Source organism: Phasianus colchicus, chromosome 15 (genome assembly GCF_987193195.1).
Source record: "Phasianus colchicus chromosome 15, bPhaCol1.hap1.1, whole genome shotgun sequence".
Classification (NCBI taxonomy): Eukaryota; Metazoa; Chordata; class Aves; order Galliformes; family Phasianidae; genus Phasianus; species Phasianus colchicus.
Genome location: NC_143450.1, coordinates 17,524,306 through 17,635,415, shown reverse-complemented (window position 1 = coordinate 17,635,415; position 111,110 = coordinate 17,524,306). Strand labels below are relative to the sequence as shown.

Genomic DNA, 111,110 nt, shown 5'->3' with positions numbered 1-111,110 from the left:
TGGAGAGGACTGGCTGTGATATGAAAATTAAGAAATGTTGACACTTTAGCTCGCTCCCAGGATTTTTTCACCTCTCAGGGTCCCCCACATCCCTTGGCGAGCACAGGAACTGCGAGTGCGCTCTGTGCTCCTCCACAGGAAATGGCTTTTCTTTTGTAATTTCATAAAGTGCAGTAAAGTCAAAACTTGGAAGCACCGCAGAGTCCCCAGGGTTAATTCCTTTGGTTTTGAGGATTTATGTGGCTCTGTGTGAGCACAGAGGACATTTTATTTAAACTTTCTTCCCATGAAGTTAAACTTGTGATTTATTATGATGACCTGACTATAATGGATTTTGAGAGGAACAGAGTGCCAAGAGAAGGAAAATCTACAGAAATCAAGGCTTCATGAGACAGAAGGAGCTGAACACCCAAACAGCCTCCAACTAGTTCATAGAATCACGGAATGGCCTGGGTTGCAAAGGCCCACAGTGCTCATCATTCCAACCCCCTGCTACGTGCAGGGTCACCAACCAGCAGACCAGGCTGCCCAGAGCCACATCCAGCCTGGCCTTGAATGCCTGCAGGGATGGGGCATCCACAACCTAGTTCTCTTCTGCTGTAAAGACACTGCAATCTTAATGTTGCTTTGGTTAAACAGAACCACACCGGTGATTCGATCTGAAGCCTTTCACAGCTACGCATACATCTCTTTCATCTTGTTCTATTTTCACAACCTGTATGTCACAGGAATGCTTCCAGGGATCTGCCAGTTTTTACAGTAACAGTTGTAGCAGTTCAGCTGCTGTTAGCTGATTTTTCCTAGGCCCCCTCTGCAACACAAAGCAAAAGGTGCATGGGGAAAAAACACCACATCTAAAGCATACATGGGCACGTACAGCATTTACTAAAGTACTTCCTTCTGTGGGAACTCTCCAATAAAACAAAAGACGTCCACAGTTAAAACACAGCTGGGCAGTGATGCAGCTGAGTTTTGTATTTCTCAATTACAGAAACAAGAAGGTTAGATTCATAGTTTCGCTGTTTGAAAATGTGGTTAAAATACAGTTTGTTCCCACCTATCCTACAAATAAAATTGGCATATGATTATTTGATGTTCAGTGGGAATAACAGAACAGCAGATCTCTAATTAACAGGTAGAATTTTAGTATAAGCAAAACCATCTTCAGAGCTCATGCCGCTGTTGCTGTATGACAGATTTGTTTAGCTGCATCGTGTTTTCCAGGGAAGTGTTTGGCCAGCAAGAGCTTTGTGAGTATGCAGGAGAAAAATCCTTTTTAGGGCTGGGGAATCACAGAACTCCAGCATGTTCCACAGCGTCAGTGCTGGGGGAGCTGTCAGGTGGGCATCACTGCAAGGCCATGCTGATGCAGCGAGGGCTGCCCGGTATAACAGAACTGGGGAGAAAGGTGCAGGGGAGCAGTTGACCAGGAAGGTGGGTGGGTTTCTCACTTCAGAAAGAAAAGCCAAGGTTGCTGTGTAGCGTGGTGTCAGGTCTGTCACCCCGTGAGACTGCTTGGAGGAGGAAGACAGTGGTGGACCAAGATGGGACAACAGTAGAGATGATGGAGAGGGAAGAGGGTAGGGGAGAATGTGGCACAGAGTGGCTGATTCACCCTGACACAGATGCAATTCAGATGCTTCGTGAATGTTGTGGAACTTAATGTTTGGGAATATATTAAATTCTGAGATAAAATGTGCTTAAAATACAGAAATGCAATGTGTCAAAAACAGGATGTTTCCAAATTCCCAATCTTTTATTTACACCTCTGCTCTTTGTTTTAATGATACAGAAAACACATGGTAGAGAAACTCAATATTTAAACCAGGAAGAACTCTTGCCCCAAAGACAGTTCTGAGTGCCTGCAATTCCTTGCAGCACGCTCAGTGACACCACTTTGGCAGCTGTACGTGGGCTGGGAATTGCATCATGGTGCTAATGACGGAACAATAATGAAGTGTTTAACCTCCGACGTCCTTGAGCTTATGGGGAAGGGCAATGAATAAAACAAGCCTGCCGTTTTGTGCGGAGAATAAAACGCAACACATATTCGAGGCACAATCAAGAACCGGAATGTCATTGAGTTTCCTCTTTTTTTTTCACTTTCATTTTCAAAACGAGCAAAGCTGCCAGCACAGGGGCTGGGGCAGTGACAGACTGGCGTCACCGGGCAGTCGGCATTGAAGGACTCACGCCTCGAGGCGCTGAGCAGCTCCGGCTGCTCCTCCGTGCAGCTGACCCTGCTGGGCTGTGGTCCTGGTGAGCTGCCAGCAGCGAGCAGCCGGAGCAGCAGAGCTGCCTGAGGGGTGCAAGGGGTGAGGGAGCTCCACAGCCCCATACAGGGTGTTCTTGGGGGAAACGCATGTGTCAGTTCAAAATCTGAGCTGCCATTATGTTTGGGGTTTGAAATTAAAAAGATTATGTGGTCCTCCCTACTCTCCTTTACTTTCTCAGTATTTTTCTTTTAAAAAAATTATACTTCCAATGTAAAAAATGTGAAAACATTGTAACAAGTACTGCTAAGAATTAAGCAGTGTTTGATCATGGCTGAAAGATACAACTTGCAGTATGTATTCTTCAGTAAGGCTTTATCATTTCTTACCTGATGAAGACTATTTTGCAGTAGGGAAAGTGACTTCAAGATGGAAGAGCAAAGTAGTGGTAGGGATAACACCTCACTGGATTTTTCCTACCATTTTTCAGCACTTGACTTTTGAATGATAAGCATGATTTAAATTATGGAGAGCTGAAAAGAGAATAAGCCAAAAAGTGCTGTTAAAGATGCTGTCTGATTCTTCTAAAATAGATGTCAATTATTCTAAAAACAGAATGTCTCAGAAATTCTTAGACTTTTGAAGATAATGTTAACAAAATGGGAAAAACATTAAAGTTTCATAGCCAGGCGATAAACTTTCTCTTGGGAACTTCACAGATAAACCCTTGCCTGGCAGACTAAACACCCTCCTTTCTTCTATTATCTCTGTGCTAAGCAGAAGTGCTTACAAACCACAGATTTGCCACTATAGAGTATCCAAGTGTAAATCCAGTGTTTTCAGACTTTGTTTACAGTGGCATATCTCGCAATTCATTAACAAAAGCTAATCAGGAAAATGCATACGGGCTTAAAATAAGCTCTAGCTGATATCTGTCACAGGCTATTCTTTGGTCTGCTGTAAATAGTCATTGCATGTCATCTAACGTATGGTTCATAGTGCTATTCTGGGATATCCAGACACAAATGGGCTTTGCAATCTCCTGAGCTGAGGGTAGCTACAGTATCGTGTTGCTGTGAACTCTGATATGAATCATACTGCATGTAATGCAGTTCTCAGAAAATCCTAGCTCTATGCTCTATGTCCTATGAAAACTTACTCTGGGACCATTTTCCCCAGTGCTGAAGAATTTGCAGTGAAATAGATGTTGAAAAATTTTTCCCTTTTATAAGGATTTCCACAGTTTTCCTTCACGCTTAACAGATAATTAGATTTCACGTGTTTATTAATTCAGCTATTGTGGGTATTGAAGTATCAGAGCTAGATAACTGCCCACCAAACCTCAAGCAATCAACTGAAATTGACCCAAGGAAGCATAACAGAAGCAAAGAGGAAAAAAGACAAAAAATGAACACAAATAATGATGGAGAGTGGTGGGCATTATAGCAACAAACACCATGTAAGTCTGAAGAATACACAAGTCTTTCCCAGACTACACATTTGTTCCCAGATGTTGCCTGCTATGGAGATATCACAGTTGTATAATTAAGGCTAGCTCAGAGCTTTGCATATATTTCTTAATGCTAGAAATGAGTACATCAGGGCAGCCTGTATTATGGTGTTACAGATGGAGATTGACCTTATGCTGTAAAACGAACACAAGAGGTGATGCGATCACTGCCCATCAATATACTGGAGATGGAAAATTACTAATTTAAAGAACAGCTGACAATAACTAATGGACAAACAGATTGCTAGCAAATTTAACTCAGAAATTATGGGGATCTTGGATTAACTGAAGCAATAGAACTTTGGGAAGCCTTCTACAAAGAGGTGGGAGGAGGAAAATGGCTTTAAAGATGACACATATAAAAGTGTAGATGGGATTCTGTGCAATGGTTCCCCAATAACTGGAACCTGCAGCACTCCCCAGCAGGGCACCTCCAGGAGCTTCCCAATCCCTGAGCATACAAAAACCTGACAGTCTGCAGGTGGGCTCCACCGTTCTGTCTTCCTCCATAGCTCCTGTGCTTGGGCTGCCCACAAAGCCAGGGCTTGGCTCCATGGGCTCCTCACTGACAGATGAAGGACAGTGGCTGGGCACAAGCTCAGGCCCTATTTCTCCATGAAGACCTTCAACAGGCTGAACTGAAAGTTCCCTAATTCATGTCGTGCCCAGGCACCAGCCCTTCCCTCCTTGCCATCCTGGCTCCCTCACACACTATGGCTTGCTGGCAGAGTTCCCAGGAAAGAAAAACATCTGAATTAGCTGTATATCAAACACATTCCAGTGATAGATTTAATGATGTAAGCTTCCACGAACTGCCCAGATTACGTCCCTGCTACGTCGACATGCTTCACGCTCCATTGGGAGACATTTTGGATCTGTTGACACACAAAGATACTTCATGTTCACTGAAATGTGAGCTGAGGATCTAAAAATATGGCACTGTGCTATAGGCTGGAGCAGCCCCACTGCTCACGCTTACAGAGGTGCTGTGAGGACAAAACTTCCCCATAGCAATACTGCACCGGCCCTGCTGCCTCAGGGAAAGGGGTGAGCCCCAAGTCCCACACAGAATGGATTGGGAACATTAAAAATATAGAAAAGTGTATTGAAAATGGCAAGTGCCCAATATCCACTGTTAAAGAATTTTCTAATTGGGAATACTGACTTTTTCTCCTTTAAGTATTTCATCTGTAGCTAGCCAGTACTTCCTCTTGTTGATATCTACAGTGAAGATCAGAAATTAATCTCATTTGAGAGCCTTGTAACAATAAAGCCAATTTTTAATTTTTCTTTCAATGGGAACCATGGCTGGACTTCCATTTAGATGACAGATTTTTGGGGCACGTTACTCCTTCCAACACATTTTTACAATAGTAGACCCAATGAAAACTAACTTGAATTGAGGCTTGGTAGGAGTGATCTCCAATGCCATGAAAAGGCAGCTCAGTGTCTGCGCCACAGAAGATCCATCACCATCCCCAGCTTTTTTTCTGCGCTGTTGTAGGTCTCCTCCATTTTCTGTATAGAGAGGGGCACATTTTGGAAAGTAATTTCCCTGATGAGTGATACTGTGACTTTAAATAGCAACCAAGTGTGCAAAGGCAGAATTTACGGTTACACTCAGTTCATTGAGCAGCAGGGAACTGTCCCACTTGCCAAGGAGCTGAGTACCATGCAATGACTCTGCACATTTAGTCTGGAGGGAGCTGGGTGTGTTAGTGGGTGCTGTGGTGGGTTCCCTCTGAGTTACAGGAATGACCCTGAAGCATTGCTCCAAGGAGACTTCAGGCTCTGAAAGGCACAAATACACTTCCAAACTCCTAGAATAGAAGGATTTTTAGTGGATTGCTTTAGTAAGTAAAAGCAATCCACTTTTCCTGTGTAAGGAAAAGCCCATACGCTCACTGAGTATTCTGGCATATGACATCAGAAACCTTGCTGTACTCGCAAGCTTAGGGAACTGTAGTTCTGCTGCACTAACACTAGGAGAGATCCACAGCACAGTGCCAGGAGCACCCAGTGTTGTTAAGCAGAGAGCAGAGTGTTATCGGTGTGTAATATACTCCAAGATTTTAAGTGATAGTGAAATAAAAAAGGATCAGGAATTCATTATAAAGCATGGATTATTAAAAATAGATCAGTCTTAAAATAGGAAATGCTTCTGTCTGACTTTCTCCATTAAAAATGAGATACATCAAGGTTTCAGTACTGAGGCCAAACTCTGCCATGTTTATAATATACCAGACATTATACACACATTTCAGCTACTACTAACCTACTAAGAATCCATAAGAATACATACATTCGAATAAACATAAAGTATAATGGAATATCTGCTTATTGCCCATTAGCTGCCCCTGTAACAGGGTGCTTCAGGGTGAATACTGAGAACAGCTGGATGGACAGCGCTCCCAGCAGGAGCAATCCCTAGCCAGCATTAAAAAGTGTGTTTTCTTGAAGATTTTTGTAATGACATTTAAGATATTTTAAAACCGATCCCATGAGATAACAGTAGCTTCTGATAAGGCAAACAGATGAAGCCACAGTGCTTCCCTGCGCTCATTGTAAGGGCTGCTGTGCCAGTGCCAGCAGGCAGAGCTGCCCGCAGAGCCCCAGGTGTGCACTGTCAGAATGCTGCTCCTCTTCTGTCCTTTGAGCTCTGCTGTGCCACAGCCTGCGAGGAGGTGATGGAAGCACGAGGAGCTGCTGGCACTGGGCTTAGTGATGTGGAGGAAAGAACGTGCCTTTGGATTCCTACATCTGTGTGAGCTGTGTGTCCTCGCAATCAAGCACAGAACAGGTCGGGTCCATAGGAGCTGTGCCTGCAGTGCCTGCAAGGCCGGTGGTGGTTCAGGGATTACTGAGCCGTGGTTGCACGCTGTGCCTGCAGCAGAAACGAGCCCTTCAGGTACTGAGAAGTTATATTTTGATAGTGTGGGGCAAAGAAAAAAAAAGACCAGCTTAACATTAGCGAGGCAGTAGATCCCTGCAACACCTGAGGAGTGACATGGGTTCACCCTCCCTCTTCTGAAATCCAGCCCTTCCTAGCACTTCTTTGGAGCGTTCATGCTATGACCAAAGAGACATTATGCCCTCCTCCCAACTCGCGACGTACCTCCATGCTGATGTGAAGCTGCAGCAGGCGGCTGCGTTGGCTTATTCGCCTGAACGAGTGAAGGCGAAGCTCCGCGCACGATCAGCGCCCACCGCCTCCAGCGGCGCCACAACTTCCCGCGCATCCCGCCCATCGCTGCCATGGCAACGGCGGGCAGGAGAGACGAGACGGGCCGAGCGGCGCGTCTCCCTGCCGCAGGGCGCCCCCTCTGCCCGCGGGAGGACTTCCTTTCTGTGGCGGCCGCTCCTCCTCCCACGATGGGAAGCGGAGGCCCGGCATGCAGCGCGGCGCGCCTCACTTCCCGGCCGCGAAAATGGCGACTCCCATGCACCGCCTCATCGCTCGGAGACAGGCGTGAGTGCGGCGGCCGGGCCGGGCCGGGCCGGGCCGGGGGAGGCGAGCGAGAGGGAGGAGAGCGGCCGAGGCCTGGTGAACCCCGGCTGTTGGGCGCAGCTCCGCCGTGCGAGGCGCGGGGTGGTGGGCCGGGCTGAGGCCGCGGGGCTCCGTGTGCGGGCGGTGTCGCAGGTCGGAGGTTTGGTCGCGTTCCGGGGCTGTGCGGGACCGTGGAGAGCAGGAACGAGCTGGCGCTGCTCTCGGTAAAAACTTGTTCGGTCTGTCCAGCAGAACTGATTCTTGTTGAATTTCAGAGAGTTGCGGTGATGGAGGGATTTGTGACATCGTTGCTGTCCGTTCCTTTGTCATTGTGTGCCGTAACTTATTTCCTATTTTCGACAGGAAAGTAACTTGGGATTCAAAGCACTTTTGCAATACCTGCTCTTTTAAGTTGTAAGAAGTCACTGCTTGATTCCAATGCTTCTGAAGTCTTCATATGCCTGATAGGTTTATACTGATTTGTGTATCTGCCAGTCTTTGCTTTCAGGCAGAGGCCATCGATCTGTGCTAAATAATTACCTTAATCTTGTGCTTTTCATTAACACGTGTTGGTGTTGGGATGGTATTTATAGCCCTGTTTTTGCTGAGCTCTTTTGATCTGTTTCCTGGCAGTTGCGTTGCCTTTAGGGCTTGATCTTATTTTAGCTTGCATGGGATTCTCTGCCTTAGTCACGTGAGCCTTGTTAAAGCCCTAGAAATATGGAGCTGTGTTACTGCTGCTTTGTACTTCTCTTCCTGTGGAGTCAGGTCTGGCCTGGTTTGTGACATCATCTCTGTTGATGAAGCAGAGAGGCTTTCCTCGTTCTGCTTATGTGCATCTGTGGTGGTAGAGCCAGAAGTCCCAGACAAGACAAAGTAACCATTCTGCAGCCTTGTTTTAGGTGTCCTGACCTTGAAGAATGAGTAATTTCATGTTGAAAACATGATACAAGGGCAGAAATAAGTTACAGCAGTTCTCGTAGAGTTCACTGGCTCTAGAAGTAGTTCATGATATGGCCTTGAGTCAGTCACATGCGTGCTCTGAGTGTCCTTATTTGTAAAGCAGGAGTGTATCTGTGAGAAGATATAAAAGCAGCTGTTCTTTAAAAAAAAATAAAACAGCTTTAGAATCGTGGAGCAAGTGCTAAAATCTGAATACACAATTTTTTCTCAGTTTTCTGCTAAAAGTGATCAAATTTATCTCTAAAAACTGAAATGCAGGTGTAAAATGCCCACTTGTGGTTCTGGTGTTTGGTTGATTTACATTGCAGAAAGTGAATAAGAATCTGATCATTCTTACAATAAACTTTTTGTCAGGCTTTAATAAATAGTAGGGAAATCAGATAAGGTGCAGCTGGGAGCAGCTCTGCTTTACTTGCTCAGATCCTGGCTGCTTTGAGTGAATTTGGAAGTGTTTGGCAGTTGGGTGACAAACACCAGGGTGCAAAACTGAAAAGTGCAAGCCAGACTTCCAGAAGTGTTACAAGTGAGAAAAGAAATTGAGGTGCAAGTGATCACTATACGGACAGCCGGTGTCATAGTTCAGCATTTGCTACTTTAACCAGAAGAAGTCTTAAGCTGAAGCTCTGGAATAGAGGAAAAGCATCTTTCTTCTCCATAAATAGTTGGTATGAGAATAGCTTGGTAAATGCAGTAGCATGTTTGCCAAAGTTCTGTGTGTATTTGATGTTACTGTTCTTGTTCTGATTCAAGCTGTATAAGCTAAAGCACCCATGGACATCAGTCTGCTTTAACAGTAGTGATGTATATTGTGAAGACTATGCTAAGGAAAAATTATATTTTTTCAATAGATAGAACAGATAGACATGGAATCAGTCACTTAAACAATTCTGCATTTTTATAGGGAGGCAAACAAGCAGCACGTAAGATGTCAAAAATGTTTAGAGTTTGGACATTGGACGTATGAATGCACAGGGAAGAGAAAATACCTGCACAGACCTTCAAGGACAGCTCAATTAGCAAAAATTCTGAAAGAAAAAGAAAAGCAACTGCTGCTGCAACAAAGGTAAGACTGTCAGAATGAGAATGTTCAGCTTATTAATGAAGAGGTAATTTGGTGTGAGATGGGAAAGGTGGTGCCCTAGACTGTTTTCTTTTGTCATTGCTTCTGGACTCTGTGATACTACTTCAGTTTTAAAACCACAGTGTGTGCTGTGTGGTGTGTGTACACTCAGATTGCATCTGAGGCAAAAAATAAACTGTGCTAAGTTGAAATTAAAATAGTTGGAGACATTTTTAATGAAATGCTGATTCCTGAGTAGCTCAGTTTCGTATGTTCGTGTACTTGTCCAAGCAGGTTTGTGCGGAGCAAAATATGTTTAGAAGCAGTTCTTTAACTTCTGCTTAGTTTTGTTGTTAGACTGTACTTACAGGTAGCAAAGGTCCACTGTTAAGTACATAATGGCTCAAACAGATGAGTTTGGTTATGGGTGTTCTCAGTGTTCTCAGTTCTGTGTTCCTTGCAGTGTGAAGACCTCCCACTAAGTTGTCTATTGATCCTGAGAACCTGAAAACACGCCTCCTGTCACCACCTCTTGCAGCTCAGTGTTTTGACCATAGGTCATCAGTGCTACCAGGATGTGAGTTATGAAAGAGCTCTGTTATCTTGCTAAGAAGAGAATAGGTGGTGACCTCTGTCAGAGCGATCTGATTTGAGCTCATTGGCTGTTTCAGCTGAGACAGGAACGTAAATTGGAGTGCTGAAATACTGACTGAACTGCAAGTTGTCTTGTGTTAAGAGTGCTATAAAATGTTTGATTTTGAAATAAATTCTGATCCAGTGAGTAACCATGAAACAATTTTAATCCTCTAGTAGCATAGATAAGCACTCCTAGAGCCTAAGTGCTTAGTTTCTAGAACTTGCTTCCTTTCGAGGCGTTTTGGAGGACTACTGCCACTTTGAACTGAAACCAGAATGCTGCAGTTTTATTTATGGCTCTGCAAACACAGTGTGGTGCCTCGAGGAAAATAACCAAGTGTAGTGAAGCAGCTTTGTTTGATCTGCAGGGGATCAACCGCTCTCAGTTGTGTATTTCATAGAGAAACAAACTCCCGGATTTATGTGAGTGTTAAAGCTCAGAGGGTGGCATAGAGCTGTGGCACTGCAGCCTGGCTCAGTCACAGGCCTTCCTAAAGGTGCTTCAGAGTGTAACTGTGTGCTCACAGTGGCTCTGGTACCTGGCTGCCTGTCGTAGGGTTCTACAGCCTTCATAATGGGAATGTTAATAACATGCAGAGATATAGGAGAGATTCAAACTTGGTTCAGAGTTTGGAGTTTAATGAATTATTCTCTTGTGTACAGGATTTTGTGAGGGTGTGGAAAACTCCTCTGTGTAATAATTGTGATATTTTCATAATGGTTGTATGAAAATACAAATGTGCAAAATTTCATTTTGCCAGCATGCAAATGGCACTGAGTACTTCTATTAAAATAACGTAGCTTATGCTTAATGTTTTCTTGTTCCAACCTTTTCTGGAGTTTTTCTCAACAAATACTGCTCTCTGATTTCTAAATGTAAAGTATTAGCAGCTCTTCCAATTTATGTGCTTTCTGTTCTGTGTACTTAAGATGGCTTTCCATAATAATTTCAGCTGAGGAAAAGGTATCCTTCTTTGTGAAAGAACATCCAACCTCTTTATGTATCAGAGGTGCATTAAGTGCCTTGTAAATACGTGATGAGGAATGACTTTAATCAGTTTAATTCAATTCCAGGCTAAGTTATATGCTGTATTCTGATAATCAATTGTGAAAAGGGTGCATCTGGTAAATTTAACTGAAATATTTGGGGAGGGGAGGGGGGAGCAAGAAATCTGAAATTGATGACAGGTGTAAACCTCTTAAGATAGTTTGTTAAAAGAGACTTCGTTCTGTGGTATTTACTACTAAAACCTTCTGTGAGTGTATGAATATATGGGAATATGAAGGACAAGTTGCTGGTAGGGTCAATATAAATAAATTGTTCTGTGCCTTTTGTGCCTGTGAGAAATGTGATGAAAGCTGCAGACTAATTTCATCTTCTAATCCTTTGTTTCAATCAATTCAGTTATTGTGAAATGTGGGTGCACAGGACTTCTCTGTATCCTTATCCCCTCTGCTTTTCCTATCCCAAGATGTTGTCTGTATAGAACAAAGAAAAAAGGAAAGAATAAAGCATACTTACCACGGAAAATTAGAGATTAATTGCTTTTTATTTTTTTTCCTGTCCTGGATTTGTAGATATTCCTTCTAGTTTGAAAAATGATTGACAATGCATATTGAATGAGTTTTGGGCAGCACAACTCTCTGCCAGTGGGATACCAGTTTATTGATATTGAACTCAGCTCCACTGTGCTGCTAAATATTTCCTTTTCCTATGCATTAATTAAAGGCATTGTTTTTCCCCTCTAATTAGCACTGGAGAAAGTACTGCAGAAAGGAAGACCAAGAAAAAAAGGTATGTGGGTAATGATGGCAAGATGTGCAGCTATTTCAGTGTGTGATCTTGTACTTGGATGTTGCAGCAGGCAATTTGAAGGGGTGTATATAGAAACTGAAAGGCAAAATTGTGAATGCTGACTTTGACGCTGCTGCTTTTAGCCTCTTTACAGATGTTTGTATAGCAGATATTTGGGCGAATTTCTACACTTCCCTGTCCAAAAACTCTCCAACTCTTTGTCTTCTGTTGTTTTTTTGTTTCTTTCTTTTTTATACTGATTCTTTTATCTCTTTGTGATTTTGCTTTAGTAGAAATCTTCCTTTTTTGCCTCAAAGTTCATCAGGTAGTTAAATGTGCAAGAGGTAGCATACTGTTTGTAGTCTGTACTTGTTCCACCTATCTGTCTTGCTCTTCTTCTTGTTTTTGCATCCCCTTTTCTTAACAGCTGTCTCTCTGAAGCTTTGTTTAGAGAATAAGTATCTTGAAAATAATAATAATAAAAAATCTGGGAGCTAAATATTCTGTTCCCACCCCACCTCCCATTCCTTTTCACTCCTGGAAAAGAAATAGTAATTTAAGCCAAAAATTCTTAGGACATTCTTCCTCCTTTAAATCTGTAATAATGCTAGCTTGGGAATCCACTTCAATCTCTGTTAGCAGAACCCTTTCAGGAGCAGCTTGAGCCCTGGCTGTAGTGCTCCTGCTGAGCATTAGTTTTGACACATGGGGTGTGTCTCTACGATAATCACCTTGTTGTCTCTTTGCATTTAGTAGACTGTCCTCTGCCTCTAAATCTGATCTTAAAAACAATTTCAGGAGGTTTTTGAGAAAAAGCCTTTTGTTTTGTGTGCCAGTTGTTCACAGCAGTTTTTAAAAATGTGCCTTTATATGAAGCTGTTGTTATATCTGGCTTTATAAGAATACTTGATAGCAGAACTGAGATGATGATCAGGATTACTGAGGTACTCTTTATCAGTAATGTCCATTTACTGTTGGAATTACCTGGAAATGGTGAGGTCATAAGTCCAACTGATTTCTAAACAATGGAGTTTGTAATTCTTCCTTCCTCGGCTTTCTCGTGTGCTGCAGTCCTGTATTTGGCATTCTGTATTTCAGAGGATTTGAGCCCTGAACTGCTGCCAGATTTAAAAAAGAGCAGAAGGATTTGTGGTAGGAAGTTGTTCAGCCATTTCTTTCCCCTAAAACTTCTGTACTCTTCAAATTGGTATCCTGTTTTTATGCAAGTATGGAATCCAGCAATATAAATTCCTTTTGAGATAATGTGGGATTTATGTCTCTTTGCTGTGATCCAGGAAAAATTAAATGCAGAAAACTCAGCAAAGCATTATCATGCAGGTTCCAGATTAAAAAACAAACAAACAAACAAAAAAGCCAAAGTTTTGGGTTCTGGCAGAGAACACAAACCTTTTACATAGTGTGTGTTTGTTTTGATAGCAGCAGTAACCTACAGGCTTAACCAGAAAAGCAGGAATGGGCAAAACTGCTGTTGTACAATGCTGTAACCTTAGGTGGCACAGAGTTGGCTTCTGTGTTGGCTTCATCATTGCTGTGTGGCATCCTTCATTTGTTAATTGAAAGCCCCCTTCATGGAGGGCTTTTTTTATGAATCACATACAATTCTAACTATCTAAAGGGTAAAATTGTGTCCTAATTCACTCGTTCCTTCAGGCCACGCAGCACATAAACATCCAGGTAATTGTGCTCAACGTTGTAGATCTGATTTAAGTAGCATGTTAAAATCACTGGAGGTTGTTGGGTGATTTAGATGGAGTTAGAAAGGATAAAGTCTGAGAAGAACGATAGCATACATTACAAAATGCAACAGTTGTTCCATGATTTGTGAATGGAAACTCACAAGTTTATTAACACTTGTGAGCTTGTTGTGAGGTGAATTAATGCTTATCTGCTGGAGAGATGTTGTGCTTTTCCAGTGGTGTACCCATAAATCTGGAATCTACCAATCGTTAGCATCGAGGATGTCACATTACCTCATTAGGACAAGGTGAAATAGGTGAATTTTACTTGATCCCATGACCATCTTCCTTCTGTAACTATCGGCGGGCCACATATTGCATCATCTGCAAACAAGTATCTGCTTGCTGCTTTTCTCGTAGATGTGGCTATTGTTTCCTCTAGGTGGAATATGAAGTGTTTCATCTGATGTTTCTACTGAAGGTCCAAGAACTGCTTCTATGTATTCTTTGGTGTGAAAGATGACTGGGGCAGGGCAAAGATCAAAGTCACTGTTTGGGGCATCCTTTGTCAGATTCTTACCCATATAAATGGGTCTCAAATTCAGTGAAGCTGTTTAGATAGGAACAGTTTGCACAGAAAATGCCAGATGTCAGTTTAAAATAGTCCCTTTTTCTCTCATTTTGAGACTAGTTTTACATCAGCAAAAGTCTATATTTAACCAGACCTTACGGATTTTTTTAATAAACAGCCATTATATCTGCACAGAGGGAGAGAGATAAGAGATGGCAGATGCATTACAAAAACTTCAGTGGTTCATTTATGTTACGTTAAAGACCTTGATCTTGAGAACAGCTGTCTTGCTGAAAGGGCTAGAAATGGAGGGAGAACAAATGAAGTTGCAGAGCATACACAAACTCACTTTCCAATGTTCCTAATGTCTTTATCCTGGACTGTTTCCACACCTTCTCTCCTACCCTGAAAACATAAGCACTATGTAATTGCAGAACGTTTGGCTCCTTTTGCCAGGAGTAATCTAGGAACAGTTTCCATTGAGCACAATTCTAACATTTGTGAAATCACTGATGAAATTTCCACCAACACTTACATAGCCAAAATTTCACTTGTTATTACAGTTCTAGGCATCCAGTCTTTGTTAATTTCTGCCTGAAACTTTAGCAGTACAGCACATTCATGCTTTTTCTGCAACTTTGTTCTTGTGTTGAGGTAGGCCAATGAAGTCACAAGATGTTCCTAAGAGCCTTGCCAACTTTCAAACTTACCTTTTTTCCCTATAGTCCTGCACTCACTTTGATGCTTTATGGGCCAACTTACTTCACATGCATGGTGTCATTCTGCTGTTGCTCAAATAGCCAAAGTTTGTTCTTTCAGAATAAAGTCAGGAGCTGGGAGGAGGATAAGGAGGGAGGGAAGATTCTTAAATTGTCAGGCCTGGAAATGTTCAGACCAATTAATTGATCTTTGGATTACAACAGAGTATAAAGGGCACTCTCTCTGTAGCAGAATGGTTCTCATCTGTGTGTTTGTTTTCTTTCAGATCTAAAAGTGTAACAAGTTCCAGCAGCAGCAGCAGTGACAGTTCAGCTAGTGATTCCTCATCTGACAGTGATGATTCTTCTACCTCTTCTTCTTCTGATAGTGACAGTGATGAGAGCTCCTCCACATCCTCATCTTCTCGATCCTCGAGTAGTACTTCCTCATCTTCGGAGTTTGAATCAGATTCCAGTTCCTCCAGCAGTAGCAGTAGCAGCACAGACAGTAGTTCTGATGATGAGCCACCAAAGAAAAAGAAGAAGAAATAATGTGTTACAGGGAAGAACTGTTTCTGAGTGAATTATAACATTCTTCAAAGAGGTTTTGAGCACATGGTTGCCAAACAATTTAACTGGTCAACATTTCTACTGCTAAAACTTTCTGAATGTTCTGTGTCGTTCATAGGACATGAAAGGTATTAAATGGCACGTGAAACTTACTGAAAGAGTATTTTTGAGGTTTATCATTTTATGGGAAATCCTACTTTTTTAGTTTAAAAGTCTATCATCAGATTTGTTTATATGAGCTAAGGCCCAGTAACCTGGATGTTTACATGCTGGAAAGCAAAATCTTTTTATTGCAGATCACGCTCTACATCATATACTACTAGTCTGTTTATGGCAACTTCTCTTACATTTAGAAAATCCTCTAACCTATTAGAAGCAAAAGCTTCACACTGCTGCCTGCAGTGCACTGTCATTGTTGAAATGGAATGCACAGTTGCACACAGGACCTTCCATCTCACTGTTAACAAATATATGCTGCTGAGCTTTTTTCTGGTGGCTTTTCCCGATGCTTCCAGGTTGAGTCTTACTTGCAACATAAAACTTTCAATAGTGTTTATTTGTTAATGATGAATATACTACTTGTACTGTACAGAGGCTTTGCCTGTTTCCACAGTTCATGTATTTGTAGTGCTTTTCAGAGACAGTCTCTTGCAGCAATGTCTGTGTAAGAAAGAGGAGCAGTGCAGGATGGAAGGATTGACTGATGCTGCTTAGGAGTTTCATCTTTGTGCCTTTTTTTGTAAATCACTTGTATCCTTTTGAAAGAAGGGCTTGAATAGGTGTGTTTCAGAACTATTAGCTTTCAATATAGAATAGTCAGTAAAAATGGTAGTAACAAACAAAAATGGCACTATTTTTAGGAGAAAGGAAAGCTATTTTCACTGAATGTTCAGTGAGAAGAAGAGTTGTCTTTAAATGGAATTCCCAAAGGAGAGAGTTTCCCTTTTGATATTTTTGCAAAAAAAAAAAAAGTTGTGTAATGTGAGACTGTCAGTCTGTGTTGTTGGGCACGTGGTGACTGGCATTATGGTCTGCAGTATGATCAGTCCATCATTTCTGTGAGTGCATATGTCTCTGTGAGAATCTGGAATGGGAGATGCAAATTGATGCAAAGAAAAATCCCAAGTATACTGCAGAACAATTACTGCTGGTTACATATTGAAACTTCTGTGTTCTTTTGGTGGATTTGGGCAGTTGGCATTTGTATTCTAATTTGGGATGTTGTCTCCTGGATTTCTTATTGTTGGAGTTCCCTTTTTTTTGGGAGGGGACATCACACGTGGAAGAATTCTTAAATATCTTGATTTAGGTAAAAGATAGTTACTATTTTTTATATTTTTATGGGAAATGCAGTGTGTAGTATTACTTTTGAATAAACTGTGCTTATATTTAAATGTTTGAAAATATATATGTTGTGTGTTTTAGTTTGTAATCATTACTGTGTTTTGCAGAATGCTGCAGACTTGTAAATAAAATTAACAGAAAATTGTTTGAAGTCCTCCTTAGTGAATGTACTATTTAATGGGAAAAAGTTAATAAATTATTAAACAGTGCTTTCTAAGTTTATGCTTAATGGCAATCAAAATGTAAGTGATACAGTAGTAAAGTGTGGAAGAGATGGTGGTGGTAGGGAGAAGGCATTTGGAGAGTTGTATTCTTAGAGATGACCCTAATCCCAGCCCTGTGACAGCTTTGGCAAACTGTGACGACTGAAGCAGGTTGTTGGGAAGCTTGCAGCCCTGACTTCCATTATAGGGGCACAGCAGGGGACTGCTGGAAGAGGACATGATGCCCATTTCGTGCTCTTGCTTTGGGTGGCGTGGAGGAGCTGAGTGGCAGTAGCAGCAGCGTGGATGTGAAGGAAGACTGTGATGAGGAACGGCAGTTAATTAGGAGGGAGGGACAAGGGATCAAGTCTCAATTATCTTTGCTGCCCTATTAAGATCGTGTTGTATGTTTGTTTCTGTAATGCTGCTAGTATTTGTGTAGGTGGTTCATCAGAAGTGTATTGATATTCCTCATCAACTCATTTCTGCCAAACAGCTTGCTAAATGCTAAAGCAAGTCACTAAGTTCAGGGGGTTGGTCTCTTCGTACTTTTATTTACAGTGTCTGCAGCCAGCTGAATTGGGTCCATTCACCAAAGCAAAAGGAAATCCTTGTGTATGTTATGTTCTGTTAGCAGGAGGTATGAAAAGGTAATGTAATTACAGATAACATCAAGGAAACCTTAATTTCTAGTCCATCGTTGGGTGGGGAGAATGAGGTGTCTTACTGCTTTGACTGCATATCAAATACTGCCTAGAGCTGATAAAGTCCCAGACCAGCCATAAAGCTATCTACTCTCACATTGGGTATTTACTTTTAAGTACAATGTCTTATTTTTGTGAGTTTATGTTTATGTATCTTGTTTTACAGATTAAAACCCACCAGCATATGAAGAGCCTTCCTTACCAGTTCACCTTTCAACACACTGCATCCTGATACCTTGTCACAAGATGCTTCAATTCCAGTTCTTTTTGACAGGTATTTCATTAATTACCATCTTTCAGAGCTCTAGGTTAAGTACAGAAAGGCATTAATTGAAAGAAAACAAAGCAACTCTCCATTCTCTGAAATTATTTACTGAGCACGTATATTTTTACACGGGAGTTGTGTATCTTGGAACAGGTTCAATTTAATCCTTCCTATTTCAAGCAAAGCTGCCATCGCTAATTGAAGTGAAGCAATTGATGCAGTCTGGTAGAAAAACAGTCTCAGGAAAAGGCATTGCATTTCAAGGAAAAACACTGCTGAGTGATAGGAGAGCAAGAGAAGGGGGAAACCTGATATTCTAGTGTAAAGCTGCTGAGTGGATTTGCTTTATACAGAAATCATTCCACATACCTGAGCCTCATGGATGTTTTATGAAGTCACATTTATCCAAGATGTGTCTCTAACCAGATACTGAGATAGGAGTGGTATCAGGCAGATTTTCACAGCTTAATTTTGTTCAAGATGTGTTTAAAAAAAAAAAGTGCGTGGGGGGAGAGGCGTTAGGAATAATACAAAACGTAACACAGAATATCAGCTTGAGAAGTGATACCCCAAAAATGTCACTGTCAAAATATAACTTTAAAGACATTATTGAGACGTAACAGGAATAAAGCACTTTGATTACTTGCTGCTCCTCTATTTAAAGTGCAGTGTTACTTTCTCAGAGAAGCTGCCTGTGCCCTCCCCACCTCCATAAAATAGGGAAGCTGTTTGCATTTAACTTTGCGACAGGGCAGAGTTCATCCTCATATCATCATATTTTGTAGTAATGTTGGTAATATCTTGGTTTCATAACTGAGCTCACATTTAACTGCCAGTAACAACAGTTGATGTATTTCAGACGGCGCCAGGCTTAGCTCTATTGGATGTTTTCACAGCGTCTTTACAAGAAGGTTCCCTGCAGTCAGAGCCTCCATTTGGATGCGGCGCTCAGGGCTGTGATTCAGCAGAGGTTGTTAGAGTTGGGGCAGTATGGTCAGCTTGTGGTTGGACCTGATGATCTGAGGGTCTCTTCCAACCTGAGCAATTCTATGATTCTGTTTAAATGCAAATGCTGGAGTTTAAATTACACTTGTGCAAGAATTTTTTTTTTTCTTTTACAATTCTGCTCCATTTTATTCGCACACTTTAACGTCTATTTTTTAGTATGAGCACGAAGTAGAACTGCGTTCCACTGCACTGCAGAGCTGGTTTGTGGAAGAAGACAGTTCTATGTATTTATTTTTGTTTTACATGGGAACTTTTACATAGTTGAAACTTGCAGGCTTTTCCCCAATCACCGACTTCGGAAATTCTATTATTGCAAAAGCTCTCCCATGTGGAGGAGCCGTTCCTCGGGCGAATCCGCCTCCCGCGGTGGTGGCTGCGCTCCGCCCGTTATTTCGGCTCAGAGCCGCGCTCCGTACCGCCGTGCTGTGGCGGCCAGAGCCCGACCCGGCAGCCGCGCGGCGCTGGCCGAGGCTGGGGAGAATTGGGCTGCGCCCCGCCTTGCGGGAATCCGGTCTGGGGCTGAGATCTGCCCGGCGGTAACGGTGCGACGCGGCCGGGACGAAGGCGCGCTCCCAGCTGTGACGTGGAGGCGACGTCAGGACGTGCGGCGCCGCGCAGCTCGCGGCACGGCCCGGGGGGCGGCGCTGAGGGCGGGGCGGAGCCTCGCGATGACGTGCAGTGCAAACGAATCCCGTAAGCGGGGCTTCATTCCCGCTCCCGGGGTGCGGCGCGGCCCGTGACGTCACGTGACGCGGCGTGACACGACGTGACGTAACGTCGCCCGGCGTGGTCACGTGGCCGCGGAGTCTCTTCTCCCCCTCCAAACCGTCGGCGGGTCACGTGAGCGGCGCGGGGCTGCGGCGGCGCGGGGGCTGCCGGGAAGCGCGAGTGCCCGGCTGCGGGAGGAGCCGCGGCCCGGCAGGACGGGCGCAGGGCGGGCGGCAGCCGGAGCCGGGCCCAGGGCCGCCCGAGCCGACGTCGTCAGCCCACCCCGACCTCGTCTCGCCGCCAGCCCGGCCCCGGACCCCGCGATGGAGCGGCGGGAGCCCTGGGGAGCCGCCGTCGCCTCCCGCCTGTGAGCCTCTCCTCCCGCCCCGGGCCTCGTCCCGCGCCGGCGGCCGGGCCTGCCCTCCGCTCCCTCGGGGCTCCTCGCACCCCTCCTCCTCTTCTTCCTCCTCCTCTCCGCCCGGCGGGCCGGTGGCGGCAGCCAGGAAATGGTCCGGGCCTAGCGGAGCGGCGAACGGAGGTGAGATGCGGCCGGGGGTGGGGACGCGCCGGGCCGGCAGCGCCTCCCGCGGGGATCGGAGCCGCGGCGGGGCGGGCCGGGATCCCGGCAGCGGCCCTGCGCCCCGGGCGGCCCCTGCCCGGCGCTGCCCTCCTCCCGGCCCCGCCGCCCCCGTTTGTGCCCGTCGCGGGCAGCGCCGGCCCCTCCGGCACCGGGCGGGCGGGCACCGTGGGGCTGCGGCGGCGATCCCCGGTCCTTCGGGGAGCGGAACCCCGCGGGCCGCCGCTAAAATGTCTGCTCGGGACGCCGCTGGGTGCTCCCGGTGCCGCCGGGGCCGGCGCAGCCTCCTCTCTGGGCCGCGGGGTTTAATCCTTCTTCTGATTCGTCCTCGCGGCTTTGTTCCTTCCCCCTCGCTCTGTGTTTTCGGCACCGAGCGGGTGGGGAAGGGGCAGGGCCGGGGGGCTCTGAGTGCCGCTGCGGGCACGGCGGATCGCCGGGCACAGGGACTGCACAGCTCGGAAGGGGCTGCGGGCCGTTGGTGTGGTATCGCTGTTACGTAAAGCATCGCCCGCGAAGAGGATGGCATTATGCTCTGTAATCGGGAGAGCTGTCACCTAACATTCCTGAACCCGGGTTGACGAGGTGTTTTTTTTTTTTTTTTTTTCAGTCAGTGCTGTTGGGTGCCGTGCTGCAGAGCTCAGTGCTTTCAGTTGCTGACTGTTCTGTTTGCATCTTTAAATGGGAAAGTGGCAAACTTCATGACTTCCTTTCACCTGAGTGCTTACACTCATGCCTCAAGCTTGGTCTGGAACGCTGATACCCCAATGAGAGCAGTGCCTCCTGTGGGCCCCTCTCACAGCCCATCTCCAGTGCTCTCCTGTGTGATCATTTCCTTACGAAGGCGCTGACGGAGCTGTGTTCCCACTGATGTCAGTCAGCCCTCCCACTTGCCTCCTGCGAGCAGAGCAGGCACTTACTCAGCACTGACACTCTTGGAAATTAACTTGTTCTCCTCGAGCGTCTGCCTTTATTTTCACCGCACTGCCAGCTCTCTTCTCCTTACTGAACTTCTTAGAAGTGCCTCTCCAGCTCCTTACTGTGAGAGGGAGTGCTGTGCAGCCTGGGGCGTTATTGTGAAATAGGGTCCAGTCAAGTGATGGAAGGAGTGGCATTCAGTATCTCCTGTAATGAGGGAACCGCCATTAAAATCACAGTGCTGCTGTTGTGTCCTGTGCCATAGCGAGGTGTGCGATGTACAGCCTTAGTCATGGTGGTACTGTGTGGGTATGGTACGTGAGTTATACAACAGCTCGTGATGGTGATGGTAGAGTTCTTGCTGTCAGTAACAGGAAGGGAAACTTTTCCACTGGGCATCATGAATGTTTTGGCTTTCTTGATGTATCAATATTATCTTTAATGATTTCCCAACTGCTCTGTATTTGTTTTATAGCATTGTACAAGAGCAAGTTCTCTTCTGCTGAACGCTGTTCTTAGTCATGAAAGAACATGGTAAAGTTCAGCTCTAGCTTCAAAAGCAGATTAAAGTCCCTGATATTTTCTTCCCAGTACTTAGTTGCTGCTTTTCTCAAACATGGGAAATGGAGCACCTGGGGTTGGTTTTCTTCATCAGTTTTGTTCAGGAAGCCACACAGCAACCAAAACAAAATAGATCATATTTGTGTGTTTTGCATTCTTCCCAGTTATAATGATGTGAAGTTGATAAAAATTCAGTGAAATATTTCTTGGTTGTCTTTTTAGTGATATGGAATGTGTTTTTCCCTGGTTATAACCCAACTATTTAATGAAAGGATGCCACTTTTTTTTTTTTTTTTTTTTTTAATCTGCAAACACCATAGAGTTTGCATTGTTCAGGTTTTGTAAATAAATACTTTCAGCAGAAGTCTGTCCCGACCTCACAGTTGGTAGATAATAAGTTGGCAAGCACACTTGAGTTCCTCCTTCCTTTTCTAGCTCCCAGCTGCTGCCAAAGGTGCTCTGCTGCACTTTGTTTTCCACAGTGGTTGTTCCTGGATGTCAGATGTGACTGAAGGCACACAGCTTGTGTGTTACTCGCTGAGAGAACCGTGCCCTGTGTCTGTTGAAGCAGGCAGGACTCTGACCAGGTGGTGGATGGGGAAGCCCAATGCTGTCTGTGTTGGTGAGAGCAGCCATAACTGCTCATCGCTGCTTCAGCACCTCTGTTCTTTTCCCTCCTGCTCATTCTCTTGTTTGGAGAGTTCCTTGTAGTTGTTACTAGTCTTTTCCTTTGCTCTAGATCACCAGAAGGCTGTATTGAGGGCAGAAACAGCAGCAAGTGATATCCATGTTTGAGGCTGAACGTTAAGTGCTGAGAGGTGAAATGGGCAGCTGTCCTCTAGGCAGATTTGTCCTTGTGAGGAAATGGGGGGAGAGTGCTAGGATCCTCCAGGAGGCCATGTTAATGGGCAGCAGTGTGTTTGCAGGGCTGGGAGAAAGTGACATAGCATTGTGAGTGGGGTCTGAGGGTGTCAGAATAGATTTGAGATTTTAGTGGCTGTGAGGTTTATTCTCTGCTGCAGTAATTTCAGATTGTTACATGCGTGTGCTTTGTTCTATGGGCAGAACTCTGCTGTTACTATAAGCTCACAGTTACCTTCAGACAGGGGTTGAGAAGTAACAAAACCCAAATCTGCTGCCTCCCAGGTCGTTTGTTTTCAATGTCTGTCTTGGAGTTTGTGTCATGGAACAGCTGATGTTGGTGCCGTCGTCTCTAAGGCAGAAAACCTCCAAGTTGTGAGGAGATGGAGGGGCCATAGCATGAAGAGTCTGAAAACGAGTCAGAAAACTTTAAGAGTTCGTGCTTTGGTAGAGCAGTGTTAGATGTACGTAAAATATATTGCTAGCTGTATTAAAACAAGAAAATAAGAAAGTGAATTGATGGAACTGCAAAAGCAAAGATGAAATGACTTAATCTAGCAATTACTCTTCTCTTGCAGGGTTGTTCCTTTTCTGCAGTTACTCAGGGCTGACAAGATGACTTTTACCTTGTGAAATGTTAGGGGTTCTGTCGCAGCTCAGGAAATATAACTGCAGAGGCTCCAGCTCCTTCCTGTCATAAAGCTTTTCTCCTGAGTTTAGTCAGCCAATATTTTTATAGCAGTACTGTTCTTAGGCTTTTTTTTTTTTTTTTTCCCCTCTGGAAATCCAGACAGATTTTCTCTTGTAGTTACTGTGTAACTGGAGGAGGTACGTGTCCCTGTTGTGGCGGTGCAGGGAAGGGGAGGGCGGTGGCTGTGACCCCACGGAGGTGCCTCGCAGTGCAGTGCTGTGGGAGCAGGGCTCGCTTCCTCGCCTGGTGTCGTGCCAGCTTCGTACGTGCAGTCCTGAATCCCACTTTCCCATTTAGCTGCAGGATTGTTTGCGTCATGCGCTCGTGTCTCCTTTGGTGCCTGCCGTCTCCCCAGGCTCTCCAGTTCTTACTGCTTTCCAGGTTTCTTTCTCCAGCTTTGTTTCAAACCTCCTTTTTTCCCTAATGTGGTGAACTGTATTTGCTTCCCAAGTGCATTTGCTTGTAGTTCTTCAAGTTGTCGTGTCTCTTGTTCTTACTTGATTTGTTAATTATTCCTGCTGACGAATGTGAAACCCAGTTTATTAATAGCACCAGGTACCAACAGGAGAAAAAAACCCTCATATACTTGTACTGTACAAACACAGAATAAGAGAAGTTCTTGCCCTGAAGTCTTGAACTAATTTTCTTCTGTTAACAGCTCATTACTAACGTTTGCCTGCACTTGGTTCTGCTGAGGTGTGGTACCAGCCCTGCCTCCTGAACGGCTCACAAACCCCGTGTATTGATCTCTCTTTATCAAGTTGGTCTTCCTTGTTATTCGTGATTACTGATATTAAACAATTATTGATAACTCAAACATGTTAGTTGTCCACTAATTTAATTGTTTTAAAATTTGTTTTAAAACTAAACAAACTGACAGTGTATTTTTACTAATGCTGTTATCTTGCAGTGATCATGTTTTTCAGTACAGACTTATCCCAGATCTCTCACTGCTGATAATTCTACTCCTCTCTAACCCAGAGCAGTCTCTTGCTATGCATTTCCTTACAATTACAGGGCAGAATAAAGACTACGTGTAGCAGCCAGCCAGCTGGCACAGTGCTGCAGCTCTCTTAAAGCTGGTATTGTGGTCATTTTCATGTAAAAGACTGATGTTTCCTTCCTTATCTGCAATTTCTGAAAGTGGCTTTAAGATATGTGTCCTTTAGGCCGGCCCTGAAACTGTCCTCAGCTGCTGAGTTTGGTGGCTCTTAGGGGAGGAGCAGAAGGGAATTGTGTGCGTGCCTCTTCTTGTGGCTGGGAGCTGTCAGAGCACCTGCATTAAACCACAGTGAATTCCAAACTCGGTTCTCTTAAAGCTTTTTCTACGTGTGGTGTTAAAATGAGGAGCATCCAGGTTCTGGTACCCCATAACTTTGTAGCTTTTAGGAAACAAAGTAGATGCTTGGTGTACTTGGATTGGATTTTGTGTTGCTTGATGTTGTTTGCCACGCAGATGGCGGTGGGCATTGCTGACCTTCCCTGCAGGTGATGCTGTGTTTAACTCCATTAGAGAACCGCCTGTTCTAATCACTGTCTCTTCAGGCAGTCATTGTTGGGGCAGAGCTGGGCTTTTTTGAAGCTGATACAAGACAACAGTGGAGACTTGAGTGCGTTTCTTGGTGTCTTCTGGCTTTTTTTTTTTTTTTTTTGCTCTGCTGTATCTGCATTTTTTAAGTATTAGCTATAGTTAATATATAATAGTGCTGTTTTATACCTCTCACAATTAGGACCTGCCCAACAGTGATATTAGAGGCGTCTATCTCCCAACCTCACTGCTTCCCACCCTGACCTGCCTGGGCTTCTTCATCCCCTGCCCCGTCCAACCCCCCATGGCAGCTCCACGCCTGGCTGTGTCTCCACATTTCCCCTCTTTGGATCTTTAGGAAGGTGTTTACACGGGGATTGTGTGCAGTGCAGCATTGTGCTGCTCTTCTGATTCCTGCCTGAATTAGCTTTTCAAAATGAACCTTTACAATTTTTAAGAAAAAATGAAAATATATTTAATTATTAGAACTAAATGCTGAGAACTCAGTGTGTCTAACCAGTGACCGGTTACAAAGTGCTCTTCAGACAGGAAGAATTGTTTAAGCTTGTCCTTAGCTCAGGTTATGAGATTTCAGCAGGGTGAAATGACATGTGCTCCCTATGAGGTACTTTCCTTAGCAGCTTTGGTTCTCACGCACTCTGAATTCTCACACCACTGAACACCGACTCTCTCCTGCCATCTCACTGTGGTACTGCAGGTACGTAGGAATCTTTTCAAGAGCTGAACTGCGACAAAACTGCAATAATAGAAGTGTGTTTCAAGTACAGAGACCATAGATATGAGAACAGAGGGCCGTTCTGCTGCTCTTCCAGCATGCATCCCCGGGGTGGCAGGCAGCTACCCGCAGGCAGGCAGCAGATAAGCGCACAGCCACCCTGCAGCCATGTAAGGCAATGTGAGCATAACTGGTCCTCCAGCAGCAGAAATCTGGAGACGAGCTCTGACAGCGTTATTTACTGCAGCTGACATTTATAGTGGGTGCTGCTCTGGTGCTGTAGGGCTGCATGGAGCCGTCAGATGCACAGTGCCCTTTTCCTTGCCTTACTGAGGTCCCGCTGCAGGCGGCCTGTTTGAAATGACTGCTGCAGGCCAATGTAAATATTAAATATTTTTATATAAATTGTGCTTCGGAATACTAAATGTGTACTTCCTAGTATGTCACTAGCTATTCTGATGTTACTGAAAGCTCAGTAGCTGATTAAAAAATTGTGCGCTTTTATATATTCACATATACAGCCTTGTTTCTGCATTTAGTTTAATTTCCCAAAGACGTTAAAGAGATTTTGTTGATGGAAGTGCTTAACTGGTTTTAATCAGACTTTGATGTGCACGAATCATTAAGGCAAGTTGGATGAGGAGATAAGAGTCCACAATTCTCTTTGTATAGTTTGGCTGCAGAGCAACTAATAGAAAATTTTTCCTGTATGGGAGGGTAGAATGAAATCCAGAAAAGCCACATCAAATGATTTTGTGCAGTGTTATGTCTTTGTGGGCAGGAATATAAACCATAGTTTTCTGACAAAATATGAAGATCTCATTACCAGTTTTCCATTGCTATTAGCATAAACATTTCCTTATTCAAAGATAATTTAAAAATTGCTTGGTCGAAGTCCAAATGTGAAAAATTGACCCTTTAAGTTGACAGTATTGGAAATGATGAGTAAAAATGCATTAAAGGAGTCTGAAAGGAGGAATGCTTGGTGAAGTTAGTGTAGCAGGTGGGACTGTTTTGGCGTAAGTGAAAACAGTAGCTTTAGTGGAAGCTGCTGTGATTGGAAAATGTTTGATTTTATACAGATACCGTTATTTTATTTGCCTGACTTTGGGGGCCTGTGGGCATAAAGATTGGACAAGATGAGATACGATGGGCATAATATTTTTACTATCTTGCATCTCTTTTTGATGTGCTGGGTGGTCCTGCATGGCAGGGAGCTTACTGACAGATTTGTTTGTTTGGAGCAGGCTTTGTTTGTGTATTTGGGTGTGTGGGTGCCTGCTGATGTTAGCTGTTCTGTTTTCTGTTTGCAGCTTTTTTGAGACTGACATTGAGCCTTCCAGCGCAGCGCTGGGCGATGTGCTGGTGGTGGGATGCTGCATAGCTGCTCTGGGCTGTGTTGGCTGTAGGTGTGAGGTAGTGGGGCTGCTGCTCCTGTTCAGCATTGCTTCCAAGTACCCAGTGAAGTTTTGGGATCACTGCGTTTCGATTTGTTCTTACGATGCAGATAGAATGGGTTGGCATTGTGAACGTGATGATAACCATTTCACACCTGTGGAAGTGATAATGTAGGTAGCCTGGAGAAGGTGAAGTGAAAGGTTTCTTCTTGGATTACTTCTGCTGAAATATCCGTACCAATTATATTTAATGAGGAGTTTGTGCTGTGATGCATTCTTAGCCAATAATTAGCACAAATGCTTTTTGCAGGGAGTTCAAGCAGTCTTCAGCTTAAGTTTGTTAATTGCTAATAAGCTCCTAGAGAAAGACTTTTCTCGCTTCTTTTCTCTCTCATTTCTGGCTCCTCCAATTGTAAGAAAAAAGTCTCATATTCTCTTACAGCCACATAAAGCAGGAGCCACACCGAGGTGACACATGCTGATGTTCCCTGGTGTCATTTCCTGCAGCTGATCAGCCCGGTGCTGCCCTGGGCACACCATGTTGTGCTGGGTCAGAGCCCAGGGCTGCGGGCACCCAGCAGCACACGTTCCTTCAGAAGAGTGGTAAAGTGCTTCTGGGGGTGGATTACTGACAAACAGAAAAACTAAAGGTGGGCAAAAATGAGTATGTTTTCATCTTGGTTTCTGTTTAAGAGAACTACACCATTTGAATCTCATTGGTTGGTGTCATGGGGTGATTTCTTGCTAAGTACAAACACAGAGCACGTGATCTGTTTTAACCCAGTGTGCACCTCAATATTTTTAAAATTATTATGTGTAAGAAAAGAGTGAGTCATACATTCCAAAATTGCTCTTCGCTTGTACCGTGCTGATTTTGAATGGGAGATAGATGCAGTTAATTGACAAAACCAGTAAGAACGTGCCTCCTGTGCCAGACAGGGGAGGAAGGCCGAGCTGCTGGGCTGAGCTGCTTTGCCCCCCATGGCTGTGTGGCTGCGGGGGGAGCAGGTGCTGTGACTCCTGTCTCACCTGGGAGCAGTTGTACCGTTAGCTGAGACTGTGGATGGGGTTTGTGCCTTATAACACGCTGACACAGCTGCAGGGCTCTGGCTTAACCCGGCCTGTTGCTTTAAGGGTTTCGAAATTCCGCCCAGTTCTGGCAGGAGTTTTGCAAGGCCGCTCGTCTATTTCCTTAATTTCATACTAGAAGTTTTAACGTTCTCTCTAGTGGCAAGATTCATTGGGTCTCGCTGATTTTAATTTATATATGTCGTTAGGATTGTACTTTCTGCAGTTTTGTTTGTTGGGCTGTTCAACTCCAATTAGAAATATGTTAAGAGTGGCAGCCCAGAAGCAGTGTGCGCAGCGCCTGTGCTGGTTTATCACACAAAGGAGTTAAGTTTGCATCCGAGCAGACCAAAAACTGCACGTATCCTCTGTGGAAGACACCTCATGGCTGCTGTTACCCTCTGAAGAAGCCCCCAGGGACGGGGGCTGCTGATTGCGGAGGAGCAGGACCTGCGCAGGCCCTCAGCAGCACCGCCTCTCACTGCCTGAATGTGGTAACACTGCACAGCATGGCTGCTGCATCACGGCCCTGCCCAGGTGGGTGGTAAAAAGAACTTTGAAAGGAGTGTGAAATAAAACCAGGAAATGCATTGAAGGGAGTGCAGTGCCAGCAGTGGGCAGGGTGGTGAAGCAGGCCTGGGGGTAACGGGAGGGGGGCAGTTACCCCATGGCACGACCAGCTCTGCAGTTTTCTGACAAAATATGAAGAGACGTGCTGTCATGAACCGGCCTTGCACGGCTTGTGAGCTGCTTCCTGCCTGAACCACTTGTGGATCCTGAAGATTGCATCAGATGAGAAATCCACTTTTTGTGCCAAGTCCTCAGGAAGGCTGGGCACAGGGCGGGTTGATAGCTCCAGTGTTTTATTACTGATGCTTGTGCTGTGAAGATGTATCAAATAAAAGTGGTGTTTAGAAAGTGAGCTGTGCTTGAAGGAGCCCTGAGCAGGGGCAGAGATGCTCTCAGTATTTGTGCAGTGTGTGGAGCAGGGCATGCAGCTGGGAACAGTTACACAGGACCTCGATGCTTAATGTGGTGGCTGAATTTATCATCTCAGAACTGTGTTTCTTTTAGTGCGTTCTGAGGCAGAATTCTTGAGTCTTGGTTATGATAGGAAGATAAATGTCTTGTGAAAAAGCACACACAGATGATCTTTCAGTAGGACTGGAGGAAATAGCAGTTAAACCTGCGTAATGTATGTGATAATGTTTTCACTCCTGCTGCTTCTGTAGTTCTGTTAAACAGGAGGAGGAGGTGAACCTTGTAATGGATTGACGTTCCCCTTCTGCCCTAGCACTCTCTTTGTTTGGGTGGCACTTTGTTAAAATGTTCTGTATTGCTTCAAATCTTATACAGAACATATTTATCAGAGAATTTCTGCAAAGATCCTTTCTTAATCCTAATGCTGTGGAGTTCATAATACTCAAATGTAATGAGACCTTATAAGACAGTAAATTAATATGAGGAAGTCAGAACTCTAATAGCCAGATTAATGCTGGATTTCTGAATAGCTATTGCTTAATAAAATTTGAACACCAATTGTCTTCGTTTCAAAGTTTAAACAGAAGAACATGTAGGCACAGGAGTTCTGTTATTAAGTTTCTGTCCAATTAAACTGTAGAATATTGTTGGGAAACTATTATAATATGCTTGGTTAGCCTGTGTGGGCATGAAGAAATTGCACGTAGAAGTTTTGTGTTCGTGGTGCTCCATCTTTGCATCGTGGGAATTGTAGAATCTGCTCGTGATTGAGCACTGCAAGGATGAGAAGAACATTGTTTGAATGAAAGATCAGATTGGGCTGAAGTATGCTGAATTGGGATTTGTGCAAGAAACGAAATTGGGTTCTTAGCAGAAGGCAAAATTCTGCTGCAGTGAATCCTCACTGTAATGCTTGCTTTCTTGTTGTCTTCTGAACTTGAGCCATCAGAACTGGATTTCATTGGCTTGATTAAGAAAGCGTTTTATCCCTGAATATTGCTTTGTTATAGCAAGACAAAGCAAACAAATGAAAATACCAAAGAAAGTGAAGTTGAGATTCTGCTTCACTTTACAGCAGAAATGAACTTTGCTTGGCTTGCAGGAGTTTGTTGTTGAAGCCTCTTTATCCTGTCTGCCTCAGAACCCTGGCTTGGAGTTGTGGTAGATGCAGAAATGGCAGTTTTAGTAGATGATGGCTTTGTTGCATCGCAGTTTTTAGTCTTTGCTTTCCAAGTACCATCCCTATTGCTGAGCCACTGCTGCGCCCTCTGTGCGTGTGGTCCATTGGGGGCTGAATGACCCCTTCCTCTGCTGTTTGCATTCTCCGGAAGAGAAGGGGGGAGCAGGGCATTGTGCTGTCAGTTGTTGGATTTCCCTCTTTCTGTACCCTTTTCTGTAGTAACAGGACAAAAAGGAGGGACTGACGCTGGTGGCCTGTGAGCATCTCTACTGCCTGGGAAGAAAAGAAAGCTGGGAGATCTGGGCAGCTGCTGCCTCATCCTGTCCATAAAAGGAATAGAAAAAAGAAAGCCAAGCAAAACCGATTGCTTCAGATCTGCTTTTTTTTTTTTTTTTTTTCCCTCTCTCAATAGGAGATAGGCACGTTTCTTTCTAACAGTGCTTTGGACGCTGGCTGCCAGCCTTGTGCAGGAGTCTGGCTGGCGCTGTGCAGTCCCTTCGTGGGTGCCTCACTGAGCTGAGAATGAGCTGCAATCACTGCTTTGTTCTTAGAGCTGTCCTCGACAGTGACACAAAATAACACTGATGCCAGTGTGAGGTTAATCCGGGGGAAGCAGTGGTGGTGGACCCAGATGTTTTCACTGCCCAGAGTACTGCTGCACAGAATATGGAGTTGTAAAGAAGGAGTGGTTTGGGTTCTCTCAACCCTTCAGTAAATTCTTGGATGTAAACATTTTCAGGCATTTTAATAGTGTGTTTTAGAGAAAGACTTAAAACTTCTTTTTAAGTGAGCTTTGCTGCTGAAATGAGAAGTTTCCTGTTATATTTGGGTTCTAAAATTTGGTTGCTTGGTGCTTATCTTAATCTAAATATTATCTTAGCATCTATGAGCTGGATCTTGGGTGCAATGAGTAACGCATTCGTCTCACACCTGAACTTGTCTAATAAAATATGCTTACAGAGCCTTTTTAGTTCTAAAGGATCTTCAAGTCCTTTTTTTGTAGTCAGTGCTGAGTTACAAATCATCATCATAGTTCTTGTATCCATCATTGATTCAGTAATAGAACATGCTAGCTTTTTGATACTTGGGTAATCCAGTACAATGTCATGGACTGGAGGAAGGAATCTGGCAGCCAGAACTAAAGGAGCAGGATGTAATTACCTGCATCTTCACTTGGCTGGGACATTGGAATTAATGAGCTGCTCTTATAAAAGTACAGAGGTTTTCCTCAGCTACGAGTGGTGAAGGATTTGTGTTCTCTGTCTGAGGAGCAGTGGCAAGCCCAGGCACATAGTGCTTTCTGGGGGATTTTTGCAGTTTCAGAGCTGATCAGGAAGGAGCAGTGCCCTGTAGCAAGCTGCTCTTTCCTCCCTGGTAGTTCTCATCAAACATTAACCTAACCCAAGGCAACTTTTTCCCTTTTTTTTTTTTTTTTTTTTTTTAAAGCTCTGCCACCCTGGCTGTATGTACAAAGGTGTTCAGTACTTTGTCATCTCACTGCTGTGAAGTATGGGATAGTTAAACATTCGAAACATTTGGATTTATCAAAATGGTGAAAATCTGGTTCGTATTTGTGTTATATTACCAGTACAGTTGTATTTATTTTTTTTACCAGTAACACAGACCTTCTGATGAAGCTTTGGAAGAGGGGATATCTCTATTAAAAATGGGATTATGTTTTAAAAACAAACAAGGAAATCTTCATTCTCATTAAAATACCCAAATGAGGTTATGGTTCAGGCACGTTAGTGCCCTCACTGTGTGTGCCTACCACGGATGGATAGATGTTGAGCTCTAACTGCAGAGCTCCTCTGGCTTAGCCAACCTTTCCTCCTGTTGAGCAGATAACATTTGCAGTTGGAGCCATCCCAAACTAAATACCCCTCCCTTGTGCAGAATACCAGTGCTGTATTAACTAGAGCTGATGGAAAACTTCAGCCATTGTGTTGAAAGGTGCGAGGGAGAGAAATAAAATGGAACCCTTCGTTCCTTTGAAAGCTTTCTTTTTTTTTTTTCTTTTTTTTTTTTTTTACTGCTCCTTAACACACAAATATCATTTAAATTCTCTGTCACATCTTATGGTAGTGTTCCAAAACTCTGTGAGGGCTGCTTGGTTGGTTGTCATGCTTCTGTATCTGTGAGATTGTGGTTATCCTTAAACTTCACCTGGCATTTGTGCTGCTCTGTGCAGGGCTGGAGCACTTCTGTAGGAAATGGTTTGTGGGTTTTCTCAGCAGTTCTCTTTTTTGTTACCGTAGTGTAGAAAGCTGGAAGTTAAGACTGCTTGTTCACTTTTATTTGGTAAGTGTTAGTGATGAGTTCTGAGTGTTTTACTGTTCTGTGCATCGGTGTTTCTGCGTTTGCTTTGTTGTTCTTGTGGAGCAGGGTTATTCTTTTTGTTTACTGTTTGTTTTATTAAACTTCTTCCTTTCTTACTGTTCCTGTTCGGGTACATTCATACTGAGCTGACAGTAATTTGGGGATTGTTTGTGTGATGTTAGTGACTGGCTCAGTAACAACGCCATATTGGGCATGTGAGCTGGGAGAATGGGCAACTCCTGAATTACATACAAGCACAGGAATACTCAAGATAAGCAACAGGTATCTGTGGAAGGGAGCTGGATGTGGCATTGAAGCGATTTCTGCCGTTTTTAAAGCACTTTGGGAAACACATCATTCCTGTTATAAACAGGATTTCCAGCTTGGTTGCTTTGAAGAGCCACGGTGGGAGCTGTGTGCACGTCGTGCTGCTGGCTGCGTCCTGCAGAAGTGCTGCACGTCGTGTGTTTGTTCTCTGCTCTCTCTGAACACTCTTTATCATTCACGGGCAGATGTTGTCAAACAAAATTGGTGTTCAGCACAGCCCATTAGCTGGTACAGGATATGTGAGCTGTTTGATTTCTACTGCTTACGCAGCCAATTCAGACAGTGGGAAAGAAAGCCCTTGATATAAATGAGGATGTCTCGGAGGAAGTCTTGGTGCTGTAAACACGCTTTGAAGATCCACCAGAGCCACACCGAACAGCCGTGGGTTTGGGACTGTTGTTGTGTGGTGTGCAGGGAGGGCTCCCGGTGGGCACTGCCCTGCCATGCGCAGTGCAGGAGGATGGGGTGAGGCTGCTGTTGGGGCGGTGCAGGTGAACTCGTGTGAGGACAGCTGTTTGATGCCTGAGGTGGTTCGGGGGGATGAGACGGCAGGCTGCGAGTCCTGCACCTTACCCAGGATTGGCCGAGGCACTCTGTTCTGTAACAGCACTGCTGGTAAAACTCCAGGGATGCGTGGGTGGCTTTTTCTTTCTTTTTTTTTTTTTTTCTTCCTAAACTGGGATCGTGATCCAAAATTCCCATACATGGGCTTGGTCCCGACACCCCGGAGCTGGAGCGGTGGGAAGGGAGGTGGGAAGGGCTGAGCAGCAGTTCCATAATGCTGCTTGGAACGTCTAAGGTTGTAATTGCTTGAGGAAGCCATTGCGAAGGCCACAGCCTTCGTGGGCTGGGGTGAGCAGCAGCACCAAACTGCCTTTATAAGAAATGAAAACGACATTTCTGGTATGGGTGGTTTGGATCACACTCTGCTCAGTCCATTTAAATCAGCAGTTAACTGTTAACCTAAGTGACATAAATGACCGATACTTTGGTATCAGACATTTCTGATAACTTCCTGCTTGAAGTGCTTGCTTTCTTTCAGCTCTTCAAATTGAGCTGGAGAATAGGCACAGAATTTGGATGCTCAGTTCCATGCTGAGATCACATTCTGAGTGCGCTGTGCTGAGTGCAGTGTGGCTACCTGCATGCAAAAATAATGACTAAAGCATGTAGAGTTAGACTTTGAGAATGGAAATACTGTGCTGTACTTTAGGCCTGTTCTCTAATTTCTTTTAATTTTTGCGCTTTTCTTTCTCCAGATGTGGAAATTAAGGTGACTTTGGTCCTTGCAGCGGGGCATTACTTTTGCCTCCCTTAGCCTGCCTCTGATCCTGCTAGGAATTCTCACATTTGCTCAGGCCTCCCAGGAAGAGGGAAAGGGAAATTATAGCAGGATCCTGTTTATAGCAGCAGGTACAAACCAATAAGTTCTTGTCTTCTGCTTCCAGGCCTGGCGTGCAGGGAGGGAGGAGCAGAGAGCTGCAGTCCCATTGCAGGGGTGGGTTGGGGAGGTGGGGGTTTGGCAGCTGTTATCCCCTCCAGGAGCAGCCTGAGCCCCAGGGGTGGCTGAGAGCTGGCTGCCTCCCAGCACAGGCTGCCCTGGGCCCAGCCAGCCAGCCCTGGGCACCCACAGCTCTGGGCAGCACTGCCAGGGCATCACCGTTCCTCAATGGCAGCAATGTATTTTTGGATAGCAGACTGTAAAAATGAATGTAATTGCATGTGTTCTGAAGAGTCACTTCTGCAATCCCTTCAGGCTGAAGTTAATTGCTAGCAGTATTGATTTACTAGGCAGGCCATAGTCGTTTGCTTTTCAGGGTGCCATTACTACTTATTTTTCATGAACAAAGGCAAAGTTATCTGCCATTTCATGGCTGTGCAAGAGAATCATAGAATCACAGGGTTGGAAAGGACCTACAAGATCATCCAGTCCAACCAAGAGATAAATGTGACTGAAGAATTGTCCCAAGTACAGAATTAGAGCCCACCAAATCAACACACACTGAATTCATTTATTTTCATGTTTTCTACAGGTGTGATTTTAATAGCTTGAAGGTGGTTGAAATATCTCTGTGTAGGGATCTGAAAGAGTAGATCTAGAAGCCTTATTTGGATCCCATTCAAATCAGTGATTCCCCTCCCTTCCTTCCTCCATAACAAAATACGAAGTAAACCCACCCCTGGTGCCCATACAGCCCAGCTGACTGCTCGTGGAGATGTTTATTACTTGCCGTGTGCTACACAAGGCAAAGGATGGGTACTAGGAAAAGCACTTTTTAGTGTTTTGGATAACTAATTTTGCAGGTAGAGTCAGATCAGCTCTGGTTTTGCTCCAGCTCTGAACTGGACCGGGTCTCTGCTTTAATGTTCCTGCTGTGTGACACTGTTACAAATGCTGAGCGGGTTTCCTCAGCAAAAGAGTTGCAACAGATGTTGATACGGTTTTGAAGGGTGATGCTTGTCTGTGTAAGAGCAGTGGAGATCCTCGTGTTAAAATGTAACTCTCTACTTGTAAAGGTTAATCATCATCTTCTAAAGAGAGAGTTGTGCATGATTCACAAGCTTAGTGCTTTCATGGGAATGAACTACTCAGGGGTGGGTGAGGATACTCTGCTCCCTGCTGACATTTTTGATAGGAAAATGGCATAGATCCTAACGGTTGGCTTTAACAGGTCACTGTCTGTAATTAACTCTGACATTCATTTCTGTTTAAATCTTGGATATATGAGAAATCTGAAGGAGGAAAAAAAAGCTGCTTATACCTCCAACTTTCAAAGCAGGCTTACGTTTTGCCATTAGGGTGAAAATTATGTTGGTGGTTTGGCTGCACTGCGGTGTGCAGGGCCCTCCCTCAGCAGGCAGACTTGCATTCACTTGCAGTTGCACGAGTTCAGCTGATTTTAGCACAATTGGAGAAGTGATTTTCAGATGTACGTTAAAAGTTAGCACATTCCTAGGCTTGATGTCAGCCTCAGATTGGATTGTGCTGATGCTTTTACCTTATTTACAGTGCAGGTATTTCAGGGAAGTCCATAAAACTCACACCCTAAAGCATCATGTGTTTAAACTTACACTGGAGATTTCTCCTGGTTTTGATGTCCCTGTGGATTTTTTTAATAGACAGAGCAGTAGAAAAAAAAATGAAGCCAGGTGAGTAAGAAATTGCAGTGAAAGTTTCAAATGATTTTAAGGTAGAAAGCACAAATAATGGTTTTTAAAAAGCTGAGTGGTTGGTGGAAGTTCTGCCTAGAATGGAATAGCTGGTTTTGTAGAGCTTACAGGTGAGCTCTGTGGCAGGCTTATGATGCTGTATTTTTAATAATCAGGCAGCTGTGTGAAAATATGAAATAATGACTTTCTGAGCAGACACCTTCTTCATTTTACACTTAGATTGGAACAGTATTTATGTTCTGGAAGCACCTATTGTAATTTTGTAGATCAAGAAGGCACTTTTATAAATCTCTTAATGCAAAGTACAGTATGGCACACAAAATGAGTTAGAGACCTTATTTGTCCCTTATTTTGTTTACTCCTGTAAGTCCTGGTGCTTTATGAGCCACAAAGGAAACCATTGCTGACTTGTTTTTAGATTTTGTGTTGCTAGAACTCGACACATTGCTGTTAATGCAAGCAGCAAGACCAGACTTCCAAGGCAGATTTGTAATACACGAGGTTTCTATTTTTTTTTTGCTGTGCATTTTTGCAGTAGGAGAACATTGTAAAGTGAAGTGTGCTGTCTGCTGGGCTATGAGGGGGGCGATCCTTCTGGATTTCCTGGAATCTGGACAAGCTCTGGCTGCTGCATCGCAGTGCCAACAAAGCTGAAGGCTCCAACTTCCAGTTGTTTTCCTGAGGACTCTGTGATTTATTTATTTAACTGCATAAACTGTCCCTATCAGAAACACTGTAGGTTAGAGCTGCTCTAAATGTGAGATGGTTTAAGCTGGACAAACTTCTTTTCAGTTTTGAGGAGCTGCAGTCAGCGGAGGGTTCTTACGTGGGATCTCTTAGCAAAACAGGGGTAACTGTGTGCTGCCATCCCTCCTCTTTCCTTCTGTGACCAGGAAATTGTTGGTTGTTTTTTGCAGCAACATGAACCGTGAAGACCGAAATGTGCTGCGAATGAAAGAAAGGGAAAGGCGGAATCAGGAAATCCAGCAGGGTGAAGAAGCCTTTCCGCCCAACTCTCCTCTCTTTGCTGAACCCTACAAAGTTGTGAGTTTATGCCATTTTTACAAATGCTTTTTTTTTTTTTTTTTTTTTTAGCAGAAATTGTATGGAAATATGTACTTCAAGTCTGTTTTCATCTGAAATCTTTTTAGGTTGGCACCTTAACCAGCGTTTGAACAAGTATTTGGACTAATTGGCAGATTTGAACTAATGCTTATGAAGCAGGGACTGTTTTGAAGTGAGGAAAGGGATAATGAGACAATATAATTATTTTTTAAAAAAACCTTTATTTTGCTTCTGCTGCAGTGGTCATTTAAGTGGTACTATTTAGAGTTTTTATTACATAGTTCAAAACCCACTTTGAAAACAAAACCATTCCCTTATCACAGTTTTGTTTGCAGGAGGTCAAACATTGCAACTGAAGACTTTTCTCTCGCAGGAGGGAAGCTGTGAGGTGGTTGTTTGATTCCTGTCCTCCCTTTGCTGTGCATGATAACCAAATCCCACAAGTATGAAGCTAACTAAAGCTGGTTGGGATTCAGTAAAACTGATTTGGAGGGCAAAAAAGAAACAACGCAAAAAACCCCAGCAGGTTTTTCAGGAAAGAACTCCTATAACTGTGTTGGCAACAGAAGTTTTTCCAGTATAAATACCAATTAAAAATTACATAACTGAGTAGAGAGGGTTAGCTGATATTATTTTACTACTAAGTAAAACTTTATATGACCAATGCATTACAGACCTTATGGTGATGGTGTCTACAGTTCTTAAAATCTCGCATGCAGCCCACCGATACATTCTTTGAAGCACTAGTTAGTGTTTCAACTATTCCTGATCAACTTTAAGTGGTGCTGTATGGAACTACGACTCAAAATCCCTGTTGAAACTTGGCTGGAGGCCTAGAATTTGGCTGCAGATTAAATAAATCCACTTTCTTTGCCCAGAATAAGAATTAGAATATAAGAAAATAACAACATTGAGTTTATAAAGTGCTCTGTCCACTTATTTAAAGTCAGCTGTAATTCTCAGGGAAAAGAGAAAATTTTGAGGGAGAAAAAGATGAACAGAGAAGGAAAGAATTGCATTACTGTAGTTGGTTGGGGAGAATTGGGTCACTGTGACTGTTTATCTGTAGGGGTTTAAGATAAAGGGATCTTCGGATCATTTCAGTCATATTTTTCACTTGTGTGACTACTTGCTTTTGCCTGTTTCCTTTACCTTCTAATACATGGGACTAAAAACTATTGACCATATAGATTTTTAACAGCAGCTTCATTTTTTAGAGAATAAGTATGAATTGGGCATCAGTAAAAAACACTGAAGTTCATTTGCCTTTCTTTCTGTAAACTGTCAAAATAAGTGTAAAGTATTTCAAAGTATTTTGTTCCTTTTCCTTCCCTTCTATGCCTGTAGGAATTTTGTTGTTATTTTCTATGGACAGATGTTTGTTTCCTCAGTGTCCACTAAGACGGTGGTAATTAGGGGTGGATCTATATTGGAGATCTTTTTTGATGTACAGTCAAGAGAGAAGTTCTAAAGGGGCATTTATGCAGAAGAACACATAGAAGTGATGTTTTATTTGCTAATGGTAGTTCTTTCATTCAGCCCATGGTAGTCTTTGATAAAAAGATACAGCTGACATTTGAGTTTGCTTCCTTTCTCCTGCCTCTGTAAAAACCAATACTTTCAGTAATGCTTTTCTTTGAGTTTTGTGTCCTGGGCATTTTTGTGTCTTCCCAGACTGAAGGATAAATTTTCTTCACAGATGCTTTGTAGGCTGTATGATAGCTGGGCAAAGTTGCAATTAGTGTTAAAGTTGATCAAAGATTTTAATAGAATCATTAGTTACTTCTTTGTTAGAAGCAGACAGATGTTTTCTGTTTTTTAAGTTAGTTGGCTTTTCAAAATTTAAGAATTCAACATGAAACAGAGAGAACAAGGATTAATGAAAAAAATTAAAGATCAGAAACAGACTTTGAAAATAAATATCTTCCAATTTTCAGGCAGTCAAATAGAGAAATAACTCAGTAGTATTGTTGACCCTTATGGTGAGTTTCTGTCAACAGGGGAAGTTGGGCAGGTTATCTGCCATCTTTCTGAGCTGGTGTTGGTGTACACTGGTGCTGTTCTTATAATATTAAAAGGTTTTAGAACATGGGATTTAACGATGGGGGAATCTCTGTTCCTTACATGGCTCTTATGGATATTATGGATATCTATGGGCAGTCAGTTCATATTGGGAGCAATAGCTTCGCCCATGAACAGAGGTGGGGAAGGTGGAAAATGCCCATGTGATTTTTCAGTAATTAGATATCAGCATAAGAAAAGAAGAAGTGCTGCTGAAGTACATCTTTTCTGTATGCCATAGGGTGTGAAATTACTGCTTAAAGAACAAAATTGGGAATCGGAAACACTAGCGAAAAAAGACTTGGATGTTAGCCATGATCTTAGCCTTGAAATTTAGATTAACTACAATAGTTGTCAAGTCAATTAACTGAAAATGAAATTGTGACTTTAAAGCTGTGTTTTGCATTTGCATTTTCTTTAATGATTTTCACAGACCAGCAAAGAAGACAAATTATCTAGTCGCATACAGAGCATGCTTGGTAATTATGATGAAATGGATGATCTTATAGGAGATAGATCGCTACCAAAGCTTGTTGGAATTCCCAAACCTACTGTACCATCAACAGCAGATGAAAAATCAAACCAAAGTTTCTTTGGTGATCAGAGACATAATACTAGCTCACATCAGAGTAGCAAATGGACTCCTGTAGGACCAGCACCTAGCACTTCCTCACAATCTCAGAAACGGTCCTCGGGTTTACAGAGCGGCCACAGCAGTCAGCGTGGCAGTGGCAATAACACTAGCAGCAGTGGCCAGAGGCACGACCGTGACTCGTACAGCAGCAGCAGCAGTCGCAAAAAAAGCCAGCATGGATCAGAACACTCCAAATCCCGTTCTTCCAGCCCTGGGAAACCACCTGCTGTTTCTTCATTAAGCTCCAGCCATTCGAGATCTCATGGAAGTGATCATCACAGCAAAGAACATCAACGCTCAAAATCTCCCCGGGATCCGGATGGCAACTGGGACTCTCCTTCACGTGTGCCCTCATTTTCAAGTGGACAGCACTCTAATCAGTCTTTTCCACCTTCACTTATGTCCAAGTCCAGTTCAATGTTACAGAAACCCACTGCTTATGTAAGGCCAATGGATGGACAGGAATCCATGGAACCAAAGTTATCCTCCGAACACTACAGTAGCCAGACTCACAGCAGCGGTGTGAATGAGCTGAAGCCTAGCAGCAAGGCACATCTAACCAAGCTGAAAATACCATCTCAACCACTCGATGTAAGTTGTTATTTACTGGATTCTTGAACGTGAATCCCTTTGGGCTGGGATTTTCCAGCTTCTTTAAAATCTCAATAAACTTTGTTTACAGTAAATTTTATATTTTATTAAGTAAACCATCTTAAACTTTTGCAGTGAAGACCTGTATTGTCACTGGGAAATGCACAAATGCTTCTTCCATACGGATACTGTGATTTTTGTTTAGCAAAGCCTATGAGATGTACTGAGAAGGGCTAACCTAACCCAGACTGACAAGTTTTCCTAGAGTACTTTAAATCATAGTCAGAAGTTGGTAAAATAGCAGGATGCTCAACTATTTTGACAACCTGTATACATGTATTGTCTTTACTGTGAGCCATGTTGTCTTAGACAAGTGATGCTATCTGCCTGCCTCAGATTTTCATTTGAAGAATGTAATAATTTATAGATAGCTTTGCCTAAGCAAAATAAGCTAACTCCAAAGCATGCCAAACTGACAAAAGTTCAGACTTCTCATCAGGTATGCTGAATGCAGAATACTGTTGGGCACTGACATTGACTATAGCTCACATACAAGGAGAGTGCCTTTCTTAATAATAAAATGTCATTGCATCTCATACTATTTGAATTGTAGCTAGAAAAAGAAAACAAAACAAAAAAAACATTTGTGCCTGGAATTTCAATAAAGAGCAAAATAAGATCCAGGAAACAGGTAAGGAGAGCTGAAAAATGAATTATTTCCATATTCTGAAAGACTTCATGTGCTAACATTGACGGAGTAAAACATGCAGTAACTTTGCTTCTTTTCTGTTTGTAGTGTCAGGGATGCAAAAGATTTGTAGTTTCACAGTTATTGCTGTTTCTAGTTTCATGCTGTCATCTATGTTTTACTTCATAATGCAGCTTGCCTTATTGCATATTCATGGTCATCCATTTGAGTTCAGATATTATACAGTCATGTCTTCCCAGGGATGATTGAAAGCTATGATTTTTTTTTCCTCTCTCAGAAGTTTTTAATATCCCTGACTGCTTAAGATCACTTTAACTGTCAAGTGAAAAGTAAGAGATTATTGTGGCAGTTTCATAGATCTGATGTATTTGCTTTTCATAACTGGATGTGACTCATCCTTTAAAAATTTGAGTCTATCTGATATTAAAATTAATGTTGCTGAAAAGAATTAACAAGATCTGTTTGTATCTCTATAGAGTCTAGATGAATCATGATAAGGACCGAAGTTTATTTTTAACTGCTTCATACCCCTGGGATCTTTTAGAGAAAATCTGCTTTAGGAGACATTAATCTTGAGTTTTGATTTCTAGGCATCAGCATCTGGTGATGTGAGCTGCGTGGATGAAATTCTGAAAGTAAGTTCTCTGTGGTTTTGTTCATAATTTATTTGTTGAATACACAAACGTTACTAAGGAGGTGGAAAGTACTCTGCACTGGATTAGTACCTTTCAAATTGGTTTGACTGCAAGTCATTACAGGAGGACTCCTCAGTTAATCCTCTAAAGCAGGTAGACTGGGGAACACTGGAAGCAGAACTGTGCATGCTGGGCATGCTCATCTCCTGGATATCCTCATTGAATTGCTTTTCTTCTATCCCAACCCTGTGCTGTTCTCCTCAGAATTAACCATTTCTTCCACCAAACTAGAGTCCTTACATTCCAGTATCAATTTAGGTTATAATAATTTTTTTCTACCCAGCAGCAGACCCTTCTTTTCTATATATGTTATTTTCTCAAATCTTTTTATTCCTCTTGTGACCCCTGTTCTTATGTCTGCTATCACAAAGGTATCATTGGATGCCCCGTGAGCATTTGCATAACTTACTTGTTCTGATCTTCAGTACTCCACGGTTATTGGAGATGCTCTGAGTGAACACAAGACACTTTCTTTCTGGCTTCAGGCTTTTGATTTTCACTTTTGTCTTCAAACTTTCTGTGCTTCCCTTTTCCAGGTTTCTTCTTTTTACCCTTTGTCTCACATGCACTCTTCACAGCCTGAAGTGATCAGACTTCAGTTTCTGTTCAGGCAAACCAATTTCATTGATTTGTGTTTTGTTGCTGTGTCTTATCTGTTTTCATGGGCAGAAATATTTTTGTGCAAAATCTTCATTATACGTTTGGGAAATTAAGATTTGAATATTAAGCTTAGTGAATTATGAACAGTGAACTGCAAATTGAAAGGTAGTTACCATTCGAATCAGGATTGAAATTTGAAATTTTTGTGCTTTTGCTTTGCTAATAGCTGGTTGTTTTTTTTTTTTGTTCTGGTTACAGGAGATGACCCATTCTTGGCCTCCTCCACTGACTGCTATTCATACACCATGCAAAACTGAACCATCAAAATTTCCTTTTCCAACAAAGGTCAGTGTTGTGGTCAAATACTGAATGCTGTTAAAAGATTAGCTCCTGTTAATGGTCAAGATTTTGGAACTCTTTTAAATTGAATTCTGTACAGTTCTATGTTTGTGTCCATACCTTGAATCTCTTTATCTTACTTCACAGCATTGTTGTTCTTACAAAGAATGTCATTTTGTTTTCTCTGGTTTACACAGAGTGGTTTGCAAAAACGCATGTGAGATTATTTTAAAATTAGTTTCATAAATTCAAACTGTCTTTAACGTATTTGTGAAGTTTTAAAATGCCATAGAGCTTTTTTCTCTGCTGGGGAAAACACTTTGCACTATTGTTTGCAGAAGCAAGCATTGCTTACCTCTATCTGGCAAGCAGTGGTAAATGCTAAGAAATGTAAATGTACTTTTCTGCTTAAACTCAACTTTCCTCATAATTTTGAAGTCCCTTAGTAGTGCTGTGAGGTCTTACATTTTTCAACTACAAAAAAAAAAAAAAGTTAAGTTTTCAAACCAGACGCTTGCTAAAGGAATTTTGAGGTCACTTGCCCTGAAAGATGCCTTCCTAGCATCCCATGTGCTTAGTAACTACTGAAGTGTTTAAGCTGTTGATTTGAAGGAGGTTGCTTTTTGTTGCTGTTGGCAGTATGGGCATATTTCCAGGAGACCTGCTTGAGCTGACACCTCTGAGGAAGGGGTTTTCATTCTCAGCTCTCAGCTGCTTGCTCCCCCTCAGGGCTGGATCTTGCATCCTCAGCAACAGTGCGTTCAGTCAGACTGGCATCAGTGACTGTTTGCCTTGAAATGCTGCTCTGTGATCTGAAGTATTTTGTAGGCTGATGAGTGTTCAGGGGAGATAGTTGTGGGTAGTGACTTTAGCAAGTACAGTTTGGTTTGAGGTAGCTGAGTAATACATGAAATCACGTTTTGCTTCCTGTATCTACTGATTAACAGAAGTTGATTTAACTTGAAAATATAATTCTTCTCAAGACTCAACATATCTCCAAAATGGGTTGCTAATGTGGCATGATGCCATCTTGCAGAAGTTATAATGGTTGCCTTTTAAAAGTTGCCTTCCTAATCATGAAGGCTCCTCTTTTCCTGACCAGACTGCTGGTGCTTTTTTAGCACCGTTTAACTGCTCTGTGTTTCCCGTTTGATCCAAATTGTTTCCCAAACCATTCAGTGAAGTACTTTTTAAAAATTTTCTCCCTGAGATCTCTAATGAAATCTGTCAAAACAAATTGTGCTGTTACACAAATGTTTTAACATCAACTTTCTAGTCTTCTTACCATGAAGATGTTTTTGAATTTACTTTCCCATTTGAAAATCAGCTCTAAACCCCAAAATAAGCAGGTTGAATTAATCTTTATAACAATCTAGTTTGAAAAGAAAGGTGTTCTGTAATTTTGATGGTTGGCCGTAAGTAAATGTTCTCGTGAGCCCCTTGTTTCCTCACAGTGGGAGAAATGTTGAAGCTGGGTGATTTACCCAGGAGAGCTGTGGGCGAATGCAGCTTTCCAAAAGGCTCCAACTGCAGCTCATGATTGTTTTTTGACCGAAGGTTCCAGGCTGTGTTGCAAGTGCACATTCACCAAAGTCCCACAGACTGATGGAAGGTTAAGTGGTTCTGTTACTGCCACTCCTGGATAGCCCAGAGCTATGGGCAGCTCTGGTGTCAGCAGCCTCTGTTGTCAGCGTTCTTCTCTCAGTGCCTGTTTGACCTGGGGAGGGGAAGAAGGTGTGCAGAAATACAGAGGCCTCTGTGCTGCAGAGAGGAACTACATAAGATTGCACAGCCTTGTTGACATCTGAACACAAAAGGGAGGCTGTGTTTTTCTTCTTGAATCTGTCAACCTGGGTTGTGTTTCTTCACTAAGTTTGTGAAAAATTCCATTTATGGCTGCCACGAGTCTTTCGACTTTTTGTCAGCTTTTTTATTTTGTGGCTGCACATCTTAGCCATGGAACTTTGTCAAATTCTCTGTTTCCAAAGTCTGTAATTTCCTCTGCCTTCTCCCCTCTGTCATTCTTGGCAGTGGGATTTCTCAGAATTCCAGCAAGTTAGTGAGCCATAGGCTTGTACAGCCCAGACCCGGAACAGAATGCAGAGAGCTGAACACAGCACTGGTTTACTTTGATCAAGCCACACTGTTCTAGAAAATCTCATTCTCTTTAATATTGTGTTTATTTACAAGTTACATGCTGCAGCATTTCACAGCATTCCTTTTGTGTGCAGAAGTCTGGTACACTTTGCCTGCACGTAGAAAATTAGGCTCATTTTGGTGGATGGGTGGATTTTATGTGTAAGACTGCTGGCATAAGATCATTTTCCCTGTGTGCAGCGAGTGTTTGCAGGGACCCAACATCCCGACTGGGGCCTGTCTGCATTGCTATAAATATATCCTGTAATTATCAGGAAGTCTTTGAATCAGAAGATAAAACTTCATGAAAATAGGTCATGAAAAGTTTTATGAGTGCTGTGAAAAACAGATTCCTGACTCTTGATAAAAATGTTATCCTATGACCTAACACTCTATAATTTTATCCTACGTAAGTCTTTTTAAAGCCATGGGCTCACAGTCAAAAACTCCAAAGCAGGAGGACTGGCGTGTTTGTAAAATATATCCAGAAATGCAGCTGTTTCTTAGTGGGTGGAAGCTTTCCATCATAAGGCAGGGACCGTGACATCACTGCCAGCTGTTGTGGCTGCGTACCTGAGCTGTGACCTGCAGGACCTGCACACATCTCAGCAGAGGTCTGCTGTGTCTCCAGGTTTGCTCACTCTTGCCCTGTGCTGAAGTAATTGTGAAGGCAGTGGTCAGTTGTGTCAATGCCTTGTAATCCAGAACTTTCTTCTGAGAAAGGAAAGTGAGGTCTGACCTGGGTTGTCAGGCATTAAATGGAAACGGGTCCTATTCACCACAGCTTGCAGTGCAGCCAAACCAAAAGATAAGAATTATATACCTAACTACCATTCTAATCCCACCACCGTTTTGTGTCAGAGTACAAGCAATGATTTTGTTACCTGGTGAAGTGTCTTCCACCTAACTGCAGCAGCCTGCTGTGCTTTTGTGAAAAGCACGTCCTTCCTTTAAAACTTAATTTCTTCTTTCTCAAGAAATTGCACTTGAAAAAATATGTATTTCTGTTTGTTTATTAGTCTTTGAGATTCTGAAAGGCATATTTATTCAAAGGCAAAATAGATGGCGAGTTATTTGGAAGCACATTTAAACATAACACCTCATTAAAGTGCTCTTAACTGGAATAAAGCCTTAGAAATAGGAGGCTGGCTGAGGTGAGCATTGAGGCAGACACGTTCTGCAGAATTTTTGGTATGTATACTGGTGAGAACAGTGCCAGTTACTCATCCTGTGCTCAGCACAATACAGTTGTTCTGCATATGTGGTATTTTGATTACTATAGGGTCTTTTTTTTTTTTTTTTACTTATGTTTTATCAGTCTTGTCTACTCATCTAAGTTGATAGGAAAAAGGAAACTGAGGAATCATGCTTGCACTCATTGAACCTATGTGTAAGATAAGAATCAGTTTATATGCTGAAGAGAGTATGGCTTTTGCTTTCTGTTGAAGTAAGAAGGCTTTTCTACAACTTGATCTTGACTTTGCAGTTGAAACACAGGTTAACTTTAATGTCTCTTCTTTCAGTTAGTAAAATGAAGGGCATTTGAAACATCTTAAAGTTCTCTAAAAGGTTTTGTTTTTGAGAAAATTGCACTCTTTCTCTATACCACTGGCAAAATGCTCATTCAAGTCATTATTTCGACTGCCGCCACTTTTGAAATAAAAAAGCTAAAGGAAGTTGGATATATGTAGGTATGCCTTGCCAAGTAGAGCTTTTGTGTGTTTATAAAGTTATGTTTGGAAATTGCATACGTGACTGCATACATCACTGAGCTGGCTGTTTCGAAAGACTGCTGTGCAGCTGTACCCCAAACCCCTGCAATTCACTGTCACTATCAGTTTGGTGAATTGACTCAAATAGTCTCAGTTTTTATGCTGAAGGTCAGCATTTGTCCTCATTTTAAAAGGAGGTCAGGAAGGTCCTATTTTAAAATGGCACACTAGCTTAGAAGTAGGTTTTTGGTAACTCGATACCCTCTGTGTATTTGTTTATTTTAAAAAAAAAAAAAAAGTGTTTAATGTTTCAAGTGTTTGATAATGTACTGTGTTTCAGGAGGCAGAATTGGGTTTTCTGGAACAGGAATACCAAAGATCGTGCCAGTGCTAGAATTGGCAAGGCTTTATCTTTCAAAGCTATATTCATAGACAGCAAATCCATTATACATCCAGGCAGGTATTTATCACTATCTATTGGCTTTTGTATAGCCAGGTTGCCCAGTTACATGAGGATTTGGCTGTTCACCAAAGACAGAGGGGTGAAGGTGAGAAAGGGAAGATAGGGCTTGCAGAAGTTACGCAGTGTTTCTGGAGTTTCAGGTACTGTGTATGACAACTGCACGTGGCCCATCTTCAAAGCAAGCAGGCAGGGACAGATGGCTCAGTGGGACAGATGAGCTAAGGATGAGAAATCTCAGGTGCTCTTCCCATGTGCTTGCTGCTCTGCCACAGCTGGTGAAGGCAGCTTGGGCCCAGATAAAGGCTTTGTGTTTCTAGTTGGCTGTTACTGTGGGGTTTTGTTTTTAGCATGTTGGTTTTTCTTTGGGAGTAGGTGTTGGTTTTGTTTTGTTGTTTTTATAGAGGATAGGTGCCATCCTTTAAAGTCAGAACAATAGCTTGATTATGGCATGATTTTTGATATGTTAAAATTCCCTTTGAAAAAACTCCTGTGATCTTTTATTCCCCTAGGAGTCTCAACAGTCCAGTTTTGGCAGTGGAGAACAGAGTAAGTATATTAAACTTCCTTTCCTATGTGCTGTGTTTTTGTTACAATTGAGTATTGTTAGTACCCCTTAAGAAGTCAGGCTTTTAAAGAATGAGACTCTCCAGACTGGAAATGGAATGGACCGTATGTTAAGATTGTACTTTCTCAAGGTCTACAAAACAAACACTTGATTTTATTTGTGGCTTCTTGTTGAGAACTGGAGAGTTGATTACTGTTATGTAATTCACTCATAACTTCTAGAAAAGGGGAAAGAAAAAAAAATGTATCTTCAATTTGTTGTTACTTTTTGAAAATAAGCTTCCTTGGTTGATTTGATTGAAAATAGCTGAGTGTGAAAACAAAGCACCCACATAGAAAACCCCTGGGCATATTGGAAAGCAACAGAATGCACATGTTCATATTTTAATAAAAAAAAGCACAATGCATTTTCTCCTTTTTCTTGTCCACTTTCACTCTGGTGGCTATAAAAATCAAGGAAAACTGATCAAGGACTCAAGTTGGGTCCCTGATGCTCTTGAGTGTATTATCCCAGAATGTATTTCCGAATTTTAGACAAATGCACCTTTTATTCCTATTTGACTGTATCTTCATTTTGAATATTACTGAAATGAAGCATTTTACCAGGTAACGTATCTGGCAAAACTGAATTAGATTTGTGCTGTTGCCTTCCAGCAGCCTTACCGGTCCCTGTCAAAGTGATTAAACAGATTAAATAGTAAAAGCGGAATGGTTTATTCTTAGGTATTCACAAGCAGCTTAATCTAAACACCTAATACAGTGGGGAATTAGGAAAACAAATTAAGACTTAATTCCATGAAGCTAGCCAATAGATTTAAATTCTGGAAACATCTGGTCTTTTAGGTATGTAATCAGAGAGGCGGGGTAGATAAAAGCACAGAACCATTTCTCAGCTCCTGCTTCAATTTTCTGTGAGACTTCTAACAGCCTCGAGTCTTGTTTCTGTCGTGCTATGCTTAGTAATTTACTAGAACTAAAGAACAGGGAAGGAAAAAGAAGACAAACTGAAAAGCAGATTATATCAGTATGTGTTCGGACTGTAGGATTTGGTTTATGAGTTTGCTTTTTGGATTCAAAGACTTTTCATTCACCAAAAAGCTGGGTAGGAATGCTGAAACATTAAAAAAAAAAACTTGATAGGCTGATTGATCTCCTGTACTCAGCATGCAGAAGGTAATAGAATAATTTTCATGGAATGGTTTGGGTTCTAAGGGACCTGAGATTCCATCCAGTTCCAAGCCTCCCACCAGACCAGGCTGCTCAGGCCCCATCCAGCCTGGCCTCAGGCACCTCCAGGGATGGAGCAGCCACAGCTCTCTGGCAGCAGTACCATGGCCTCCCCACACTCTGACTAAGGAATTTCTTCCTAATATCTAATCTAGACCTCTTTTACTTTAGGATAGTCACTTCTATCCTACCTCAATAGAAGCAAACAACCTTCAGAAATAAATTAAGCATGTGTTGGCTTAGACAGCAATGATTTGAAAAAGCCTTCTAGATTTTCTTGATTAAAGTGGTTGTTTCTCTTGGCATTCTGTCTCTGCTCCGCTCACTTGGTCAATCAGTGAGAGGCTGCACCTGACGTCAGCTGGTCCCTCTTTCTCCTGCTCACTCGGCCATTCTTGAGTTTGTTTAGCTAAGCCTGTTTGCTTCTGGCCACTTTGGAGTGACTGTTTTGCTGTCTGAGTTTAAAAGTGTACAGCTTTTTTTCTTTTGCCTTCTAGAACGATATAATCCTTCATCAAAAACATCCAATGGCCATCAATCCAAATCGTAAGTAGCAGTTGAGAAGAAAACATTGCTCAAATAACAGTCAACTTTTAAATGTAGCTGCTGCTTTAATAGAACGTGTCAGTTCTTGCACACTCTTTGTCATGCTTGCATTTAACTGACAGGGGAAAAAAAGGCTGTTTTCAAGCCATTTTCAGGGACAATAGTGCAAATAATGGTGCATTGGTGTAAGTAACAAAAGCACTGTGTCTTCCTTCCATTTTGCTGCCCTCTTGTCAGCTATAGGATGCTGAGCAGGAGTTTGGCCCTAGGAATTGGCTTGTGAACTGGAAAGGTATCAGCATGTAAGAATGGGCAGGATGGGGCAGGATTTACCAAACGTGCACTGCTAAGCTGTCAGCTGGAAGCAGCTTGTTGCAGTTGCACAAATTGGATGAGGAACTGTTCTGTTATTAGAGAAGATGGTAAATTAAGTTTGGGATCTAGTTAAATTTGTACTACTCATTCTCTTGTGACTGACAGGCATTTTTATTAGTTGTGTACACAGACCTAACATTATGCTTCATTAATCAGACATCAGAAAGAAAGAATAAAAAGCAGCAAGAAGATTCTAACTGTGGTCTGCTTTATTCATACCTGAAAATTGATTATATGCTCTTTAAATGGAACTTCCAAACAGAAATGCCCATACCAGCTGATGGAATGTTTATTGAAAGCGATTGTGGAGCCTGGAGATCTGGAATTCTAAGTTAATACTTGCTGAGATGCAGTTGTGAAATGAAGTTTAGTTTTTCTGCTTGTCTGTGTACATTTTTCAGTATTAATAAAATTAAAAAACGTGATATATGAGAAGGAGATGGAAAATAATTGAAGACTAGTTTGTTTGTTTATTTATTTATTATAGACTTAGTCAGTTTTCTGAAAACATGAGGTTTCAGATGTTTATACATGGCCACTTCAATAAGTGGTAGCAATAGCAGTTCATCATTTGGCTTTGCTTTTGTTGTAGCAGTGATGAAAGAGCTGTGCTGGTTCCAGAACAGGAGAATGCAGGAAGATGCAAGAACTAGAGTTAGCACTGAACATTAGTTGAAGTGAGGTGCATGGGAAGAGGGATGAGAAGATGTTTGCTGTGTCAATAGAATTTCTGATAAAGTGATTGTGCTCTGTTCAAAAACCATTAAAAATGAGATAAATGCATCTTTTGATAAGGGTAGCAGCGAAAAGTAGATATGGAACTAGATTCTTGAGGTTGGTGTTTCTTTTCAGATTATAAGTAGAACAGCTGTACTGTGAAATTGGGAAGTATTCTAATCCTTTCTTATCTTCTTTCTCCAGATGTGAATCGAACCAGACAGAGTAAGATGTTTTATTTTTGTAATAAAGGTGTTTTTAAATAAGCACAAATACCCCACTATGTTTTCATTGTGTTCCTGTACTTTCAGTATCATTAAATAGTATGTGCATATATTATACCTTTGAAGAATAATACAAAATCTACCTTGTAGAACAGTCGGGTTTTTGCCACTAGACAGGAAGCAGTCACAAGTCTTACATTTCTTAATTCAATGTAAAAAAGTATTCTTGGCCATTGTGTATAAGAGCTTGAACACAGATGTTTTAGCTCCTCCTGCATTCGTAAAACGTGTCAGAATTCCTTTCTAAACTTAAAAGAATGAACAAAGGAATCAAAGCACTACAGTCCATAGTTTTCTCTAAAGAATGACTTAATTTGCTATTCTTAAACGTTAAATGTTTTAAATGGTAACTTGTGGATTTCACCCACACACCCAGCTCTGTTGTATAAACAGTAACTTGTTGGAATATAGAAGAATGCTTTGAATGTAATTAAGGTACATGGAAAAACTTGTCTCACTTTCTCCCTTTTACTTACTTAGTATGTTGAAAGATGACTTAAAACTTAGCAGTAGTGAAGACAGCGATGGAGAGCAGGTATGTTCATGAGATACCCAAGTTTCAGAAAGATATACTAAGTATATTGACAGTTTGTTACTTCAGCAGTGTTCAGTACTCCAACAGCAAAGTAAACTGCTTAAGGAAGATTTGCAATTGAGATACAAAAAACAGTTATCAAGTTTTCAAACAAACTTCGGGTATTCTAAAATGCAAATCTGGGGAAAATCATCTGTTTTGTACCTAGAGAGTCACGCTTTGTTTTCCGATGGGCTTTCCCTGTGAAATGGAAACAGTCTATTCCAAACACACGCATGATGGGCTGCCACTTAGAGAGAGAACCCTCATGTTCTGCTGTGCTGGCTAAGGAGTGCGTGGCACACATGGTTCCATGCAGCAACTAGGATGAGAGCTGCTGTGTGTGTCTCTTACTCCCAGGTTGCATCTGTAACCACAAGTCTAGAAGCTCCTTTATTTTTATCATCTCCTTTTTCCTCTTTGTTGGTATTAATTTTGTGCAACTCCAGCCAGAGGCATTCAACATGCTGAATAAAACACCTGTTGAATTTATGCTACCCAGCAGTAGCCCACACTAATTTTTTTGCTGTTTTCAGTTCTGCTGTTTTGTTATTTTTTCACATGGAAAACTTGAAGATAGTACGCTTAGTTGGTTAACTGCTAGGACATAGGACATTTCTGGAGTAGCATGCTAAAAATTTGTATCATCTGGCTCTAAAACATGGTATGGGGGAGTGGAGAAAATAGGAAGTCTCAGAACTGCTGTCAGAATATAGAGGGTTCTGAGATGACACATTTATGGTAAAAGCTTGGATAAAAGAACTCTGATTTATTTTTCCTTCTATACAAGGAAAAGGCAGGCAAATTTAAACTTTTGTATTTCTGAATTAGAACACTCTTCAGGCTAAGTATTTAAAATCTTTAAGACTTTAAACCAACACTTTGCAACGTAATTGCATATATGCAACTCTAAAATAACTTCTAGAAGCCTCATGCTCTTCTTCTTAATTGCAGGACTGTGATAAGACAGTGCCACGGAGCACACCTGGAAGGTAGGCATTCCTTTACTTTCTGTGCTGCAATCCAACAGTAGTGATGTTTGGTCCAGTCAGCACTCCTGGCTTGATCTCATTTCTAAAATCAGTGATGTTGTTTGTCTTCAATGAGAACAGAAGGTGATTAGAGTTTAATCAGTGGCTAAATAACACACATTCTGCAAATTATACGAACAACATTGTGAAGGGGGGGGAGGGGAACAAGGTGAATTGTGCTCAGCTGCATTGAACTCTTTAGCAAATGTTAGTTAAAATATTACATTTTATTCTTCCTAATGGAAGAACTTCCGGGATGCCTTTGTGTACTGAGTAATGTTTGTTTATTTTTCTTCCCTGTTGTTTTCAGTAGTTCTGAACCTTCACAGCATAACAGTGAAGGAGCAGACAATTCAAGGGATGACTCCAGCAGCCATAGTGGATCTGAAAGCAGTTCAGGATCTGACTCTGAAAGTGAAAGCAGTTCCAGTGATAGTGAAGCTAATGAACCGTCACAGAGTGCATCCCCTGAGGTAGGATTTGTCACGCATTTGGGCTGTGGTTGGGCATTGATCCTGAGTTTTAAAAGCAGAAAAAATGAACATGTTCTCAGTTTCTTTTTTTTTTTTTTAACAAGAACTTCATCTGTCAAGTGTAGAATTATTTCCGCATTCATTCAATATTCTTTTGCTAAAGTACCTGTACTTGGATATGATAATGATGTTATTTATAAGCACACATTTGTTATTTGAGGTGATTTTTACCATAGTTATCTCTTGGAGTGCAGAAGTAAGATATGGGAACGGTAGCTTAAAAACCAGTAGCTTTAAGTCTGGAAAGCCATGGCAGCAAGTGCTTCCTGTGGATTGCAGCTCCTCTGGTTGAAGAAAAGGGAGAACTGCTATTTGTGATTGTATGCTTTTTTCATTAGTTAATGACCTCAGTTGCTCGGGTGCACCTCTTGCTTTGGCTTGCAGCATAGTACAGCTGCAGAAAAGATGGAAGCCATCTTACAGTGAAACACTGTATCTAACAGAGCTTTTTTTAAATTTGTTTTTAGCCAGAGCCACCGCCAACAAACAAGTGGCAACTGGATAACTGGTTGAACAAAGTTAATTCACATAAAGTGTCACCAGCTTCATCTGTGGACAGCAATATCCCATCCTCACAAGGCTACAAAAAAGAGGGACGGGATCAGGGAACAGGAAGTGGGTACACTGATCAAAGTGGATCCAAGGACTCGATTTCTTCAACACCTGGACGAGATTCCAAACCCACCCAAAAGGGCTCAGAGGGCAGTCGTGGCAGGCAGAAATCACCTGCCCAGAGTGACAGCTCAACACAGAGGAGGACTGTGGGTAAAAAGCAGCCCAAGAAAGCAGAAAAGACATCTGTTGAAGAGCCTAGAGGAGGTCTTAAAATAGAAAGTGAAACCCCAGTAGACATGGCAACAAACATACCTTCAAACAGGCATAAGGCAGCCACTAAAGGTTCCAGAAAACCTAATATAAAGAAAGAGCCTAAATCTTCCCCTCGGCCTACAACAGAGAAAAAGAAATACAAGGCTTCAAGCAAATCTGCCCAGAAATCCAGGGAATTCATAGAAACAGATACCTCATCCTCTGATTCAGATGAAAATGAAAGCCTGCCTCCTTCATCACAAACACCCAAATACTCCGAGAGCAATAGGACTCCTGTTAAATCTTCCATGGAGGAGGATGACAGCTTTTTTCGGCAAAGAATGTTCTCTCCTATGGAAGAGAAAGAGCTTCTTTCACCACTCAGCGATCCTGATGAAAGGTACCCACTTATTGTGAAGATTGACCTGAGCCTCTTATCAAGAATACCAGGGAAGCCTTACAAGGATGCTGATGTGCCCAAAGCAGAAAAGAAAAATGTGCCAGAGAAGCATGCAAGAGAATCCCAGAAGCAGCCTTCTGACAAAAGTTCTACGAAAGGCAAAAGGAAACATAAACAGGTAATAATACTGTAAATAAAATTTTGCCTGTTGTCTTAGCCTTGTAGTGTCTCATTACAGGGGTTAAGCATATGGCCCAGTAACCTGTCATACCTCACTATAGTGGCTCAGTATTATTTGGAGATACAAATAGGAGATACAAATACAAATTTAGGAGATGACTTTGTCTACCTATTCTGTGTAGAAAAAAATGGATAATTCCTGTGCCATTATAATAGGGAATATTGGAGTTTTCTTTTGGAGTGATGCGTGAGAGGCAGAAGGTTGTACCTTTAGATCTGTTAGCACTGTAGCTTCAGTTCCTGGAGGCAGCACAGATTGTGTACCCTGTAAACCCTTTGACTAGGTTTGATTAGGTTTATATAAAAATCTGGTCTTCAGCATCTCATGGAGACTTAAAGACTATTACGGTTTCTAGCATTCATAAGACACCTGTGTTTGACTCCCCAGCATAAAATCTGATTTTGTACCAAAACCTTTGGCATATTTTCCTGGTATCTGGTGATATGTTTGTTATCAAACAACTTGAGACTTCCACTTTTCAAATGTTTGATACAAGCTAGATGCTTCAGGGAATGTTTCTGTGGCCTGTACAAATCTTATTCTGTACACTGCAAGATGCCCACTGAATTAAATTGTTAAAAAAGAAAAATTACTGTATCTGTGAAGCATTAAATGTCAGTTATCTGGATGTGTTTCTTGTTTGCTGTATTCAGAATGAGGATGAAAACAGAGCCAGTGAAAGCAAGAAAACGAAACTGGAAGAAAAAGCTCCATCAGGACACAAGACTTCTAGCAGTAGGGAGTGAGTATCTTGCCTGTCTCTTCAGCACTGAAGGCTCAGGGTGATCAAAGAGAAGACTGATGCCCATCTCCATCTCTTCCTTACCTTCTTCCCTTCCCTCCTCAACAAAATGTCTCCTTATTAATCAGTGGGTAACATTTTGTGGCTTCTATTTCTTCAGACTGATTTTTTTGAAGTTTCCATTAGTTGTTGGTGGAAATTCATTTCCGTAACCAAAAACATTGACCAAATAAACCCTACTATGAAGGGTTCACCTTTGATATACTATTTCAGATCAAACAACTGACAGCTGGTATAATTACACCATGGAAAAAAAATTCTCTGCAGTGAATATTTGTTGAATTACTAATGTGTGAGAAACTGCAGCTTCTGGCTGCAGATGCCAGAAAGTCTTTCTGAGTTAAATGCTTTCTTTGTATTTGTTAGGAAATGTAGAAAAAATGGATGCTCGTCTGTCGTGTTTTTTTCCTTTACTCCTAATATTTTTTGGTTGCTAGTGTGATTATCTGAAAGGCACTTGGTTAAATGCAACAGCGTGGTTTTTAAAAAACTGTGAATAAATAGTTATTTCATGTACTGTTCTCTGTGAAAAGGGAAGCTAGAATTAGTGACTGTAGTCCTCAGCAGCCAAGGTAAGACTGTACCAAAAGGCTAATGGCTTCTAGAGAACAGTTATCTGGGCCATCTTTTTTTCTGAGCTGTCAGGCTGACTCGTCTGCAATAGACAGACTGGCGCTAACGCTGGCATTCATTTCTGACATTACAAGTGTTTAGGGTGTTTTTAAGAACTGTTGAGGGATGTGGTTTTATGGTTAGAACTTGCCTTCTGCGTTTTCAGGTCAGAACAGATAAAATGGTGAAAACTAGTTCAATCAGGCTTCATAATGTCTAGTTACTGTGGAGATTATTCTCTTCCGCTGAATCTGTCTTGCTATGTTCAACATTAAAAATCTTGGTGGTTTTTTTTTGGGGGGGAGGGAGCGGGCTTAAATGGGGAAGGGTGTGAGTCTGATTTAAAAGAAAAAAAAAAAAAGTGATGTTAGATTTTTTGTTTATTTCTATTTTGAAAAATAAAAATCAAAACTGAATGTATTCATTTTGTCCAGGTCTTTAAAACCAAGTGCTGTTAAAGAGAAGGATTTACTGCCATCTCCTGCTGCCCCAGTCCTTCAGAAGGATTCCAAACAAGAGCACGGGTCCCGGAAGAGGACGGTCAGTCAGTCATCATCTTTGAAGTCCAGCAGCAATGTTAGTAAGGACAGCAGCAGTGGCAGTAAAAGCAGCTCATCTTCTAAACAGAAGAAAATGGAGGGGAAAGGTTCTGGCAGTGCTAAAGAAACAAAGGTAAAGGGCCTGTTCTGTGAATGCCTTGAACTTATTTCTAGGCTTTGCAGTTTGACGTGCGCAGTGTCATCTAAATAATTTGCAGTTGAAGTTGAAGTGTAATTAGTTTCAGATTTGCCTTGTTTCATGCCATGGTGCTTGAAACTCTAAATTGGAAAATAACTTGGAATACTAATGTTTATTCCTACCAAATATTTATGTTAATTACTAAAGTGAGTTTAGTCATCTTTTGATGACAGATGCTGCTTATTTGCTGTTTAATTTGTTAATGAGAAATATCACTACAAATCTGTTTACCCAGAATGAGCAATGAGGTTACTCTTATGTCGCTGGAGCAAGTGCAGATCTTGTCCTCATTTTAAGGAGAACAGGAGCTGGGTCTGTGCACAGTGCTGAGATGCAAAGCTGTGGCTCTTCTTTTTCATCCTAGGATTCTAGAAAGGCTCATCTGATTCCAGTGCAGGAAGGTACAAGCTTTCTTTGGTTAGAGTAGAGAAAACTGTTGAAAAGGTGATGCAGAAAGCATTTTTTAAGCAACTTAGATTAAGGACATGTTTAGTTGGTGGGTTTCAAACATATTATAAGATGATGAGACTGAAAGGTCATGAAATGTAACATGCCTTTTCATTAGTATATAAACATGCATTACTGGACAGAATTTAACTTGTGAGGACATCTGAGTATCTGTGTAGAGCTGTTTCTGTTGCATAGCCCTATTTGAGTGTAATATGTTGGAGGGATTTCACCTTTATCTTTGACATTCCAAATGTACCGTTTGCCTTTGAGTGCTATAAAGTGTTCAGGAAGAATAATTGATCTGGGGAGGAGTAAAGCAGCGAATGGCATTAGCAATGGCAGAAAGTAGCTTAGTCATCAGGGTGGAGTTCATGCAATATTCAAACTGGGAGACCTGCTGGATTAATTTACATGCCATTACTGTGAGATTTTAGAAACCTGGGAAGGTTGCTTGCATCGGTGTCTCCTGCAGATAGCAGATTTGCATCGTAGACTGATGCTCTGGTCTTTCCTTATTCATCAGCACAGAACTGTCCCTAAACCAGCTGTTAACTTGTTTAATGTTTATCTTTTCATACTTTGAATATGTTTAGTCATGTCTTTTTTAAAGTAGTATATTCTTCCTGTATTTCCCTGCATGTTTTGGTAGTGTTTTATGTTACACTGGTAGAGAGGGCATTGCTGTGCAAGTGTAATGCCTTGCAACTTCAAGATCCTTCTGATTAGCAAGGATCTGATAAAGGCAGGTTATGAAATACTCTATGTAGTTGGCCTTTGGTCATGATAAATCCAAAGAGCTGAAAGCACACTGAGGCTGGGAAGTTGCTTTATGCTGTTGAGCTAGTAAGGACAGATTCATTTAGAATTCACAGGATGTTTTAGTGTCCCTTCTTTAGCCTGAAGTGTCACACTGAGCCATGTAAAATCAAGGGGAGCAAGGACAGCGTGTTGTGAGGACAGCTGTTATTTCTCCTGAAGATGGTGTTTCTGAAATACTGATCTTTTCAAGCCAGAGACATTCAGCAGTTTATTGTTGAAAGACGTGAGAAGTAATAAAAGTATATATAGCCTCTTTGTTCTGAGTGGAAAATCAAGATTTAGCAATATGGGAGATCTCCTAGTGTAGTTGGGCTCAGCTTAATTATAGGCTCTGTGTCTTCCCCTGTGCCAGCATGAGATGAAAGCCTCAGGGAAACTGTGTTATTATATGATGAATGGCAGCTAAAGCAGCTACAAAACTGGCCTTATTGCTTATAGAGTGTGAAGTCATGGGAAAAATTTATACATTAAATACCTTTTTGTCTTAAAAAAAAAAAAATTCTTGACATTTCAGGAAAAGATTCTGAACAATTCATCGAACTGCCCTCCTGTTTCTACTCCATCTTCAGAGAACTCAAAGTCAAGAAGAGCAAAACTTGTTTTTGATGACAGGTAAGAAAAGCAGAGGGTGCCTTTCCTGTTTTGGGGATGCTGATCTTGGAGCACAGCGAAGGTTGTCCTGTTTGCTTCACAAAGATGCTGAATACTAGTTTATGCTCTGGAGATCTGCGTATTGTTCCTGCAGCAGTGCGCTTCTCTGCCTGCCCTGTGCACCATTTACGTGGCAGCGCACTCCAGAGGAGGAACTCCAGCCTGCCCTGTGTGTTCCTGCCGAGTATGGATGGAGCAAACAGTAGACTTAAATATTCCAGGGTTGTCCTGTTTCTAAGTGTTGATATATCCATTGCACCCTTTCAGAATATCACTGCTGCCTGTCTGCCCGTTCTCTTTTAACAGAGCCTGCTTCACCCATAGTGAGCAGTTGTTGTTTTTGGTAGCAGAGAGGAGCCTTCATTTTTGAATTGCAGTTCTACAAGAATGGGATTGTGATACAGTGTCTCCTGTTATTGTAACTTGATTAGAGGGGGAAGAAGTGAAAGCTGTAACGTTAACAAACTTATGTCATAAAAGGAAGTGCAGTGTAGGTGATCTGAGTCCATAAATGTATCTTTTCTTGTAGGACTTACTCAGCTGATCATTATTTACAGGAGGCAAAGAAGTTAAAACATAACGCAGATGCATTGGTAAGTAAATCTGCAGTGTTTATCCAGTGTTTGCACGTTATGCTGGGTTTTGTTTACTGCTTTTGCTGTGTTGCTGCCTGTCTGTACTAGAACTTTCTGGTATTTCCTCTCAATATTTCCTTTTTTTTTTTTTCCCCAATTTTCTCAGTCTGACAGGTTTGAGAAGGCTGTGTACTACCTAGATGCAGTAGTGTCGTTCATTGAGTGTGGGAATGCATTGGAGAAAAATGCTCAGGAATCCAAGTCCCCGTTCCCTATGTATTCAGAAACTGTGGAATTAATCAAGTAAGCACTGTAGGGCACATACAAAACTCAAATGGTTGGAGAAGAGGGCTGGAAATTGGGGCTTCTACATTTTACTTATGTTCTGCCTCTAACTTTTGACGTCCCTTACTCTCCACTAAGAACGGATCACTTGACACTTTGTTCCAGTTACTGAAGCTCAAAGTGTGTTGTTGAAGGTTGAGATCCTTTATTCTGAAATTCTTGATGCTTTAACAATTTGTAACATCTGCAGTGCAAAAACATTCCAATTATTGTCTAGCCATGTTCTGTTCAGGGTCTGAGGGAGGAACCTGAAACAGTGAAGGAATTGAAATTAGAATTTCGTAAGAACTTTGGTGACTGGTAAATAATAGCGTGATATTTTATTTTGTGGCTTACTTGATAGATTGTTTTCTTGTTGATAATTTGTTTATAGGTACACTATGAAACTGAAGAATTACTTGGCACCGGATGCTACGGCTGCAGATAAAAGGCTAGCAGTGCTTTGGTACGTGTATCCTGAACTTTATACTACACACTGATTAACTGAAACTGCTTTCTCTCCATGAAATGCTGTCTTACATTGAGTTTTCAGGTGTTTTGAACCAAATTGGAGTTTTCCATTTGACTATACAGGATGATGGATGCTATAGATTGATTACTGTAAATTAGAATGAGGGGAATGTTAACAACAGCAGATAAGTCTTTCAACTATTAAGGAAATTACTGACTTTTTTCAGCTCCATAGCGTTGCGTCAGTTAATGCTTTTATTTTAGAATGTGATGTCATTGGTCAGTTGTCTGTTGCATGTGATGAAGTTGTAAATGTGGCTAAAAATGATAGAGGTGCCTTTGTGAATTTCATCATCCTTAATGTTTTGACAAAACTGCTGTTGATGGACTGAGCTCCTAATTTTCTTTCTTTGTAAATTATAATGTTCAAAAATAATGGATTACTGTTGAGTTGGTTGCACAGTCAGCTTATGTTGGCCTGTTACCTAAATGCTTTGGGAAACTTTGAGATTGCATTAACAAGCAAACTGTTGTCTGGTTTTGGCTTTCATTTTTGTAAATTAATATAATCAGCACACACTGCTTTACTCAATTGAATGAATTTACAATTCTGATTTGAAACTTTCTTGGAAAGGTGAACTTCTCTATTGGATTTGAGAGGAGTAACAGCAAAAAGATTTGGGGTCCTTGCTGTGTGTTCACCCAGTGAAGTGACAAAACTTGGAATGGCTGTTAAGAATTGTCACTTGCCTCCTGGATTAATTAAATGGCTGCATCAAGTAGCAAAACAGAGCCAACTGTCAGGTGGAAAAGAAAAGAGGGAACTATGGCAGAATGCACCAGACTCTATATCTCTTGACGTGAGGAAAAAAATGAAGGAACCCTTTCTGTAGGAAGTAAATTAATGTTGTCAGCTGAGCTCAGAACTGGAGATGACCTGTATCAGCAAAGTCACTGCAAACTGTAGTTTCAGCTTAAGGCACAAAACTGTTCTTTACTTTCTTGAGAAGTAAGGTTGGTGTGGGACTTCTGCTAGCTAGAGCTTGACAGTTGGCTTTTTACTGTTGAGAGAGAAAGCTTTTAAAAACACAGGTACTCAATTTTTGACTTTCAGCGTGTTGTGATAAGCTTGACTTTAACTGTAAATGTTTTGCTGTTCTGTCTTTGGTTAGTCTTCGGTGCCAGTCTCTACTATACCTAAGGCTTTTCAAACTGAAAAAGGAAAGTGCATTGAAATATTCTAAAACTCTGACTGAACATCTGAAGGTAATTGGATATATATTTTCTTCAAATATTAAAAAACTAATCAAATTGAAGTTCTGCATCACTTAAAATTCCTCTGCCTGGTATTCAGACTGCTGCATGTGAACTTCCAGTATGCCCTAATTTAGGACTGGACCTTGAAAGTACGTTCAACCTGCCTAGTTTAGAGCTGGGAGGATACTGCACGACTATAATGTCGTCAACCCACTGGTCCTAATGATAGCTTCCTATTAATATTTTGGTGCAGCTTTTGTTTTTAGTAAATTTAGTTGGCTTCAAAGAGAATTTTAAAATAGTTTTCTTGTTGTTGATATAACAAAGCTAAAACTTAGCTGATTTGTGTCTTAGTCATCACTGAAAGAGATGCTTTTCCCAATTTTGAAAGTACTTTGATATTATTTGGGATTTTGATTATTGCTTAAAAGAAAAGCCATGAGAACTCATGTTCAGAAATGACCCATTAAATAACCAGATAAAATATAATTAGCTGAGGTATAAACATAAATTTATTTTTTCCCAACAGAATTCCTATAATAATTCTCAAGCACCGTCACCTGGTATGGGAAGGTAGGTAGTGAAAGTTTACTATATTTCTACATTTATAGCTAATTTTCCACATAAACTGTGAGTCTGAGGTGCTCAAAGAGCAGCTTTCATTTTTGTGAGCCTTGGATGCTTTTGAACTAATTCCTAATTGTTCTAAGGTCTGGGTTTTGATTCTGTTGCTCAGATACGTGTTCTGATAAGAGGTTTAGAAGACTGCTGTGCAGAAATATTCTCAGGCAACTCCTCGTTGGGAGGAATGAACAAAAAAATCCTCAGTGTGTCCTTAACACACAGGTCACTTGTCTCAGTGGTTAGTTGTTTTATATAATGCTTTTTCTCTCAAAACAATAGCTTTATTAGTGCTGCAGTGATGCACTTGAAGCCCAGATGGCTACAAGTACTTTCATGATTGGCTCTTCCATAGTATAAGTTTACTTCTGTTCTTGAAATATGACAACAGATTTTTTATTGATTACTCTGTAAAGAAAAAGAAACAACAATTTTAGGAGGGCATTTCAGATTTGTATCATGTTACTTGACAATATAATGGTAGTATAATTGCCTCGCTTTAATTTTTTCATTATTACTAAGTAAGGTTCAATTTATTTAAGCAACATGTTTAATTGAAAGATGCTGCGTATCGATTTGGCTGTGAGGCTAAAATACAGGAGCTTGAGGAACCTCAGATGTTTTCACTTGTTGCAGGGCCAATCTTGGCTTCTCAGTGTGTGAAGTGGGAGTGCTTTAGCATCCCATGTTCTGAGCTGTAGGAAGAGAGGTTTGCATGATGCCCCTGACGTACCTGTGCGTGCCTTTTACAATGTAATGTTTTTCTTTGGATGAGCAGCAAGCCTGTTGGTATGCCGTCTCCAGTCTCTCCAAAGCTGTCTCCAGGGAATTCAGGAAATTACTCTTCTGGGGCAGCCAACCCTTCAGGGAGCGGGTCTTCAGTGACGATCCCCCAGAGGATCCATCAGATGGCAGCCAGCTATGTCCAAGTTACATCCAACTTCCTCTATGCCACTGAAATTTGGGACCAAGCTGAACAGCTGTCTAAAGAACAGAAAGGTAAGGGTAGGCAAAGGCAAGTTATAACCTCAGGCTTGCATGTTGTGCTAAATTCTGACAGGTTTTCAGTTTTGGAGTTGCACTTAACAGAACAAGCACAATGGTGCTTAATTGGGTCCTCTGCAAAAGGAAGATGGAAAGTAACTCCTTTGATGACAGTGATGCCCTGGGCTGGCTGTCTTGGTCGTCAGTTGGTGTTGTTGGAGATGTAACATTTCCTACCAGCTATGCTTAAAATAAATAAATAAATCTTGCATTTCCTGTAAGTTGTTCTCTGCAGAAAGCAGAACTGGATGCATTTCCTTTTCTGAAATCCTGAAGTGAATAATACACATTTGAGGAGAAGGCCACCGTGTAAACCAGAGTGTAATTATGCTTTGCAACATGTTTTCTGCAAAACAGTAAAGAAATGGACTGGAAAGGACCTCTTTCCTTTCTTTTTTTTCTGCCATCATTCAGCCATCTTCCATTTCTTTTGCCTTGATCTGGAAGATTTGTGCTGAGAAGGTGTTCTTTTAGGGAGTGCAGTATGTCCCATATAGCAGCCAATGCGAAAGACTGTGCCTAACTTGTGTTTCTGTTGTTTTAGAGTTCTTTGCTGAACTGGACAAAGCTATGGGCCCTCTGGTTTTTAATTCAAGCATCATGACAGACCTAGTGCGTTACACCCGTCAGGGACTACACTGGTTGCGCCTGGATGCCAAGTGATACTTTGAACTGAAGGAATGGAAAATAGAACACGTTTTTCTCGCTGCCTCTGATTTATCTCCACAACACTGTGTCATGTCAATAAGGAAGACTGCCATAACACATTGCTTAGTTGACACTAAGAGCAAGGAATGCTTTCACATGTCTCCCATCCTGATTTGTGTTTTGTGTTTTAACCCAAAATTATCTTGTTAATGGACTCCTTCAGTATTCCCTTCTTAAGTTATTTAAATATTTTTAAATTTGCGACATATAAAGGTGTAGCTTTGCTAATCTATCATGGATAGATTGGGTCATTGGAATTCCCGTCATAATACGTAAATAGTTGGTTTAAATCCTATTTATTTTAATTTTTTAATTTTAATTTTGAAAAGCCCGATTTGGGGCAGTTTTTAGCCGTTTCTTCCCTAAATTTACCCTTCCAAGTACTTAGGAAAAATTAAACATAGACACTTTATTTAAGTACTTTGTGAGCTTTGTTACTCTGTAATGTCTTGTGGTGGTAGAACCTGTAAAAGGAATTAGGATTGATAGGTTCTAACGTGTAGAAACACCATACTTTTCATGCCTAATGCCTATGGATCAACTAATAAATGACAGCTAGAGTTTTATTATTGCAGAATTTGTACTAAATAGAAAAATTCCAGATATTCTTCTACGTATTAAAATACTTCATTTAAATGAATTTTAAAGAAATTTATATGGAAAAATATTTAGCTGGATCTGACTTGGGTTGCTTTCAAGGCAGTTTCAAAACATTGATTTAACACTATAACAAATCACGAAACATTGCAGTAATTTGCATTTAATGTAATATCAGAGTAATGGTGTAGGAATGAACTTCTGATAGGTGCGATGCATATAGGAAAGGTTTCTGAAATGGACAATCTTGTGCTTTTTTATATCTCTTCATTTAAAACGCATTTTGTTTCCTTGCTTGTCATTTTTTGACACTTGCAAAATCCGCAGTTTTGTGGTTTAAAAAAAAAAAAACAACAACAAAACAACAGTGGTTAAATTCCTACCAGAACTGCCATTTGCATCTTTTTCATTGACTGGAAAATCAGGAATCTTAAGTAGAGACGGAGATCCATTTTTTTCCTTTTAGGGTCTGATGGTTAATGGACACTACAGCATGACAGTGCAACAGCCATTGTGGGGTGGGGAGCACACCTGCTATTACAGGGAAGTTGTCTAATCGTTTTGATGCAGAATGGATTTAAAGCTTGTATTTACCCCATATTAATGAAGGTCCCATTCGTGTTTGATGCATTTGATGGAGCAGAATATTTGTTTGAGAGGAAGTGAGTTGGTGCAACAGAAATAGTCTGTGGAGTTGCAGTCGACTGCTCCCAAAACGTGTAAACCAAAGTACCTTTCCACGTGAGGTGCTTGTCTGAGTCAAAGGTTTAAAATGCTACTGCTTTCAGTATTGCTTAGTGCCCCTAACATGTCTGGTGTGCCTTATGCCTTACTTTTAGATGAAGATTTTATGAACTGTTTACAAGATGTTTTACAGCAGGACCAGGTGTACTGTATGCAGTGGTCTTCTGCAGTACTTGGGTAAAATTCCATTTCCTTTTTAAAAGTACCAGTGTCTGTCATGCGAACTGACTTCTCATTGCAGTGGTCTCCTTCTAAAGAGTCAAGCTCTGAATATTTTGGAGTGCGATTGTGGAATGCTGCTTTGTTTTATCTCCCATTTAACCCTTAATTCTGTACCAGAGATGAACGCCCACGTTCAGGAAAAAATATTGCACTAAAGTTTTGTGTCGTTGTGGTTAAGTGCCAAAATCATGGCAACCTCGAAAGAAGGAATAGAATTCTACGCTCTTAGTACTGCAGTATGTCCTATGGGCTTTAAGAGTTTAGAAGTTTTGCAAATGAGTAACCTACTAAAAGGTAGCTGCATATTCGTAGAGCTTCCTTTGCGTTCCAGCGTGTTTTGTACTTCCAGAAGAGCTTTGCTACGTACGAACCAACACGTGGTTGGTTAGCAGACCTGTGACTTTTCCCATTACAGCTGAATCACTGATCAGGTCTGCTGGTTGGAGCATCCTTTTTATTGAATCACTGTGCAAGATGGCGTTTCTTTTCGTGTTTGCTGTTAGAGACAGAACTCTGTACCCTCAGACTCTGCATCCTGGTTAATGGGACACTGTCAACTAATTTTTCCTTTAATACTCTAAAGTGCCTAGCACTCTTTTGACGCTATATAAAAAATACCTTTGTAGAAGTTGCATTCATAGTTGATTTTTTTGTGTAGTGCTGCACCAGGCGGCGCGGCTGCTTTCGGCTTGCTCCTTTGTGCACAGTGACCATGACTGTAAGCAGGAATGGTCTCATCTCTGGGAATTTATTTTCTTTTTTTATTTCCTTAGAGTCCCACAGATACCTTTTGGTGTCACACGCAGTTGTCTCTAAAAAAAAATGTATCACTTGTCCCCGGGTCGGTGGGTCTTAAAATATTGTCTTCACGTAACTGAAAGACTTCTTCCATTGTGTCAAAATGTGGACCTGAAATGGCTGACAGAGTCTGTCACAGGGAGGTGTTCCCTGGAGTGCTGTCCCAAGTTTTCTGTCCGTATGGGAGATACGCAGTGGTCTTGTTATTTGAAAAGAAATGCCTTACTCATCTGTGGCTATTTCCATCAGAGAAACTTAAATTTCATGCTTCCAAAAGCATATCTGATGTGGGATTTACTGTTGTTTCCAAGACAGAAGTTGTGTACTTTGTCAGATTTTATAGCTATAAAAAAAGCAAATATGCTTAATATGCTTCCATCCCAAAGCCACAATGCAGACAAACAGTCCAACTCTGTCCTTCCGTTAACCTCTGCACAACAGCGGTGGAAATGCAGGCGGCGTCAGCGCTCAGGCAGGCTGCAGTGGGTGCTGAGGAGGGGATCCCTCACTCCTGGCTTCCTCAACGATTCCCTAAACGATTGTATCTTCAATACATATCAATGCTGTGATTTTAATCCCCTTCCTGAACGCAGTCCCAGTTGATGAATCTTAAAAATGGCTTAATCAGACTAGGCTTGCTCAGATATCACTATTATTTGGATTTGCTGTGAAACCTGCAGGTTCCTAGATGATAAGGTGCAACCATTTATATTTATAATCAAATCTTCAGGACACCAGAGTAAAACAGCCTGATACTTTTATTTTGATTTGAAACTATTAGCCATAAAGTAGAGCGTGTGGATGGCTCTTCTTGGCTTTTGATGGCAGTATGCAATTTGTATTGTATGTGTCTTTTAATATATATGTATATATATATGAAATCAGTCTGTCCAAAGTCTATGTTATACTTGTTTTTAGATTATGGTGCAACTGACTATATTGATATATTATTTATTGAGTGCTGAGTCACCATCTTACTGGTGATAAATCTTGCATATTATACAGGAGTGCAATGTATATTCCTTTAGATTGCTGAGGCTTGATTGCTGTGATAACAAAAGAAGAAGAAAAAAAAAAGCCCTGAAATGTATTTATGAATGGCCCCAACATACAGAGAGTCATTACTTTATGGAAATGATGTTGTGCTTGCCCGGGGCAAGTAAAATAAAGCCGTAGGCAGATAATTATGTAGTTCTCCAAAATGGGAAACTATTGGAAAGAGAGACTACCTTTGCTGTATTTAATATTTCATTTACCCAACAGATATTTACTGTCACTGCAGCATTTATGTTAAGGGCCTGAGCAAGTCGAGTTTGAATTACCCATTGGGGAGTAAGCAACTTCCAAATTTTTAGATTTCTGACAAATACTTTGGTCAGGGTTTAAATTACTCCATCTAATGAAACAGTGTTATGGAAACCTGTATGTTAATGCTGGATATCTTGAAGTGTGAAGACTAGCCAAAGCTTCTGATGGCCAACTGAAACAAATACAGAGCTATTCCAGGAGGCAAATCTCCAAAGTGTGAAAGTTACCTAAAAGCAATCAATCAGGGAATCGTGATGTGTGTCAAACTCCATTACTTTTCAAGGAATTGGTTTCTGATGCCATGATGCCATTTGAAAGCAGCAGTGTGGGGGGTGGGGGCAGGCAGGGAAGGAGGGTTAGCTGTGTGGTAGGGACATTTTGCTCTCAGCTGGAGCTCTGGTCTTTGCTAGATCAGCCATTGACAGCATTAGTTCTTTGCTCTCTGCCCATCTCAGCTGAGTTTCAATTGAATTACACTATGCTGTGTTACAGCATTAAGGTTTATATAGGATATCTCTATGTAAATGTTTTAATTTCACCTGGAAACTTAATGGAAATGTACCTATTCCTGTCGTACCTCTCTGTTTGCTATTGGAGCTGATACAGGCAAATTGGAATGCAGTGTTCCCTGACTTGGTTTTTATATGCAGCCCTGGGAATCGGTGCCATTGGGTGCACAGAACTTCTGCAGCCCTTCTTTTCGGCTGCATTGATGTTACACATCTGAAAACTCAACTCTAAGGACCAGGCATGACTTTTGCAAGCACAGTTCCTGACATTTGTATCTGGTCCCCCTTTTAAATTGTTTTAAGAAATTTTGTATATGGAGGATAAAGTGCTTATATATTTATTAAAAATCCTTTATCTTAATTGAAATTATTATTTGATGAAGAAGGGTTTTTTTGGGGGAGGGTTTGTGGGTGAGGGAAGGTAACTTTTCACCTGTCGCTTATAAATGAAGCCCTTATGAATCATACAGAAAGGTACTGCTAGTAACTAATGGGATGTCTCTGTTTCACACTTTGTACATGACGAGTCCATGTGTTGCGTTTTGTTTCTATCAGAATATTTAGGCATCTGTCTTCAACCAAAACCTAAAAAAACACACCAACTGTGATTTTATTTGTTGCAATACATTTGAAATTTCAAAGGGTACTTTGGGGCTCAAAATTAGGATTTCTAAGTCAGTATGTGCATTTCACGTAATAAAGCTGTTAATGGTGAGCAAAGTATTATATACTAACTAGATTTTTTCCACATCTGTATAGTATATTCTATGTATTTTGTGGTATTGAGATTATAGAAAGTTTAGTGTCTGAAACATGCGTTTAATGTGTATTTTTAAACAAATTTATGGCAATTAAAATATTTGGAGAAAAGGGTATCACATTTCAATTTGTAAAGATCTTTTTAACTACTGTGTCATTAAAATGCTTTGTACAATGCAAAACTGTAACTGGAGAAACTAAGTTTAATAAATATCAAATAGATTTTCTGTATTAAACTTCGGAGTGGTCCTGTCTGTTGAGTGGGCTGCCTGCTCCCTGCTGCTGTGTTTTTAAGCAGAGTTTCTTTTTTGATCCCAGCGCTCTGCACACAACAAGGGAAGATGCATTCAGTATATGTGTGTCTCAGACTGTTGATATTTGTCAATCAAAATCAGCTTTGTTTCCCTCAGCTCTTTAATGCCTATCTGGTCAAAATCTGATTTTGATAGAAGGTATGTTGAAATAATAGGACTCTTCAGGCAGGGAGGTCAGCTTGGGACGTAGGCAATTTTGATTAGAAATAATTTAAAAGTAAATACTTCTTCCAGTTATCACCAGATATATTTAGTATATTGAATCTGCTAGCACTATTATTATCAGTTTGTTTGCTCTCTCTTCTAACAGGCCTTTATTTGAGGTACGGATAAGAGTTCAGCTGTTGAGACTGAAATGAGATGGAAGCGTGATCAACTTTATGCGCTTGCCAGGTTGAAGGATAAATGTCTAAAGTCCACTGTGAAATAAGCACTTCTGCTTGAAATGCCTGATGTGCTGTCACCATACACTTTGGTCGCAGGATGCAAGGAAAAATCCAGGTAGCTTGCTGAATATAAATTTTTAATACACAGCTTAAAAAAATATATATATGAACAATTACAAAAAAAACCCAAAACAAACATGAGATGCAGAGTCCTTTTATTGAGCTTGGCCAGAGTCATCCTCAGTGCGTGCTGCAGAGGTACAGCCTCAGTGAGCAAATGCTCTCCATCTCTTTGAAGTCCTTTTACCAGTTCTTATGACAGGAAAGTCGAATGTAATTTTTGCTGATTTGCTGTCGTAGCTTCTGAGTGGTCAATAAATATGTCACAAGTAGAGCTGAGCCGTGGTAGCAGTAACAGCGGCGGGTGTCCTCATGGCAGGTCACTCGGAGGCCGTTCTAAGGAAGCAGCGGTTCTTCCTAGAGGACAAAACATCATCAGGCACTGACAGCTCAGACTGGCAGCCGTGCAGGGCTGATACAGGTCTGTCTGGCCCTAGCAGTGCTCATCTTACTCAGCTGTCGCAGTGGTGCTGCTGTGGATCTCGCTGACTCAATTCAGTTTGGCTTTATTCATTTTACGTTCTTTACTTTCTGTGGTAACTCAATAGTATGTGTTACTCAGGTCTAAATAGTCAGATAGTGGAGGACAGATTATACGTAAGGGATGCCTTTCTGTCTATTTATCTTCCTGCTGTTACAGTTCATCCATGCTAGTCGGTAGAACCAAAGGAAGCATTTCAAATGCATGCAAAAGAGGAGCCCGACTACCTTCTCCTGTAGCATTTGTGTGTAGATGATGTGTGTGTTCTACTCCTCTTCCATTTGCTTTCTGGCAGGACTACAGTAGGTGCCACACAAAATCAGCTTTCAGTCACTAAGTAACTTCAGCATCACTTTTTGTATGTATTTGGACAATTTACTCACACCTAGCATGCATGGTACTGAGGAATGTCAGCTTTAGTATTTTAGCTCTCTTTGAGCTGAGAGCGTAAGTAGTCCCCATTAATTAATATATGCTCTAAAGTGAACAATATTGGCCTTAAGAAGGATTAATTTTAAGGCCTCTTAGCCAATACCTAAATTCAGTCTAAAATTCTGTGTTCTTTTTTCTTTTTTTGAGATGACTTTTTGGGGTTGCATTGCAATGGCTAAGGCTTGTCGTCAAGGGCACTTGGACTCTGGTCTGTTTGTACTGCTAACAAAAGAGGTCTGAATCTATTGCTCCATCCTTATTCCTGGCATCTTTTTCTTCTATGCACAGAATTAATCCCATATCTTGTTTGATTGAGAATAAGGAGCTTCCTCTACATAACAGCGTATCAAGCGTCTCTGAGCTTTGATATTGATGAGGGTTATTTACCTGCATAGCATTGTAATGCATTCACTGTTATCCCTACATGAGGCTCCAACAGGTCTCAGTGAGACTCCTCTCCAGAAAGGCGTCATCCGCTTCTGTCTCAGGAGAGGCTGTGGTTGGTGCAGGGAAGCACAGTGCACCTGGAACAGAGTTGCAGCCAACCGTCAGGAGCATGCAGCAGCAGTAGGCAGGGGGTCGCTTTGATGCTCGGGTCAATCCTCTTAAACATTTTTAAGTGAAGGACTTTAAATCTTTCTTGTTTTCAGGCATTGCTCTCTTAAAGTATAATTGCTTTTATCCGAGTCTTAAAGAAATAGTTACTGAAAACTAACGTTTTAGTTACTTTGGGAGGGAAGGCAGAGTTACTTGCTCGATTACTTTTCAGAGTAACCCATCTTCACTCGGCAGTCACTCTACTTCTTTGGCATGCTGAATCTGCTAAAAGAGCTCTACCCATACTGCAGATTCCTGCCAGTTTCTCTCATTCGCGCCCTTCTTTGCTGCCTGACATTTGAACTAGCACTTCAAATAGTTATCTGTGCTTACCTGACTGAGCAGCAGCGAGAAGAATAAAAGGAATGCCACAGTTTTCAAACAGTGCATCTTCACAGTATGAGCTGCCACTTCAACTGTAAGAGCAGCCGTGGGCAGAGGAGGTTGGAAGAGCCCCGAATAGGACTTCCCAAGCTACAGCCAGATTTTTATAGACTTCATTCTCTTATCACTGCATCAGCTGTCAGTCATTACAAGAGCAAAGTTCATTTAGGAGCAAGAGGGAATTACGAAGCTAGCATCTACTGAAGTGATCTGGTTCAAGGCCTATCTATCTAGCTAATAATTTACTCTCCTTCCACTTGTACTTTGTCTGGTCAGCTTACCAGATTTGCCAACTGTTCCTTCTTTAAAGTCTATCTAGCATGTTACCAGAACTCCGTTGTGTGCTTGCAAGTAAAAGTGTGGGTGGCCAACAGTATCGTGGTGAAGATCAAAAAGCCATAACCTTATTTGACTTCTGTGACATTCACAGTATGCACAGCTCTGAGTTTGCCAGCTGGGAGGTAACTACTTTTCTCCCGAGAGTATTTGGAGCAGAGAATCAAACTTTCGATTCTGCTTCTCGTTCTTGGTGTCTAAAAGAATCACAAGCAAGCCATTTAACTTTTCTTTCCACAAAGTAGTACTTGAGAATCAGATGTAATGTTTTCCATGTGGGGTTTGGAATGCAAAAATTATGTTATTACTTAATAGGTAAATCACAGATCTCTAGATAGCTAAGCACAAAAGTAGAAGAGGTGCTTGCAAGGATTTTGTGGAGGTGAGTTGCTCTATGTAGCAAGACTGGTTTATTGAGATGAACACTCTGCTGTAGTCTGTATCTCACAGTGTAACTCATGATTAATCTTCTGAAAGGTGCCAACAAACCTCCCACTGATGTGGACGGGCAGACTATAATTAAGGGGAATCTTAAACTATTCTGTGGTGATACAAGATTGCCAACAGCCTAGAGAAAATAATGTTTAAAAAGGACTACATACTGCCTCTCATTTTTTCCAAAATATCAAAGTTGAGACATGCTTGTCCCACTTGTCTCCCACTGAGACAAGTAGGAGTAGTGTGTTTCTAAGTTTACTTAGAAACTCTGTAAGTGCATATTTACTCCTTTTTGTTGGTGATATTTTATGCATCCAGCTGCCATGTATGTCCAAGTATGCTGCATCTGTCAAGGAAATGATTATTTCAGTTGCAGAGTCACAGAACACAGATGTAGTTGCATCGAGTTCTCCATGCAGATTTTGAAGCAGTCTGTTTAAAAAATAAAAAATAAAAAAAAAAATTCAAGTAGTCAGATACTGTATAAAAGTAATTATGCGTTAGCTACATGATAAATCCAAATGTGAATGCAGTAGGCTACAGTTTTCTGTGATTGCTTAATATGGAGGCATAAGTGCCAGCGTGGAAGGCAAGTTACATAGATTAAGATAATACCTGCTATGTTGTCAGGTTCCAGCCTACAAATGATTACTGGGAAGCCCAAATTTCACTGGGATTAAATAAAAACCCTTTGCAGCATATTGCCTCCAATCCACTGCTGGAAGATTTGTTCCTTTCCTGGGGTTCCTCTTAACTTTTCCCACTTCCCCTTGTTTGTCTTGCTTCCCTGTGAGGAGGAATCAAAACTGGTCTTTATTTCACTTTCTTGGATCTCACATAGTCATTGCAGATCAAATAGCTGAACTTCAGTATTGGTTTTTTTTTGTTTTTGTTTTTTACATTTGTCTGTGAATTTCTCAATCATTTCTTCCACTGAATCCTTTCTTTACATACATCTGAGTTGTAATTACTCCTTTCTTTGCTAGGCACTATCGAGCAGAGACGGGGAAAAAAGAGCCAGTGGTTTGTCTTGACTTCACCTGTAGAGCACAGGCTTGAAATGGCATCTCAGCTCTCAGAGCAGTGCCTTCAGCATGTCGTTGTTTCTCAGCTTTTTTGGCTAGCTAAAACTAGTAATTTGTGATGATACGTCAAAATCGGTGTGTCTCCTAGGTTCTTCATAGTGTCTGTGTAGTTGCAGATCCCTTTTAGGCTGCTATCTGTTTCACTTGTGCAAGAAAAAAAGGGACTTATTGTTTCCATGTATGCAAACGCAGTGCAGTCCAGGTGTCTACTGCTGGCCAGTAGATAGCCAATGCAATTGTTTAAACAATTGACAAAGAAAACAAAACATGGCTGTGTTGCCACTTGACATTTAGGGAAGGAACATCAGAAATAAATCAGGCGACGGAGAAATTTTCAGCTGCATTGTTCAGATTCTGAAACGCTGCTCAGCTGACCTCCCACGCACCACCTGGCAGGTGGGAGCCATCACAGCCCATGTGCCGGGTTTGCATCTCGCTCCCTGCTGCACAGGCTGGGCCTGCAGGCAACTGCAGAGATGAGAACAGCTCAGCAGGATTGCAGCAGGCGCTGCCAGCAGCAGGAGCAGACAGGGAGCTGCTCCAGCCCACCTGCTGACCCCGCAGCATGAAGGTTAAAAGCCAGGGCCTGGCAGTGCTGCCGCTTGAGGCTCACAGGGCTGCTGGGTTGTAGGTAAACTCACCAGTGGCAGCTGAACGTGCCACCTGTTTACAGTAGTCTAGCAGCTGGTCAGGACATAGTTCAGCTGTCTGTGAACGGGGGCAGAGACTCATCAGAAAGGCTGGGCTCTGTTCTGAGCTGCTCATGTTCAACAGAACTGCTGAGGCACTGAAAAAAAAGTATTGACTCAAGCTCCCACTGTTTGAAGCTTAGATGTCCTGTTATTCAGGCTACAAATCAACTGCTGTCACTCTTTGAGGGTAAGTAAATAAGAGTTCTGAATGAAATATGCCTGCAGACATCTTTGGCTGCTCTCAGAATTGGAGTGCCCAGTTCATTGTTCCCTTGCTTAAGTGGAAGACAGGATTGAATTGAAAGAGAGTAAAACAGAGATTATTTGTAGCAGAACTTGAAGCACTGAGGAGCTTGCTTTACTTGTTTCTGCCAGCCTCAGACTGCACTTGGGAGTACAGAACAAGAAAACCTTCAGCTATAAAAGTTGTATATCCCCCAGCTTGCTGAAGTGAGAGACTGAGCATCTTTGCCTTCCAGACAGTTCAGCCCTTAACCCACAAAGGAACTATCACAGAAAAACGTCACACTCTGCAGATTAGATAAATTTGCAGTACCAGCTACAGGAGTAGAGTGACAGGGAGATAAATGTGTTACTTTGCTTGTGCTTGAATTTGAGACAGGCAGCTCAACACTTAAATAAATAAATAAATAAATAAAGGAATGAGCCAAACATTCTGGACTTTGGAGAGCAAAGCATGTCATATGCTTAACTGCCCCAGGGTGAATTTTGCAGTCATGTGTTTGAAAATATAATGGTAGTAATAGAGTTCCTTAAATCATCCTTGGGTGTTAAAATAATCCCTTTACTTCCTTGTAGTTCCCTAAGAACTGCTTTTAATTCAGCCAATTAACACTAACCAAACATCAGAACTGCAGTTTATCATCAGATTATTATTAATAAATATGATAACCTGGTAACTGTATAGAGGGTCAAAGCTCATATTCAATTCTGAACCATCAGTCGGGTTGGGCAATTTTTGTCAGTATCATATCAGACTGTTTGTTCTTCACAGGTACAGAGACTAGAATGTATTCTAATTCAAGCAAAAAGTGGCTAGTGAGGGAAAGATAAAGGGATCAAAGAGCTTGCCTCTGTACTGTTATTTCTCATCACTTGTATTATAGCAAGGGCTGTCTTTAACTAACTGCACTACGAAATATTTCCTGAAAGTAGAGTCAGAAAGTCTGGGAATGTAAAATAAAGCAATTGGAGCTCAGAGAAATTTAGTACAGTTATCTCTCAGTATGGAATTCACCTGACAGATAACGTGGTGCAATTCACCTTAAACACTGTAAGACACGGACTTCATATAAAGACATGGGACAAAGTTAAAGTTTATTAGGCATTATGATATATTATCTCCCCGTCCCTCTGGTTACATGAACAAGCACAGCAACAAGCCGTTGGTGCTACAGAGTGGTAACGTCTTAGAGATGCAGTCACTGGTCGTTCTCATAGTCAGCAGGGTTCTTCCTCTTCAGCCTCTCAAACTCTTGTGTGCCCCAGGAGTAGAGGAGGTAGGCGCCCACGAAGGCTGGAAAGGAAAAGGAACGCTGACACAGGGCAAGGCACGGAGCGGCCTGGGCCACTTGCAGCGCTTCTGAACCAACAAAACCCCGCCACGACACCTCGCTACAAAACCCCACCGCCCCGCTCCGCCTCCCTCAGCCCCGCCGCCTACTCACGGGGTGCAACCTTGAAGACCTGCGAGCTGAACCGCCGCCACACGTTGGGCAGCCCGTCCGAGAAGACGTTGGGCATCGCTCGCTGCTCGAAAGGCGACAGGCTGTAGGTGATGATGTGGCGCACCCGGGCCAGGTTCCCGAAGTGGATGCCCATGGTGGTACCGTGTCACCTTGCGGGCTGCGCTGCCGCCGCGCGCCCCGGAAGAGGAATCTCAGATGCTGCTTCCGCTTCCGGGCCGCACGGCGGCCATTGGTTACCGCGGGTTCCCATGGTTACCACGGGTTACCATTGGTTGCTAAGGGTTACGCTGGAGGTGCGCGCCCCCGCTGCGTGAGGCCCCGCCGATCGCCGATCCCCTCCGGGCTGTGGGCGCCTGCGGAGCTCGTCCCGCTGGCACATCGGTTCTAACAACCCCACGTCTCTAATCAGCTCCGTTAACGATGCAGCTTCTGCTGGCTTTGCAGGGACGGGGGGAGGAGAGGAGCAGGGCGTGTGTGCAGCTGCTGAGGGTGGGAAAGGCCTGCGCGCCCTGGCGGCGGGCTGCGAGGGCGGTAGCGGTGCTCACGGTTCTGCGCCTCCTCAGCCGGAGATCCGCGCTGTTGTGCCGCTGCAGAGCGCAGGCTGCGCCGTCACACCGCACGGGAGGAGCCCTGGAATCCATTGCAGATTTCTGATACGAGGTTACGCGTTTCTGTGAGCGTGTTTTAGCTGCCCCCAGTACGGTTTCAATAGCCTGGATGCTTTCTCTTGAATTAGCTTTTTCACACTCGTGCTAAAGACCCAATAATTTTGTTTTACACCTCCATGCTTATTTCTGCTGAATCAAATACAGCGTACCCGATCTCCTCAATCCCCACAAAAATGCTGTGAGAAGTCACAAAAAGATGTTGCCAGAATTTATCACTGAGAAAAGAACCACAGAGATAATTTGAAAGGAGGCCACTTTAAACAAACAAACGCTTGGCAGAGCTGAATTCCCATCGTTTGAAACGGACTGGTGGGAGTGACGCTTCTTAGGCAAGGAACCCTTTTCTAACCCAATCAAATGCAGTGCTGACCTGGGGCAGGAGCCTGTTAGACATGGAGCTATTTTGCCTTGAGCTCTTGGTAAAATGTACCCTCACACTGAGCCAAAGTAAGCACTATTTTTAGTGTAGCAGCCCCAGGCTAATGCAATCAGCAGAGGCTGTGTTGTAGCAGGCAGCACCGCAGCTCCACACCGCCCTTCAGGCTCACACTGAAGCTCTCCTGCTGCCCTGCCAGCGTGCTGTGAGCCACGCGGAGCCCCTCTGGGTTCTGTGCTTCCCCCCCAGGCTGCGTGCCCAGGCCAAGCAACGTAGAACTGTGAGAGTCATGACTAATGTTACAGACTAGTAGAGAATGGAGGAGTTTATACAACAGTACATTCACAAATTGTTTTAAAAGCTATTCTTAGCTATTAAAACAAACAAACAAAAAAACAAAAAACAAAAAAACCACAAAACAGCACTGCATTCTTCCATTAAAGAATCCCTACCAAAGCAGTCCTTTGTGTGAGCTGCAGCCAAAGCTCCCTTAGCTTGAGTTCTCAGCCTGCAATAAGCATTTTCTGCAACATTCCTACAACAAGGAAAGTGCTGGGGGAATTGGAAATTTGGAAAGGAAAAATAATGAAATACTGAGAAAGTAATTTTAACATTAGCCTTTTTTCCTCTTTCCCTAGAAGCTTAGCAGAAGCATCATTACAAAGGATTTCTTTATATAGAGAAAGACCAGCAGACACTGAATTTAAGTGATATGAGTGATAAGCATTCATTTTATTTATTATTAAATCTGTAACAAAACAGCTTAAAATAGGCATCTGGTAGTTGAAACCACTTCTGTTCAAATGCAATATTATTCCAATAAAAAGATATCTACATTTATTTTCACGTTCTAGAAAGACTGAGTGGCTACAAAAATAGTGCTATTATATAAACACCCTCTTATTCCATGCTAAATCCTATTCAGTTTGAAAGAGCTGTTAGAATTACACAAATGCTACAAATATCTTGAGAATGCAAAACACCCAAACTCAGTGTAAAGCAGCTTAGGGTACACCCACTACCGACAAGTGCACTTAGTAGCTATCATGTCCTCGTATTCTTTGTAGACTATGGAGCCATCAGGCTCTATGGTCAGGACGCTCAGAGGGCTGTACTCAGCAGGAACACAGGAGGGCCTGGGAACAGAAGAGTCCAATTTCTCATATATGATGTTCTGCACCATTGTGTGTACAGGAGAGCCGTAACGGTGCCCGACCACCCTGGGACAGTCACCCTTGCAGTACTGAGGGCTGTATCGATGCGGTGCTATTATCCATTTGTCCCATTTTAATTGGCTGAAGCTCAAACGGAAGCTGTGAAGCTCACACTCGTTTTGAGGAAACAGAAACTGTTTGAAATATTCACTCAAATTTTGAGGCGGAGTTGCCAGAGCTTCCTTCAGATTCTCTTCCCTTCGATGCCGAGACGCCCTTTTACCCTGCGTCTTCTCTCTTCCTTCATCACCTGTCACATCAGCAAACAGACTGTTCCTTTGCTTGGGCCGCACCAGGCTTTTCCTTCTGTGTCTGAGTGAGTTCCACCTGTGATAAGCTTGCTCGCTGGTATCATTTAGGTAAAGAAGAAGAGAAGGGGGGACCAGAGCCATATTAATGAGATTATCCTGTTTAGTGTTATCTTGTGGGTTACCCAAAAGACAAGTGAAGTTCACAGCCATGTGAATATTCCTCCTGTTAGTAGCAATGAGAGGCTGCAGAAAAGAAGTCACATCAATCTCAACCCACTTGCGCTTTCTAACTTCAAAGTGCAGGCTAAGAGCTACGGAGTGCGAAACACTGGGACATACTTGGCTAGAAAAATCATGCTCCTTAACAGACAAATGGCACGTGCACATAAAGGAAGAAGTGGGAACTGAGGTGTCAAATGAGTAGAGCAAGACAGACTTGAGTAAGTGCTCGAGAGCAGTAACACGATCCAGGTTGAAGAGCAAATCCACCGAGTGAAGGTCTCCTGGGAAGGGAAACAGAGATCTTGCACAGTTAACACATCTTGATTTGCCACCTGTACATAAATGCTATGGCATAGTGGATAATCAGAAATTGTTAACCAGCGGAAGAAACCAATTTAGATGCCCATATTTTTATTATACGGAATGTCTACTTAGGTGAGAACCAAAAGTTATCAACAAAACCAAGGCGGCCCAAGGCTTTTAAGAGGCGTTAGCGTGCAGTTAAGGAGCAGCACACAAAATTGGCAGTTGTCCTTTCAGTTCTGGGAAGGGGAAAGAGGAACCAGACTCTTTGGATTGTACAGAAAACCATGAAATGAAATAGTGCAAGTTTTAAAGGGTGTGCTGCCAGGTCCCCTTTAAAACTTCAGGTTTTTAGCATTAACTGCAGTTATTCTTCCTGCTCGCATATTCCTGACCAACAGCTGCCAGCGACTCTGACTAACAGCAAAGCAGAAAGTCATTTTTGTCAGTTTGCTTTTCTCTTGTGAAGCAGAAAGGACTGCTTCCAAGCTATTTTGAATGCATATTTCTGTCTCATTCATCCCTATTGTAGGATACACTGTTCTTATCATTTCCTATTATGTTTTCTGTATTTCCATCTCAGTTCTGAGATTGGCTGGCCCTCTCTCCAGGCGTGGAGCTGAATGCTCAGCACACTGCTTCTCTCACTGCTCAGCACTGCCTCTTTTCCTCTGAGTTAGAAATTGTTCTTTGTGACCACACAAGTGCATTAAGTGATCTCCAAACTCACAGAGAGCAAAGGATTAAGAGTCAGATGAGGGCTCTGTGGATCTTAATGAACTTACAGTATGGTTTACATTAATGATTTTTCATCTAAAGTTACGAACTTTAACAGCAGCCTTAAAATTTGCTTTCGGAAGTTGGTTCAGATACAGACCACTGCTTGAACTGCTGCTGTATTTAGGATACATTGGCGTGAGATCGACTATCTAAAACCAAAACGCCTCCAGCAGTCTGAGCTGGGCAGCTCGGGTGGCTCCGCACCTACCTGTAACCAGATCCCTGTGGCGGTGCTGGCACTCAGAACACGGGGTGAAAAGTCGAACAGTGTTATAGAGGTGGCTCTTGTGGGCCTTCGGGATTCCCTCCTTGGTGGCGTACATCTTATACAGCCTCTTCATGTACCGCAGGGCTCGGGAGTCCGGCTGCAGCCTGGGGGTCCCGCTTTCCCAGCTCTGACGTCCCTGGTCGGACAGCACTTTGAGCAGGGGGGGCAGGAGGGCATAGCCTCGGCTCACACCCTGGGGCAGCCGCAGCAGCGGGTGGAGCTCGCTGAGCTCAGGAGCTCCCAGGAGCCCGGAGGGTTTGTCAGGTGCTGCGCGATCCTCGGAGCGGGGGGAGCACTGGATGCTAAAAGAAAGCCAGTGAATGCAGCAATAGAAACAAACGCAGATCCTCCAGGTACCCGCCATGTTCTTCAGATTTGCAGCCTAACAACGCTTCCCCCAGAACATTCGAGAAAAAAAGAACACGCGAGCACGAGCACTTATATATGTTGCAGCTGTGTGAGGCTTCTTTGTGATTAGAAACCAAAGGGAAAGCTCCGCAGCTGGCCGTGAAACCCACGTGTGCGCGTGCGGCCAGGCTGAGTCTTTGCACGTGGAAGCATCTCATCAGCAAACCCCGCTTCTCAGGGTTAAACTTTACCGCCCGCTGAGCTGCAACGCGCGGCTGTTCGTGGATCAGCCCGCAGGGGGAGAAGCGATGCCGCTGGGCCGGCTGAGAGAGCGCGACCTGCGGGGATTCCGGTATTTGTGGGTTAGCTATTAAAGAAAGGGCAGCAACAACGCCGGTTAGCTATTGCTAAACATGTACAGGATGCTCCCGAAGACTCCATCTGGAGAAGCACCGAGTGCTTGGAGAGTTTAGAAACTCTTCTTACAGGATGTAATGAAAGGGATGGATTTTTGTTTTCTTTAATGAGGAAATGTGCTTTCATGCCAGGTGTCTTTAATCAGAGCTGTGCTATGGGTAACCTAGGGAGGTGCCACCTGTAATCTGGCTTTCACATCTTAGTGCTTCTAAGTAAGGAGTGCTCGTTCAGAGAATGCTTAATTAACTTACAGAGTTCTTTCATTTGAGTGGAAGGCTAATTCAGATAACAATCTCTAATGTGAAACAACGTAACCTTTTTTCTTAGATCTCTTAAAGCTGTTTTGACTGTGATGGAGGGTACCATGGGATACCATCAGATCTAAGGCCATCTGTGCAACACAGCTTTGGATGAGCTTAGTACTTTGGTTCATTTTAAAAATACATCCTTCAGTGACACATGATGAGCTGATCTGCTGCTCTCCTGTGCTTGTAAACCATTCCCTCTCTGTGTCAGTGTCAGACAAACGTGACAATGGTTTCTGCCATTCCATGACTATTTAAGCTGCTCTCCATCACCTTTTCTTTTTTCTTCACCAAGTACCTCATTTGTACTATCACAAACAAATAGCAATCTTTGAATTTCAATAAAGCAGAGATGAAGGCTTGTGGCTTTGCCCTGTAGTTAGATAATGACGTTTGTATGTTTCCACGAGAGAGCAAAAGCAATGATTGCAGGTGCAGCTGGTTCTGCCCCAACAAAGTGCTTCACTTGGGCTTTCTGAGCTGATTCAGAGCACCGTGAAATACAAGAAGCACCAGGTGCTCTCTGTAAGGTCCCTTAATAATGCTGCAGACCCATAGCTAACTACACGCACACTGTAACTCAGCTCAGTGCCTGCTGTGGAGCTGTGTCCTGCTCTGATGCAAAGCTTGCTGCATGCAGTGCTGTGATGAGCTGCACTTCTCCCTGTCAGGAGCAGGGCATGCTGCAGAAGTGCTCTGCTGCTCCTTTGAATGCATCGCCAGCAGCACTGGAAGCTGAGCATGTAGCACAGCATTGAGGAGAGATCCTGTGGCACTTTGTACCACTGGAATTAATAACTGTTCTTGGCAGGGTGGTCAGTTGGTTCATTTAGTACGTGAGTTTGGTGACTGAATAGGCAGCGGTGTGAGAAAAGCTGTACTTCACCCTTAGTGAAAACAACCTCCTGGCACAGGGCAGCCCTCCTTTGGTCACTGGAATGGAGCCCGGCCCTCCTCTGCTCGTGGGCTGCTGGGGCTGCTTGGCTTTTTCCAAGCCCTTTAGTTTTGCTGCAGTGAAGGTACGTGCTTGTGGAGTGCTCGCTTACAGCTCTTCTGTACTGAAATCTTGGTTGACAACTCGTGCACGCGTTGCTTCCCATCAGCCTTGTGATGATAGGTGATAAGTATTGATATGCAGTGTTCAAGCAAGGCACTCACAGCCTCACCTGCTCAGCAAATACTGCACAGAAACTGCTGGGTATCTCCTCGCTGTAATCAGATATTCATTAAAAAAGAATGACGAGAGCTCATTCCCCTGCTGTTCAATCCATCCAGGGCTGTGAGGCAGCTCAGGCTGTGCCCTTTGTTAAAGAGGAAGGTAGGAGGTGAGGTGCTGGCTTTGCTGTGCTGGTAGGGAAGCTGCTGTTAGTGTGGTTTATCTGTACAGTGATACCATGCAGTCTGTCATCAGGTGCACGTTTTGGGTTAGCGTGTGCTGGTCAGGCATTAAAAGCAAACAAAAGCACTCTTAATAAACACAGAAATAGGTTTGCAGAAGTCCTTTCCCTTTCTATTTTACTTTTTCTATAGAAATGGGAACGATAAAAACCCAAATAAACTCTGACAAGCCAGGAGATGGGGGCTGATGCTTGGCATTCCTCCTCCTGTCTTTGCATGCTGCAGAGCTGAGATCTGCCGTGTCCTTAGATCAGTTCAGTTGGAAGGGACTTACAAGCATCACCAGACAGCAGTGATCCTGTCATCTGGCCTGGGGCCAGATGGCCAGGTAAATAACAGTACCCACATGTGATGTTTTTCAGATTTTTAAAATTCTTTTTCAATAAAACAGCAATTCTGTATTCCCCGGGACCGGGTCGTGGCTGTAAGGTAGGAAACGAGGAATTGTTTGTTTTGTTGGGCTGCAATGTGTGTCCTTGTGTGACCCTCAGCGAGAAAAGCACTGAATTGTAAGGCAGCCCATCGTGGCAGCTCGGAACTCCAGGGAAGGGAACCCACGACGTTACTCTGCCCAGCGCTGCCCGTTCCCACGACTTCGAGCAGCCGCTCCGCTCTTTCCCCGTGTCCGTGTGTGTATGTATGTATGTGTGTGTGTATGTGGGAGGTTCTCCTCCTTTCGGCCCAGCAGCTCCCGCTCCCAGCTGCCTCCCCTGACCCCACCTCCGTGCCTCCCCGGGGCCGGGCGCTCGCAGCGCTGCGGGCATTGAGCTGAGCGCCGCTCCGTGAATTGCGCTGCTGTCCGACTGCTGAGAGCGCGTTACCCATCTGGGAGTGATTTGGGACTGACGGAGGTAGATGGATTTGGGAAGGGAGGAGGGGGAGGGATCGCTTATGCAGCGATTGGAGGGCCGGTGAGCCCTGAGGTGCTTGGGGAAGTTCTGAAGTAGCGCTTTCGAGAGCTGCCGTGTGGATTGCTGCGGGAAGCCGATGCTGGCAGCGCACGGCGCTGATTCCTGCCTGAAGCGGTCCCAGCTGGAAAGGGGCTCTCATCTGTACAAAGGTACGCTGTCCTGTTGGCTGCTAAAAATGGTCCTAAAGATGATTGTATCTCATGTGATGTTATCTCCGCGGCGAGAAGAGCCCTTTTGTAGATTAGCATAAGCGGCGTTACGTGGCTAAGGCTGCTCTGCTGTGTATCAACGTGGCTTATTTGCGCCGTTCTCAGCAGGAGGCTTTCAAATCTTTGTGCTCACGACCTGAGCTGCATCGCTAATTCCTGCAGACATCCCGGGCCGGTCATTGCGGGGTCTCCTTTGAGCAGCAAAGGTCTCCAGAGCGCCGGGATGGAGCAGAGCGAATGCACTGCACTGCTGTGAGCTGAGCAATTCCGTGCTGAGCTCCTGAGCACTGTGTTGTACGATGTTTGGAAGTGCTGTGTTTCTGAAGTATCTCTTAGCAGTGTGTGCTTCAGTGTGAAAGTCCATGGGAAAACGTTACAGTTCAAACTTGTGAACCGACCTGAGCACACAGCTGAAAAACAGAAATCCGAGGTGAATAAATTGGGTAGAGGAGTGGCTGGGAAGGAGAGGTGTTTGCAGGGGAGGGGGAGAAAATCCCAGGAGATTTTCCAGTGATTTGTGTGGTGAGAGCAAATGCAAATGATTTTCTTATGAATCCGCCTGGGAGGTTTTGTGTGCTCTGATGCTGCTCTTGTCTGCTGTGTTTGGTGCTGAGCTCTGAGTCTGAGCACACGCAGGGCTGGGGATGTGGCAGTGCTGCCCTGCTGCTGTGCTGCCCTGCTGCTGTGCCACCTCTGTGCTTTGGAGTTGAACTCTCCTGTTCAGCTTTGAACAGCAAAGTCAGCTTTGAAGTTGAACTCACTTGCTGCCTTGTTCTGACTTTGCTGGAGTTTATTTCAGGTGATAATTTGCACTCTGGCTGTTTGCTCGGTCTGGGTTTTTGGGACAACGTGAGCAGAACAAACCCTGTGTCCCTAACAATGATCTTAGAGGATAAAATGCTTTCTCTCCTATTTTCAGTAGTTCTGAGCTGTCACTGAACAGCTGCATTTCCCATGCTTTGGAAAAGGGAACTAATTTTTGTTTTGCATGGATTTGCATTAGGGATGCGCTTTTGTTCTTCCCTCTGAAGAGCCTCCCAAGTCTGGTCAATTAATAATCTCCAAAAATTGCACACCTTAAATGTCTGGAGTTTGTCCTTATCCTGCTGGAATCTCCAGGAGCTCCCAGCCATGGCTGTGCTGACTCTGGGCTCATTCCAAGGAATAAATGACCCGGCTGCCCCCAGCCCATGGCTTCAGGTGCAGAACCCAACTGCCACTGTGGGCTCCTGGAGGGCATCGGCCACACTGGAACTGTGGGCTCTGCCACTGACTGTGCCCCAGGACCTGGCAGGGCTGGTGGGTGGGAATGGGGCTGGGAGGGGTGGGGTGGACACAAATGGAGTAGGAGTTCTGTGAATGTTCTTTAAACATAATTATAGGCGTGGATAATTTTCATACAGACAGCTAAAAGCAATGAGGAGGGGGAAAAAAGAGCTAATTGTAGTTAGTTCCTTTTTGTTTGTGATGTTTTCCTAACCTTAGTTATTAAAATCAAGTTTTAATTTCTTTAAAAGTTATTTGCAAAGGAAAGACTGTGTTAGAAATATGGTGCCAAGTCTCATAGACTTAGCTCAGTCCTTAAACACATTCCAGTTTCTGTCACCTTGCTCTTCATCATCTGCTCTTGTGACATCAGCTCATCATTTCTGCAGGTGTGTGGCAGATCTGAAGATCCACTTGAGCTTAATGCTCATCTGGAACTCAATGTTAATTTTGTACATTTTCAAAAGTGAACAAATGTGTTTAAATATTTCATCACCTGACAGGAACACTTCCTGGAAGATTCTTTGCTATCAGGAGAGTGATGATTCTGTGGCTTAGAAAGGCTGAGGGTTCAGGCACTGAATACTGTGGGGTGTCAGAATGAATGGGCTGAGCTGGGGGTGAAGTTGGTTGCACCACTCCTGGGGGTGTCCTGATCTGGTAACCTCAGCTTCCTCTGGCTGTGCTGTGCATTCCAAGCTGGAGTGGAGGTTGGGTAATGAGAAAATTACACCCAAACCCAGTCCTGTGCGTTACCACAAGTGGTACAGGATTTACATTTTCTATTCTGTGTGCATGCATGGGTGTAGGCTTTGTGTTTGAGGATGAGCTATTTGGGACTTTTTGATGTGCAGATGATGGCAGTGCCTGTACTGCTGTCAGGGTGTGCAGCGTCACAGCAGCGCTTGAGCTTGGAGACCCTTCATGCAGTGAATGAAATGCAGGATAAATGTAAAGTGAATGAATGTAAATAATCAGTGTAAACAAGCAACTATAAGTCACTATGACTATTAAAAGCTATGGACTTGTCAGCAATAGATATGGTCACTTTCTTAATTCCAGGTGCTCATCTCTTTGCCCAGCCAAGTTTGGCTCTTCTAGTTTCCGTATGATCTTTGTCTTCCTCCCCATTCTCTTCCAGAACAGCACTTCTGTTGATTTATTTTCCCCTGTGCTCACACCTCTTTTAAGCTTCCTTGCTGTGATGGCCTTTTCTGCTGTTTCCCTGACCTGCTGCTCTGTTCCCAGTGCTCTCCTATTCTGCTGTGTTCCACTTAGCACTGCCTCTCCTCTTCCCTGTGTGTGCAGAGCCCTTCGCTGCACCCACACGTGATGGTGGTGGCAGAGAGATGGAGCACAGCTGAGAGCTGCTGTGTTGTCTGCAGCTGCAGGTGGTGCTGTGCTTCCAGGGGGAATTCCAGGGATGGCCCTGGGAGCTGTGGATGGCCTGCATGCAAAGCTGTGTGTCACATCTCTAGTGATGCGATGTGATGTCTGTTTGGAGACCTCTGATGCTCTTTTTAGAGTTTGGTTGTTAGAATAATAGCAGTTTTACTTCTTGAAACGTGCTCGAGCTGCCTTGCATGATGGATGGATTTTCTTCAAAAGTTGCGTTCAAGAGCCATTGGTTTCACTCCTGCTGGGTTCATGTGCTCATTGACTCCAGTGCAGTAAATGAAAGCATATGGAAAAGAAATACATGTTACCAGTTGTCATCCGGAGCTGAACTGTACTTAATACCCAAGGATCTTCATGTCATGTCTCCCTATCAACCCTGGGCACTTTTTGCCTTAAAGAACAGCAAGCTGCCAGCTCACACTGCTGATTATTTACCTGCAAGGGTGGCAGAGCTGCACCAGCCCGTATTTGGAACTCAGTCGGGTATTGCTCCTTTTCTTTATGTCATTTGATGACTGCATTATTTATTTAGCCTCCCCATAACAAAGACACCATTGTTTTAGAGTGTTGTGAGAGAAAGCAGAGTGCCTGCATCTGCCCTGCGACCCTACTGATGTCCCCCAGCCCCTCATTTCTTCATTTCTCTAAGTGCAGGGGAGGAACCTGTCCTGACCACAGAACAGGCAGCAGCTGGGGAGCTGCTCACACGGGACCCTGTCCCAGGGGAACCCTGCTGTCCTTCTCTGTTTACTTCTCTCTCATTCTGCGGTGCCTGAGAGAGAAACAAATGGGCCTCGGTTGCCTGGGAGTGGTGGAGCAGCATCCTGTGCTGCTCCTCAGTGTGATCCCTGAGCGTTCCTTTAAATGCAGTGACAAGCTTTGTTTACATTCTGGCTCAATAATTACCTGTAGAAAAAAAAAAAAAAGCAAGGATAGAACTTGTGAGCAGCGATACTTTTGTTGGGCAGAAATGTCCCACTGCTTGTTTGAACACCCTTCCACTTGGCCGGTCTGTGGAGCTGAGGGTTTTACAGCACCAGAGCTGAGGGGGGCGTGCAGCGGGGCTGTGGCTGCCGGTGCTGGGCACAGGTTGGTACCTTTGGTACCCAGGGGGAGGGTCTGCCCTCTGCTGATAGCACACGTGGACACAGATTAGAGGAAGTGCTGCAGCACTCGGACTGCTCAGCACCAGCCTGCTGTGCTGCAGAAATGAGCTCAGCAGTGCTGCTGCAGTTGTCTCGAGGTGGGTTTCTTCTTGGTTCTGCTGCTCAGTGCTGCTCTGACCCAGTAGTGCACTCTTCTTTGCTCCCTGCTTGCACTAACTCTGACATTTGTGCCACCCTGAGCAACAAAAAACCAGCAACAATCCCAAATCAGTTCCTAAGCAGCTTCTGTTAAACGAGAAATCCAATTCAGCCCAGTGCAGAACCCAGTGCACACCAGAGCTGCTGCTGGGAGGGATGGGCTGGTGCTGGGGATGGCACAGAGGACATGGGAACAGCAGGGGTGAGGATGGCATCTCCCCTTCCAGCAGCAGCACACTGAGGGAGTGACTGCTGGGATCTGCTGGAGTTGCACAAGCTGTAGCTATGGAGGGGAAAGGTCCGATGCGGCTCTGGAGGTTCTGTCCTCTTCTCCCAGTACCTTTAATTGTGCAAGAGCTCCCTTATTCATTGCTTCTCTGTACAAATAAAGCTTCTGAGGTATTTGCATGGGATGTGCCGGGTTAAAAAAGGCAAAACAAAAAGGTAAAACATACAGATTATTCAATAGATGTATACTGTGTTTAGTATGATCTTATTAAAGTGAGGCTTAGACATTAGGAAGAGGTCATAAATGTAATGGAAAACTGAATGTATTTTACTTTAGGGGATGTTAAAAGCTGTCTTCTTCAGTCCAGCCCCCAGCAGCAGCGAGGTGCCTGCATGCCTGCTATTTCCATTGGTGCAGTTTGCACTTCAGTGACTGGAGCAGTTGCCAGGCTGTGGCCCAGGGATCTGTGGCAGTGCATGAGCTGTACCCAATGAAGTTCACTTAGTTTAAGAAACCGTACTAGTCAGTGGCATTGAGCCCATTGTATGCCTATCCAAGCTGCTGAAGCCCTTTGATTCAGACACTAGACTGTCACTGTTCTGGGTGATACAGTGTTTGGTGCTCCCCAAGAATTCTTCTGCAGGTTCAAAGAGCTTGGGCACTGAAGTTTTAGCATTTAAGCACTCTTACAACATGCTTTCAGTTGGGAAACTCGTTCAGCTAAACATTGTTTTATTTTTCTAATGAGAACTTCAAGTATGATTTGATTGTTCTGACCTAAAGACCCACAATTACATATTTTCTGGGAACAAATCCCATAACCTGACCCGGTCAAAACCTGCAGCGGAGGTTTCTGTTGCTGTAAGCATGGCTGTGCTTTCACAATGCAAAACCTTTGGCAGCAATACCAGTGTTTTCAGGTAACTGCTGGCACTGTGCTTGCTTTTCCTTGGCACTCAGCTGTTTGCTTCTGCTCCACACTGCAGCTGGAAGCCCTGTGTGCTGAAAATGCCCGTACTGCTGGGGTTGGGAAACCATCCCCCATGGGAGCAAGGGCAGGGGAAGCCTCCCTGAGTGGCTTTGGCTGCAGAATGTTTTGTATGAAACTGGAGACTGGAGGAATGTAGGGGCCTTGGTCATCGATCTGGGGCACATCTGTATGAATTAGAGCAGTGGTAGTGCTGTTGTATTGCCTTTTGTCTATACCCTGCTAACAAAAACTAAGTACATCTTAGGAAATGCTGGAGTGCTACTGATTGTGTTTGCTGTAAGGTTACACAGCAGGATTAACTCCTGTAGGAATTACTGGGTGGTGGTAAAAGGCACTGAGTGTGCATCTGTAGTGATGCTCCAGTCCTCTGCCCCACACACTGCTCTGATCGCTCAGCACTGCACTGCCAGGCCTGGGCTTAATGAGGACTCTCAGGGAAATTATCTTCTCTGTTAGGCTGCTGTCATTCAGATGGTTTGGGTTGGTAAAGCCTGAGATTGTTATGTTTCCTTCCTATCTCTGCCACCACTGACCCAGTTTTTGAAGCCGGTAACTCTGAGCAGCCATCTGTAACCCAGCTGATGCCAAGTAATGAAAATAACATTGAGAGGTAACAGCCCTCTGGGTGGACTGCAGCTTTATGGGTAGCATTTGCTGTTTGTGTTTGCCCAAACAAACACCCCCCTGGGTTTTGCTTTCTCACCTGTGGTACAAGGGACTGGGGGCTTCAGGACCAGCATGGGCTTACAGCAGCACTGCTGCTTTGGTGGTGTTGGTACTACATGGTTTGTGCTAAAAGAGAGCATGAGGTGCTGGTAAGGTGAGCTGGCAGCGGCCTTCTTTGTTGGCTGCAGCTGTTTTGTGCTTTTTAACCAGAAATACAGCTCAGTGTCTTCAGGAGCTGCATGCGTGTGCAGAACTCACCCCAGCAGTGGGAGCCTGAGGCAGGACCCCGTAGAGCAGTATTCAGAGGTGAGGTTTGGTCCCAAAGCTGGATTTCTGCTTTTCTGCTTCTAAGCATTTTTATGCTGTGCCTGTGGCAGAGCAGCAGTCGGGAGGTGTGCTGATGGCCACCGCTGAGCTCTGTGCACTGAATGTTACGAGATCAGATGCATCTCTGAGAACACAGGCTGTGTCAGCCCAGGGGCTCCCAGGTGTCTCAGCTTCCAGTTTAGAAATGCACTGTGTGTCATCATTTCTGACAGCAGGGGAGAGTTTGGAAACGCGCTGTAAATGTTCAGGAACCCAAGGACAAATAAAATGAATCTCAGCTCAGCTGTATTTACAAAACTCTTTAATGATCTTTACTCCTGACCACTTGCTGTTATTGCCATGGAAGTTTGTGGATAACAAACCTAAGGGCGCTTTCTCATGGTGTGATGATCTCCCAGGGATGCAGTTACTCCGTGCTGGTGATGGAGGAGCAGCTGTTGTGTGCGTGGCTGCATGGCACAGGAGGGAGCTGTCTGTCTCGTTTCCCATGCATTGCGGTGTTCTTACTGCTGAGAGCAGCTGTAAGCCCTTTCTTTTGGGGTCTCCCTGCTGCACATCTCTCGATCGCTGTGAGCTGTTATCTCATTGAGGTGAATGTGGGGATACGGCCAAGGGCGTCCAGCCCAACCTGCAGCATTTTGTGCAGAGGCTGGGAGAAGGGTTAATAGTTAATATTTGTACAACGTGGATGTACTGTGACAGCTGGGGGCTCTGAAGGAGCTGTAGTGCCTGTTGGCTCTGCCTGGTGTTCGGTGCTCCTCGTTCCTGCAGGCCCCTGCAGCACCCACCTCCAGGCAGCCCTGCTGGGAGATGCATGCCATCATGGGCTGTGTCTGTAGCTTAACAGCTTCCTTACAAGGCACCTGGTCTGTCATTTTGGAGGAGCATTAGGAAGCATGTGATTTATGGTTTGGACTAACTAGTGAATGCGATTATTGTATGCATAATACCACGTTATTCTAAGTTACCAGTAGGAGTTGTGCTGGTTTAGAGGCTGGGGCTGTGGGTCCCTCACTTCTTAATGGATTTATCCCCTCAGCAGTGTGAAGAATAATGTTACTTGTCACCAGCCTGCACATAGGAGATGCCTGCCAACATGTCTCATTTAAGGATGCTTGGATTTCACAGAACTTCAGTGTCTGTTAAACTTCTGTCCAGAGTGATCAGGAGAGGGGATGTGGGCTCTGCTGTATCTGGGAAAGGTTTCGCTGCCCTCTCAACCTTGGTGCCTTCTGAGGGCTTAGCAGTTCTCCTGATACAAGTGCCAAAGCTCAAAAGATCTCTGGCAAATCCAGGAGCTGAACCGAGCTCTCTGAAGCCAACAGGTTAGCTGCTGAACTTTGCTGTCCTTGCAGTGCCTGGCTGAGGCAGGGATCAGTGCCTGAGGCACAGAGTGATAGAAGGACGACTTTGGCTTTCTGCACGTTCTCTTTTCCATGCACATTACAGCCCGTTATGCGTGTAGGGCTGAGCTCAGATCTGTCTGCAGCACTCACCATTTGGACGTCGCTGGTACGGCTGTGCAGAGGTGTGAGGGGAGGCACAGTGCCTCAGCACAGAGCTGTGCCATGGAGGGCTGCTCTGCTCTCTGCTTTTCCTCCAGCTGGGCATTGCACAGCGCAGCATGTATCCCCCATGGCTCAGACCCTTTGAAGCCATCCCCTCGCCTCCTGTTTCTGGCTCCCCTCCCTCAGGTACTGAGTCACTGCTTTCAGAAAATGTTCTTACAGCCAGTGACTGAACAGGAGCTGGTTACTCAGTAACTTGCTGGGAGCAGCTCTCTGTTCTCAGTCGCCATCAGCAAATCTGCAGCTCGTGTTCTCTGCTGGAGCACGGAGATGGAGGGCTGAACCTGGATCCAGAGCCTGCTCCTGCTGGAGAGCGCTGAGCTGCTTCTCACCGCAGAACGGAGCCACGGCAAGCAGGGTGCTTGGGTTTATTTTACTTTATTTTTGGTAGAAATCTGAAGACCCCCATACATGAGAACAAATGGGAGAGCTGTTGCCTGTGTGACATTGCCCAGTTGGCAGCTTAGTTTGAGGAAAAAATAGCGGCATAAAATCGGCTTATTTTTTAAGCTCAGCTGGAAACAATTCGGAATTCATCTCACCAGATGAGGATGTTATAAATGCAATATCAGGCTCCAGCAAATAGATTTGAAGGCAGGGAGGAATTTATTGCAAAGGCTTGAATTGTTTAACTCACACAAAACAGATGAAAGCCCCAGTCTGCATCTTCTGTGCTGTTTTTATGAGAAAAAGCACTTTAAAAAAAAAGAAATCACAAACCTGCAGCACATAAGACACAGCCTCAGTGTTTCCTTGAACCGCCCTGGTGTTTATTATGCCATCCTTTTTCAATTCATCCTCTGAATGCAGTGCAAAATTCTTTAGGGAAGGCTGGCAGTGGTGGCTCGGTGGCACCTCGTGGCTCCTGGGCTGCTGCTGAGCTGAGCTGTGCTCAGAGTGGGCACTGGGCACAGGGGTGGGTGCCCGTCTGGCACAGCTCAGAGCTGGTGCTGGGTTGGGGTGGGCAGTGCTTGCCCTGCTGTGGCCTCGGCAGCCTCTGCATGGAATGTTTCGATTCCACCCACGTGGGAGCCACGGCCCAAAGGCTCGGGCAGAAAACAGGCTGTTGTTAATAATTGACTGGTGAGATAATGAAATAGCTGCCCCTGCTGTTTGCTTTTCTTTCTTTTCCACTGTGACTGTAGCGCTCTGCGCGATGGAACGTAATAAACCAAAGGGCGATTTGTGCAGGTGAGGCAGTGGGGCTGTGCACGGATGCAGCGATGTGTGCGGAGCCGCCCACCAGCGCTGAGGTACCACAGCACGTGGCGGTCCAGGTAAGGGACAGCAGAGCCACCTCTTGGGCGCTTTTTCAACTCGTTAATTGCTCCTTAATTAGTGGATAAATGCGTGTGTTTGGGGAAGGAAAAGGGTTCTGCGAAACCCCGCGGGCAGATCTTGCAGGGCTGCAGGGAGTGTGTTCGTGCTGTGTCCTCAGGCTCTCAGCACAAGCAGGTTTCTCTTCCCCTGCACTGGGACCATTTGTAGCACGTCCCAGAGCACCTGCAGGACACGGGTGCGAGGACCTGAGCGTGGCTTTGTGCATGTCACCCGGTTTGGGTGCTGTCAGACGTACCTGGCAGCAGGTTCCCTCCAGCAGTGCTGTGCTGCCTGCCTGCAGCTCCCTGCAGTCGGGCTGTGGAGCGCTGCCTGTTGGCCGGGGCACCCCGAGCTGCTGGCTGCATGCAGGGAGGGTGACTGGGGGCACGCTGCATGCCCACATCCAAACACGAGCTTGTGGGATCTGGCAGGAGGAAGAAGGGCAATGCTGGAAAATGGAATGTCAGTGTTGTGCTTTATCTGGATCCTTTTTACTGAGTGCTAACTCTGCCCTTGGTTGCTTCCAGAGCATCTGCTGCCAAAGTCCATCTGCTCCCATCCAAAGGCATTTTTTTTGCAGCAGTCAGCAGCAAAGCAGATGAAGGAACAGGAAGTGTCCTGGAAAACATTAAAACCACATTTTGCAATGTTTAACCCGGGTTTGGAGCAGCCTTAGGGATGTGTGATGATGTGAGGCCTCCCACTTGCCAGGGCTTAATCTGTGCATGTCTGAGGAGGAAAGATGAGGGTTTTCTTGGCTAAACATGGAATGGAACACAATAACTGGATTTATACCAGGAGTAAAACCTCTCATTGTAAGGGACAAGTCTGATACAGCAGCCCCAGAGCCGTCAGCCCAACACAAGCACAGGAGCACTGCTCAGCCCTGTGAAGTTCTGTTTCTTTGCTGAATAAAGTCTGTCTCTGTGTGAGGGGGAGGGTGGAGGAGATGAGGCAGCTTTACCTAGAAAATAGTTGCCACGGTACGAGTGTGCTTAATGATCCTCAGCCACGGGCAGTGCTCAGTGATGGGGCTGCTGGTGAGATGCAAGGTGTGGACACTTGGTTAGGGAACGTGATGGGGAAGTTTCTGCAGAATGGATTAAATGCAGAAGGCCATACCTGAAGGGACTCCTACTGCCTTTGTTCTCAGAATGAATTCTGTTTTTGCTTTCCCCAATCCTTTCTCTCCATTGTTTCTTGTCACTTTTGTAGCATGTCTGAGAGCTGGTTGTAGTGGCACACAAGAAGTTAATTGCTGCCAGTTGATCCCAAGTAACTTGCAACCCACTATTATACGTGTGCTGATACACTGCTGTGTGGTTCCAGTTCGGTTTGAACTATCAGTAGTTTCTTGTTGTTTCTTGTTGTGATAACAGCACTTAGTGTGAGTAAGAATAAATACCTATGAGCTTTGCCCAAATGAAAGATATGGGAAAATACCTGAATGCAACACTTGCCAAAGAAATGGGCCGGTCTAATATGTTTCTTGTACATAGGTCTAATATATTTCTTGTACATACTTGGTGTTTTTTTGCAGTGGAATGCTCTGTTGCAACTGGATATTACATTGCTGCCTCCCTCGGCCCAACTGCAGGCACAGTCATGGACAAATGAGGCTGAGAACAGGCGTCTGCTGGAAAGGAATGGCTTCTGGTTCTTATGTCAGAATAAGAAGATGGGAGCAGGGCACTGCCCCTGGCCCAGCACTGGGTCATGCTGGTTGAAGCAGAGCACCCACGCCTGCTCTCCTTACAGCTTTGTCTATGGAAAACATAATTGCAGCACAGAGAAACTGAAGTTGCAGACTTTTTCAGTCTGGGCCTATTGGGTTGCAATGACAGAGCCATCCATTAAGCTTCTAAGGACAGAAGAAAGAATATGCCAGAAAACCATTGTTCTGAAGATGACTTCATGGCATTTCTTAGCCAGCCAATCCTCCCTGAAGTCTGAGTGCATGGGAGCTCTCCTGGAGCTCTCGGGGAAATTTGGGGATGGCTGGCTCTGATCTGTTGGTTTGGGCTGTCTGCTAAAATATGTGGGAACTGCTTATCCATCAAGGAGAAAGTCTTCCAAGTGTGTAGTTCTATGGCCTTAATCATTTTAAACTTACTGGGAGGATATGAGTGCGAAGGGAACAAGAGCTTTGCAATTGGTTTGAGTTGTCTTTTATGTTTTCTTGGATGTTAGATGATCTGGTCCATACACATGTGTAAAAATCAACAGTCGTTAAGTTATCTTCTGAAATTCTGAGGTCATCAGAGTTTCTGGTTGTTTAGTGCTGCTGAATGTTTTGCCTTCTGTTCTTGGATAATACGTTTTGGGGATTAGGTGAGCTTGATCAAGCTACAAAAAAGAAGGAAAATTGTGGTGAAGGAGGAAGGGCTGGAATAGGAAAGGCTGGAAAGCCGTGTGTTTTGGGGATGAAGGAGTGATTTCTGACAAAAGCAGGTTTTGTGGAGTGCATTCAGAGTTAGAAAGGACAAGCAGTGTTTGGTGTTCAGTAGATTGGGGAGTAAAGATGATGGAAGTCAGGATACATTTTTGAGGCTGAATGAGGAAAGTCAGTGAATTGAGGACAATGGGGAAGTATGTGGCGGGTGACTGCTCTGATTAAAAGGTCAGACTCTGTTGGGTGCTCAGAAAAAGTCTTTCATGGGGCTGTGGAGAATTGCCAAACCTGATCTTCCTCATTAAATCACTGGTCAGAGATCAGACCGTGGCTCTTGGGTCTAAAAACGTTTTATTTGGGCTGCAGTCTTCTGTCAGCCAAATTCAAGTGGGATTCAAGTGGCAAACATTCTTGTCCAGAGTGATGGTGCTGGGAAGGGCTGTGCCAGCCCAGTGCTGCCATCACAGCTCGAGCAGAGGGTATCAAGAAGTATTATTTTCATCCCCTTCTGAATTACTCGGGACGCTTCTCGTGGCTCCAGAAAACCAAAAGTCTGTCTCTGTGGTTTTTACATGAAACACTCACATTTCTCAAACAGTGATGACATTTATTTCTGTGCACTCGAGAGGCGCCAGCCACATCCAAATCCCATTTCAGCTCTGTCTCAATAACGCCCAGTGCTTTGACTTTCTTCCCATTGTGTGTCTGTAGGGCAGCCTTGTTTGGTTTGGGTGCATGATCTCCCCAGCAGCCACCAGGCAGCTGCCTGTGTGATAATCCTGGGAATGGCACTAGGTGGGGAACGTGGTACTTTACAAAACACCCGTTAGCAGATGTGTTTTCCAGTTGCCTGCTGAGAATGTTGCAGGTGGTACCTTCATACGCTGCTCTCCTACAAGGCAAGTTTGAAACCTAACATTGAAAGTTCTGTATTGTAAAGTAGTGGGGCAAAAGAAAGGCAATGCATCTATTTAGAAAAAAAAAGGAAAGCTGAGAAAGGTTTGCAGGGCTGCTGGCACAGGGGTGGTCGCACGGCCGTGCTTTTGTGGCTGTGCTGTCCTTCTCCTTCCCTCACCCTTCTGACAGTCGTGTGAAAGTGGTGGAATCTGAAGACTGCAGACATCTGTCTGGAATTTCTGGATATTACAGTCTGGTCAGAGGAGCAGCTCCTACTGAGACGTGATGTGTCTGGAAAGCAGAGATGCAGTCAGTGGGAATGTGTGGGTCATCCACACTGTGTGCCCATGGGTTTCTGTGCAGGGAGCCCTGGGTGGGGCTGTGGGAACCCCCAGGGAGCTGCTGCACAGTGCTGCCCATGGAGCCAGGAGCCATCAAATCTGGTGGCCCACAGAACAGCTGGATCAGGTGCTGCAGACTGTGCAAGTGATTGGAATCTGAAGAATTTTGGCTAATGTTTGCACAAAGTGTTTACCCTTTGATAAGAAGCGGGTCATTCACAAACATGTACATGACATAACGCTGGGAGGTTGGTCACAGTGTTTGCTTTGTGTTCTTTGGAGAACAGTTGCATGTTGTAGTTTGATATGGATTAATCTGTATCAAAAGCTGTGGGCTTTTTTACCTTTGTTTCCACAGACCTGTGTGTTCAAAAGGGGCAGTTTTACAGAAATAGGTCTGTGAAGCTTTGTGCAGCCAGCCTCTTTGCAGCGTGTCACATCTGTCTCCAGAATCCTTTGGAGAGGAAATCCTCTTGGATTTCCCAAAATATGGTGCAGGTATAATTTCTCATCCACTAACACCGATAGGTCAGTCCCAAATGAAGGTTTGAGCTCTGCTTGTGTTTATCGAGTAAAGTAGTCATTCCTGCTTCTCTGATGGAAGATTGCCTTGGTAAACTGTAAACCTGGTAAACTTCAGTGGAAGTGAACAAGTGAGCAAGGGTCCTGCACGGCTGTGTTCAGTGCCAGGATCTGCTCCTCAGGGCTTGCTGAGATTAATGGAGATTTGATACAGAAAATAGTTCTGCGTCAGATGCAGAGGGGTGGCACCGTGCTGGGACAAGCACTGTGTGTACCTGCAAGTGAGTTACAGGTTAATTAGCAGCACCTGATGTGATCTAAGCGAGGTCAAACAGGAACAGGCTGTAACTAGAAGAAAGCTTGCCTTTAAAGGAGCAGTAAGTTGCTAACTGACTGCAGCAGGTCGCTGGCTCTTCCCTGCCCACAACCCACATGCCAGAGACACGAGGCTCTCACCTGCTCAGTTGGTTGCAAGGACCTCAGGGTTGTGCAGCACAACTCCTTCCCCTGTCATGGGGTCCTGCTGGCAGCCTGTGAGCACCACAGCCTTGCAGCATGCTCTGGGGCTGCCTTGGCATTTGTCTGAAGGAGGGATCTCAGTGCACAGCACTTGTGTCAAGCTGAGTAAAAACCGACAGCATGGACAGCAACAGCATGAACCTGCAGGCATGGCTGTGCCACTCCTGTTCTTTTTGTCTGCTACTGTCGTGGCAGAAACTTGGAACAAATCTTCTAAGACACCGATATTGGAGCCCATAAAGCACCCAGCCTGGGGCACTGAGCACATCTGCACCGTGTTCTGCTGTGCAGCACTGGGCTCCTTGCTGTCCCTGCTGAGATCCTGCTGCTCGTTTTCACCACGTTACTTTGTCAAATATATGCAGCACAGGCTGTACGTTTGTGTTTGCAAACTGCTTTGCATAGAGGGCTGTGCTTCGTGTGCAGTTTCCTGGGCAGAGCTGGAGGAAACGTAAGAAAGAAGTGAACAGAAGTGAAATAAACTTTTTTTATTTTTGTTCAGAGTTTTTAAAACAACTTCTGTCTGGCTCTTAGCAGTTGTTAGTGGGCTTAGTTCTTCCCTGGGCATCTGGAATGACGTGCTGTTAACACACCTCCTTTCCCCTTGCACTCTCCTTTGTTCAGATATACTTTTAATTCAACTTTTTTTCTTTTTGTTTCTGGAGGTTTACAGTGAAAATATGGTGAGCTTGTCTGGAACCCACTGCGTTACAGATTTGCCAGGGCATTCTGAGAGCCAGAGGCAGCTCCATGAGGGAGTGCTGCACCTCCCAGCTGAGAGAACAGCAGCACCACTGGTGGTGTCAGTTGAGTTTTAAGTAAATTCTTGCTCTTGTGAAAGGAGAATGGCAGCTTTTACACACTTGTTTACACACTGAGGTCAATGATTTTTTTTTTTTTCTGCCAGAGTTTAAGCAATGTCTTCCCAAACAGGATGACAAATGCAGCAGTGGATTTTCTCTCCAGATGTGTTTCATTATCGTATTATTTAAATTTTAGTAGAGACTTTTGGAGAGCAGCAAATAACTTCAGCTCTTACTACTTTTCTGTTACTTCGAAGATGTGCAATTGTAAGTTTGCACTTAAAGGAAATCGGAGCCATGGCAAGAGTGGGACCAGAGGGCATTCCAGTGGAGAAAAAATCCTCCTGCTTATCTGGCACTTTGCTACCAGGAGGAAAGGCTGCAGGCAGCTTCATGAGGGAGCAGGAGAGACAGCAGCGAGGGAAGGAACGTCTCATGACATCCTACGAGCCTCCATGTCCTGCAAACAGTGGGTCAGTGGTTGCTGCTGCTTTTTCCAGTTCACCTTCAAAGGAGCTGAAGTTGTATATTTCCTGTTATTTATGGTGCCATATAAGCTTGAGACATAAATTGGTTTTGTTGCTGACTTCACTGTAAATGGCAAACAGGGGTAGCCTGAAGTAATGGGGTAAAGAGATCTTGGGAAACACTGGCATAGGAAACCACAAAAGGTCTTTCACTGATGTACATAAAACCAAAGCATGTCTGTTGTTTAAATTCTACACATAGCTGTGGAAAGTGAGTGCCAAATTCATGTTGTAAATCAGGGTAGCACCACTGACTTCCATGGAGCTGTGCCAGCACGTCCCAGACAAAGGCTTGGCTCAGTCTGTTAGCAGTGGTAGGGATGTAAAAGAGCTGCCTGGAGAAGTTCCACTGGAACACAGTTTTGATTAGAAAACGAAGATCAGAATGATGGAGGAAGCTGCCTCGTGGTTCTCCTGTGGTTCCCACAGGGCTTCATCCTGGGTGCTGGAGCTCACAGAACCGCATGGGAGCACATGGCTGAGGACGGTGCTGTTCTGAGGGCTGTCTGCTCTGCAGGCGATGTGGGTAACCCCGGGGTAACAGCAGCACAGGTGGTGCATCCAACTGCGTTCTGTTCCAGCACCGCCACTCTCTCCTCTGCTTTTCTCCTTCTGTGGCTTCAGGAAACCCACAGTTTTTGTTTCACCAGATTTCTAAGGTTTTTATTTCTTGAAATTCTTCAATGTGTTGTGATGAAACTTCAGCAGCAGCTGCTGATGTTTGTTGTGTGACCCCTTTATCAAGGAGAGACTAATACCTTTCACAGCTGCATGTTAGATGATGTTAGAAGAGGGAGAGGGAACCTCACTGAGTGTCCTCGGGTCAATTTCTGACTGAAATTTCTGGAAGAATGCAGCAGAAATTCCGACTTTGTGGCGTTACGCTCCTTTCATTTCTCAGAAACTCGTTAATTTATTTACTGTGCCCCACGAGTCCAAGTTCTCTTTATAGATTAACTGGTGTATTTTGGCTTCCATCCATCTCTTCCTTTGGCGGAAGATGAATGATACCATGACTGTCTTTGAAACAGGGCAGGAATGTGGTGTTTTTTGATTAAACAGCAGCATCAGCTTTGGGATCTGTCTGTCCGCCAGCCCTGCGAGGCCCCCTGCTCTGTGTGCTGTCAGGAACAGAGGATGGAAATCTGAGTCCAACCTCTGTGTTGAAGACAGACGAGCAGAACTGCGGTAGGATCTGGAAACCATTTGCCTTTCTCCAGGAGGAGCATCGCTATGGAGGAGCTCATTTCTGAAGGCTCTTGGAGCTATTTATTTGTTTGCCATCTTTTAATAACTAATTAATCCTTACAGCTGATCTAAATGGGAGTTCCTAAACGTGGCTGCTGCCTGTGACCTGTCAGGCTCACCAGGTTGGGTTTCCATTGGGATTTGTACCACCAGTGTGCACATCAGAGGGGTGTGAAGCTGCAGAAGCAGCCGGGGGGGTCACACACAGCATGGCCACCTCCTGCAGCCTGCTGGTGCCCCTTACGTGGCTGCCTGCACAGATCCCATTTCTCAGAGTAAACCTGTGTGTGTTGTGTAAGGCTCAGAGTAAATGTCAAGTGCTGCTAATGAACATGGGCTGCTTTCTCGACTCCACAAGAGTTCTGTATTTGTTGCGTGTGAACTTTATTCTGGTGCCTCTGGAATGTTGGCAGGGCAGTTCCTAACATCAGACATAAAAGCATTTGCCTGTTGTTTGAAATCTGTGATTTGTTACTGATCACAGAACCCCTCACCTGGGTACCACCAGTCTCCTCAAGGCACTTGCTGTAAGGCTCTGGGAAGGGTCTTCCAGGATAGGTATTTTTAAGTGTGGATTGACATGGCATGGAAGTTCACTTCAACAGTGCATCATTTACATCCTGCTCGTTTGGTTCTTGCTCTCCTGAGGAACAGTGGATGGTTTAGAGGAGCAGGGCTCTGAGGGGGCTGATGGGGCTGATAGACATCATGATTTCTTCCCATTTGATCATTCTTCTGGGCTAATCTCTGTGCTACTCGCTCAGTGCAGCTGTCCACATGTTCTGTATGAGAGCTTCTGAGCAGAAATACAGTGGTGCTGGCAGGCTCAGGTGCACTCTGCGTGTTGTAATTGCAGCATTGTGATTGCAAAACCTCCTGCTGTTCAGAGGAGGGCTGTGTTGATCCAACTGAGAGCTGGGTGCTGACCCATGGCTGTGAGAATCTCCCAAAGCACTGCTCTGCATCCCTTGGGCATTTCATGGAGCCCTATCTGTGCTCCATGTGTGTTTGGGTACCTCTGGGATCAGGGAGCATCTGAGCTGGAATTTTAACCTCTCAGATTTATTTTTAAGTAGCCTCAGAATCAGGCTCTGATTTTGTCCCTTGGTATTTGCAGTCATAACGAGAAGGTTATGTCTTCTAGTTGTATGCAGCCTTACATTTAGTGAAGATCTAGAGAAGTCTTGTTATTAAAAACTTAGTTGTTGTGTTTGCAGTGAAGGAATTGATGGTTCCAAGATCCCTGTAACTACTGCAGCTATGTAGCTTCTCTGAATATTGCTTTCTAGTTCTCATTTTCAACAGGTGTGTGATGCTCACTGCCTGCTCCCCTGAGTGCCCCACCATCCTCCCACCAACTCTTTTCACCATTTTTTTTTCTCCTCTCCATGTTAGGATCCTCTAGATATTGTTGGAACGCGGCTGCTGTGCAAAATGGGCTTTTCCAACGACGTGGGTGTGGATATCTAATCGGACAGCTTCCTGGAAAGTCTTCCCATGGCTGTGTCTGAGAACGAGACAGAGAGATGGCCTCGCAGGCACGGCGGTGGAATAGGAGCACTGATGGAACCCACAGCTGCTCCTGACAGCAGCCGTCTGTCCCCAGTGCCGTCCCTTGGCAGCACAGACCACGTCCTGCACCTCCCTGGGCGAGCAGACTCTGCGTACAGCTCTTTTTCAGGGGGTTCAAATGTTCCAGAGCATCACACCCCATCGTGTTATGAAGCAGACTGCTGTTCAGCTTCAGAGCAGGTGCCGTACATGGACTCGGAATATGTAAGAGGCATTTATAACCTCAGTGCAGCAAGCTCTGCTCTCAGATGCCTGCAGCCGTGCCAGGTACCAGCCCAGGGCATCCCTGCTTCCTCTCACAGCCCTGCTCTTGCTGAGTGCAGCAGTAGCACTCCTTCCCATGGGATGCTGGACCAGGGGATGCTGCCTCCAGCTGCACCTCCGCCCTCTCCTCCCACGCGGCTCGACAGCTACAGAGTCACCAGACACCTGGAAAGCACGAAGCGGAGGGGGAGGCAGAACTCTGGAGGTCTCAGTGAGTGCAGTGTGCAGCATCCAGCTCCTTGCGTGGACAGCCAGGTGGTGAGTGTATCGCGTGGCCAAACAGGGGCTGGAAGCACTGAGCCAGCTATGGTGGCAGCTAGGAGAAGGGCTCTGGAAAATAAGGGTCCTTGTGGTTCTGCAGATGGAGTACCTGTATCAAAACTTCAGGGGTTAAGGACAGAAGAAAATGGAGAGTGGAGCCCATCCCAAAAGCCTGCGAGGAGAAGTAACCCCCACGTTTACAGCAGGCCATCTTCCTTCATTTTTCAAGAATATTTGAAGACTGACTCCATGGCTAACATCCCTAAAATTCTGTCTGCTTACGGTTCAGCTCACATGCACAGTGTTTCTGAAGAGGTGAAGCCCAGGCCCTACACATCTGCACACAGCCGCCCTGGAGCTGCTGGTGATGCAGGAGGGGATGAGCTGTGCCCATGCAGTGCACACCAGGCGGTGCTGGGGGATGCAGAGCTGCAAAGCCAATGGAAGGGATCCCCACTGTGTGCTCAGTGCCCTCTCTGTGCTGAGCTGCCTCTGAACGTGGGTCAGGAGGTGTTTGAGGACATTTGTGATTTGAAATGTACGGAGAATGCTCTCCCTATAAAAAATGCATTCAGGAAGTCCAGCATCTGTACAGATAAAAATGGGTGCTATGACTACAAAGGAGAAATTGTGAATGTTGTTAGGGAACCACTTCTGAATCCACAAGGCAAAATGCAGAAGCTGCTGCTGTCCTGCAGCTATGATGCTGTAGAATTGGAGCAGCCTCCCTCTGGGAAGTTGGATCATGGCAATAAGCAATGCTGTGATAATACTGAGCAACTGGCTTTTCTTAGATCAAAGGAAGATTCCTCATCACAACCTTTAAATGAAGATTGTGCCAAAAGTAGCAGCCCTGGCCTTAACGTGCAGCTAGAGCAAGGGCAACCTCCTATTCCTTATCAGAAATGTCAGCCTGGACTTCAGCAAGAGCTCTTAAGACATGCGCTGTGTGATCCTGCTGGTGAGCAAATAACCAGACAGACAACCCCAATGCTTTATTACCTGTCTGGGGGAAGGGCTGCCAACACCACACACCACAGCAAGCTCACCCAATGTCCAGAGGGTGTGAGGAGCTCACCAAAGGGATTTGCAACAAGCAGCCACACTGCCTCAGCATGGAGCACAGAGATGCAGAGGGAAAGCAGTCAGCCCCGAAAGGCTGAGCATCGCCAGCACTGTGCCAATGGGGATCCCCTGAATGAGGCTGAGGACATCGCTCTCGGGAGTCCTGCTTCATCCATGGAGGAGAGTTCTAAGAATGACTACAGGGAGAAACTTAAAGTGGCTCAGAAAAAGGTTCTGAGAGAAACTTCCTTTAAAAGAAAAGACTTACAAATGAGTTTGCCTGTTAGGCTAAGGCAGAAGCCCTCCAAAAGGCCTTCAATTGAGCACCTTAGATCTTTCTCATTGTCCATTGCAAGTGAGGATTCCAGACCTGCTCTTTGTTCTGCTTCTCACCTTGAATCCTTGGAAGGTTTCAATAAAGACACAGAAATTAAGAGGCCACAAGCAGGTCGGCTGGGGGGAAGGAAAAGGTTGACAAAAGAGGAAAAGAAACTGTGTTATTCTGAACCTGAGAAACTCAATCAGCTGGCAGATAAGGAAGCCCAGGGGAACAGAGGCAGTGATGAGAGCACCGAGCAGGATATGGCCACAGCCAGGAGAAGGACTTCAGAGAGCAGAGGGAGGGCACTTTCCAGTTCAAGCATCTCAAGGACGGAGCTGAAGCAAATCCAGCACACTGCACTGATGGAGTACATGGAACGGAAGATCAGTCAGAGACCAGGCAGCACGCAGCACACCCCACCACATAAACCACCCCTGCAGATGGGGCCTTTGCATCCTAAATGGCCTCCTGGCAGGAGCTCCAACCTCAGTGAGAGCAGAAAGACACCAAGCAATGAGGCTTCCTGCCACGTGTTCTCTGAAGAAGCAGCACCAGACGTTTTCCCTCCTTCTTCACCTGTTCCCCCACCAAATGCAGACGATGGATGCGGGACGGTGCCAGCAAAGCCCAGCCTGCATCCTGCTGCACCGGATTGCAGCTGCAGCCCCGAGTGTGTGTCTGTGCAGAGCATCCCTCCGTCGGGTGCTGCTGCCCAGGGGAGGGAATTGGAGCATCCTTCCATGCAGGTGAGCAGTGTTGGGGTGGCAGGGTGCAGCCTTCTGCTGCAGAGGGAGCGGCTGGACTGGTCTCTGGGAATCCTGCTCCTCATCAGGAGTGAGAGATCAGTGCGTGGCTTCTGGCAGGGAGTGGAGGAAGTTGGGGTGAAGGCATGTCTGCTTAATCTGTAGGAAATGCTACATTGCTGCTTGAAAGCAAAGCCTATGCTCTGCTTTTGCAGCGTGCAGAAGTAATTGGGACGGGGGATTTGAAGAGAAGTGCTGACAATTTTAACGTATTATGTATTTATGGTTAACAATAACAATGGTATTCTCAAAAATATTTTGTAAGGATGTATTGCAGACAAACAGGTGTCTTTTAATGCAAAGAGCTGCAACACGAGTGCATAAAGGTAGAAACTTCACGAGTGCATAAAGGTAGAAACTTTCTGTGACAGAAGTGTGCTTGGTCTGGACAGAAGCACCTGCACAATTAGTGCACAGCTGTTGCAAAGGGGGGGAGGTGGAAGGCGGTGGAAGAAAAGCTTCTGTCTAAAACTAACCCTTTGGGAAATTCCCAAAAAACTGGAATCCAAGTGAAGGACCCATCCGTTGCTAATGCAGCTGCATGGTCTGAGTGCTGCCTGTACCGTGTGCTGCTCTCATTTCCAGGCTGCAGACAGATGTGCCAGCTGTGCGGTGCCACCAGCCCGGCCTTGTGGAAACCACATCAGCACCCCCAGGTAAGGCTGCAGGAGTGCTGCTGTGGGGCACATGGCTGTCGTCTTCTTCTGAGGGACACAAAACCTTGACCTGAGCTCATGGGGCAGGGCAGAGCTCACCCAGAGGCACAAGACCTCCCAGAGCCCCTCCCACACCCAGAGCCCCTCCAGCCTCATCACCGCTCTGTGTTGGGGTAGCCCATCTTCTGGGGATGTGTTTATCCGTTCTCTGCTCCTAAAGCGTAGCAGAGGCCATGTTCAAGCAGTGACAGCTTAGTGCTGGGTGTGACTGCCTGCTCCCCTCTTCCTTTCTTAGCATCCTTCGTTGGCCATACGGGAATGTTTGTGTACTATGCTTTAAAAACAAAAAAAAACAAAAAACTTGTTTTCATGCTGGGGTGACCTTTAACATCGTTTCTCCCGAGCAGAGAAGTGTGTCAGTGCTGTGTGCCTGAGCTGCTCCTCTGGAAGCACAGCTCCCTCGTGTGACCATTGGAGACGGCCGCAGCTGCGCTGAACAACGGGGGCTGCAGTGCTGCAGGATGCGCGTGCATGCGCGTGTGTGTGTGTGTGTGTGCGTGCACGTGTGCCTCCTGGGTGACAGCGGAGCCTTGTGGCTCTGCTTTCTCAAAGAAAAAAAGAGATATCGTGCTGTTTACAAATAACTAGCTAGAAGCAAGGTGTGTTAAGTCTTGGTATCCGTTTCGCTTGCTTTAGCAGCAGGGGTGAAAAGAACCTGAGCTTTGTCTCGACACAGAAATAAAGCTGACGCCTGTATAATAACCTCTATAAATAGGATTTCTGCTGTTTCAGTTACTTGAGCAGCCCCAGATGGCTCCTGGAGGCCTGCTCCTCTTAGCAAAAGCCATTCACATCTTCCTGAGATTTGGGCTTTTGCTTAAACATTCCCTTTTAGCTCGGCACCTCCGTCTGTTTCACTTGGGGTTTAAGACAGAGCAGTGGAAGGGCAGAGTTCTGTAACATATGCTGAGTAACAGAGATGAAAAGCCCAGTATAGTTTAATTAGTAACTAATTTAGATGATTATCTTTGGGAAAGAACTTGAAGTATGGATTTCACTGCAGCACTTGTATCTTATTTGTTCTCTTGGTTTTTCTCCCAGGAAAGTGCTATGGAGCTGTGGTGGGAAATGCAGAGCACACAGGTCATGTTTGTGCTGTTAATTACTCCAAAGGTTGCTCCATGTAAGACCTGCAGGGAGAGTGACTGTGGTCACTGTGTGCATCTCTTCCCAAGGCACACTGCCATCCCCATCCCTAGCTGGGAAGTCCCTCCACTGCTCCAGTCTGTGTCAGGGAAGGAAAATGCTTACATTCAGTTGGCTTTGGGAAGGCCATTGCCATCTGTTGCACCAGGGTTAGCAGCAGTGGGGGGAAAGGACAAATTTTTCTCTTGGCTGTGTTGACTTTGTGACCTTAGTTTAGGTTGACAAGCACTGAGGTGAACTCTGTGCCCATTTTGTGGGACAAAACTTCTGCTTTGTGCCTACAACTTTGAAGTTTGTAGGTCAAGTCAAATCAGGGCTTAAAAAAAAGCCCCTTTCATTGAATCCCTCTGCTTTTCCTTTCTTCTCTGCCCTCACAATCACTGTGTTTTATTTTAAAAAATGCTAGTGGGCGAAGAAAGTTTTGTTCCCTCAGTCGTGTCAGCACACTGTTATTCACACGCGTGGCTGGGCTGCACTGCTCATTTTCATGTGGGTGTGTATGCATGAACACCATTACTGCAGAGGGTGGGCTGCACAACTGTACAGTCACCTTGAGTTCAGTGGGGCCTCTGTGCTCACAGGTCTGGTCCTACATATATTTTACAAGTACCTGTTCCTGCTTACAGTACCTTCATGAACATAATTGCTTATGGTGGCCTTTACCTTCAGTTACCTGCAGCTGCTTAACAGTATGGCAAAGTGTCTGCTATAGAGGAATCATCTCCAATAAAGGGAACATCTATCTTTATGCTTGCAGTTCCCATGATCCCAGGGAAGACGGATGCCAGAACCACAAACATCGAGACAGTGTTGTTGGAAGCTCTCTGTGTCAGCACAGTGAGGAACCAGCTGCCAGCAGCTCTATCCCCAGCCCGAGAAACGGAAGCAGGGAAGATGCTCAAGTAGAAAAGAAAAGCAGAAGTGGATCTCAGACTGGCAGTGCTTTAACGACGTGCCCGGAGCTGCAGCTGAAGGCAAGCAGTGCTGAAGCTGATCAGGGGAATGTGGCAAGCTGCCTTGTGCTGCCAGCTCACCCTCAGCAGGGAGATGGAGGGGCAGCCCCAGGTCGGGGTGTAAAGGAAGCAGCTGCACACGACAGCCGAGGTGGTGAGCTGCAGGAGGGGGAGATGGACCTGCCCCAAAGGAGGCTGTGGTCTGCTGAGGACCGGCGTTACGAGGAGCTTGCAATGGACCTCATTGCCAAAGACAGCTCTCTGGTTGGTGTCCTCATGCCTTATCCTGTTAGAAAAACTGCTCTGGACTTGATGGAGGGTCTTTTCCCTGTTAATGTTTCCATGTTGGAAATGCACAGAAGGAAGGCAGACGTGCGACGTGCACGGGAGAATGAGTAAGTAGACAAAACCCATTGACTACCTTTTTAAGACAGGATAGCATGTGAATGTCATACATACACCAGCTCTGAGAAGATGTGTTTTTCTAATGTTTGCTTCATTAGCAAATGATTATAGTTTTCTGGTTTACCTGTCCAAAAATATCTGAGGCTGAGGGTGTATGAGGGAAGAAAGCTAGAATAAGGCACACTGTGACAGCTGCATGCAAACAAATGTGCTGTGTGCATTGAAAGCATGAGAAATAAGTAAGCTGTGCACTGGTGGATGGGTATCTGAGGTATGACAAATTTAACCCCTTTCTGCCTGGGGGGAGTTTGGTGCTGTTCAGCTGAGCTGCATGGTTTCTACACGCTGACAGCTTTTGCAGAGCAGAGCTTCTGTGATCTGCTGCACGTGAGAGGGAGATGGGCTGTGCAGGGACAGGAGGAGCCCTGGGGGCCATGCTGCTGCACTGAGTGCATGGCAGCAGTGTGCTGAGCTGCCTGCACTGCAGTGAGCAGCCTGAGACCTGTCTGAAAGGGACTGACTATCCTTGTCTGCCAAAACATCCACAGCCTTTAAAATACTAAAACATCCCTGCTGTGAGATGAGAGAAAAATGATTCTGAAGTAGAGACACCTAAAAACAAGTTCGCAGCGTTTGTGAACAGTACTCAGTGTTTGTCACAGGTTATTTTCTGTTTGAACAGCAGGAAAAGCAGTGGGGATGTGACAGAAGAATGTCCTGAATCTGAACTCACCATCAAGCAAAGGAGTGAAGATCCCACTGGGAAGGGAAACCATGCACTGGGCAGGAGTGGAGATGACACGAAGGACTTAGATGACATCACATGTAAGAAGGTAGATGACCATCAGATGAATTGTTGCTTCTTCACCACGACACAAACTTATTTGCATCACATCTATTATTGTGGATGCTTTTATTCATAGCTTTTATCCCAGTGATTATGTTTGGTGTATAACTTCGAGTCAGTCTTTTCTTTCCAGTAGGTAATGTGCTAGGAATGGGCAAGGTGATCACAAATGGTGGTGTTTAAATTCTGCCTGATTTCATTCCGGTCTCTCCTTCCACGTGCCGACCTTCAGCCGGCCATGGGAGCAGTGTGTGCAGCACACCCATGGGTTGCTTGGGATTGTTTGATTGTCTGCTTCCTTGTTCCGGCACAGCTCCTGGCTTGTGAGCCATTCGAACGTGGTCTCCATATCTGTAAAATTCATAACAGTTGGCAGCCTAAATAATGAGCAATAAATAATAAATGTTTTTAACATGGTGAGAACTGGCAGCGTTTTACACTAGTGGCCTATGAATTCCCATACGTGCAGGGAATAGAGGTGGGCATGGCTGGATGCCAGTTTTACAGATAGGAATGTGGCATCTTAGAATGGTAACACACAGCTTTGAGGAATTACACTATTTTTTTTCCTGTAGAAACTTGGCTATTCTCCATATCAGGTAATTACAATCAGCCCTCTTGAAATTCCTCCTGCTGTGGGCATAGGGATATTTTCTGCTGTTGATCTGCTGCTGCTGCTCTTTATGGTGCCATCGGCCTATTTCTAAACAACTGTGGCAGTTCTTATCCCTCTCTGATCTAGGAGCCTTTCTCCATATCAACACTTTGGTATTCAGCAGCCTCCTGCACCTGCTCTGCCACCAGGCCCTTGGGCTGAATGGAATCACCTGCACAGCTGCCTTTCTCTGTGAAATGAAATTCCAGTCTGTGCAGCAGAGTAATAGAGCCGTGGCTTCACACTCACGTATCTGAGCATAACCATGTTTAAACACGTGGAAATCTTTGTAGTAGTTCGCTGCTGGCTCTGGCTGGGAGCTCTCTGAGTGAGGAGTTATGCCACCAATTGAGGCGATGATCAGTTGTTTGCTTTTCGGAGTTCGAGAATTAAGTATACCACGGATAATCTTCCTTTTCTTCTTTCCCAGAGCTTGAAATTATTTTAAGTGTGGCACAGATGTCACGAGAAGAATCCATTCTTTGTAAATGATACGGCTTATCTTCAGCAGTGCATTTTTTCTATGCTTTTTTTTTTTTTTCCCTTTGCAGCTGGAGCTCATCTCCAGCCTTAGGGCCAAAGTGCGGGTGCTGGCGGAGGACAGGGAGCTGGTCCTTGCCGAGGCCAAGGAGTGTGCAGAGCGTGGTGAGGAGCTGGAGGCTGCCGTGCGTGCTGCCTGCAAGCCCAATGAGTTTGAGCGCTACCTGATGTTCATCGGCGACCTGGAGAAGGTGGTGAGCCTGCTGCTCTGCTTGTCCAGCCGCCTCGCCCGCGTCCAGAACGCCATCAGGAAGATCGATGGCAACACAGATGCTGAGGAGAAGGTGAGTACTGAGAGCACCGAGTACTTAATTAGTTCTGTCCACGTCTGTCCCGCGGGGCTGCACTCGCCTCGCTTCCCACCAGCCCTGCGTGCTGGTGAGCTGCACACCGGGCTGAGCTGTGAGGCCATCCAGCCCATGGCTGCTCCCCGGGGTCAGATCACAACCTGTGCAGCTGGGGTGGGTTTCTGCCCACTGGTAATTGCTACTTTAGAAAGCTTATCTCACTTAATGAGCTCGTCTTATAGGGAGCAGGAGGAGGAAGTGGTTGTACCGTCAGATAAAGTTCCCCGGAGTTTAACTTGAGCAGCAGGTTCTAGTGGAAAACTGGGAATCGTCTCATGCTACCAGAAAATCTTACTGAGTCTGAAATACACTTTTTTTTTCTAGAAAAGATAAGCTTAGCCTAGGGACAATGATTTCCTGCTGTCCTTACTGCTTCTAGGCATGCATTTATCAAAACAAAACCTGCTGCTGTTATTTCTTATTAGGAAACAAGAAAGCATGGCATTACTGCTGGGGTTTCCTGGAGCTGTGTGCTCCTTTACTGTGCTGCTCTAGAGGTTTGCCATTATTTAGATGTAGATGTGGAGAAGCTGGATCTACCTGCTCTAAGATGTCCATGAATAATTCTGGGCAGCATTTCACACCAAACAGCCTTCATGTTTCGTGGCTGGTGGCAAGCTGGTTTCTTTAGTGCTACATCTGTACTCTTCATAGCAAATGCATTAAAATCATTAATTGGAGACTTGGAATCACGTGCTCTATAAAGACTTGAGCATGTGCAATATTTTCACAAGTTTCTCCCAGTCACTACAGTTGCCCCAGCAGCCTTGGATCCAGCTGCTGTGCTGGGGATGCAGGTGCTGACAGTTGCTCTGTGCTGTACTTATGGACATAGTCCTGAACCTGGGGATTTTCCAGCAGTGCCATCCCTGTGCCAATCATTACAGATGAAGGAAAATTGGTTAAAATGTTGTGGGTGTTAAAATCCCATAGAGCAGATGAGGCTTGATTCTTGTGTATTTGACAAGCATTTACTGCTTGCATCAAAGTTACTTTCTTGCCTATGCCTTTCAAGTCACAGTATATTTTTCACTTGACAGTGGCACTCTGGCCACGTGCAACTCAGAAAATACAAAGGTGCATGCCTTAAAGAGCTTCTAATTGAAACTATATATGGACACAGAATACTCGAAATTATGAGAATATGAAGTGCATTCAGTTTTGTCCTGAGGGCTCTGTGGAAGGAGTGAGCCTTGTTGGGATTTACTGGGTGTCTTTACCTTACAAGCCACGAGAGTGAGTCATTTGATCTACAAAAAACTCATGTGGAACACAAAGCCCACAGGAGGAAGCAATTAAACTAAATCGACCATGGCTTCCAAATGGAGATCTGCAGTCTGCCAGGAATTATGAGGTTTCATAGTGTGCTGCTTTGTTTTTTCATCCTATTAGCAATCGTTGAATGAACGGCACAAGCTCTTGTCTAGACAACGGGAGGATGCAAAGGACCTGAAAGAGAACCTGGATCGCAGGGAGCGGGTGGTGGCTGGGATCCTTGCCAAATACCTGACAGACCAGCAGCTCCAGGCCTACAGGCACTTTGTGCAACTGAAGACTTCTTTGTTGATTGAACAGAAGGACCTCGAAGAACAGATCAAATTTTTCGAGGAACAATTAGAAAATCTAGAGAAAAGCATCCCTCTCTAATAACAACGGGCTGTCCATTTTTGTGTGTGATCATTTGTGATGTTCTCCTGGGAATCCATGGGCGCTCGCTGCGCTGAGTTTGAACTCTTGCAATCCTGTTAGTGCCACAGTATTGACGGGTGCTTAGATGCTCTAGGCACAACTGGATATGCTTTTCCCCTTGGATAAGCCAGGTGACAAAATCCTGCGGTGTAGCAAACTGCACTTTGGGAATGGCTGCTAGGGCATCTTGCTCCCATTAATCTGGCGTGTATTTCCCCTTCTTATTGTCTGTCCATCTGTTTCCAGATTGACACAATCTCAATAAAAGAACGGCATAAATATTTTCCTTTTGTAGGTGGGCTGAGTATTCGAAATGAAAAATGATGTGGGTGTTCAGATTTGGAGATTGAACGAAGCCATAGGGATTACTGTGGATCATTTCAGCGAAACTCTTACACTCATTTCTGCTGTTTACATGTATATACAATAGAACAGAAGTACGTTGCAGTGGAAGAGCATAATTATTTTCTTTCTTAGCAGTTGCCACCTGCACATCTCCTGGCTCC

The 111,110-nt window shown here is 44.0% G+C and overlaps 6 protein-coding genes across 15 annotated transcripts; 3 read left to right on the top strand and 3 right to left on the bottom strand.

Annotated features, from left to right (window-relative positions):
- Positions 1–7,024: 7,024 nt before the first annotated feature.
- On the top strand, positions 7,025–16,594 carry ZCCHC10 (zinc finger CCHC-type containing 10). 2 transcript variants are annotated; one of them, XM_031598483.2, is made up of 4 exons: positions 7,025–7,192; positions 9,075–9,236; positions 11,623–11,664; positions 14,918–16,594. In XM_031598483.2, the coding sequence occupies exons 1-4, from the start codon at positions 7,116–7,118 to the stop codon at positions 15,180–15,182; spliced, it is 546 nt and encodes a 181-aa protein (XP_031454343.2). In that variant the 5' UTR covers positions 7,025–7,115; the 3' UTR covers positions 15,183–16,594. The 2 variants fall into 2 exon arrangements, with proteins under 2 accessions (XP_031454343.2, XP_090007046.1); XM_090150920.1 differs by lacking the exon at positions 7,025–7,192 and adding an exon at positions 8,008–8,112.
- A 2,782-nt stretch (positions 16,595–19,376) lies between these two features.
- On the top strand, positions 19,377–68,797 carry AFF4 (ALF transcription elongation factor 4). 5 transcript variants are annotated; one of them, XM_090150915.1, is made up of 23 exons: positions 19,378–19,970; positions 33,833–33,986; positions 36,662–36,788; positions 39,304–40,095; positions 41,395–41,439; positions 42,358–42,444; positions 47,259–47,295; positions 49,038–49,086; positions 50,383–50,403; positions 50,943–50,997; positions 51,991–52,028; positions 52,378–52,540; positions 53,068–53,985; positions 54,702–54,790; positions 55,897–56,134; positions 57,984–58,081; positions 58,650–58,713; positions 58,862–58,998; positions 59,414–59,485; positions 60,663–60,756; positions 61,277–61,320; positions 62,147–62,367; positions 62,957–63,128. In XM_090150915.1, the coding sequence occupies exons 3-23, from the start codon at positions 36,666–36,668 to the stop codon at positions 63,073–63,075; spliced, it is 3,504 nt and encodes a 1,167-aa protein (XP_090007041.1). In that variant the 5' UTR covers positions 19,378–19,970; positions 33,833–33,986; positions 36,662–36,665; the 3' UTR covers positions 63,076–63,128. The 5 variants fall into 5 exon arrangements, with proteins under 5 accessions (XP_090007044.1, XP_090007041.1, XP_090007043.1 ...); XM_090150918.1 differs by lacking the exons at positions 33,833–33,986; positions 62,957–63,128 and adding an exon at positions 68,682–68,797 and having other exon boundaries at positions 19,377–19,970; XM_090150917.1 differs by lacking the exon at positions 33,833–33,986 and having other exon boundaries at positions 52,381–52,540.
- Positions 68,798–68,967: 170 nt separating this feature from the next.
- On the bottom strand, positions 68,968–70,876 carry LEAP2 (liver enriched antimicrobial peptide 2). Its single transcript, XM_031598486.2, has 3 exons — positions 70,721–70,876; positions 70,178–70,314; positions 68,968–69,234 (listed from the first exon to the last, which is right to left on the bottom strand). Exons 1-3 carry the CDS (start codon positions 70,775–70,777, stop codon positions 69,198–69,200), a joined length of 231 nt encoding a protein of 76 aa, XP_031454346.2. The 5' UTR covers positions 70,778–70,876; the 3' UTR covers positions 68,968–69,197.
- A 3,753-nt stretch (positions 70,877–74,629) lies between these two features.
- UQCRQ (ubiquinol-cytochrome c reductase complex III subunit VII) lies at positions 74,630–75,228 on the bottom strand. The gene is made up of 2 exons (XM_031598485.2): positions 75,011–75,228; positions 74,630–74,859 (listed from the first exon to the last, which is right to left on the bottom strand). The coding sequence occupies exons 1-2, from the start codon at positions 75,162–75,164 to the stop codon at positions 74,765–74,767; spliced, it is 249 nt and encodes an 82-aa protein (XP_031454345.1). The 5' UTR covers positions 75,165–75,228; the 3' UTR covers positions 74,630–74,764.
- A 493-nt stretch (positions 75,229–75,721) lies between these two features.
- GDF9 (growth differentiation factor 9) lies at positions 75,722–79,695 on the bottom strand. Its single transcript, XM_031598481.2, has 2 exons — positions 79,054–79,695; positions 75,722–78,043 (listed from the first exon to the last, which is right to left on the bottom strand). The coding sequence occupies exons 1-2, from the start codon at positions 79,475–79,477 to the stop codon at positions 77,094–77,096; spliced, it is 1,374 nt and encodes a 457-aa protein (XP_031454341.2). The 5' UTR covers positions 79,478–79,695; the 3' UTR covers positions 75,722–77,093.
- A 2,381-nt stretch (positions 79,696–82,076) lies between these two features.
- Positions 82,077–110,898, top strand: SHROOM1 (shroom family member 1). 5 transcript variants are annotated; one of them, XM_090150911.1, is made up of 8 exons: positions 90,694–90,808; positions 91,596–91,727; positions 100,415–103,249; positions 103,892–103,962; positions 105,926–106,516; positions 107,209–107,359; positions 108,580–108,852; positions 110,308–110,898. In XM_090150911.1, the coding sequence occupies exons 3-8, from the start codon at positions 100,517–100,519 to the stop codon at positions 110,560–110,562; spliced, it is 4,074 nt and encodes a 1,357-aa protein (XP_090007037.1). In that variant the 5' UTR covers positions 90,694–90,808; positions 91,596–91,727; positions 100,415–100,516; the 3' UTR covers positions 110,563–110,898. The 5 variants fall into 5 exon arrangements, with proteins under 5 accessions (XP_031454335.2, XP_031454334.2, XP_090007037.1 ...); XM_031598475.2 differs by lacking the exons at positions 90,694–90,808; positions 91,596–91,727 and adding an exon at positions 82,077–82,432; XM_031598474.2 differs by lacking the exons at positions 90,694–90,808; positions 91,596–91,727 and adding an exon at positions 82,457–82,641.
- Positions 110,899–111,110: the final 212 nt, after the last annotated feature.

What these genes read in the sequence shown, in the direction of transcription:
- ZCCHC10 (XM_031598483.2), top strand. Translation starts at nt 7,116, where the DNA reads ATGCAGCGCGGCGCGCCTCACTTCCCGGCCGCGAAAATGGCGACTCCC. An exon ending in CTCATCGCTCGGAGACAGGC is followed by an intron (nt 7,193 to 9,074) that starts GTGAGTGCGGCG and finishes GCATTTTTATAG; the next exon opens with GGAGGCAAACAAGCAGCACG. An exon ending in CAACTGCTGCTGCAACAAAG is followed by an intron (nt 9,237 to 11,622) that starts GTAAGACTGTCA and finishes CCCTCTAATTAG; the next exon opens with CACTGGAGAAAGTACTGCAG.
- AFF4 (XM_090150914.1), top strand. Translation starts at nt 36,666, where the DNA reads ATGAACCGTGAAGACCGAAATGTGCTGCGAATGAAAGAAAGGGAAAGG. An exon ending in TTGCTGAACCCTACAAAGTT is followed by an intron (nt 36,789 to 39,303) that starts GTGAGTTTATGC and finishes TGATTTTCACAG; the next exon opens with ACCAGCAAAGAAGACAAATT. An exon ending in AAACTTGTTTTTGATGACAG is followed by an intron (nt 58,082 to 58,649) that starts GTAAGAAAAGCA and finishes CTTTTCTTGTAG; the next exon opens with GACTTACTCAGCTGATCATT.
- LEAP2 (XM_031598486.2), bottom strand. Translation starts at nt 70,777, where the DNA reads ATGCACTGTTTGAAAACTGTGGCATTCCTTTTATTCTTCTCGCTGCTG. An exon ending in TCTCGCTGCTGCTCAGTCAG is followed by an intron (nt 70,315 to 70,720) that starts GTAAGCACAGAT and finishes ACTCTGTTCCAG; the next exon opens with GTGCACTGTGCTTCCCTGCA. An exon ending in TGCATTACAATGCTATGCAG is followed by an intron (nt 69,235 to 70,177) that starts GTAAATAACCCT and finishes TTTGTCCTCTAG; the next exon opens with GAAGAACCGCTGCTTCCTTA.
- UQCRQ (XM_031598485.2), bottom strand. Translation starts at nt 75,164, where the DNA reads ATGGGCATCCACTTCGGGAACCTGGCCCGGGTGCGCCACATCATCACC. An exon ending in GGTCTTCAAGGTTGCACCCC is followed by an intron (nt 74,860 to 75,010) that starts GTGAGTAGGCGG and finishes TTTCCTTTCCAG; the next exon opens with CCTTCGTGGGCGCCTACCTC.
- GDF9 (XM_031598481.2), bottom strand. Translation starts at nt 79,477, where the DNA reads ATGGCGGGTACCTGGAGGATCTGCGTTTGTTTCTATTGCTGCATTCAC. An exon ending in CCACAGGGATCTGGTTACAG is followed by an intron (nt 78,044 to 79,053) that starts GTAGGTGCGGAG and finishes TTCCCTTCCCAG; the next exon opens with GAGACCTTCACTCGGTGGAT.
- SHROOM1 (XM_031598475.2), top strand. Translation starts at nt 100,517, where the DNA reads ATGGCTGTGTCTGAGAACGAGACAGAGAGATGGCCTCGCAGGCACGGC. An exon ending in CGACGTGCACGGGAGAATGA is followed by an intron (nt 106,517 to 107,208) that starts GTAAGTAGACAA and finishes CTGTTTGAACAG; the next exon opens with CAGGAAAAGCAGTGGGGATG. An exon ending in ATGACATCACATGTAAGAAG is followed by an intron (nt 107,360 to 108,579) that starts GTAGATGACCAT and finishes TTCCCTTTGCAG; the next exon opens with CTGGAGCTCATCTCCAGCCT.